The 144,179-nt window shown below is 40.8% G+C and overlaps 4 protein-coding genes, 2 long non-coding RNA genes and 1 pseudogene across 17 annotated transcripts in view; 1 reads left to right on the top strand and 6 right to left on the bottom strand.

Annotated features, from left to right (window-relative positions):
- The window catches only part of pank4 (pantothenate kinase 4 (inactive)), an 86,331-nt gene extending 68,168 nt beyond the window's left edge, over positions 1-18,163 (bottom strand). For all 5 annotated transcript variants that reach the window (XR_011351727.1, XR_011351728.1, XM_069918575.1 and 2 more), the window contains exons 1-3: positions 18,010-18,163; positions 9,656-9,738; positions 7,553-7,761 (exon numbers count right to left, since the gene is read on the bottom strand). Coding sequence is in view for 3 of the 5 variants with exons in the window: in XM_069918575.1 (XP_069774676.1) it covers positions 7,553-7,761; positions 9,656-9,738; positions 18,010-18,151 (434 nt within the window). In the remaining 2 variants the exon portion in view is untranslated. The remainder of the gene's footprint in view (positions 1-7,552; positions 7,762-9,655; positions 9,739-18,009) is intronic.
- An 8,849-nt stretch (positions 18,164-27,012) lies between these two features.
- On the top strand, positions 27,013-31,139 carry LOC138754379 (uncharacterized). Its single transcript, XR_011351729.1, has 2 exons — positions 27,013-28,941; positions 29,268-31,139. It is a non-coding gene; the product is annotated as an uncharacterized lncRNA (long non-coding RNA).
- Positions 31,140-49,470: 18,331 nt separating this feature from the next.
- LOC138752966 (transcription factor HES-3-like) lies at positions 49,471-52,179 on the bottom strand. The gene is made up of 4 exons (XM_069915566.1): positions 52,108-52,179; positions 51,912-52,007; positions 51,665-51,746; positions 49,471-49,949 (listed from the first exon to the last, which is right to left on the bottom strand). The coding sequence occupies exons 1-4, from the start codon at positions 52,177-52,179 to the stop codon at positions 49,471-49,473; spliced, it is 729 nt and encodes a 242-aa protein (XP_069771667.1).
- Positions 52,180-55,599: 3,420 nt separating this feature from the next.
- Positions 55,600-57,217, bottom strand: LOC138752484 (protein FAM200C-like; annotated as a pseudogene).
- A 2,073-nt stretch (positions 57,218-59,290) lies between these two features.
- LOC138752486 (uncharacterized) lies at positions 59,291-63,794 on the bottom strand. Of its 3 annotated transcripts, none has more exons than XR_011350684.1 (3): positions 63,426-63,794; positions 61,416-61,557; positions 59,291-59,786 (listed from the first exon to the last, which is right to left on the bottom strand). It is a non-coding gene; the product is annotated as an uncharacterized lncRNA (long non-coding RNA). The 3 variants fall into 3 exon arrangements; XR_011350683.1 differs by lacking the exon at positions 63,426-63,794 and adding an exon at positions 62,730-62,997 and having other exon boundaries at positions 59,291-60,203; XR_011350682.1 differs by lacking the exon at positions 63,426-63,794 and adding an exon at positions 62,730-62,993.
- A 6,354-nt stretch (positions 63,795-70,148) lies between these two features.
- Positions 70,149-98,924, bottom strand: LOC138754380 (vesicle-associated membrane protein 3-like). Its single transcript, XM_069918580.1, has 5 exons — positions 98,818-98,924; positions 76,846-76,939; positions 73,296-73,454; positions 72,857-72,908; positions 70,149-72,388 (listed from the first exon to the last, which is right to left on the bottom strand). Coding segments are annotated over exons 1-5 (324 nt in total). The 5' UTR covers positions 98,820-98,924; the 3' UTR covers positions 70,149-72,371.
- Positions 98,925-122,875: 23,951 nt separating this feature from the next.
- camta1a (calmodulin binding transcription activator 1a) overlaps positions 122,876-144,179 on the bottom strand; it is a 1,025,873-nt gene continuing 1,004,569 nt past the window's right edge. For 4 of the 6 annotated variants that reach the window (XM_069918582.1, XM_069918581.1, XM_069918586.1 and 1 more), the window contains 2 exons: positions 141,350-141,418; positions 128,145-133,304 (listed from right to left, as the gene is read on the bottom strand). In XM_069918582.1, coding sequence (XP_069774683.1) covers positions 133,241-133,304; positions 141,350-141,418 — 133 coding nt within the window. In that variant the 3' untranslated portion in view covers positions 128,145-133,240. Of the gene's footprint in view, positions 122,978-128,144; positions 133,305-141,349; positions 141,419-144,179 lie in introns of those variants that run through there. The other 2 variants (XM_069918585.1, XM_069918583.1) reach the window with 2 other exon arrangements.

Raw genomic sequence — 144,179 nt, forward strand, 5'->3', positions numbered from 1 at the left:
AATCAAAAGATTTATAAAAAATATGTATATTAAACTGCAAGAAAAGGAGAATGAGGAAACAAATGGTAAAACTAAACAAAAATGGGAACAAGATTTAAATATAAAGATAAAAAAGGAAACATGGGAGAAGTTATGCTCTGGAACGATGAGAAATACAATAAATACGAGGCTGCGTATGATACAATATAATTGGTTACACAGACTATACATTACACCGCAAAAGTTAAATAAATGGGACCCAACAGTATCTGATAGATGTTTTCGATGTAAAAAAGAAAGGGGAACAACAATTCATGCAATCTGGACATGTGAGAGAGTAGAAAAATTTTGGGATGATCTCAATCAGATATTAAATAAAATAACAGAAAACAATATACCAAAGAATCCAGAGATCTTTCTCCTAAGTAACATAAAAAATAAAGAATTTGGAATTGACTTGGAAGATGCACAAAAAAGATTTGTCAAGATAGCCCTAGCCGTAGCAAAAAAATGTATTATGTCAACCTGGAAAATGGAAGATAATTTGAAAATACAACAATGGTATATAGAAATGAATAAATGTATTCCATTAGAAAAAATAACATATAGTTTAAGAAATAATATTGAAATATTCGAACAAGTATGGGAGCCTTACATTAAATACAATAGCGAAAACCTACCGGGAACAAACATTACCTAAGTTGATGGAAGGAGAAGAAAAGAAAAGAATGGACTCAGTAGAATTTCTGGTGTATTTTTGTTGAATGACAACATTGTCTAACTGAATTAATGCAACCTAGATTGTATACCTAAAATGGATGAGAGGGGGGGGGGTGGGGGGGTGGCTTGGGAGGAGGGAGGGGGGAGGGAGAAAAAGTCACTGTAAATGTGTGGAAAAGAAAAAGTGTATATCATGGCTATTGTGATTTATGGTGTGAAAAATAAAAAATTTAAAAAAAAAAAAAAAAAAATTTACACTGTGGTCTTTTCTCACGTTTTCACCCACCCTTTCCCTCCCTCCCCTCTACCCACATCCCTCCAAAACCCATAAATATTCAACATATACAATACAATAAAACCATAAAACAATATTTTCACACAAAGGAAAATAATAAGAAAACTGCATCATCTATTTATTACACACTGAATCTAGTCATTTTGTCTTCTTATCATTTTCATTCTCATTTTAGGGGATGGAGGTCATAGGCAAGCTCTCTCTGTATGGTTCAGAAATTTGTTCAAACATTGTGACTTTATTTTTTAAATTATATTTTTTTCCAATGGAATACATTTATTCATTTCCATGTACCATTGCTGTATATTTATGTACTCTTCCATTTTACAAGTTGACATTATACATTTTTTTGCTACTGCTAAGGCTATCATAATGAATTTTTTTTTGCACTTTATCCAATTTGAGGCCTAATTCTCTACTTTCTATGTTACTTAAAAGAAATATCTCTGTTTTTTGGTATGTTATTTTTTGTAATTTTATTTAGTATCTGACTTAATTCTTCTCAAAACATTTACTTTCGTACATGCCCAAGTTTCATGTAATGTTGTTCCCATTTCCTTCTTACAGCGAAAACATCTATTTGATAATGTTGAATCACATTTTTTGTTAATTTTTGAGGAGTTAAATATACCCTGTGTAACCAATTATACTGTATCATGCGTAACCTTGAGTTTATTGTATTCTTCATAGTTCCAGAACATAACTTTTCCCATACTTCATTTTTTTATCTTTATGTTTCGATCCTTTTCCCACCTGCTTAGGTTTATAGTTTATTTCATTTTCCTTATCTTGCAGCTTAATGTACATGTTGGTTATAAATCTTTTGATTATCATTGTGTCTGTAATCATGTATTCAAAGCTGCTTCCTTCAGGTAATCTCAATCTGTTTCCCAATTTATTCTTTAAATAAGATTTCAGTTGATGATATGCAAACATTGCACCATGAGTTATTCCATATTTGTACTTCAACTGTTCAAATGTTAATAAATTATTTCCCAAAAAACAGTTTTCTATTCTTTTGATTCCTTTTCTCTCCCATTCTCTAAAGGAAAGGTTGTCTATTGTAAAAGGGATTAGCGGATTTTGCGTCAATAGTAATTTTGGTATTTGGTCATTCGTTTTTTTCCTTTCTAAGTGGATCTTCTATGTATTAAGTAAATGATGCAGTACTGGTGAGTTTTTATATTGCACCAGCTTTTCATCCCACTTATAAAGTATATGTTCTGGTACCTTCTTCCCTATTTTATCTAGTTCTATCTTACTCCAGTCTGGTTTTTCCCTTGTCTGGTAAAAATCTGATAAATACCTCAACTGTGCAGCTCTATAATAATTTCTAAAATTTGGTAACTGATTATACCTCTCTGTTAATTTATCTAACGCTACCCTTGGATTCCTCCCTTTCCGCAAGAATTTCCTTATAATTCTCTTTAGTTCATTAAAGAATTTTTCTGTTAAGGGAATTAGTAATGTTTGAAATAAGTATCGTATCCTTGGGAACACATTCATTTTAATGCAGTTTACCCTCCCTATCAACGTTAACAGTAATTCTTTCAATGTTCTAAGTCTTCCTGCAATTTCTTTATTAGTGGCTGATAATTTAGTTTGTACAAGTGGCTTAAATAGGTATCGGATTGATGTGCTTGCCATTTAAATGATGATTCTTTTTTAAATTCTGTATAGTCTGCGTTACTCATTGGCATCACTTCACTATTATTTGCATTGATCTTGTACCCCGATATTTCTCCATATTCCTTCAATTTCTTATGTAATTCTTTTACTGATACCTCTGGTTCTGTTAGGTATACTATAATGTCATCTGCAAATAAGCTGATTTTATACTCCTTCTCCTTTGTTTTATCCCTTTTATTTGATTTTCTATTCTTATCAGTTCTGCCAAAGGTTCTATTGCTAAGGCAAACAATGAGGGGGATAATGGACATCCCTGTCGACTTGATCTACTTAATTTAAAGTGACTTGATATATATCTATTTACTGCTACCTTCGCCAACGGTCCATTATACAATGTTTTAATCCAATTTATATATTTTTCTGGTAGATTGAACCTTTGTAATACTTTAAATAAGTAATTCCACTCTACTCTGTCAAAGACTTTTTCTACATCTAGAGCAACAGCCACTATTGGTTTCTTATTTCCTTGAACTGCATGGATTAGATTAATAAGTTTGCAGACGTTGTCCGCTGTTCGTCTTTTCTTAATAAATCCAGTTTGATCTTGTTTTAGCATTTTAGGTACACAATTGGCCAATCTGTTTGCTAATAATTTCGCTATTATCTTATAGTCTGAATTAAGTAGAGATATTGATCTATATGATGCTGGTGTTAATGGATCATTCCCCATCTTTGGTATTACTGTAATTATTGCTGTCTTACATGAATCTGGCAAGTTTTGTGTTTCTTCTACCTGGTTCATTACTTCCAGGAGAGGGGAAATAAATAACCTTTTAAATGTTTTATAAAATTCTATTGGAAATCTAAACTCTCCTGGTGTTTTATTGTTTGGCAGCTTTTTTAATATATCCTGTACTTCCTCTATTTCAAATGGTTTAATTAGTTTGTTTTGTTCCTCTTCTTACAATTTCGGCAGTTCAATTTTAGCTAAAAATTCCTCTATTTTATCATCTTTCCCCTCGTTCTTTTTGATAAAATTGTTCATAAGATTCCTTAAAATTGTCATTAATCTCTGTTGGATTATATGCAATGTGTTTGTCCTTTTTCCTTAATGTCAGTATCGTTCTTTTAGCTTGTTTTGTTTTAAGTTGCCAGGCTGATATTTTAGGTGATTTTTCTCCCAGTATGTAATAGTTTTGCTTTGTTTTCATCATGTTCTTCTCCACCTTGTACGTTTGTAACGTTTTGTTTTTTTTTGTCTGCCAATTCTCTCCTTTTCGTTATATCATCCCTTTTTACTAGTTCCTTTTCTGTACTTAATATCTCCCTTTCCAAATGCTCTATTTCCCGATTGTAATCCTTTTTCATCTTAGTTACATAACTTATTATCTGTCCTCTAAAAAGGCTTTCATTGCGTCCCACAATATAAATTTGTCTTTCACTGACCCTGTGTACATTTCAAAATATGTTTCAATTTGGCGTTCAATAAACTCCCTAACTTCCTGTCTTTTAAGTAGCATGGAGTTTAACCTCTATCTATGTTCTTGGTAGGATGTTCTCCAGTTCTATTGCTAATAATAAGGGTGAATGATCTGATAGTAGTCTAGCTTTATACTCATTTTCCTAACTCTCCCTTGAATATGGGCTGACAACAAAAATATATCAATCCTTGAGTAAGTTTTATGCCTACTCGAATAATATGAAAATTCCTTCTCTCTTGAGTGTTGCCTCCTCCATATATCCATAAGTTTCATTTCCTGCATTGATTTAACCATAAATTTGGCTATTTAATTCTTTTTGCTGGTCTTTTGTCCAGTTTTATCTAACATTGGGTCCAAATTAAGGTTAAAATCCCCTCCTATCAATAAATTTCCTTAATCCTGCATAAACTTTTGATCCTCCTTGTTAGGTGCGTATATATTGAGCAAATTCCAAAATTCTAAGTATATCTGACACTTTATCATTGCATACCCCTCTGCCGGATCTATTATTTCCTCCTTTATTTTGATTGGTACATTTTTGTTAATTAGTATGGCTACACCTTTAGCTTTTGAATTATAGGATGCTGCCGTTACGTGTCCTACCCAATCTCTCTTTAGTTTGCTATGTTCTGCTTCAGTTAGATGCGTTTCCTACACAAATGCTATATCTATTTTTTCCTTCTTCAATAAATTTAGTATCCTGTTCCTTTTAATTTCGTTATGTATTCCATTAATGTTTATAGTTCAACATGGCCATCTTATATCTTGAATACATCTCTTTTCCACCTCTTTGCCAGCTCCATCCCCTTTTCCCAATTTTCATCTTAGTTTTCTCTTATTACACTTAATGTACAACACATTTAAAACATAAAGTACCCCCGCAGTTCCCACATCCACTAATACCTAAACCCCAAAAGGTCCCCCCTCTCTGAGTTGCCCCATACCCCTTGCCAGGCAACCACAACTCCCCTTTTCATTTGGGTTGCGATTTTGTTCGCAGCGTCAACTGATTTTGCAGTGACGGTTATTCCCCCTCCACCCAGCCCTCTCCAAAAAACACTTTTTAAAAAAAAACACATATAACAAAGCTCTCTCTCTCTTCTTTCCCCCCCTTACTCCCTTCCTTCCTTTCTCTTTTCCCTCTTTAGTTCTTTTCATATACATTGTTTTTACATCTTTATATATACTTTATCTTTACATTTTTCATTCTTGTTACATCTCTTCATCTCTTCTCCTGTCCTGCAAACGTTTTGCGAATTCTTGCGCTTTCTCTGGATCTGAGAACAGTCTGCTTTGCTCCCCGGGTATAAATATTTTAAACACGGCTTGATGTCTTAACATAAATTTGTAACCTTTTTTCCATAAAGTTGATTTCGCTATATTAAATTCCTTACTCCACTTTAAGAGTTCAAAACTTATGTCTGGGTAAAAAAATATTTTTTGACCCTTGTATTTCAATGGTTTATTATCTTCTCTAATTTTATTCTTTCCCCGTTCCAGTATATTTTCTCTTGTCATGCATCTCAAAAATATTACTAAGATAGATCTTGGTTTTTGATGTGCCTGACATACCCCTCCATAAATCTTCGTCCGCGAAGGTGGTTTCAGAGCTAGTGTTCTGTGTGTCCTTTCTATTTCCATTTCTTTCTGCATTTCTGTCATTCCCAGAACCTTCGGGATCCATCCTTTTATAAATTCCTTCATGTCTGTGCCTTCTTCACCACCTTCCTTTAGCCCCACTATTTTTATGTTGTTTCGTCTACTATAATTTTCCAACATGTCAATTTTCTGAGATAACAATTCTTGTGTCTCTTTAATTTTTTTTGTCACTTTCTTTCAATTTTTCTCAACTCATTCACTTCCATTTCCACAGCCGCTTCCCGCTCTTCCACACTCTCTACTCTTTTCCCTATTTCTGTCATGTTCTAACCTTTGCATTTTATCTTCTGTTCTTTTCATTTTCCTTTTAATTGCATTAAACTCTAATGTTAACCATTCTTTTAGTGATCTCATTTGTTCTTCAAAAAAGACTTTATCTATATTCTGTTCATCAGTTTTACCTTTTATTTCTCTTTGTCAATCAGTTTTACCTATTTCTCTGTGAATATAATGGTCTTCTTCCTCTTCTTCTGTGTCTGTATCTGTGTTTGTGTCTTCTTCTCTTCTTTGTGTCTGTGTCTCTTCTGTTTTTCCTGATGAGCTGCTTGTATCTCTTTGTTGGGCCTTTTGTTGTTGTTCCTCCCTTCCTGGGCTACTCGTCTGTTGGGCTTCCTGACGTTGGTCTTCTTGTCTATCTTCCCTCCGTCTGTTTCGTCACACCCTCTTCTGCTGTCTTCCTTATCCTCCAGCTGAGAGCCCTGGTGTCGGGTGTCCCTCAGCTGCTCGGTCTGTGACAGCCCGCTCCTCTGCTGAGCCCCCCTCCCGCTGGTGTCCTCTTTCTCCTCTGATTCCTCAGTTGCCCACTTTTGTTTCAATCAGATTCTTGAACTTGTGAGCACCACCTCCAGTGGCTTTTGTAGTGCACCGGCTGGTGGGTCGCAACTCTGTCAGGCAGGTACTGACCTCGAGGGTCGGGCACTCCTCATCACCACAGCATCCTGTTCCCTCCTGCAGGTAAGGCCTTCTTTCTTCTCCGACAACTTTTTTACTTTTTTTCCAGTTGTTCTTACTTTCTCCTTCTTGGAAGCCATCTTCTTTCTCTTCTCTGTATCTTTATCTTCTATTTCTTGTACTCTATTTTTGTTATACTTTGCTTTTTCCTAACTTTTTTCTTATTTTCCTGGAGAGGGCTGGTTTTCACAACCGGCCACTACTCCATCACATGACTCCTCCCAAATATTAACTAGTTTTTTGATGCAACCATATCTAACCATGACTTGTGTCTCACACTTTGAGCGATTTTTTTCTGGCAGTTCATTATTCTATTTAGACCTCCTTGAGATATAACATTCTCACTTTTTTTTCAGCCAACATAAACCTTATTTGTGTAACTCTCATCACTCCAGATATCCACCCTAAAACCTTGGTTCTTCCTTTTCTTGTAACTTAAAACTTATCTTTTTTTTCCATCATCAATTTGAAATGTTAACTGTTTCTCTCTTCTCAGATGGTGCCTAATTTGCTGAGTATTTCAAATCTTTTGTTTTTAATTATAAAAAGAAAATCCCATGGGATAATTTTCCTTCCTCCCGTGCAAGAGATTTTTTTTCTAATTTCTACTTTATTCGATAGACTTATTTAACCCATTCATTTTATACTCAGTCCTCTGGTATATATCTATCTTCTATTGCTTAATCAATCCACAACAAATCAACAAGTATCACTAATAGCAACCTTCACTTTTTGTAGAACAAATCAAGCTTCCCTATTTGTCCCCAAAAAATTAAAGAGAAAGATTTACTGCAGGCCTCATCAATCATATATAACTATCTTTGAAGTTCTCACTTACTTCAATCCTAGTTTCTTCTCAATCAGATTCTTGAACTTGTGAGCACCACCTCCAGTGGCTTTAATTACTTTGGTCTCTGTGTTGACCAGGTGAGCTTTGATGAAGTCCAAACATGTTTCAATATAAGCATTTTCAAATTTAACAAAATGAAGTCTGGCAGTGATCTCTTCCTGAACGGAGATCTCATATAATGGCTCATCATCTGGGCCCTTGGGAAAATACAAACACAGCATCGTGATTGGAAACATGTACTGAAACAACTACATTTTCAACGAGAAATGTCATTATGAAAGTCAATACACTTACCATTAATGGACGTTCAGGGTTTAAAATCATTTCCTTTGATGAAGTGAAAGAAGTTGATTAAAATAGTTTGATGTCATGACTTCAAATAATTTTAGCAATGAAGGAACAATGTTCGGAAGAGCCCTCTCCATCTGGCTCCGTAATGGAATCAGATGTATAGAGGACTGTTGCGAGCAAGGGCAATTAATATCATTTGAACAGCTGAAAAATAAATTAATGTCGTTTGAACAGGAAGAGCCCTCTCTAAACAACCAGCAACAAAAAAAAAGAAATGGAAAGGAACAAAAGCTCTAGCTGCAACTTGGAGTGAATTTGTACTTTGGATTACATTCATACTTTGGACATCACATATAGTGATTTAATTGTTCAATATTTTATACATTAGTAATTCTGCTCATCGGCCAATACTGCCTCCCAACATCAGTGCAGAGGCAATTAGTCTTAGAAATTCTTCTTTGTTACAAACAAAAACTTTCATCATTAAACCATATTTTTAAATTATTCTGATAATGTTTACTATCAACTCACAAGTTTCCTACAGAATGAAAAACACTTTCTTGAGATTCCAAGTATACAGATGGCTCTCATTCTCCAGCTTTGCAGCAATTCTCCAGACCCCTTCACGGTCTCCATCATTAGACAGGTTGTGAACACAAACTCTTCTCTTCAGAGTTTGTCATAATCATCATTCCCCTCTGAAGCTACTGTTGCAAAAAAAATTAGATTTTATGCAATCTCAGCACCCAATTGGGGTTGAGATTCTAATCCCATCCTTCTTCATCAGAGACCACCGAAATACCCCTCCATAACTAACCCATCACTAGCCTGCTTCAACCCAACTGCTGATTCTAATGCTCTCCTGAGCAACTCTAATTATCGACTTTCTCTAAAGCTTTTATATACCTTCAACTATTATCCCAATTTCTACAAGTCTCGTTATTACTGGCCTACACTAATTCCTTATACAGCTACATTTGTTTCTAAAGTCCTCTTTCCCATATTCCAAATCTGCCGATAAACATAAACAATAAAGTCACTGCAACTTCTCTGGCCATGCAACTATTGAGAACACTCCATTCTTCCAACACTCACCTTCTGTTCAGCTCCCATTTTCCAAATCCCACAGATAGCCATCAGACTTTCTCTCATCCAGGACTAAATACCCAAATCCTACATCAAATTACACTCCTTTAAAGCTCCTCAAACTTTACCTGCTAGAGCCAACATCACCCAAATTAACGTTCCCTTTTTCTTATGTCCTTTCTGACCAATCACACTCTATTGAAGCATTATATTATGCAAAATGATTCAGGACTCAATACAAGAACTACTATTGCCCCGAATTTGCCTGGCCTGGTGATCTTCACAGACAAACAATGAAGGAAAAAAATAGAAAGTTGTTTTGGCATCATTGTTGAAGACTGCACCTGACCACAATATTAGTAACAGTTCTCTCACCAAATTCAATTATCGTAGGCCATCCATAAAATCCATACATTTGAGATTTCTCTCCAAATATGACCACAGCCAGTATGGAGTGATTTTATAAAACTGTGAGCTTGACCATTCAGTAAAACACCACACTAACAGTGCTGCTTGCAACAAACGTACCCTTGACTAAATGAATACTCATTTACACGCGAAAAAAAAATTGTTGAAGATGGTGCAAAACGCAGGAGGAAATAGGTAGCACAGCTGAAAAGACAATTTACCAACAAATTTGTACCTCAATGTTTTTGATAGGTAATGGCCCCAGAGAATACATCAATTTGTACACCCCTATTCATCTGTACTTACTTTGCCATAGTGATCGAAGGATCGCACTTTGGCTACCTTGTGCTGTACAGTTGAGTAGTAGGCCAGCTTTGTCAAGGAGCCACCTGTTAACAAAAGACATTCTGCTAGTTCGGTACACAACATGGAGTGCAGGAGCTCAGAAACAGCGAAAGTCAAATACCTCTAGAATGCTCAGCAGTCACACCAGCCTGACATGCTGTCCTTGAGATACGATTCCAAAGATAGAATTATGTCATGCTGAAATAAGCAACCAAATACACTCACAGTGGATAATGCATCATATCTTCCTCTCAAGATTCCTACCTTCTCCAAACACAGTTTTCAGCCAATTTAACTTATTCCATAAGACATTAGGAAATGGCCGAGAATACCTGATGTGTAACAGCCAATATTGCAGCACCAAGACTAAAGGTGGCCAATTCGGAGTTAATCAGGCAAGCTGTACTGTTGAGTTACAACTCACAATCACCATCTCACTAATCTATTCACAAACATCAGCAAAGTGATTAAAGGTGTAATCAACTGTTTGCTCACCAAAAATCTGCAAATTTGGGTTACTCCAGGTTCACAGGCTTCAGGTCCAAATGTGAATCAAGGCCAAATTGCAGAAACAAGGTTGGTGCTGCTGCCCCTGACATCAAGGCAGTTCTAAAAGAGAGCACTACAAAGAAAGCACGGCAAGGCTACAGTCAATGGACATCAAGAGAAAAACATACTGATGGCCGAAGGCCATTTGCAAAAAGACAAATGCAAATGTGGAGGAAGTAATCATTTTTCCTCAGGACTTCACAGACAGGAGTTGTTCAGGACAGCACCCTGGCTCCTTGAGCTTCTATGATAGTCTTCTTTTCATCACAAGGTAATTATGTTCACCAATGACCACACATATTCCATATCATTTACAACAACTAAATAAAAATGAAAGAATTAAAGTCACCACGGTGTTGTAATTCAACAGAGTTAAGGATGGCTCGTGCTCGATTTTTAGTGAAGCATAATTGCATTTTGTGAGGGCAAGGGTATATGCACAGTAAATGGTTGGGCCTGGAGAGTGTTGATAAACCTGCAGGGACTTGGGTTACCCAGAAAGTGATAGTACAGGTGGAGGTATAAATAATGCCCATCTTCATCAACCATTGCACAGAATGAAAGTGTGCATCATGGTTAATGTGGTTTATGGTGTGAAAAATAAAAAATTTAAAAAAAAAAATTGCACAGAATGCAAGTGTTGGGAGGTCATGTTACAATTTTATAAAATATTGGATAAGCCACACTCAAAATATTGTATGCAATTCCAGCTGCCCTGCTAGAAGAGGAATGCCAGTGGACTGAGAGGGTGCTGAGGAGATTCACCAGGACATTGCATGGACTGGAGCAATTCAATTAAATGTGCTGGGTTTGCTTCCACTCGAGCGGGGGAGGCCGTGGGATAACCTGATAGAGAGGTACACAATTATGATAGGGATATAAAGAGCAAGAATATTTTCCCATGGTGAGAAATAGGAGATTTATAAAGAATCTTTGGAGTGCGGGAGGGATATTTTCCAGAGTTGTTGGAATCTGGAATATATTGCCTGAAGAGATGGTAGAGACAGAAAACTTCAACATTTAAGATGTATCTGGACAAGCACTCATCTCTTCAAGACATTGGAAGCTATGAATCCAATGAAAATAAAATACATTGATTAGTATAGATGGGTGTATTAGTCAGCATAGAGACATGTTGGACAAAATGGCCAGTTTCTATATTTAATAACTCTTAAGGGAAAGATTATTGTGTACCCTTAATAATAAAAAAAGGTACTTTTAACATGTCATCTTGGGGCTTCTAGACAACTCCCAATGTTTTCATCTGTTTCTTAAATCCATCCAACCTGGTCCCACTTAATTTTCCCGAATCGAGATGTGTTCTCTTTACCACTTTTATCCCATTCTTCATTAACAGGGATAATACTTCTTTTCCATGTTGCCCCAAGTATCCTGCAATATTTAATTCTTCATACTGGTCTCATTGCAAAGATCTCCAAAGGAAATTAAATCATAACCATTTATTTCTACTTTTGTTATTAAATGATCTATCTTGTTACAATGTTCATCAGGTAACTTGTGAGAATGCCACCAACTGTTAGCAGAGAACTAATTTGGAGAGAGAGGTGGGAGTGTTAATTAAACAAATGCAATCTACAATTGCAAGGTCACAGACATAATTAGGCAAAAGGAATCAAGGCTGTGCTCTTTCCAACAAATATTCAGTAACCTTGGAACTAAAAGCCCCATCACGTATGGAACATGAAAAATGCCTGCAGTTTATCTTTACGTTGAATATTAAGCAAATCAAAGCTCTTTATCTACTTCCTGTTGTGAAACTGTAAGGTATAAATTTCCATATCAATAAGGTAATTCCTTGATTTCCCAGCTTGCTTGGCCACGGCACACGAACCATGGGTGTAAAGGGTGGGGCCAATACTGCACACACTGCACTCCACCTAAAAGCTCCTTTGCGCAGGCCCGAGGACATGTCCACGTCCTCCCCCTCAATGCAGACGTGGATATCCCCCTCCATAAATCTTTGTCCGCGAAGCCAAGCCAAAGAAAAGAAAAAGATTTACATGTGTTCTATGTATGGATCTGGAGTTTACTGCAGTGTTTTATTGGAGAACGTATCTAATTTATAAAGCTACTTTCGCTGCAACGAATAGTGTGCCACTTCGTGCAAAGGAATATATTATTTCCCCAGCCATCCCCTTTCTAGCTCAGTTAATTTCATTACAATTCTCCCCATTGTTTCATTGCTACCAAGGTTCAGAATCCTCAGCAAAGATGACCTTATGGGGAAAATGCTACCTTGATTTTGAAACTGGAGAGAACTGGCAAGAGGTAAGCGAAAAACAGAATACACATGATCTAGGTTCTATCAATGATGGAGGAAGGGAATCCGGTTGAAGGCAAGAAAAACATTCAAAGCATCTTTTAGATGATACTTCCATCATCAGAACAGTTGCAAAAAAGAGCAAATAAAATAGAATGGATCTCATAAGCAAGAGGATCAGTCAAATGTAATCAAGAAATTCTTCTCTGCAAAGATTCTTCCCTAGTCCAGCATTTTCTGTTACTGAAAATCCTGGGAATATGAAACATTTTGGTTTTGAATAACTGTAATTTTGAACACCATTACTAAATCTCTTAAATTAAAACAAAAAAAAAATTTGCAGTCAATATTTGTGTTTCACATCAATGACTTTTCACCAAAGTAGCTCAACTTTGAATTATGTCATTAACTGGATTAGATGCTTCAGGTCAGCAATCTGTAACATTTGTTTCTCTCCACCTGTCCAATATTTACCCATTTTCTTCAGAATTATAACATTTGCAGTTTTTTTTTGCTTTTAAAATCTCTCTCCTTAATCTCCTGGAGTTCAATTCCCACTTCACCTTTCCCTCCAAAACCTCTCTTACCTCAAGTTTAACACAGTAAGGAGGAGTCACATGATGGAGTAGTGGCCGGACGGTGAACTCCAGCCCTCTCCAGAAAAGTCGGGAAAAACAAGAGAAAACACAAAGGCACAGAAATAAAAGTTACAGAAAAGTGAGTATAAAGGTGGAAAGAAGATGGCGACAAAAAAAGAAAAATCGAAAGCAACGGCAAGAAGAGAGGAAGAGAAGACAAAGGAGGAAAAAGGTGAAGGCCTTACCTGTCCGAAGAGGCCCGCTGCGGAGAGAGAAACCCGCTCCCTCAGGTCGGTAAATAATGGACTACAAAAATGGCTCGCTGAGCCGAGTAAAAGTGCGCAACCGCGCATGCGCGATACTTCGCGCATGCACGATGGGAATGAAAAAAAACACACCGACGGGAGGGGGGACCAGCTGGGGAGTCGATCTCCACAGCCGGCAACGACAGCTGCAGAACACCTGCAGCAAGAAGAGACCACAGAAGACAATAGAAACAAGAAAGAAGAGGAGGAAAGGGCAACAAAGAAACAACAGATGGTCAACCCAGAGGAAGAAGAGGAAGAGTATGGTGAAATAGAAGAAGAAAAGATAGGCAAGGTAAAGGATATACTTGCTCTTATTAAAGGATACATGGAGTCATTTAAAGAATGGCAAACACAGGAATTTAAGGATTTAAGAAAAAGAATAAACAACACAGAAGAGAAAATAAATAAAATGGAGATGACCTTAACAGAAATGGGAAAAAAAATGGACAAGATGGAAGAGCGGGCAGTAGCAGCAGAAATGGAGGTAGAAGACTTAAAAAAGAAATTGGAGAAATCTAATAAAAAAACTAAAGAGACACAAGAACTACTAGCTCAAAAAATAGATACAATGGAAAACCATAACAGAAGAAATAACATAAAGATAGTGGGCCTTAAGGAAGATGAAGAAGGCAAGAATATGAGGGAGTTTATAAAAGAGTGGATCCCTAAGACCCTAGGATGTCCAGAACTACAGCATGAAATGGAAATAGAAAGGGCACATAGAGAATTGGCCTCTAAACCACAACCACAACAAAAACCAAGATCTATTGTAGTAAAATTCCTAAGATATACTACAAGAGAAAAGGTACTGGAGAAGACAATGGAAAAAGTAAGAGAGGGCAACAAACCACTGGAGTATAAAGGGCAAAAAATCTTCATTTATCCAGATATAAGTTTTGAACTCCTAAAGAAGAGAAAAGAGTTCAATACAGCAAAGGCGATTTTATGGAAGAAAGGGTATAAATTTATACTAAAGCATCCAGCGGTATTGAAAATATTTATTCCAGGACAACAAAACAGACTATTCTCGGATCCAGAAGAAGCACGAAAATTTGCAGAACAATTACAAAAATAGACTGAGGGAGGAAGACGGGTAATGAGAGTTAAAATGATCACGATTGATATGTATGTGGGTAAAGACAAAAATAGACTGAGGGATGAAGACGGGTAATGAGAGTAAAAATGATCACGATTGATATGTATGCGGGTAAAGAGGTATAAGAGTGAATAGAGACAATGAGCATACATGAATGTATCTGTACTTAGAGGAAAATATAGATAGTATAGACAAGAATTAATAAGGGAAGGTAATGGAATAGAGAGAATAAGGAGGGAATTAAAAGAGTGACCTTTGTGACATATGAAAAGTGAAATCTTTTCTGGGGGAGGCGGGGTGGGGGGAAATAGCGGTCACTGCAAAATCAGTTGACGTTTGCGAGTGGATTCGCAAATCCAAATGGAGAGGGGAGATGTGGTTGTCCGACAAGGGATAAAGGACAACTCAGGAGGTGAAGGGGAGATTGGGGATAAATAAGATAGAAATAGGAGAATAAGGAAAATGTTAGATGTTGTAGGAATGTTGTCTTATAAAGAGTTGAAAATAAGAAAACAGAAATGAAAAAGGAGGAAAGGTAATGATGGAAAAACGGAAAGAGAAGATAAACAAAATATAAAAGGGCTACGCTGAACTATATGTCTTTAAATATTAATGGAATACATAACCAAATTAAAAGGAAGAAACTACCAAATTTAAATGAATAAATGTATTCCATTAGAAAAAATAACATATTGGTTAAGAAATAATATTGAAATATTCGAACAAGTATAGGAGCCTTACATTAAATACAATAGCGAAAACCTACCGGGGACAAACATTACCTAAGTTGATGGAAGGAGAAGGAAAGAAAAGAATGGACTCAGTAGAATTTCTGGTGTAATTTTGTTGAATGACAACATTGTCTGACTGGCTTAATGCAACCTAGATTGTATACCTAAAATGGATGAGGGGGGGGGGGTGGGGGGGTGGTTTGGGAAGAAAAGGGGGGGAGAAAAAGTCACTGTATATGTGTGAAAAAGAAATAGTGTATATCATGGCTAATGTGATTTATGGTGTGAAAAATTAAAAAAATTAATAAAAAAAAAGAAAGAAGTAACAGGTTATCTGTAAATGCATGTTAACAACTGCCAAGGGTGATACATTTTCCCCAAACAGTAACTTTGATTTTTGAGTTCACCAAAAAAAATAAAGCAGCCCTTTCCTCCCAAAAAAAAAGTTTAACACAGTAACAAAAGTCACCAGCCTCCATTAACATAGATAACTCAAAATAAAGAAACTAAAGCAAGGGAGCATTCCATGCCATTTACAGTTGCATGACCTGCACACTAATATCATGGAGCCAAGTTTGAAAGTACACATACAGCCAATCCCAAAATTATTTAACACATCAGCTGACACCTTACGGAGGTAATCAGGTAACGATACTCAAGATTGCACTAGTCAGGACAAGGCAGGTAACTTCAACAGTGCCACATCCACCACACAAAATCATTTTCCTCATCACCACTAGAGAGAAGTCATTACATTTACTAGTTCTCCAAAGGCTCTTCTCAAAGCTTCATCATCTATGGCCAACGTGGACAAGGTTTCAGGTGCACAAGAATATCCCTACTTGCAGGTTCCCCTCAAATAAATACACACGCCATTCCAACTTTGAGACCTATCACCTTTCATCATTTTGGCTGGGTCTAAATTTTGGAACTCCATTTGGAAGGCACTGGGTGGTAGAGCCATGGAATGAGTTAAATTCCAGCAACAAATTTCATGTCAGCTCAAGTATAATGACAAGAACATTGGTCCACAATTTAGAATTCTTCATAAAAGCCCACTGAATAAGATGCAAGATATAGTCAGAGGACTATTTTAACCCTGTGTAAATGTAAGAAACCCCACCTTGATCATTCATAACAGAATTTTAAGTGTATACCAAGTAAACATGTGTGCTAAACTGATTGCATGCATTTATTCTATTAGTTTTACTTTTAAAAAAAAAGACACAAGAGAATACAGGTGCAAGAATATAGAGCAAAAAAAAACTCTTCAAGGACTTCAGTGAGTTGAAAGCTGAAGTTGGAAGCTGAAAGAAATTAAACAAAAGTCTGCAGACAATGCAATTATAGTAAAAACACAGAAATGCTGAAGGAATTTCAGATGGCCTCACAATGTCCATAGGTGGTAATTATATATTAACTTCATTTCGGGCCTGAGCCCTTCTTCAAGGTATAAACAAAAAGCACCCTAGGCATATGAATAAAGACTGAGAAAAAGAGGGAAAAATGGGAGAGGAAGAAGTCCAGAGCAACAAACAAAAGGTGTTCATTGGCCATGATAAGAGGAAAGGTGAGAATTGATTTTGGTTCTGTGAGAGGAGACAGGGGGAAAAGAGAGACAGCAGACAGACAGAGTTGGGGGAAAGGAAACAGTGGGACAAAGATGGGGGGGACGCGCACTAACAGAAACTAGAGATTATGTTGATAAGATAACCTTTCATTGTCATTACACAAGTACACCAAAATTGAGTACACATCCTGACAGTGAACACAAACATCAAACAAAATATAAAAACAATAAAACAATACAATATTCAATGTTTGACAGTGTTCCTTCACATATAGCTCTGGGATAAAAACTGTTTACAAGTCTGTCCAAGATTTAATGGACCTTACATGTTTATTGGTGGGCAGCAGGTCAAACAGACGCTAACCAGGGTGGTAAAGGTCTTTCAGGATGTTGGCTGCTCTACTAAAGCAGCGTGAGTTAAATAAATCCTCCAAAGAGGGTAGTAATGCCATCCGGTTGGAGGGTGCCCAGATGGAAGATGAGGTGTTGAAAGAGTGCAAAGTCTGGACCCGAAGCGTTGACAATTCCTCCCCCAATGTTACTCGACACACTGACTTCGTCCAACAGAAAAGCACAAGTAGAATATGAAAGTTTGCAAACAATGAAACAATCCTCTTCAGCCTTTCTAGCCTGTGCCAAAGTATTTTATTTTGCCAAGTCCCATTGACCTACACTCAGTCCATAGCCCTCCATACCTCTCCCATTAAGATAATGATTCATAACCAACGTTTCAGGCTTGAGCCCTTCATTAAGGTACCTATATCTTTAGATTTGCTATATAAAGTACTGTTTGACCTGCTGAGTTTCTCCAACATTGTGCTTTTACATGATGTGCAAATGTTGAAATCTTGAATTAGCAGTGAGGGAAACTCCAAGGATCTGGCGGCAACCAACGTCAGGTTGGGGACCCTCCAGCAGACTGTACTTTTAGCTAATTGTTCGTGTTGCATTGTGGGAGCTGTCGATCTGCAGCCCTCCAGATGCGCAGCATCACCCACCCCCCCCACAGGTGTCGGAAGAACTACAAGTACCAGTGTCCAGCGCTGCCGGTCGCGCATGCGCGTGACAGCCACTGCGCTTTCCCCTTCCCATCCACCAGCCGCTCCTTCTCCTTCCCAGTCCTCTCAGGCCAGAACACCCTTCACCACCTGCTCGTCGCTCCCAACGCCAACGCCGTCGCCGCTCAAGTGGCCTCTTCTCACCTATGTCAATCGCGAAACTCTTGGCGTTCTCCAGGTTACGGAAGATCTCATCGGGCGGTAGAGTGATGCTCTTGTCCAGGCCGTCCCGCGCCGAGCGGGGCGTTCGGACGCCCCCAGCCACTTTCGTGCAATCTGCCGCCATTGCCGTTTCCACAGCACCGTACGTCGTGCGTGACCCTTACGTCATACGTACACAGCACGTTCCCGGGGGAACTCATGAAGTCCGCAGAAGTTCCCAGATTCTCAGAAATAACACCTTCAGAAACTGTGCTTATGAAAACGCACTTTTTAAAAGATTGACCCATTTTCACAGATTCCCTGGAGAGAAATAGAATATAGAACATTACAGCAAACTACAGGCCCGATGTTGTGCTGACCCATATTTACTTACCCAAAATAACTGAACCTTTCCTTACCTCATCACTCTCTATTTTCCTTTCATCCATGTGTCTGAGATGCCCTTCAAATGCCTCTATTTTTCCAGCCTCCCACCACCACCCCTGGTCATGCATTCCATGTACCCACTACTCTCTGTGTGTAAAAAAAAAACTTAACCCTGATGTCTCCCCCAAACTTTCCTCCCTTCACTTTGGATGATTTAATTTTTCAGAAATTCCACAATGCTGCTTTAATTAATGATTTTAATTGCAACAGTTCATTTTCTTAACCGATAGCATTTTCATTGTTTACACTGCTGTGTACTTTTAACTGTAAATGAGTTAACAAACCTGCAGTGATTAATAGATATCCAGACTTCATATCAGTGCTTCTCAACCTCTTTCTTTTTCACTCTCATACCACCATCACTAATTCCTCACTAACCACAGAACACCTATGGCATCCTAGGGTGGTATGGGAGTAGAAAGAAAAAGGTTGGGAACCATTAGCTACAACCATCATGAACATTATTGGATTAGGTTGAGGACGGAAATAAACACTGGAGCAGACTCCGTCTTTCCGAGTAGAGGGAGACAGTCCTTGGAAATGTGGTGACAAATGGAGTTCAAATTAATGAATACAAGAGGGTTTTGCTAAGCAGCATGGAGTTCAGGTCCTGTTTAGTTCAACATTTGGATGAGTGGTGGGTGTTGACGCAGTTGGGGAAGGAGATGCAGGAGACTGCAGATACTGCAATCTAGAGTTTTAAAAAAACAGACTACTTTAGGACTTTAATGAGTCAGGTAGCATCCGTGGATCTAGAGAGATGGACAACAATTCCAGATGAAATTTTGCATCAAGACTGAGGACAATTGGAGAAGTGTTTTGAGTTTCATAAATAGAGTTCTGGTGTTGAAAATCATTTCTATAAAATGCACATCAACAGCCATGGGGAATTTTACCTTATTCCAAAGCTTGTGAGAATATGTTTTAAATGTTGACTGGAAGAGAGAAGCTAGTTCATTGCTTTCTTCCTTGTAATCACCTCAAGCTGATAGGTACCTCCTAATTTGGCAAAGTAGTAAAAGACTATTAACCTTTAGGTAAGGAACACAACCCTGATAAACAAATCCCAATAGAATTCTAAGTACTAATGTGGAGTAGTGTGTTCGAGTGTTCAAGAAACCTAGAGGTCAGAATGTATAAAAATTAATTAAAAATCTGTTTGTGCAGTTATAATCCTGTTTGTTTTCAAGGTCCACTTTAACGCCTGAACTACCAATGAAGGAAGTGTTGTCAGCTGGAGGAGCGCAAGCCACAGCTTTCAGGAGCTGACCACAGACCATTCATGATGCAATGTGTTTCATGGAGAGCATGTTTCTGGAAATAGTCACACCCACCCACCCCCCCCCCCCCCCACCACCACCACCATCACCACTGCAGAGAGGAACTATGTGACTGCCAAACCTTTGTTAAATAAAAGACCAGGCAGATAGTTCAGTAGATGTCTGCAGGCCCCTTTCTCTCAAACCAATATTGTTAAATTTGAATTTAGACATACAGCACAGTAACAGGTCATTTCGGCCCACAAGCCCATGCTGCCCAATTACACCCAATTAATCTAGAATCCCGTACATTTTGAATGGTGGGAGGAAACGAGCCACCGGGGGAAACCCATGTAGACACGGGGAGAACATGCAAACTCCTTACAGATAGCTCAGGATTCAAACCCTGGACCCGATCACTGGTGCTATAAAGGCGTTGCACTATCTGCTAAACCAACCATGCTGAAGAACTATGGGAAAACAGAATTAACAATCAGAATTAGAATTTATTGTTATGAACATATCACAAAATTCATTGTTTTAAGGCAGCATCACAGGGCAAACATTTATATGAACCATATTACAAAATAGATAAAAATAGTGCAAGCAAAAGAAAAAGACAAAGTAAAGTGTGGTTCATTGTTCATTCATGAATCTGATGGCAGTGGGGAAGAGGCTGTCCTTGTGCCACTGAGTGCTCATCTTTATGCTCCTGTACCTTTTTCCTGACTTTTGCAGAGTGAGATGGGCATGGCCTGGGTGCTGGGGGTCCTTGAGGATAGAGGCTGCTTGTTTAAGAAACCGGCTCTTGTAAATGTCCTCGATGGAGTGAGGACTGGTGCCCGTGATGTCACAGGCCGAATTAACAACCCTCTAGTTTTTTTCTTGTCCTGAGTGTAGGCATGTCCATTCTAGGCAATAATGCAACCAGCTAGAATGCTCGCCATGGTACACTTGTAGAGGTTTTTGAGAGTCTTCGGTGACATACTGAATCTCAAAAACTTCTACAAGTGTACCATGGAGAGCATTCAGTCTGAATTCCCTTGGAGACTACAACCGCAAGGAGTTTGTATGTTCTCCCCATGTCTAACCACTCTGGGTTCCACCCATTGTTCAAAAACATACCAGAGTTGTAGGTTAATTGGGTGAAATTGAGCAGCAAGGGCTTGTGGGCCAAAAGGGACTGTTACCATGTTGTATGTATGTCTAGAATATATCTGTTTAAAAATAAAGTGCAAAGAAAGACAAGAGATTGATATTCAAATTATTCCTGATGCCACATGCCAGTGAGTATTGAATTGGATAGGTATTTCAGGTAAATGCATGGCTGCAAAAATGGTGCAGGATGGAGGGCTCTAGATTCTTGGAATATTGGGACTGATTCTGGGGAAGGTCTGACACAGCCCTGATATATGCCATGACCACAAGTCTAGAACCAATTTCCTCAAAGGATACATTTGCCCATTGCATTAGGTGTTGAACTTGTTAGGGCATTAGAATTTGCACAAAGATTTTGGATTGGCAAATGCAAAACTGAAAATCAAATGCAGCAATAAGTGGATGAGTTTGGAAGGGAATGCAAAAAAAAATTGGTCTGGCTGTCGTTGATGCAAGGAACTTAATGAACAGGACAGGCAAATTAAAGGCACTGATAAATGTATGGAAATATAACATTTATAATACTAAATATAACATAAAGAAAAGCAGGAAAGGCAGACTTTCCTGGTTACTGATTTTGGAATGGCGAAATAAAAGAACATGGGAGGTTTTCGTGAAATGATCAGAACTGTGAGAAGCGATTATATGATTTAAGTAAATGGGTGGAACTAAAGTAATGGCACACTATTGAGAGCATACTATAACATTCCTAGCAGTATGAGTGAGATAAACATCAAATTTAAAGGCAAGAGCAGTCAGAAATATGGGTATCAATTGCCCCTCTAACTGGAATACAATCAGTTGGAAAGGTACAGAGTTCTTAAATTGCAATTAAAAGGACCCTTTTTGTTGGTATGTAAAACCAACAAAAGAAAGTGGGCAATTCAGATGTAGTTCTGTGGAATGAAACTGGGTAGGAACTGGGAGAACATGATCATAATTCAGATCATTACTGCATGACTGAAGAAAAGGACAAATGTGACTGCAGGTTGAGACTAATTTTATAATAAAGAGAAATAAGTTAGCAAAACTGGAAAGGAAATGGAACAAGATCAGTCTCAGAATATTGGAAAGAATTTAAGATGGAGATTTAGGTGGTTCAGGGAAAACAGGAAGGAGCTAGTTGAATGGTGACACAACAACAACCTTGCACTCAATGTTAGCAAAGGAGATGATTGTGGACTCCAGGGAGAAATCAGGAGAATGCAGCTCAGTCCTCATTGAGGGGTCATCAGTGGAGAGGATCAAGAACTTCAAATTCCTGGGTGTCAACATCTCTGAGGAACTATCCTGGAACCTCCATGCCAATGCGACCATGAAGGAGGTCCACCAACTGCTATCATTTGTAAGGAGTTTGAGGAGATTCAGTAGGTCACAGTACCCTCTACAGGTGTACCATGGAAAGCATTCTAGCTGGTTGCATCACTGGTATGGAACTGCCAATGCTCTTAAAATAAACTGTGACATCACAGGCACCAGTCTTCACTCCATTGAGGACATCTACAAGCACCAAGAGGTGGTGTCTTAAGAAATCAACCTCTATTCTCAAGGACCCCCAACACCCAGGCCAGGCCCTCCACTCCACTACCATTAGGGAAAAAGGTACAGGAGCTTGAAGATGAACACTCAACAGCACAAGAACAGATTTTTCTGTAAACATAATGAATGTAAACAAAATGGGCAATACAGAAAGAATTTTAAAAAATCAATTAAGTGCCAAAGTAAGAATCCTTAAATTAGTTCTTAATTGAGTTTGTTGTTGAGAAGTCTGATGGTAGCAACTGTTCCTGAACCTGGTGGTGTGAGTCTTGTGGCCCCTACACCTCTTTCCTGATGGCAGCAGCGAGAAGAGAGCATGTGCTGGGTGGTGAGGATCTTCAATGATTGCTGCTGCTCTCCAACAGCAGCGTTCCCTGTAGATGTTCTCGATGGTGGGAAGCGTTTTGCCTGTGATGGGTCCACTACCTTTTGGAGGGCTTTATGCTCAGGGGTATGGTGTCCCAGGCATTGATGCAGCCGGTCAGCACACCCCTGGAGAAATCTGCCAGGGTTTCTGGTGTCATATCAAAGAGTTCCGGGATGAGAGCTAGTGTTATTGATGAAGTAGAACTCCAATGGCGCGTTTCGTAGAAAAAAAATGAGAATCATCACGAAGCGTTTATAAATTCCAACAGCATCTGAGAAGGTGATTGTTTCCCGCCTGCTCGGGGCTGGGTGCAGATTTTCAGAATGTAATTAAATAGGAATTAATGGCTCACGAGCAGAGTTCCTGCGGAACTAGAGCAAAACAGTGGTGGGGGTTCCTCTGAACAACACTGCAACTTATTCAGGATTTAATAAGATTAGAATTCAGCCTCTTCATCTGTCATCATCTTGTGTTAATTATGGTACTTTTAAAACATTCGTTCAATTGTAACATGGAAGGAGAGAGCGTTTCACCTTCATTGTGAAGAGCTGTTTAATTTCCTACAGCAGATGTTTGATGCAGATTAAAATGAAAACAATGCCTTCAGACATGAATGACCGCGCTATTGTCAACCCTCAACAGAAAGGGCGATTTGTTTGTGCCCAGGAACTCGCCGCTGCCCCTTTCAGCTCCTGGCTGCGCTCAGTGTGATGTTAATGCGGCTCCTTGGGCTTCCCCGCCCATTCATCACCCGACCGACCTTTTCTGCCTCTCATCAGACTTCAACAAGCTCCGGCAGAGTCCATCGAGCTTGTGTTTGGTCTCGAGTTTCTTTCAAAGGCCGGTCGCGTGCCAACCCCCCCTTTCAAGTGGCTCCCAAAAAAACTTGTCCCGTCTTTACCACTCGGGGGTTTCTCTCTCTTTCGCGCGCGCGCGGTATCGAATCGATTTGTCCCTCTCTGTGGCCACGGGACTGAGGGCGGCGGGAGTTGAATGGGACGGAGGCGTTGCTGCGATTCTCCTCGCTGCGAGGTGCCGTCCCCCGACTGAAGGCTGTTGGCAGGGGCCGGGTCCCATTGAATATGGGAAACGGGGGACCCCGCCGATTCGCTTCAGCTCAGCAAATGGCTCCTGAAAGAAAAGCAAAAACAAAAGATTTCACGGAATGTAGAAACTCTCGTTGTGTTTTTACTCGACATGCGACATAAATTTATGGAAAGCTTTGTTTAGAATTAGGGGGCAGGAGGCCGTTTGGCCGATGGATCATTTAACAGCCATTTGATACATAAGAAATAGGAGCCGGCCATTCGGCCCGTCGGACCTGCCCCGCCGTAAATTCAATGAGATCCTGGCTGATCTGATGACAGGCTCATCTCCACCTCCTTGCCTTCTCCCCATATCCCTGAATTCCCCTAACGATGTCAAAAAAAAATCTCCCCAACCTTGTCCTAAATACATTTACTGAGATTCACCACCCTTTGGGAAAAGCAGTTCCTCCTCATCTCCGCCCTAAATCTACACCCCTGGATCGTGAGACCGTCTCCCCAAATTCTTATCTCCCCCACCACTGGGAACAACTTACTTTTGAATATTTTATTTTAAGAATTTTCAATCAACAGGCACTCAAAACGAAGAATCGATATCCATAATATTAACATCATACAGATATCGATCCGCATGTCGAGATTAAAGAGAAGAAAGAGCAGGCATGTGATTCAATTATAAAGAAAGAAAAAATACGATAATATTACAAAATTGCAAATTCAATGTGCATGTTGAGCCAAAGGGAGAAAAAAATAATAGAAAGATGAATAAAATAAGAGAACCTCTCTCCAAGAAACACAGGTGTTCTGTGGTTGGTAAGGGGTTACTTAAGGTGGTATGTGAGTGGGCCCCTTCATTGAAAAGTGCCGTAAAACTGTGCTACCCAGATATCCGCTATTGTGTGTTTCCAGTCTGGTTGACGAGGAACCAACTCATTTATATAAGGTCGCACAAATGTTGCATTAGTTGAAGGTGTCTTATTATCTTCACAGATTAACAACATATTCTGGTGTAACACGTATAGAGGCTCTCACCACCCCCACCCCCCCCCCCATCGTTTTTTAAAAAATTGTATTACCTATAAAACCTCAATCAACGAGAGAATTTGGGTAACGGTTTTGAACAAAATGATCATGATCAGACTGAAAAGACTGGACCCAGTCCAGAGTATGTATCATGAAAGGTTAAAAATGGCCCAAAGGGTTAAGAAATAACTCCTGATTTCAAATGTCTTGATTGGAAATGTGCAGAAGGTCTGTTGCACAATGCAAACTCTCCTCATGCAAATTTTGCCCAGCATAGAACCTCAGGACAAGTTAATAAGAGTTGAGTCCTATAGAGCGAATAGGAGAACTTGCGTTCCTTGGAAGAAGACTTCTCGTGTGTTGTCGAGGAAGCTGTTCAAGGTGCAAAGTGGGAAGGTCGGAGAGAGCTGGAGGCCGCTGAGATTTCTGAGCAGAAAATTGTGATTGTGTCAGAACATGGAGATCATTAGCACGGTGCTGACTGCTGAGGGCAGAGCATGAAATGGATTTGCGATTTACCACAGAGCGAGAAATGAGCGGTGAATAGCATTCCCACTATAACATTGGCCGCCAGCTCCTTCCCGCCCTGTTACCCACACACACATAACAGCAGCGATTTTTCGGTTCATTTTTGATGCTGTTTATGCTGGAAATAAATCCACAAACATGACATTGTTGCGCTTGCCAATTTACATAGGAATATGAGATGGCATTTAATTCCTTGTTCTTGTTCTGTTATTCAACTAAATTATGGCTGTTCTCTGTCACAAATCTATTTGCCACCCTTGAGTGTTTTTCAACGTCTTTAAAATCTTACAAAAACGTATATATATTCGGAATTTTTTTTTACAGTTGACCATACTCTATTCTTATTCCACCCCCTCCCGCTCTACCAAACACCCGGAATACTGTGTGTGTGGTTCTGGTCTCTTTGTTTGAAAAAAAAATTGGCTTTGGATAAGGCGCAGAGGAGGTTCATCAGGTTGATTCCAGAAATGAAGGGGTTCACTTAAGAGATTGAGGTTGATTGAGGTGGGCCGGAGGCGGGGGAGAAGTGAAACATGGATCAGATAGAAGTAGGGAGGTTGTTTCCAATGGAAGGTGAGAAGTAGTTTTAAATGACAGATATTTTTTTTTAATGACTGAACAACCTCTATTGATTCCTTTGGCAGAGAATTCCATTCAATATCTCTGAGAGATCGCACGGTAACAGGCCATTTCGGCAGACGAGTCCAGTTTACACTCCCGGTTCATTTTGAAGGGTGGGAGGAAACCGAAGCCCCGAGGGGGGGGGGGGAACCCCACGCAAACACGGAGGAGAAGGAAGAAATTCCTTACAGACAGCGCTGGGTTCCAATTCCGGTCCCGGTTGTTGGCGCTGAAAGGACATTGGGCTAACCGTGCCACCCTATGGAAGGAACCGAGGTGGTTTCTTGCCATGTATTCAAGACGCGGTTAGGTGAATAACAGATTAAACTAGGTGAATTAAATGTTAATGGAAACAAGCAGGTAAAGCTGAATGTACGGCCAGATCAGACATGTGTGGCGGAACAGACTCGGTGGGCCAAATGGCCTCCTCCTGATCCTATTTCGATCTAGCATTATTCCAGGTTGTCCAGTTCTAAGTTTCGGTTTGTATATTTAATATGAAGTACCTCCACAACAAATTGGCTATTTCACCATCTATTATCTATTAGAGACTATTAGATGGGAACATGGAGGTGAGAAAAAACGCAGCGTTTTGAAGGAGAGGAAATCTAGACACCTGACGAGTCGGTACAACACTGTGAGCAGTAGGACCTGTAGTGGAGATTTCTATGTACTCTCCCAGGCTTAAGAAGATTAAAAAACATTACGTTAATAGCTGCATCAAATGGAAAATGACAAAAGCAGGGTTTATAATATGGGGAAAATTACATTTTGCTGGGGACCTCTGAATGTCAACCCCTTTCCTATGCACCTTCAAGAGATCTTCGGTTTTTATATTTTATTCCAAACTTCTCTATCCTCAGCAGATGTTTGCACATCAGCTCACAAACAATGGCAGGCAGCTCATGTTTAAGATTGAAGGCCGGCCGTATAGTTTGAAAATTAAAGTCAATGAGGCGCTGCCCAGAAACTCGCCGCTGCCCCTTTCAGCTCCTGGCTGCGCTCAGTGTGATGTTAATGCGGCTCCTTGGGCTTCCCCGCCCATTCATCACCCGACCGACCCTTTCTGCCTCTCATCAGACTTCAACAAGCTCCGGCAGAGTCCATCGAGCTTGTGTTTGGTCTCGAGTTTCTTTCAAAGGCCGGTCGCGTGCCAACCCCCCCTTTCAAGTGGCTCCCAAAAAAACTTGTCCCGTCTTTACCACTCGGGGGTTTCTCTCTCTCTCTCTCTTTCGCGCGCGCGCGGTATCGAATCGATTAGTCGCGTTCCTGGTGGTTGCCGACTTGTCCGTCTCTGTGGCCACGGGACTGGGGGCGGCGGGAGTTGAATGGGACGGAGGCGTTGCTGCGATTCTCCTCGCTGCGAGGTGCCGTCCCCCGACTGAAGGCTGTTGGCAGGGGCCGGGTCCCATTGAATATGGGAAACGGGGGGCCCCCGCCGATTCGCTTCAGCTCAGCAGCAAATTGCTCCTTTTGAGATTGAAAATAAAAGCAGCTCACGCCATTGGAAAGAGAAAGTGTTGAAAAGGCACAAAGGAAAAATGGATCAACATGAGGAGTCGGTGAAGTTATCAAACAGAACGAGGGCGCATCAGCCTGAACATTTAACACATTCAGTGATGAATCTTGGAACGAGTCACACGGGAGAGGCACTCTGCTGTACGCAATGGGTGATGTTTACACATGTATTTCATTAAATATAATGAACAGGACATTCCCTCCCATGGACATTTTCACAATTTTGCTTCTAATACGTTAATACGTATTTTCTATGTTCGATGTTCACTGGACAATGTCTTTTCATGTCGCTTATGGTTAATCCACTCAGAGCCCCAAGCGAGAAGAAACTGGGGTGGAGGGTCAAGAGTTGGGTGTATTTTAGGATAAGAACTGGCGAGACCAAGATGAGGAGAAATATTTTCGTTACTCAACGCGTTCAAGCCCAGACTATGAGGCAGCACTGATATCAACCCACGCTGGTTCCTGGATAGAAGTTCTTAACGCACAGGGATCTTTCGCTCATTTGCGAGGCTAACACACAGCCCTGAGGGTGTGCTGCAGGTTGAATCGACCCACCTCACAGCCCTAGTTCAAAGGAGAACATGGGTGTTATGAAAATGTTGGACAATCCTGAGCCTCTATTTGGCTACATGGCTGATTGTGGGAACATCTTGTTCCCTATAATACTGGCCACAGTACGAAAGGTACTTTCGGCTGACTCAGACTTAATTGGTCATTCTCCATGAACAATGTTTTTAAAGATATGCTCTGATTGTTGCTATACCAGGACCTGCCGGAGACAAGTAGATTATTGGCGTTGTTTCTTATTAATTTGTTTCACATTCTAGAATATGAAAATCTTCCTACACCCTGCAACTAGATTCCATGGCAGACTGTCACTATGTCAAAGACCCGAGGAGTTTCCTTTATACTCAATGAAAACAACTGATAAAACTCAGAGTGGGGACGAGTGGCCGAATGGTCTATTTATCTGCGGGCTGATGCCCTGAGTTGAAGGTGGAGGAGATCTGTGTGATGTAGCACGATTTGTACGACCAAGAAGTGGTGATTCTGCCTCGTCCGAAGAAATAAAAGAATCATAGAGTTGTATGCGATGTCATGTATGTACTCTTGACAATAAATCTGAATCTAAACCCATCACGGGGCCTCGCTGGGAGCAGTGCCACACTGCTTCGAGTTTTGATTTCTTTGCCTGAGAGCACCCGAAGGCACGCTAATAAGCCCACGCAGAGAATCTTCTTCCCTCAGACAGCTGGGTCGCCCTATGGAGTTCACTCACCCCAATCCCTTATCTGTCAAAAAGTGTCTGAGTTTGTGAAAAATACAAGAGATCTATCCAGCTCTGTTCAAATTCTTCCCTCACTGCCAACCACAAGTGATGAATGATCTACCGCCTCGTTCTGTCATTCTAACATGATCATTGTTAGTAAGTGTACAACATCTGAAAATTAACACTGCTGTTGTTGTATTTTGTTTTATTATTTCGAAATAAGAGCAAGGACGTGCTGTGAGATATTTGCAACAGGATGGAGAGTGAGGTGGAAAAGACTGGCATTGGAAATTAATGTAAAGTGTGAGGTCGAGCACTTCCGTCAGAAAAATCAAAAAGCAGCTTTTCTAAACGGAGAGACGTTACAAATGACTGAGATACAGGGGGATTTAGGTGTTTCACTGCAGCAATCACAGAAGCTAGAAAGGCAGACGACAATTTTTTTTAACCTTAATTACAAATGTTTGTTTGCAAATATACAGGAGGCTTCATCTGGAGCACCGTGCAGAGTTTGCGTCCCTTTACCTAAACGAAAGATATGGGAACCCACATGTTCGTGCATGGAAGCACCCAAAGGCTGAGATCAAACAGAAAGCCTACGACCTTCAGGAGTTGATAGGCAGAAAGAGTACAGAAGATCCAGAAACTATTTACAACCATGTAGCAAGGATTCTGTAATGTTAAGACCAGCGCCCGAACATCAAAGAGCCACATTGATGAGAAACAAGAATGAAAGCGAACCTCTCAGGAAGAGATCAGCGGTCAGCAGTGCCCGGAACAGACACTTCTCGGTGACTCTGCACACCCTGGACTCTTATTTCACAGCCCATGGCCGACAAGAAGTTGGAAAGGACATGTGCCAACTAAAAAGCACCAAGTTTACAGGACGAGACAGTATCCCTACTGACGTTCAGAAACTTGGCAAAAAGGAACCTCAGCCACAAATCTACATCTTCCACATCCGAGGAGGATATATTGGAGACAGAGACAGAGTATTAGAGAACAATTTCAAAGAACAGACCAATCCAATTGCGATAAATAGAGTTGATCTGCCTGTGGTGGACCAGTTGTTCCCTGAATTGCAACATGGGGCAGGATATCCGCGATTCTTTCTCTCCACCAATTAACATAAGAATCAGGAGCAGGAGTCGGCCGTTCGGCCCGTCGACCCTGCTCCGCCATTCAATGAGATCGTGATAGGCTCAGCTCCACCGACCTACCTTTCCCCCATATCCCTTAATTCCCCAACTATGTAAACATCTATCCAACCTTGTCTTGTGAAGTGCAGAAAGCAGCGTTAACTGCTACCGTTTTCTGACCACTATAGCGTTCATCTCTGAGAATGGAGGGCTGAGGATCAGATGTTTCAAATGTGGCACAGAAATTCGCTTCTATGTTAAATCAAACATAGATGGAGTCAAAAGGTGATCTCAACTCCCAGCTCATCGTCAGACCCATCTAGTTACGGAATATTACAAAGTCATTACATAACAATGATTAATATTAGTGTTATGGTATAAGTGTGTAATTTTGTTGGAATATCTTCCAAAAGTTTATTGATTGTCACTCGCTTTTAAATCCAGAACTAGACCCTCTTTCGCGTGACCTACCCAATAAGATTCTGTCAATCAGAACCATCAATCAGAATCTTCTATCACGATGTTTGGGCGAAATCTCTCGTGTAAATTTGCACATTATATTTTAATCTAATTATAAGAGAAACTAACCTCCTCCAAGGATCTGAAAAGCCAAGTTACGACCAAGTTGTGATTTGTTCTTTCGTGTTAGGAAGGTTAGAACACCAAAGAACCCCCAACCTCGCATCTAAAGCGAGTTTCATAGCGGATTGCAACTGTTGGTATTATTCAACATACACGTGAGGGAGGTACGTCAAAGATTTAACTGGTGCTGCCTTCAAAGGAAGAGCAGAGGGAGTTGACTGGCGAGTTTTTTTTTCCCGATGCGATCGAACGGGGGTCGCGGGAAGCTGGGAACCACGATGAGATTTCGGAGCAGAAAATTGTGATTGTGTCAGAACATGGAGATCATTAGTACGGTTCTGGAGAATGAGAACAGAGCGTGAAACAGATTTGCCATTTACCAGAGAGCAAAAAAATTAATGTTGAATGGGCCCCCACTATAACATTGGCCGCCATCAACCTATCGCCACACACACTGAGCAGCAGCTCAATTCTCCGCTTGGCCGCCGCCCAAGACGAGGGTCTTTTCAGTTTTGAATGCAAGATCCGAATGTTTCAAAGTAAATTACATTTAAGTGTGTAAACATACATAAACGATGTTTTGGATATTGTAATATTCTGGGACTGTCCTTATAAAAAATCTTCCACATGAAAGGGTTAATATTAATAATCTAAGTTCATAAACGCCCGTCACAAACTGTATCCACCAACAATACGACCCCTCAGTCTGCCATCGACCCAGAACGAAAAATGTGCGTTGCACGAACGTTGACGAGCAGCCCCACCACCACACCGGCGGCCCATGTTCCCGCTCTGTCGCTCACCCCGTCTTGTTGCAGCAATTCCTTCTCAGAAAGGGACACCGCCGCACATGATGAGGGCCCCTGGTCTCAGAGGACTGTGGGCTACCTGGTGGTCTCCCGGCCAAATCAAGGGGATTAAACTCTTCACCTGTCAAGACAACAAAGCAATGAAATAAGGCTTAGAAACTCCACTTTCTGTAAGAATTCAACCTCGCTCTGGATCAAGGTCACACGCCAACAAGTTCTTTAATTAAAAATAATAGACCTACAGCACTATAACAGGCCAATTCGGTCCTACGACTCCGTGTCACCCAATTTACACCCCATTAACTTACACGCCCGGTACGCTTTGAAGTAGGAAAGCAAGCTAACCCTTTCACTGAATTTGGAGCAGCCATTTTGCCAATGCGGCTTTACACACGGCACAAACGGCTCCATTGTCCTCCGAACTCCGAATAGTTCCATCGCTCTCCCCTCCCGTCTTTAGCCGGGCCTAACTTCTGCATCTTGCAATATATATTGTATATAGATATGATTTTGGGAGATAAAGCGTGGCAGTTTTTTTTTAGTGTAGATCACATTGAAACTCTTCAAAACAGATCTCATTTAAAACACTGGAGCACTGCTCAAGCCAGACAGGCCGGCTCCTAAGGCCTTTGCAAAAACTTTGAAGAGTGCCCAAGAGACTTCACTAATGGATTATTGTTTTAAAAAGCAACAGATGAAAGAAGTCGGAGGATTAGGTTCGGAGCCGGCCTGTCTGACTTGGAGTCAGAGTTGGTTTACCGGTCCTTCAGAGACGTGTGGAATCGGTTTACCGGTCTTTCCTTGTTTTCAAACTTGATTTTTTTTTAAAGATTGGCATCTTCAGAAAGAAACAGTCTGTCTATCGGGAAATGTACCATGGAATCTCATCTCATCTTTGTGAATTACAGCATAATGTACTCACCCAGATGCCCTTTAAAGTTACTAAAGTTATTTTCTCTTCTACCTATTTAAATTTCCACACCCACTCCTCCGTGCGAAAACCACCCCTCCCCACTCTTTCCTAATTCTTCTACCAATGTTGATGGCATTGGTCACAAACCTCTCTTCACTCGGCAAATTGTAATTTTTTACACCTCCAACAAGCTTCAATAATTGCTTCAATAATTAAAAATGTCCGGCCCTGGCAATATTTTCCCACCTCGTCTCTATACCCTTGCTGGTGTCACATCATTTATCTAACGCAGCGATGAGAGCGCTTCCCTCGGTGGGAATCCCACTACTCTTATATTCTATGCCATGGGCAGTTAAAGAAAGTGGTTATTAATAAACAAAGAACAGCGTGAATTGATTGCAGGAAGGAAAAGGAAAGACGCTGGCTAGACTTTACATTTCTTTTCATACGAAGGTGCAGGGGAGGTTTACCTGTCCCACGTCCTGCTGACCAAACGTGAAGATTTGAAATCTTCCAATAGTGCAGTGAGGGGTCCGTTTTTACGCGCGAGTCCCGCTAAGGTGCATGGCGGCGGCTTATTTGACTCTACTAGGGACTATACATCACATGCTTAAAGCTTGCTCGACTAAAAAACCCCTTCGCTCATCCTTTTTAGACAAATTAAAGGAAAGAAAAGCGGAATTCAGATCAACCCGCTTTTTTTTTAACGACCTGCAGCGTTAACTGTTTCCTCTCTCCACAAGTGCTGTCCGACCTGCTGAGTGTTTCCAGCATTTGCTACTTTTTCATTTCAGATGTCTGGCATCTGGACTTATTATATTTAATGTCGGATACTAGCTTCATTGAGGAATTGGCAACAAATATTAATGCAAAATACTGGAACCGTTAATAGATGAGGCAGCATCTGTGGAGCGGGCTTGGATTTCCAGAAGCTGTGGCATTTAATTCGGTGAGATCTGCGAGGCTGCTACATAAATGTGTTCATGTTATTGGACTAGCGATTTGGAAGATGAGAGTTCACAAACCTCCAAGAAGTTTGAGAATTTGGAACAGTCATTGTTAAAAGAGCCAAAATTAAGAGCAGGTGTCAGTAAAAGTGACCATAAAGCTGTTGGATTATTGAAATCCCAGACGAGAGGTTTAGTACGAAAGAACTATTCATCTAGAGATCATGAGTTCAAATCCTAATTTGAATTCACATTCACACTGGTCAAGGGAGAATCTAATTACCTTTGGTTAATGGCAACTAATTCAGCTTTGAAAGCATCGTTTCAGTTTAGAAGGTGTTATGAGGCGGGAGATAAATGGCCTTTGATTCTCAAGTGGAGTCCAGAGTCTCGTCAAGGGCTTGTCAGTTTCACTGTGAGACCCTGTCAATTACAGAGAGATCTTTCTGATCCGGGGTCAAATTTCATTTGTCTGCTGAATAACTAAATGGACTCTTTAAAATTGAGCTGGAGAGATTGGGAGGGATTGAGAGTAGGGTCGGCAGAGTGGGGAAAACAGTACACGATACAACAGAGCTGACCAATAACCGTGTGGAGGAAACTACCACATTATCGCGTCCTTGCCCCTTTCCCGAAACGACCCGTTTGGAATCTGGCTGCCTTTTGACATAGTATTGTGTTCATTTGAAACCAGGCGTGAATAAATAGTTATCCAGCTTTTCATTTCTTAGTAATAGGCCATTTAGGACCAAGATGGAGACAGTGGAGAGGGTTTTGCCTGTGATGTCCTGGGCTGTGCCCACTATCTTTTGCAGGGCTTTCCGGCCAGGGGTATTGGTGTACACATACCAGGCCGTGAGCACACGCTCAGCCCACTATCCGCCACATTTCTATCCATGGATGGTTTATCTTACGGATTCTTAAAATTTACACTGACAATCTTGCTTTCCTTAGAACAAAGGGTTCCGTGGGAAGATTTAATCAGTGTATATGAAATTATGGAATTCCTTGATAGATGAAAATGCCAGGACCCTACAGCAAAGGGGTTAAAATAAACCCAAGACATTAACATTAATTTAAAGGACATGGTAAAGTGATTAGCGAAGGATTCGCAGAACTTTGTTGGGAGTTGGACGTAAAATGGCGGGAAAGTCATTGAGGAAATACTTGCATTGCTGTGAACGCAGAGTTGATGATTTAGTCCTGGATTAATCTGAGCAAATCTCCGGCCCGCCCAGACATAATGGACCGAATGGCAAATGCAAATCTTCTCTGGCCCTATCATTATAATTTGGGGCCAGAATGACTCCAGCGTGACTGTGGTCCGGTTCCTCTCTAAAATGTTATTGGTGCACCTCACTGAACCCAGGTTCCTCAGACACATATAGATACATTCAACACACGACGGAAGGAAAGGGAATTTGCGCAGAAATACCCAATAGGACCCCTCTGCTCTGTGGTTCAAATAGAAGCTATTTCCAAAGAGTAGGGAGAGTGACCGAGTAATTCCACCAACTCTTTGCCTGTTAATAATTTCATAATGTGAACAATAATCGTTTGGAATCGCAACCATTTGTTCCACCACGTTCTTGGTCAATCAGGATCTCAGCAGAGACTCTCTCATCCAGAGTTTTGCTTAATATATTTAATCTCCAGCTCTAGATCAGCTCACAAACAATGGCAGGCAGCTCATGTTTAAGATTGAAGGCCGGCTGTATAGTTTAAAAATTAAAGTCAATGAGGTGTTTGTCCCGGGCGCTGCCCAGAAACTCGCCGCTGCCCCTTTCAGCTCCTGGCTGCGCTCAGTGTGATGTTAATGCGGCTCCTTGGGCTTCCCCGCCCATTCATCACCCGACCGACCCTTTCTGCCTCTCATCAGACTTCAACAAGCTCCGGCAGAGTCCATCGAGCTTGTGTTTGGTCTCGAGTTTCTTTCAAAGGCCGGTCGCGTGCCAACCCCCCCTTTCAAGTGGCTCCCAAAAAACTTGTCCCGTCTTTACCACTCGGGGGTTTCTCTCTCTCTCTCTTTCGCGCGCGCGCGGTATCGAATCGATTAGTCGCGTTCCTGGTGGTTGCCGACTTGTCCGTCTCTGTGGCCACGGGACTGGGGGCGGCGGGAGTTGAATGGGACGGAGGCGTTGCTGCGATTCTCCTCGCTGCGAGGTGCCGTCCCTGCTGAAGGCTGTTGGCAGGGGCCGGGTCCCATTGAATATGGGAAACGGGGGGCCCCGCCGATTCGCTTCAGCTCAGCAAATTGCGGCTTTTATGTAATTGTTTTCCCTAGAAGAAGCAAGCTCAAAAATAATTCCTTTCAAATCGTGAGAAAGTGAAAGTGATTCTCCGTCTGCATCCAACCCGCAGAGAGAGAGAGAGAGAGAGAGAGAATAAGGGAGTGAGGGTGGGAGACGGAGGGGAAGAGAGTGATTTAACCACGGCCTAAAATCAGCGAATTGGACTCATGACTAATTAAGGCAAACAACGAAATTTAAAGTTGCCACCTGGATTACGAATTTTGTCCAAACATGATGGGGATTTGGATATTGTTGAGAGACGATCACAATAAGCGTTCATTGGTTTGGAGAATTGCTGGAGCGAGAATGGAGAACTTTCTATATGATTAACTCATCGACTTTATAATTGATTTTGTATTTTCTGCATAATTTCACCCAGGTTGCTTTGAATACTTTGAAGAATATTTTAACGCTAAAGGAAGTCATTCGTACCTCCACGGTTCTTGGGCAAGCACCCTGCACCCTAGGGTTTGATCGGCCTATTTTTCGGGTGTTTGTTCAAATCCTTCCAGAACAGCACGTCCATGAGTTCATCTCACACCCCCACCCCCCCACCCAATGTCTCAGTGGAGGCTGCTTTTCCCCATTTCTCAAAAAACCTTCATAAGATTGAACAGTTCCATTTCATCCCACTTGAAGCCTTTTCCGGACTAATATGAACATAGCGTGGAAGTAATCTTCACCTGTGCCTCACAGTGGAACAAATGTGATTGCACAGAATATTTACGAGGATCTTGCTGGGCCTAGAAACTCTTAAAATTTCCATGGCTGATCTTGCTTCCTCTCGAAACACGGGAACACGTCATCTGGGGATAATGCAATTATGGAAGTCCTCAATAGAGGTACAAAAACCACTACATTAAAGAAAAAGACGAAAGTCTGCAAAAGCCGTGATTGGAGAAACTCAACAGGTCAAAGAGTTTACTTTAGTAGCGAAGATAAAGATACATAATCAATGTTTCGGGCTTGTGTGTTTTATGAAGGTATGAGCCAATATAGACAGGCGCCCGAACTCCTTGATGAAGTGCACAAGGCCGAAACGCTGGTTAAACATCTTTACTACATAAAGTTTGACCTGCTGAGTTTTTCCATCAGTTTAAAAAGTACCTTGTAGGGTGATTAGGGAAATCAAGAGGGTTCCCAGAACTTTGTCGAGATCTGGACGTCCCGGTGGGAATGAATATTTGCATGAAGAACCAACAGGTTTACTGAGTTACTGCTGGATTAAGATGAGCAAATCTCCCACCGGCCTGGATGTAATCGACCGAATGGCCTCCTTTGGTGTGGCAATGCAAATGTTCTCTGGTTCTATAATTATAATTTGAGGACTGATTGGCGCCAATGTGGCTGTTGTTCAGTTCCTCTCCCAAACCTTATTACTGCCACACGGTGTCCAGGTTCCCAAGACAGATAGACAGGGAATTTACGCAGAAGTACCCGAGAGGACTCCCTCTGTTATGTGGTTCAAATAGAAACTCCCTTACAAAGAGTGGGAAGAGTAACTATTAATCAGGGGGTCAATGCACTGTGTGTGAAGTGATGATAAATAGAGGTGTTTGTGGACAAGTCAACGCGGAGCCTCTCTGGGAGCATTGCCATTTCGTGGTGTGTGAAAACAGAACTCACTAATAGCCGTATCATGGAGAATCTGAACGGGATTTTCTTCGCTCACAGACAGCTGGCGTCTCCTTATTCAATTCATACCCCCCCCCCCTCCCCCCTGACTCTGCACAAAGAAACGTGGGGCTTGAGAAGTCCAAGTCGTATCGGGGCTGGGGGTGGGGGGGGGGGGGGGGAGGGGGCATGAAGCCCCAAGTGTGGACCTCTTGGATTTGTGAAGGGTTTTAATACACATGCTAATTGTTTCCCTTTAAACACGTGTAAACAAGCGTCTTCTATAGAAGTACGTTTTGACCACATTTAACGTTATTCCAGTCGGAACAACAACGGTTGAGGAGAATCCGCCATTCAAGGGGAAATTGCCGCCGTTATTTTGAACAGGGTTCTGTTTTCTAAATATTTCAAGCCACCTCCATTCTCACCTTTGTTGGACTCCGTGTCTACCAACAAGTGCACACACTCCGGTTGTCAGGGATCGGTTTATACTCAACCACCAGCTGGTTTCTACAGGCTGATGTTCGTACTGTAGTTTACTCATGGACCCAGTGCAGAGAATATATTACGAAATGTTAAAAGTGGCCGGGGTCCAAAGGGTTAACAAATGTTGACTTAATGCACTGGAATTTAGTGATGAACCAGTCCAGGCGGTAGAGAAAATAAGTATCTGCTTTGTCACCAAACCATGCTGACGGGCAACTGGAAACCATTAATGCACAACCAAGCCCTGTCAGGATATAGGAAGGTTGGGCGAGCTGTTGCTGGGCTCGCTGTGGAAGGGAGAGTGGCGGGGAGCTGGGGACCGCTGTGCGATTTCGGAGCAGAAAATTGCGATTGTGTCAGAACATGGGGATCATTAGCTCGGTGTTGGCTCTGAGAGCGGAGCGTGAAACGGATTTGCGAATGACTACAGAGCGAGAAATGAGCGCTGAATAGCACTCCCACTAGGACATTGGCCGCCAGCTCCTTCCCGCCCTGTCACCCACACACGCTGAGCAACAGCGATTTTTCGCTCAATTTTCCGCTGTGGGAGGGTCACCGCCGCACAAGATGATTATGTTCTTCGTTCTTTGAGAGCAAAATCTGAATTGCAGAAAATTATATTCTGGGATTGTTTCATTCAAATCTAATCCGTCAAAGGATTGGGGTTAATCATATAAGATCATAATGTCTGAACAACAATTCACTCTGGGCGTAAATTCAGAGAAACTTATACCCCCCCCACCCGAAGCCATTACCTGAAATTCTTTTCTTGCTTTTATGATCGGATTGACCAGTCTGGTATTGGGACAGAAATACCACTGTGAGAGATGAGTAAAATTAATATGAAAATATGTGTAATGAATAAAGCCAGTATGAATAGGATAAGGGTAGTGTCGGACTCTGGCTTTACCCTACCCTTAATTTAGTCTATGTGTCGTCTGAGTCCAGCGTGTTCGTTAAATGAAGTGATAGGAGAAGGTATTCGGTTCAACAATCAGTTTATTACACAGCACAAGAATAAAGCTTAACAGAGCTCTGGTTCAGTCATTAGTTCACAGGTCACCTGCACAGTGAGCTATTCCCCAAGACTGACCTCTACTGTCCAGTCTCTACAGTTTATATAGCTCAACCTTATCATACAGAACAAAGTTGGGTTTCTTTGCTAGATTTCTTGCATAAGATTTATCACAAGTAATTTCCTGCTCTGCAGATATCTGGGGTGTAGAGCTCCCATTTTAATCCTCAAGGCCAGAATATACTGTTGTTTTGATCAGAAATCAATTCATACCCCAGATATTTCTAATTATTTCTTTGTTCTCATCTGGCCATATTCTTCTGTTCTACTCAATACCTTCTTCTGTCTTAGCCTTCTTACTGAATTAGTTTCCATTCTCTTTGTTCCTGACAGTCTCTGTCAGGATTCTCTTTGTTCTTGTCTGGCCATCGTCTCCTGTGCTCATCAACACCTTCTTTTGCCTTAACCTTCCTACTAAATGGTTTCATACATATCCTCTCTTTTGTATTTGGGGAGCAGACAATTCTAAACCAACTGTAATCAGCCAACTTTGCTACATACTGTGGCTGTCCCTTACTTACATTACTCTTTCCCTTCACCATGAGGTAAATATTAAATTGTTACATAGTACTGGATTCATGTATACAAAATGAATAGTACATAAGCATATATTCTACATTTTCTATGATTAATTAACCCCTATATTCCAACAGTAGATAATAGAATGTAGGAAGTAAAGTTAGTCTGAATAAGATAAGGGTCTTCTAGCCTTTTAGACAGAATTAGCAATTTCTGCTTATAAGAGTTAGTAAGCCCTGAGGGTTGGGAAGGTGTGAATAAGGACAAAGGCAGGTTTGTGAATAAGGACAATAAGGACAATGACATGATGGGACACACACAGGATACCCCCTGGTCCTCCAGTTCACAGAAACAGCACGTAGGCAGACAGGATTGCCTAATGCCAAACTCATCCAGGAGGCAGAAGAATGTAAGGGGGAGGGTACTTCTATACTGAAATAAACTGTATAAAAGTTGGATGAGCCCCAGTGTATGTGTGTATTCCCAAGGTAAGGGGAAGCACCCAAATTTGCATTGTTGTATAATAAATGTTCTTTGTTCTCAATTTTTGTCTCGAGCAAATTCTGTGAAGGTACTTCTGTTTCTAACAAATGGAGGCTCGTCCGGGATCCCACTCCCTCCACTGACAGAGTGCCCGACGACGAGGGTAGGTGCACCCCACCCCGGCTGATTCAGCTGGACTCACGGACGACGGGTGACTGGTCAGTGGATGAAGCGAGTGATATCCGAGAAGAGGCATTGAGAACAAACGACGGGAGGACGTTAAGGAAACGTGCTAGGAATAGCTACTGGATCCCGGTAAGAGGAATTTTACTTACCTGTTAGTATGGGAGGTGTGATTAGCATGGAAGAGAGTCCTAGGGAAGGACAGGACGATCAGATAACTAAGGAAAGTCCGTTAGGATTAATGCTATCTGATTGGGGTGCGGGGAGAACCCGCGGGAAAGACAAACAGACCATGGTCAGGTATTGCTGTCTGGAATGGGTTAAAAACCCGATAAAAGGGAATTCGGTATATTGGCCAAAGTTCGGATCCGATGAGGACTGGATGTGTCAGGCATTGAGTATCTGGCTCTATCAAAATCAAAGAGATAACATTGAGAGCAGAGAATATGCAGCCTGCTGGCTCAGTGGATCGGTTGATCAACTGGTTTTGAATGAAAAGGAATGTAAGGACAAGATCGATGAGGAACCTTTTGTCCATGAAACACAAGGATGGGATGTGTTACATTCCCTTTCTCCACCTTATGTTCCTCCTATGCCGGCTCCTATCTTTCCCCTCTCTCCTATGCTCTACCCTTCACCTTCCCCTCCTCCCCCACAACTAAAGAAAGGAGAAGAAAGTAGGGGTGGTATGATGACCCATTCACAAAGTACTAGATTACCACCTCAATTGAAAAGAGAGGGAGGAGACTTTGATTCAAAACAGTATGAGACCCTCCGGGAGGGAAGGGCAGAACCCTTTGATACATTTCCCGGAGAGCAGGAATCTAGACATTATAAAGGAGGGGATAAGCCAGAAATTAACTGGATGAGACCTTTACAGGAAGTTTCCGTGGGAGGGGGTCTCGGTTTCGTAAATGTGCCCCTTACTAGTACAGTGCGTAACTTTAAGAGAGAAATGACCTCTCTGATACAGGATCCTCAGGGATGTGCCGAACAATTAGATCAATTTTTGGGACCAAATATATATACATGGGATGAGTTAACATCGATCTTTAGGGCTCTGTTCACTTTGGATGAACGTGGAATGATTCGCCAGGCAGGGATTAGAGTCTGGGATAGGGAACACCAAGGGGGACCAGAGGCGATACCTGGGGAACTTAAATTCCCCCTGGCAAAACCAAATTGGGATAAGAATACTAATGATGGTCGCACATTAATGGAGGAATATAGGATTAATCTGATAAAAGGAATCAAGGAATCTGTTCCAAAGGGACGGAATTTTAAGAAAGCATTTGAGGTTCCCCAAGGTCCCGAGGAGACCCCCTCTGCATTTCTGAATAGATTGCGTACGGCCATACAGCAATATGGAGGTCTGGATATAGAATCCCCAGCGGGTCAACAATTAGTATTAACGGGCTTCGTTACAAATTCAGCCCCAGACATTAGAAGGAAATTGCAGAAAACTGAGAATTGGCATGAACAGGGAATAACACAGCTTTTACAGATCGCACAACGGGCATACGTCCAGAGGTCTGAGGATAAACAGAAAAGAAAGGCTAAGATTTTGATGCAGGCAGTCAAGGAAGTGGTGGAGGGACAGCAAGGAAAGGGTAGGGGCTGTGTGCCAGCTCCTGGACATTGGGAGGAGTGCAGGCAGTGGGAGAGTAGAGACCAGAGTAGGGGTAGGGGCAAGGGTAGAGGGGAATTCCGGGGACGACGACCGTTCCCGGGACCTCCTGGTAATCCCGGTAGGAATTGGGAAACAGGAGCATTAGTTTGCTACCATTGTAAAAAGGAGGGACATTTTAAGAGAGAATGCCCAATGCGAGCCAGGGAGATGCGATCTTACGGCACTGATGGAAGCAGATTCTGAATAGGGGGGGTCACGGTTCTCAGTCAATACACACCGTGGGGCTGCACGGAGAACCATTGGTAAATTTAAGCATAGGACCCCACAGTGACAAGATGACCTTTTTAGTAGATTCTGGGGCAACCCGGTCTAGTATTTTACAACCACCCGAGGGTGTTAAGATAGAGGGGACCGTGATGATTTGGGGAGTAGGAGGAAGAGATTTTACGGTCCCTGCATTAAGGGATGTAAGAATACAAATGGGAGAGAAGATAGTAACGGAGGACATTCCACTAGTTCCCCAAGCTGGAGTTTGTTTGTTAGGACGAGATTTACAGGACCAATTGGCTATCGGCACCAGACCACAGGAATCAGGCATCGGGGTTCATTTGTATGTATTAACCGAGGAGGATCGGGAACTAATAAATCCTGGAGTATGGGCAGAAAGAGGCAATAGAGGAGTGTTAGATATTCCTCCCCTGCAAGTTACTTTAAAAGATCCTGAGCAAGTAATTAGACGAAAGCAGTATCCAATTCCGATGGCTGGCCGAAAGGGGCTGCAGCCAGTAATTGACCAGTTGGTGAAAGATGGTTTACTCGAACCTTGTATGTCACCTTTTAATACCCCTACCCCTGAGGCTAACGACCAGTACATATCCAAATATTTAAAGGGACTTTCTGCCTCTCTATACGAATTAAAACGGAAGGGTTTATTAGCTCAAAACCCACCCCTGGAGCATCCTATTCATTTTATTAAATCTGGTGATTGGATATATGTAAAAGTATGGCAAGATCACCAACTAAAACCTGTCTGGGACGGCCCCTATTGTGTACTTTTGATTACAGACACTGCAGTGCGAACGAAATAAAAGGGGTGGACTCACATAGAACGAATTAAACAAGCTGCTGATCCACGGATAAAGACATTGATAATCTACCCTCCACCTGGCGTGCATTCCTTCATCCTTCTGATCTGAAAGTTACACTATGCCGGGAAAAAGTGCTGTAATGTTGTTTTTACCATTTGCTGTTTTGTTTACTTGTTGGTTCCCAATTTTTGGGAAATCACCAAATTGCTCACAATGTATTAAGTCCTCCTGGAATAGGGGCAGCAGAGGTGACAATTATTTACCTTTAGAATGCAGACAGGGCGCAGGTATAGAGTATAGTCATAGTGGGGTACCTTATTTAGTATGGGTTAATATCGGATCCCAACATGGACCAGGGGAACAGAACGGCCCGAGGGGACTAGACTTGGTTTGTATTTCGGCCTCTGCAGGTATTAAAAAGAGTTTTTAAAGAGATAACAGAAAGAAGATAGTGGGACAATGACAGACAGAATGTTAGTCAGGATTGTACACGTAGCAGAGATAGAGTGAATACATATGCTAATGTTCACAGACAGGCTGCAACTCACAGGTTCAGTGACAAACACCCCTCCCCAACTTGGTCTCCTGTAAATCATCCTTTGGGTCACACAGACATTCGGAATGTTAAAAAACCACCACTGTAAAGGGAGTTCCAGTTGTAAACGACTTAAGCTACTCCAGAACACCACAGCTGCTTGGCATTTAAATCGTTTAATCAGACTTCAGCCTTGGAGATCATCACCGAACAGACAGTGATGGCCCTGAATTTATGGGCTGAAGAAAGACGGACAGATACGAGCCACAATTCAACAAAACCGCCTGGCTCTCGATTACTCGTTGGCTGCTGAAGGCAGCGTTTGTGAAAGACTGGTTAATGACAATGCTCACAACGGTCAGGCGGTTAAAGACACTTCTTCAGGAGTTCGAAAATCTTCCCATGCCCAGGTTCAGGCTTGGCAATGGACTAGACTTTTTAATGGTAACTGGAGTCTGATACCCACAGCCCTTATAGCAGCTGGACTCGCTATTCTGGCCATTATGGTGCTCCCCTGCCTAAAGACTTGTGTGCAGTATTTAATTCAACGGACCCCTCGTCAGATTACTTTAACTCAAAGGATGTATGTTTCCCAAATTCTGTCTGATGATGCTGAGACTGCAGTTCGTTTACTGACTCGCTGGGAAAAAGACCAAGTTTACAAGTAATACATTCCAGTTGAGAATTCACGAAGCGTAGCTAAAAGAAAAGTGAGGATTGTGAGAGATGAGTAAAACTAATATGAAAATATGTGTAATGAATAAAGCTAGTAGGATAAGGGTAGATAATAGAATGTAGGAAGTTAGTCTGAATAAGATAAGGGTCTTCTAGCCTTAGAGAGTCAGCAAGTTCTGCATATGTAATTAGTAAGCCTTAGACAGAATTAGTAAGTTCTGCATATAAGAGTAAGCCCTGAGGGTTGGAAAGGTGTGATTAAGGACAAAGGCAGGTGAATAAGGACAATGACATGATGGGACACAGACAGGATGCCCCCTGGTCCTTCAAGTTCACAGAAACAGCACGTAGGCAGACAGGATTGCCTAATGCCAAACTTATCCAGGAGGCAGAAGAATGTTGGGGGGTGGGGGGGGGGGGGGAGGAGGGTATCTCTACACTGAAATGAACTGTATAAAAGTTGGGTGAGCCCCAGTATGTGTGTGTATTCCCAGGGTAAGGGGAAAGCACCCAACTTTGCATTGTTGTATAATAAATGGTCTTTGTTCTCAATTTTTGTCTCGACCAATTTCTATGAAGGTACTTCTGTTTCTCTCACCACTGAGCCTATGCAGCTCCCCTCCCCAAAGGTAGTGCACAGGATATTAGGGTTAAACCCTCCCCGCCATAGGCGATATCTGCAGGGAACACTGCTGTCGGAGAGCAGCAGCAATTGACAAGGATCCACACCACCCAGCACACGCTCTGTTCTCACTACGGCCATCAGGAAAGAGATATCGGTGCCACAAGACTTTCCCCACCAGGTTCAGGAACAGCTGCTCCCCCTCCACCATCAGACTCCTCAACAAAAAACTCAACCAGGGACTCACTTTATTGATAGTTTCTCTCTCTCTGCATTGCAGATACTTTGCATTTCTTTAATTGTTTACACGTATACGTCAAATAGTTTTACACTACCAATAAGTGGCCCATTCTGCCTCGCCCGCAGGAAAATCTGTTGTATGTGATCTCATGTACGTACTCTGACAAAAAAAAAATCTGAAATCTAATTTTGAATTGGAGATGGGTCAAATGGTAACTCCACGCCTTGCACCTTTTACTCTTCAGTTCTCCCAGCTCTCTTCCACATTCATCCCCTGTCCACTGCTTTCTTTGAGCTTGGAAGAATGTTGATCCTGTGCTCAAGGCTGGGATGAAGGTAACTTTGCTCACATCCCTTTTCTGTTGGTTCCGAGATATGGATCAGGTTCGTTTACTGCCCGTAGTCTCTGCCATAGCTGAGCAGGAGGGTCTTCAATGGAGCTGGCGCCTCAGTGGGTGAGGAGGGGGTGTATTCTTTACCAATTCCACTGGCCTGAAGGATGGTTCCCACCGCCGAGCCCACATTCACGGTTACTCCGGGAGGCGGTGGAATGCTGCTTTTTGTGTCAAATAAGCTTTGAGAACACTCGATTCGTTGAAAAAGGGGACCTTTGAACACTTGCTAGTGGGTCAGTTACACTTTTATCGCAGACACATTCGTAATTTTTAAAAATTTTATTTTTTACACTGAACCATATTAATCAAAATACACACAAACATTTCCCTCTTGAATATACACAGTGGCATTTTCTCCCCTTCCCTACATTCGTAATTCTTAACCCTCTCAGCAATTTTGTAATGTTTACGCTCTTCCAATTCGAGATCCTCTCTAATTTCATTCCGGGACTCTTCCTATCGTCCCCCACATAATTTAGATTTTCCGTTCACTCCATCCTGCACACCAGCTGCCAGACCCCATATAAACTCACAAGGCACCTGTAAGGCGTCGCCCGACAGAGGAGAGAATGGAGGGGTTTCACAATACAAGGAGAATAGTGAGGTCGGTTGTCGAGACTTGGAGGGAACGTTAGGGGAAGAAATCCCAGAGATTTGGGACCGGGCAGTTTAAAACACAGACGGCAAATGCAAAAGGGTTCGATCTCGACATGAAATCGCCAATGGGAAGAGCTCCCTTTGTCGGGTTAGGAGGCGTGGATGAAATCCGAGGGGGCAAGGCGAGCAAGTAGCCGAGCATTCCGTGAATACGTGCGCAAACATAACTTCAATAACAAAAGAAGCCAAGATTGTGGGTTGGAGTCCTCGGTTTCATCAGGGCTCCCTTTCGACACGAAGAGCAAAAGTGATGCTTGTGTTCTTCAGTTCTAATTGGGAGCCCTTTGTTTCTGTGATAAGCACAGCTGAAAAGAGAGGAAGTGGGAATTGGCGATGAATGAATATTACTTCTCAATGATTAACCCTACTGACCAACTCTTCGCCTTTCAACAGTTTATGAAATACTACAATCGAGCAGCGGGGTGCCCCTGATCAATATACTCCAAAAAAAAAAGCTTCTTGTGCTCCAGTGCGTTTTATTGTTCACTTCAGATCCTGTGTGTGAAGTGTAAACCTCATTGAAACGCTAGAATTTCCCAATCGCTGCCCTCCATGTGGAAGATACCGATTGCACACTGGATCGGTATCAGTATCCGATGAGAGTACCAACGACCGAAAGAATCAAGAAAGCAATGCTGTTCCACATAAATCCATGATCTGAGATCCGTGGGCATCACCCCCCCCCCCACCCCACCCCACCCGAAAAATCAGTATTTAGAATCAGTTACTGCCATTGAGTGTAGGTGGTTACTCCATTTGAGGCCAAATGTGCGATTTAGCTAAGACAACAATGGAATTTGATTCCTCAGAAAAGAACAGTGTTCTGGACGATCGGTCAACTCAGGTTCAGGCCCCGCTGAGAGAGAATTGGTTAGATAACTCACTAAAAGAACAGGACTGATGGGAATGCTATTAAACTCCTCAAGGAGGAGTCCAATGCAGCACCGGGGCAAATTACTTAAAAGAAGAACCCAACCAGATTCACGACCTCACGCTATTTTTCATAGGTTCTTTCTCTCTCTCTCTCTCTCCCCCCCCCCCCCCCCCCACTTCATGTTCCATTGGAAAATTCGTGGTTTTTTTAGAAACATTTCAACCTCGTTTTTTACCTGTAATCCATGAACGGACTACATGATGAAAGAATGTTCTCAACCTTGTTCTTGCACTGGACGCCAAACACGCTGGCAAGTATCTCTGAAGCATTAGAAAGGTGGGAGATTCCAGGTTAGAACCACTATGACATGTTAGATAGAAAATGTGCTCTCAGTTCACAGCAACAAGAATCCACTGCCAACACGCGAACTCACCGCTGTCAAGATAAAAGTGTCAGGAGCGAGAGTCGTCTATGAGATGCCGAACTCTGACTTTATATTGGAAACGATTGATTTCCTTGGGAGAAGGACGATGTTAAGGTCTGTGGTGCGGTCTCCCAGGTCAGTCAGTGTCGGTAGTACCGTATCCCATGATCCCAGTGTCTGTGGTGCTCTCTCCCAGATCGTTTCTGCGGTACTTTGTTGAGAATGTAAGAATGTAGTAACCAAATTAGTGTAGCAGAGAAAGTTCCATGGTCGAAGGTGATTCCAGCAAGGTCAAAGGTGATTAGGCAGAACAACAACTTCACTAAGACAGTGAAATACTTTTAACCATTGGGTAAGAGGCACGGCCCTGGTTAACGAATCCCAAGAGAATTCTAAGAAACATGTACTTGTATGGAAACGTTTGTTCAAATGTTCTGGAAACCTAGAAATGTATCGATCATTGGCTGTAGAACTGCGTCCATAGTCAGTGTTTGTAGCGCTAGCAATGATTGTTTAAGATAGCAGAACTAGCGGCGGACGATCTAACCGGACCTGATGGCCCCTGAGGACGGGAGACGTACCAGTCCCAACTCATCCGGTTGTTGTCCTGTGACTCCTGCTGTAAGTCGGCCTCGGTTTGATGCATCAACGGTCTCAGGCGCCTCGGGGATGATTGCTTCTTTGGTTGTTGTCGCAGTTGGCACTGTTTGTGCACCAGTGAGGGGATGCAGAGTGGGGTGGGAGATGGAGGGAATGTGGAATTAAGTACCGATTATATACACTCAGCGGCGTGGGAGCAGAGTCGAGGGCGCAAGGTATAATTTACCAAAGGTGACCGTGTAATTACACTCAAATTGCAGGGAAACACTACAGGGCCCAGTTAGACAGCTGGCGGTTTATGATTCTTATTAGCTCAGCTCATCCGATTTCACTTCATCTCCTTACTTCCTCATTTGTGTATGTATCCACTGTGCAATTCCTCGAAGTACTTTCACTTTTGTTGGTATATTAAGGAAATCTCCATTCAGATCTCCTTGAAATTGGAAATAAAATCTCTGATCAATCTCATCCAACCGTAGCTTTAGAGCTACACACACACACATAGACACTTACATAGACGCACACACTCACTTACACATACCCACACACTCACACACCCACATAGACACTTACACAGACGCACACACTCACTTATAAAGACACATACACAGTCATTACACAGACACACCCACTTACACATACCCACACACTCACACACACACATAGACACTTACACAGACGCACACACTCACATAAAGACACATACACCCAGTCATTACACAGACACACCCAGTTACACATACCCACACACTCACACACCCACATAGATACTTACACAGACGCACACACTCACTTATAAAGACACATACACAGTCATTACACAGACACACCCACTTACACATATACACACACGCACAGACACACATACATACATGCACACACTTCCATTCATAGACGGTTTAGTTTTCCCCCGTCTTACAAGCGTACAGTATATATTAAACAAATATTTAAAAATTACTGTAGAAAAGTCATCAAATAAAGGCTAAATTTACGAGGGCTCTTCTTCCACAGTGGGTGTGGGTGTGTCTGTGAAAACTCCAGACTGGGGTTTTTTGTCGTTATCCTGCGACCCTTGTCAACCATGCCGCCAATAAATGTAATCAGCAAAAGAATATCAAATGGATGGTGAACGAGCTGACGATGATCTAGGTTCTAGACGCGTTTCCTTCGCAGCTTGACAGAACTTGGTGGATTATTTCGGAACGTCGTTAGATTCCTTTTTCTAACACCCCCCCCCCCCCCACCCATAAGCTCCATTTCTTATTTGAATTCAAATTTTCAAACACCGTGGGGACTTTTTTTTTAGTTACTTTTATAATCTTTGATTTGTTATGAAGGGAGAACTGTTGACTAATGAGGTAATTTTTCACTCTGATAAGAATTGTATTATTTTTCTGGGGAAACAACTTCTTTCTTGTTTAGATTTTCTTTGTTAATGCTAAAATAATAGAATATCAATACAATATAATCTCTTTATAATGTGGGGAATCTTGGATGAAATGATTTAAATGTAAAGTATCTTTTTGAATTTTGTATTTTTGGATGTGAAATTTCGATGTTATTAAAAAAAAGGAAAAAAAAAACACGAGGGAGCCAAACGAATATTAATCCTTAAGGACAGTAGTTTTTTAAAATTGGTTTTCAATTCACCAGCCGCTCCCAGATTGTTAGTCGAGGTCTGGAGGGTGCAGCGCGGTTACTAACCCAGTAATATTACGACGGTGAAAAGATAAAAGGCTTGAGACAGGCTCGAAACAATACAGGTTTTTATTCCATCCGACATAGAAATAATATTCCAACACTTCTTTCTTACAATGCATTTACATACCCTTATATACACGAAGCTACAAACGATCACAGCACTTATTTCATGAATACTATGTACACCACAGAGGATAAAACAGCTACCATGGTCGCCAAAGAGGTTCTGTGTCAGGAGAAAGTAAAGGGTTGATGGCAGTTTTCGTTTGGGTTGTAATGGGGGGACATCGCTGCTCTTTCGATGGTGTCTCTGGGCCAAGGATCATTTCAGCCACTGGTCTCTGGCCGCTGCGTCGAACCTCGGAGGGGGAGGGAGGAGGAGGAGGTTTACCCGGGCGGCCGATGGGGCTGGAGAGCTCGCTGGGCGTCTGGATCGACGGGTTCACTTGGACGGAATGAAGCCGGGGCGACGGGGAAGGTTCAAATCGGGAGCTGCTGTCTGCCGAGCTGAAACTGGAAGCCGAGAAGACAGGGAAAGCGTTGACCAAGTGGTTCAGCACGCCGAGTCGCAGATGCTCGTCTGTACTTTTGCTTCGCAGCAAGTACTGGCTGACCCCGTTCATACAGCTTCGGAATCCTGCTTGGTATTCCGCCACACCGTCCTGGGACATCACCAGCGCCCCTACAAACCCAAATGGACGAAAATCTCTAATTATATCCTTTCTAGAAATGTCTGCACTTCACCGACCATTGCCTTTCTTACATTTCAGTTTACAATTTACCACCGGAGACACAGGAGAGATTGCAGATGCTAAAATAAGGATCAAAAGTTGTCTCAGAGATCGGTGAGGCGAAATTTGGAGTATTGTGTGCAGTTCTGGTCACCCAAGATATCACTAAGAGAGAGGGCAGAGAAGATTTACTCAGGATGTTGCCCGGTCTTCCGAAACCGAGTTACAGGGAAATGTTAAACAGGTTAGGATTTTATTCCCTGGAGCGTAGAAGAATTTGACAAACGTATTTAAAATTATGAGGGGTATAGACAGAGTAAATGTAGGTAGGCTTTTTCCAAACCAGAAGGTGAAAGGGGAAAAGTTTCGGGGGAACATAAGGGGGATCTTCTTCACACAGAGTGTGGAACAAGCTGCCAGGTGAAGTGGTGAATGCGGGCTCAATTTTAACATTTAAGAAGAATTTGGACAGGTACATGGATGGAAGAGGTATGGAGGGCTAGGGGCTGGGCGCAGGTCAGTGGGACTAGGCAGGCAAATGGATCAGCACCGACTAGAAGGGTTGAAGGGCCTGCTTCTGTTCGCTGGTTCTTAAAAAAACCCCAACCTTGCTTCGTGAGTTGAACAGCGTCACCGATGAAGGGTTCAGGCATTAACAGTTCTTTTTCTGCAGTTAGACCCGCTGAGTTCCTTCAGCAGATTTTTTTGGGCAACAATTTACCATCTGTTTTCAATGTACCAACCTCCTCCCTACGACTTGGAAACCGGTTCTCTCTCTCTCCCCCACTCACATCGTCCAGTTCAAAGGATCCTAATCTTGTTAACCCTCTTTCTGGACGCCGTCCATTTCAATCCAGCCCAACCGCTCAGCCCTCCCCACCCCCTCGCTCCTACCCCACCACACACATCTGAGACCTCTCCGTCCCCGTCCCCCCCCCCCACCTTTTTTTGCCTCGTGCAGCCGCCCATCGTCCCGTCAATGTATCTCAGTTATTTTCGAGGTGCCGGAGGATCGCAGTTTATTGTTTCGTCCGCATTTCTTCCCGCAAAACTTTACATTCTCCCGCAGAGGGCCAACTTTACATTCCTGCCCCTTTCACGCGAGCAAATGTGATCATTGGGCACGGCTTGGGCAGGATCCCTGGCCTTTGGGGAGGTTGCGCCAAGTCATTAGTCAAAGGCTACATTTAATTACGTTTGACCAATAAATAGGATTAATTCTGCAGGGATTAGGATGCTTTGAAATTCAAAATCAGCGCACATCGACCTTGCAGCGAGACTGGCAAACAGACATGTGTACACAGATGGACACAGAGAGGGAGAGAGATCTGCTCGTTTTTTTCTTTGCAAATAAAAACTCTCAAGGAATTCGGGGAAAATGGAATCGAGGTGAGCGGATCCCATTCAGTTTGTTCTCTGTATACGTAAGCGGAGTAGATCTCTTCCAAATAGCAAATTAGAATGGGAGAGAAGTGGGCTGGTTCTCTCTTTTCCCCCCACGGAGCCTGGGACTCGCTCTCTGGAAGCTTGGGTCCCGTTAACTGGATACTGCGTCGCTCTTTGGCACGTCGTGACCCGATTAGATTTGCCGGAATGTTACCTCTCCACCCCCTCCCCCCCCACCCCCCCGCTTCAGCCTGGGTGTACTGAAGCCAATGAGGCTCACCTTGTCGAGAACTTTGCAAATCCCTCAGATGTTTCACTGTTAACTCTAGAATGTCGGCCTTTTCCAGTTTACGTTTCCTGATCTGTTGGGGTTAGTTAGAAATTATGTAAAAGATTTGAAGTAAAAATATGGAAGGGGAGGGAAATTCAGAGAAACAAAGCCTCCACGCAGAAGAGCAATTCTCTTAGTTAACAAATCACATCGCAAGTATCCATCCTCATGGGATAAGAATATTTAAAAGCCTCACGTTATTGGAGTACCGCTCCTCCAGCAATGTCTTCAACTGCTCCAGACATTCGTTGATCCGAGCTCTTCTCTTTTTCTCCATCAATGGCTTTGAAATCTGGAAACAATTAAAAAAAATCCTTTATATTATTTGCAGATTTCTACAAATCGCGACTTCGAAAGGGGGACTCCAGGATTGCGGCAAAGTCCAGGCCCACCTTTCTGTAACTGTAGGCTGGTGTGGTGAGCGAGAGTTGGAACCGACCCACTGCTTTGTTGGTATTCTTCATGGCACTTCTCCCGTGTACTGAGTGTCCGCGTTTCGTTTTGGTAAGCACCCTCCCCCCCCCCAACCCACCCCCGCGTTCTTGCTCCGCGAAAGCAGGTGAGCGGCTCAGCCGCTGCTGCTCGGCTCCAGGGTTTTATAAAGCATCGCCACTTTGCATCTGAATACGAGTTACCGCCCGGAGAAGCGGCCACTTGTTGCAGCTGTAAGTGCCTATTGTAAAGGCGAAGAGAAAGGTTCTTTTATCGTCATTCTTCCCCAATGAATTTGAAACACGGAGCTGATCTTCTAGTAAGTCAGTTGGTCAAGTCTGCATTAAGCGTTCCTTTAAATTAATGGTCCTCAACCTTTTTCTTTCCACTCAGATACCACTTTAAGCAATCCCTTTGCCAGAGCTGATTAGTAAAGGATTGCTTAAGGTGGAATGTGAGCAGAAAGAAAAAAGTTTGCAAATCACTGTTTTAAACCATTGAAAGGAATATTCTTCATTGATCAATGCCCTTCAAAAAAAAAAGAAAATAATCGCCACGCATCAATTTAGCACCTATGAAATACAAAGGAACAAATCTTTCATTAAAAGGTAATGACCTTTCGGAACGCTATCTTTTTAGAATTATTTAATTCTAATTCCCATAAAGTTACTGGTGATATTTTGAGTGTAATTTTATTCCCCCCAATTAAAATTATGCATTCCAAAATGAAATGATTCATGAGAGGGGAGCATCGCAACCTGCTCCCTCCCACAGCGGAAAATTGAGCGAAAAATCGCTGTTGCTCAGCGTGTGTGGGTGACAGGGCGGGAAGGAGCTGGCGGCCAATGTCCTAGTGGGAGTGCTATTCAGCGCTCATTTCTCGCTCTGTAGTCATTCGCAAATCCGTTTCACGCTCCGCTCTCAGAGCCAACACCGAGCTAATGATCCCCATGTTCTGACACAATCGCAATTTTCTGCTCCGAAATCGCACAGCGGTCCCCAGCTCCCCGCCACTCTCCCTTCCACAGCGAGCCCAGCAACAGCCGCCACCACACCACACAACTCTGTTAACCAGCCGAGTGGGGTTGGATACATTTTAAAGTAATGCTCTACTTAAATGAATGAATGACTGTGATTCAGGATTAACCTAATGCTCCAGTGTATACAGAAGTTTTGTAGGACTTGCATTAAACGAAGGGCACAATATACCACACTTAAAAATATTATAGAGTATGATACCAATGAATTCCAAGAACGTAACATTTTCCTTATCAAGAGCAGAATTAGACTAACTCTGTATAATCAGAATGAATTTGTCACAAAAGTCCTTGTTTTAAGACCGTGTAAATATTGCCACAAATTACATTTGAAAAATAAATTAATAGTGCCAGAAAATCGGATGAAGCCAGGTAGTGTCTGTGGTTCCTTGTCCACTCAGAAATCTGATGGCAGAGGGGAAGAAGCTGGGGACTGGTCTTCAGGTTCCCGTACCTCTTTCCTGATGGTAACGTGTGAAGAGGGCATGGGTGGTGCTGGCGGGTCCTCGGGGACAGAGGCTGCTTTCTTAAGACACCATCTCTTGTAGATGTCCTCGCTGGAGTGAAGGCTGTACCCACGATGTCGCAGGCCGAGTTAACAACTCTCTGGAGTATTTTCCTGTCCTGTGCATTGGCACTTCCATTCCAGACAGTGATGCAACCCGACAGAAGGCTCTCCACAGTGCACCTGTAGAAACTTTCCAGTCATTGGTGACAGACGAAATCTCCTCACAAGCTCCAGGTGTTACACCAGGTGCTGACTGCATTCACAAGTTTTATTTTCTAAAAACAAAATTTCAGTGGTTAGCAGGGATGAAAGTGGAGTGTGATGGAGATTTGATGGAGATGAACAAGTGATTAGATGGAATAAAAATATCAATTTCCCATTAACGGATAGTTCGAGATCCGGATAAGGGGTAATTTCAAATTCTGATGACAAGGCAAGTGAGAGTAAAAAGGCAAAAATTGTCTGGAATTCACCCTCTATCAGCTGGGTGAAAAACACATCACCCAGTGCTTAGAAAAGCACATTGGAATGGCCCTTGAAAGACTGCAATACAGGGCTATTGGGATAGACAGGGGAATGGTGTTGAAGAAATTGATGTACATGGAAGAAGAACTGACTGTGGCAGAACATTTCTTGATGATGTGATTATCATTATTGGATATGCTGACTGGCTGCACTACAGTCTGGTATTGGCACATCATTACACCGCCATTCAATATGATCATGGGTGATCAGTACCCGGTTCCTGCCTTCTCCCCATACCCCCGATCCCCTTAGCCACAAGGTCCAAATCTAACCTACTCTTAAATATTGACAAGGACTTCCTGTGCCAAAGTATTCCACAGATCCACCACTCTATGAGAGAAGAAATTTTCCTCATCTCAGTCCTAAAATACTTCCCCCTTATCCTTAAACTGTGACCCCTGGGTCTAGTTTTTCCCAATATTAGAAACAACCTTATAGCATATAGTTTGTTTAAAACCTTAAGAATTTTATATGTTTCTATAAGATCCCCCCCTCAATCTTCTAAATTCCTAGTCCATCCAACCTTTCTTCATAGGTGAGTCCCTCCATCCCCGGTATCAGCCTAATAAATCTTCTCTGCAGCCCCTCCATGACGAGGATGTCCTTCCTCAGATAAAGTGACCAAAACTGCGCATAGTACTCCAGGTGTGGTCTCCCCAAGGCCCTGTACAGCTGCAGTAGGATCTCCTTACTCCTGGACTCAAATCCTCTCGCCTTCCTCACTGCCTGCTGCACCTGCAGGCCCACTTTCAATGACTGCAAATGATGTCATGCATGTACTCGGACAACTAAATCTGATGTTTTGGCTGACTATCTCTTAGAGAAGGCTGAAAAATTATTTCAGCAAAACACTCAATAAGAAGGCATAACAAGATTCTTCAATTTGTGGAAGAAACTCAAAACGTGGATCATATATCTAAGGAAGTGGTCGTTAAAACAAGAATATAAAGCAGTGGTTCCCAAACTTTTTTATGCCCTGCACCCCTAAAAAAATTTAATATGTTCTCGCACCCCTTAAAGTAATAATTTACTTAAGAATAAAGGTGAAGGTGACCAAAACAAATTTGTATAATCAATTTTTAATAATATATAAACAAAAATGAAACATCTGGAAAAGAAAAAAATGTAAACAAATTAAAAGTTGCATAAACCCTATAAAAAATTTAAATTTTCATCCATACATGAAATTTCTTTAAAAAAAATTAAAGAACGAATGTTCAAATGTTCATAAACCATTTTAAATTTAATGACTCTTTTGTTCCTGTTTATTGCTTAAGAGTTTTTCAAAACGTGGCACCTTGTTGCTGATAGCAGTCTGCACGTCTGCCTGTGCACCCAAGCGATTTCTAGATTTTGTCTTGATTGACAAAAGGGCACTAAATCCAGACTCGTATAAGTATGTCATCGCTTTTTCACAAAGTCTTGGAAACATATCCATTGCCGAACACCAATATTGTTCCAAAGTTTTGCTTTCAAACTACATTTTAAGAACACGATTTGTGTTCAGTTCAATAGGATCTTCCTTCAGCTCTTCATCATCTGACAGATTATCCAAATTGAAGGAGTATGGATTTATAATCCATTCTTCAGAAGCTACCAGTTCTCCTCCTCCAAAATATTCATCAAATGACTTTGATAGTACCTGCATTTCCAAATGATCCCCACACTTGGAATTAGGGACTTATCGTCATCAACCATTTCTTCGAGTGATGGAAAATTTGAAAGATTCCCTCTTTTAACTCGTCAACACCAAAGATGTAACTTTTCTTTGAAAGCATTTAACTTTTTGCAGCATTTCAATATGTTTGTGTTTTTCCCTTGAATAGATACACTCAGGTCATTCGTAAGAGTGAAAATATCAGTCAAATAGGCTAGCATTTGGTTGAATTCTTGTGATTCCATTTCTCCGGGCAGATCATAGCCACATTCCTTCAGAAAATCTTTGACTTCTTCTCGCAGTTCGAAGAAGCGCGTTAAAGCTCTCCCACGTGACAGCCAGCGGACTTCTGTGTGGAAAACCAAAACTGAATGCTCACTTCCAAAATTTTCATAAAGCGACTTGAAGAGGCGGTGGTTCAGAGCACGACCCCTAATCCAGTTGTTGGTCTTCACAGAAGTGTCAAGGACCTTTTTCAACTTTGGAGGCAATGTTTTTGATGCCAAAGCATGTCGATGAAGAAAACAGTGGGTACCTTACAAGTTCTGAATCTCTTGTTTCATCAGTGCACAAAATCCTGATTTATTTCCTAGCATAGCAGGGGCACCGTCGGTATATACATCACCAATAATTTGGATATACAAGTCATATTTTGCAAAGAAGTCCTTCACACACTGGAAGACATCTTTTCCTTTTGTGGTTGTTTTCAGATCTTCACAGAATAGGAAATCTTCCATTATGATACCATCATGGACATACCTCACTAATGCGATGAGTTGACTGCAATTTGCAACATCAGTCATTTCTTCCAACTGGAGAGAGATTTTCAAGGGACTAGCCCTGATATCTGCGATAACTTGGTCGAAAATGTCCAAACTCAAATCACCAATTCGGCTCTGAATAACATTATTTGATAATGGCACTAATTTAAGCTTGTTTGAGGCTTCTTTTCCCAGAACAATTGTTGTCATTTCTAATGTACATGGTTTTATCACCCCTTCTGCAATTGTATGGGATTTCTTGGATTTGGCTAATTTATATGCCATGTGGTATGAAGCCATCAGCAGTGGTTTGTCAGCAGATATAAAACCTAGTTTTGGAAGGGTTGCTTGAGAATCAAAGCAGGCCCTTTTACCTTTCAATGATGCAACATCATGGCCTGCAACATCTGCTCCACCATGCCGGTTGTTGAAGTATTCCTGCAGCTTAGATGGCTTCAAATTTGCGTTGGAAAAGACAGTGTCACAAAGCATGCACTGGGGTTTTTGCAGATCCTCAGTTGCTCCGGTGCAAGTGAAACCAAACTGCACATCATCATCATTCAATTTCCTTTTCTTTGACATAATGAAGGGTTAATTAATAATTTACATAACACAAATAAATAATAAGAAATAAAAATCTAATGCAATTCGCTACAAAAAATTAAACAACAAGTTTGGCCCCCATTTTAAATGTCCTGATTAAAAAAAAAGTTACAGGGCGATGCCATTTAAAAGTTGAAACGTGCTAAAATTCATAGAGAATCTTATTCTATTGAAAAGAGGAAAAAAAGAAGACATCCCCATCTTTAATTTAAAAAATTGATATTTTTATCTTGAATATATAGGACAGTACCTTTAATATAAACAAAAAAACTGAAATGTTGTCTCGCACCCCCTGGAATGCTATCTCGCACCCCTGGTTGGGAAACCCTGATATAAAGGAAAACCTTTCCTGTTTGGGGAATGTTGAGAATACCATAATCACATGGGAGTAAAGATATCAAAGCATTCAAGGGTGGCTGACCAGAGGTGAATGGACAAAGAGATAGGTTGGCAGGAGGAAAGGATGCAGGAAAGGGGATATTTGTGACCCCTTCTATTTCCCTGCTATAAAAAGGCAGAATAGATCAGACAGGAAATGTCAGGGTGTAAACTGAAGGTGGTTGAGGTGAGAGCACAAACTGAATTGAAGATGAAGCTTATTTGCCATAAATCACCTATTACATTGAGATGGGTTCTTGTGTGAGCAGACCATCACCCCATGAATGTGAGGCAAGACACAACTCAAATGCTATCTGCAAATTTGCCAAATGACACCATGGTTGTTGACAGAATCACAGATGGCAATGAAGAAGCGTACAGGAGGGAGATAGATCGGCTAGTTGAGTGGTGTCACAATAACAATCTTGCTCTCAATGTTTGCAAAACCAAGGAGATGAATGTGGACTTCAGGAGGAAATCAGGAGAACATGAACCAGACCTCATCGAGTGATCAGCAGGTGAAGAACTTCAAATTCCTGGGTGTCAACATGTTCCACACAGACCTTGGAGTCTCCAGGTTGATGCAATCATAAAGAAAGGTCACCATTGGCTGTATTTTGTGAAGAGTTTGAGTAAATTGGGAATGCCACCAAGGATTCTCAAAAACTTCTACAGGTGTACTGAGAAAAATATTCTGGCTGTTTGCTTCACTGTCTCTATGGAGGTGCCAATGCTCAGGACAGGAAAAAAAGCTCCAGAGGGTTGTTAACTCGGCCTGCAACAGGAACTAGACTTCACTCCAGCAAGAACATCTGCATGAGGAGGTGTCTTTTGAAAGTAGGCTTTATCCTCCAAGAACCCCACCACCCAGGCCATGCCCTCTTCACTCTGCTACCATCTGGAAAAAGGCAGAAGGGCCTGAAGAAGAACACCCAGCGGCACAAGGACAGCTTCTTCCCCTCCACCATCAGATTTCTGAATGTACAATGAACCATAGACACTGCCTCACTGTCTTTTTCTCATGATTGCCCAAATCTCACCCCACCTCCCAACTGCTAAGCAAAAAAAAAAAAACAATTGTCCAAACGAAAGGGGTGTTTGAGCATTCATTAATTTGTCCATATTTTGATCTTCAGGAATTCAACACTATTAACCTAACTATATTATTTAAACCTTTGAGAAAGTTAATTATATCCTTCAGCTAGCATGATTGCCATATTTTAACAAACACATCATATTTCTTTGTCATACTATGTTATCTTTTCTGAGGGTGGGGGCACAACTTCACATTTCCATATTCCAATGAGTAATAAGTAGGGGGAGTTGGACTTCCATGAAACAGGTATATATCTGGCTACCGCTAGTGCAATCCTCACGCACTAGATTTGATATTTTAATAACAGTTTTGTGCCAATAATCATAAGATTGCTCAATAAATACAATTCTGGTTCCAAAGGAAAATCTACTTATATAACATTTGTCAAAATTTCTGCAAAGTCATTCCAAAAGCTTACTTTCATTCGTAGCCATGTTTTTTAAAAATTTTTTTTATTTTTCACACCATAAATCACATTAGCCATGATATACACTTTTTCTTTTTCACACATATACAGTGACTTTTTATCCCCCCCCACTCCCTCCTCCCAAGCCACCCCCCCACCCCCCCCCCCTCTCATCCATTTTAGGTATACAATCTAGGTTGCATTAATTCAGTCAGACAATGTTGTCATTCAACAAAAATACACCAGAAATTCTACTGAGTCCATTCTTTTCTTTCCTTCTCCTTCCATCAACTTAGGTAATGTTTGTCCCCGGTAGGTTTTCGCTGTTGTATTTAATGTAAAGCTCCCATACTTGTTCGAATATTTCAATATTATTTCTTAAACTATATGTTATTTTTTCCAATGGAATACATTTATTCATTTCTATATACCATTGTTGTATTTTCAAATTATCTTCCAATTTCCAGGTTGACATAATACATTTTTTTGCTACGGCTAGGGCTATCTTAACAAATCATTTTTGTGCATCCTCCAAATCAATTCCAAATTCTTTGTTTTTTATGTTACTTAGGAGAAAGATCTCTGGATTCTTTGGTATATTGTTTTCTGTTATTTTATTTATTCGTAGCCATGTTGAATGCGTAAACGTTCCAACCTCTATACCACACCTAAAATAAAGTCCAGAATTTCAGATTTTAAACCGTGTAATTTTTGCAATGTGAGGTATAATTGGTGCATAAAATTGTACTGTACCAATCTATATCTGACATTAATAAATCATGTCATAGTATGAGAGCACAATTTTGTTCAATATTGTTCTTGTATCCTTTTCCCCAAGTGGAATGTGGTTTATACAAATGTAACTGTGATGTTGCTGCAATAAATTCTGATTCATCTCCAACATTTATGCAGCCCTGTAAAGAGCACAATGACGGAATACAAGTTTACAATGAAAAGGAGGACCACTCAGTACCAAGGGCAGCACGATAGCAGTTATGGGGTTCATTCAGGAGCCTGATGGCTGCAGTTGTCCTTTCACACTCTTCGGCCATCTCCCCAGTGTGTGGAGGAAGAAGAAAGTATGTCTGAGATACAGTGGGAAAGAGAATGGAAAGTTACATAGCATCAAGAGGTAATGTTAGGGAAACATAGTTCATGGAAAGGTATTGTGGAAAGTGGACATTTTAGACAAGTGAGACTGACACATCAATGTATCAGCAGAAACAGTGGCAGGACTGGTGTTGGTGTCACCTAGTGTGGTAACTGATGGTGTCACCTCCCCCACCCCATGGACCTCCTCCTGTACCAGACCATAAAGAATTCTAATGTTTATTTGTACTAATGTTACTGGTAAATGGTAATTCCTTTACAGCTCTGAACAGAGTGAGATAAACAATGAGCAAAATTAGCATTACACCTTTAAATTACAATGTCATACACACAGCCTAAATGTATTTATAAAGTCTCATGTGGTTAAAGTAAACATTCGGTAAGAAAACAATAGAATTTGAAATAAAAACGTTTAAGAACTACATCAAAATTATGCTGATGTTAACATTAAACTTTATTGAAAATGTGAGGAAAGCACCAATGAAAGGAGATGAAACCACGTGATTCTAAATGTCATTGGGTCATAAAATTTACCCCTTTCACACTTGCATCCCACTAAATTGGCCATTCAATGTCCTGGGATAGGAATTGGGGGGGGGGGGGGGGGTTGTTTGGCTTTTCACTCGACCGCTTCTAACCGGGACACTGAACACTTTCACACTTACAATGAACGATCCCCCGGGTTAGGACTGTTCTACCGTGAAGAGATAGTGGACCTGCCCTAAATCCTGATCAATGTATTATGATCTTATATTTGAACAAAATTAATCATGCCTAATTATAACATAATTAAGATTTGTTACCTGTTGTTCACCCCCTGTTGTTGCTGTGCCGACCTATATAAACCTTTATAAGGGACTGTGGGAAAGTGCGAGCAATAAATAGTAATGGCGGAGAAGTTTTAAACAGGGTGGGAAAGTTGCTCGCGCGTGGGTAATGATGGCGGACCTGCCCCCCCCCCAGAATTCCATGCGGCAGAGAAAGGATTGTATGTCCGGCTGCATACATGGAGCATTCACAGAGGTGGGGGGGGTTCTCTGCTGCACAACATTCTGGGAAGTTAAGCCTGCTATTGCTTCCCACTCCCCCATGCCTTTATAAATTGTGCGGATAGCATTACCCATTTTCCTACGCTGTTTATCTATTATTTCCTCTCTCTCTCCCCCACTGGACTTTCCCATTTATACCTTCATTTTAATCTGTTCTTCCTGCAGTCAATCCCACAATCCAATTCGCCCTTTGACACTTGCAACGCCGGCCTTGAGCTGATTTTGCTTCCACACTTGCCACTTGAAAGGCCGATTGGCGTTTGATCCCTGGGCGAATGACCTGAGCGCATTAAATGTTTCAAAGAGTGAATTAGCTTTGATACATGTCAGCTGGGCTTCCGGAAAATGTGGGGTTTTTTTGTTGTTAGAACTTATTACAGGGATATTTTAATCAAAACGATACATTTCTGCTGAAACACTGGACAAGCCACAGTCATGTTGGTGTCACCGAGCGGTCCGCACCCCCTAGTGACGCCGGTGAGCAGAGCAGAGGGAGGGTGCATATGACCATATAACCCTATACAGCGCAGAACAGGCCAGTTTGGCCCTACTAGTCCATGCCCGAACAAATCCCCACCCTCCTTGTCCCACTGACCAGCACCTGGTCCATACCCCTCCAATCCTCTCCCCTCCATGTAATTATCCAGTCTTTCCTTAAATGTAAATAGTGAAAATTGCCCTTCCTTTTATAATCATTTTTAGTTAAAAAGATGGGATACGGATGGAAGGTGAACGTGGAATTCCTGCAATAAACAAAATCACATCTTGGAAACAAAAATTTCGGGAACGTCGTTTTTTGGGGGGGAAATCACGAGCCGAGTAAGTGTTGGCGACAGAGGCAAGAATGTGGAAACGGACCCAGTTGTGGATCTCCCTCTCGTTTCCATCCAGACCGAGTGTCACTTTCACTTTCTCACGATTTGAAAGGAATTATTTTTGAGCTTGCTTCTTCTAGGGAAAACAATTACATAAAAGCCGCAATTTGCTGAGCTGAAGCGAATCGGCGGGGCCCCCCGTTTCCCATATTCAATGGGACCCGGCCCCTGCCAACAGCCTTCAGTCGGGGGACGGCACCTCGCAGCGAGGAGAATCGCAGCAACGCCTCCGTCCCATTCAACTCCCGCCGCCCCCAGTCCCGTGGCCACAGAGACGGACAAGTCGGCAACCACCAGGAACGCGACTAATCGATTCGATACCGCGCGCGCGCGAAAGAGAGAGAAACCCCCGAGTGGTAAAGACGGGACAAGTTTTTTTGGGAGCCACTTGAAAGGGGGGGTTGGCACGCGACCGGCCTTTGAAAGAAACTCGAGACCAAACACAAGCTCGATGGACTCTGCCGGAGCTTGTTGAAGTCTGATGAGAGGCACTTCTCACCCCTCCTTCAACTACAACTCTGGGTTCCATCCCCTTGCCTGGCGAGTTTAAACTACCTTGAGTAGCAAACCTACTCACCAGGATATTGCTCCCTCTCCAGCTGAGCAGGGAATTCGGTGAATCTGCTGTTATCATCGCCCTGTGACACTCTGTGAATCATATTAACAACACTCGACTACAAAGATTTTGCTTCCTTAACATTTTTGGGTGTATTTTATGGATTTTGGGCTGCTGATCATAGAAAGGACCATAAAAAAATTTCTATCATGTACCATTTTTGTGATTTGGTGACATTTTTAACATGCTTCAAGCGTACAAAACCATGAAGTGTAACATGTCATTGAAAATTAATTTTCTGCATTGCACTTGGATTTCTGATCTTGGTGATGAACATGGGGAAAGGTTTCACCAGGACATTGTGACCATGGAAAAGCATGATCAGGGCAAATGGAATCCATCAATGTCGGTCACTGGCACAAGAGGCATCAGATGCTGAGTACAACTGAAAATAATTTTCAAAACATTTTTTTAGGTCAGTTGAACTAACGCAATATGCCACCATCATTATGCGTTTAAACATGCCAAATTCAATAAAAGTTAATTTAATCTTTCTCCAACTTCCTACATGAAACAACTAATCTAAAATTATCTCTATGTTCAGCTTGAAATTGTCTATCATAATCCCCAATTTTTTTTTCCAGGAGGCAAACCCTTTGAGAAAAATTGTTGTCCCGTGTAACCAGCAGTAGAGGCAGATTTAATCAAATTACCTACCTTCTATTACTGTGTCAGGCAGAGAAATTCATTAACGAGGCCAATGTGTCAAACTACCAAGTTTCATGTATAGATGTTCAAAGGCAGGAGATCATAGGACATTGGCTCGCTCCGCAGCACTTCCAATCACAAGAACTGTCTGAATCAGTTAGTTAAGAGAATGAGAATGGATTGCACAAGAATATATGGCACGGGAGCAGGTTGACAGCATGACACTTTGATCCCACACCATTATTCACCAAGTTCAAGGTTGATCTAATTTTGGCCTCTGCTCCATTTTACTGCTTATTTATCATATCAATTTTATCTTGTCCAAAAACCATGATTCAATCTTCACAGCTCCATGGAAAAGATAACTTCAAGGATTCAGAACCTTTTGGCAGTGGCAAAGTAGAGATTCTGCCTCAAAGCTTAAATGAAAGGTTAACTGGTCACTGTACATTGCCCCTAATGTGAGGATGGGCAGTAGGATCAGAGAAGGGGTGGTGGGCTTGAAATTGTTAGGAATATGGTGGGATTAGTGTAAAAATGGAAGCTTATTTCCCTTATATCTCTGACTCTACAGGACCAATTCTTGACTTAGATGGGTGACCCCTGAAACTATGCCTTGTTTTCTAAATTCATCTCACCATCTACACAGTAAGAAATCGACAACCCTTTCTCCCCACCAGCATCAGGGCAACAAATGCATGGGAACATTTTCAGTCACCTCCCTGACTTGGAAGAACAGTTCATCATTGTTCTAAAATCATAATTCAGTCAAAGTCCTTGCTCACTTCACCAACCTGAAGCATCAACCTGGCTGCGAGACCAGAGTAGTTCCAGAATATTTTTGTGCTTAATAAGAGTAAAACATGAAAGTCAACAGACGCCATGATTGAAGTAAAAACATAATGCTGGAGAAACTCAGCAGGTTAGTGTACTTTATATCTTCTTTCTTTGGCTTGGCTTCGCGGACGAAGATTTATGGAGGGGGTAAATGTCCACGTCAGCTGCAGGCTCGTTTGTGGCTGACAAGTCCGATGCGGGATATAATAAAGATAAAAATACACATCTTTATCTTTGCTATATAAATTACACCGTTTGACCTGCTGAGTTTCTCCAACATTGTGTTTTCATTTTTGTGTTTAACTTGGCATCCAAGAGCAATAATTTTATAGTGGCAAGATTTTTCAACAGCCCAAATTAAACACATCATCCAACCCCTCATGGCCTTTCATTTTTGGTACAGAGCCTTTTAGGTTCATTGAGATATTTAACCATCATGAATCAACCTGAACTAACCTTCACTGTATACTAGCCCTACCCAGAGGGAGTGGACCTCTGTCCTTCCTTCCATGACAGTGACTGGAAGCACAGAGCAGGGCACCATTTTCCACCTTCGCCTTGCATTAAGATGTTAGTAACCCAGTGCTCCAACTCAATACATGTACAGGGGCTGAAGGTAGGATTCAGTGTCAAAGCTAGAAACTATTAAAAAAAACACACAAAAGGCACGTAATCACCTGCTCATGTTTTAAATTTTTTTTTACCTTTTATGCTGGTGACCAAAAATGCAGATTGCGCAGTGCTTTTATGCATGGGGTGATTAGCAAGCCTGCTTCCAAAGCTGAAGGAGGGGTGAGAAGTGCAGAAGCTCCACCCGCCACTGTGATGTCAAACATACATGCTGGGAAGGGAAAGCAGTCTATATGGAAAATGGCAACTGAGGTGCAGGTGTGAGCATGAGTGGAGATCTATGCAAGCAGTCTTAGGTTGCAGGCTGATGCCATCATCGTGACATCATTAACTCTCCCCTTTGGAGCCGTATTCAGGAGAAATCATTTTACGGAGGAGGTGGAGCAACTTCATTCCACCTGACTCTACCCTCCCCCACCACCCGCCCCCCCACAGGCAGATGGAAGATGAGTGAGATCGGGCCAGTCAATCCTCCTTTGGACTTTTTATGGAAGTAGTGAAGTGATTTAAAGACAGAAGATCTATCTTTACAATTGCTTTCTCCCACTGCCCCCCCCCCCACCAAAACTATGAAAGGGCCTAATGAATATGAACTTCATAACCCTGAATGTACATCTTGTATAAAATATTCTCAAAATGCAAAGGTTAATCTTTAGGAAAAGGTAATTTCCATGATGCAAAAAGGCAGCACAAATACATTTTCTCCTATATTTCTCATGATTTTACATGAAATGTTTCTGAACACTGGAGTTTGTAACTTAAAGAACAACAGAGCCACAGAAATCAAATTGGGAAAAAAATAACTGATTCTCCAGTTTATTCCATAAGTCATTGCACACAAGCTGTGTCAGCACTTCCTGTCCATTTCAGTGAAATGGTCAAAACCTTTAACCCAAGAGGTCAGCTTTAGTCAACCCTGGGTTTGGTCTTTTTTAAAAAATTTGTTCCTTGCTCACTTCTGACTGGCTGACACAAATGAACAAGAATAAATATGTTGAGATGGGACCGCTGAATGCTTTCTCCAGCAGCATATGACATAGTTTGATCCTACTGACAAATAGTCAAGGTCTGTGAAGCAGGCATTATTAGCTGGTTTAGCCCTTGTAGCCTGTTGAGAAAGTAGCATTTAAATGTGGACTTAATGATACAAGCTTCACTGTCTATCAGATCAGAGTTTTGAGCAGCGTTGTGCCCCCGGTTAGCTGATCTTGGGTGCAGTCATGGCTACTGGACAGGAAACTTCCATTCAGTCTCCTCTAGTTGTGCTACCCAGGGGCATAGCCAGGTTCTAAAGTTAGGGGGAAGAGACCACATTAAAAAAGGCACCGCGACACATACCCGATGGCGAGTCACTGGTTGAATGGCAGGCCACACTGAAATTTTAGCAGAAACTTTTGAAAAATGTGCTCAGGGGAGCGGTCGCTCTCCCTGCATCTCCTTTAGCTATGCCACTGGTGCTACTAGGCTCTGACATCTGCACCATCCAGCTGGGAAGGATGAAGTCTTGGACATTACATTTTCCTGAAAACATTCAATTCCTCTAGTTTCCCCCATGTTCATTGTCAGCCCAATTAGTCTGAACACTCCTTAACCATCCCAGACACCTTGGTATCCCAGAACCTTATTACCCTCTCTGCCAATGGCCCACCCCAGGACACAGATTTCTTTCTTTTAACTCCGCTCCCTATACATTTCTCTAACAGCTGCTCACATGCCTCTCTCTGACGGCACCCTAGGTAATGCTCTCTCCAGCTCATTTGCACAGCAATCCTTGCAAAGACCAATTTCCACTGAGACTTGGGTCTCTCAGCCAGTGGAATTCTGGATTTTCCCTCCCGTGGGATGTTTTATTTTCACACTCCTCCAGGAAAAATGGCAAATCTGCTCATCAAAGTTAAGTAAAGTAATACAGACCCCAAAAGGCAGGGAGGAACTAATGCCTGGATCAGATCCTCATTTCATCATTGACCCGACTCCCACAAAACAGAGCTCTGGGTCAGGGGCTTCTATCCCTCCTGATGGTGGAGACCCTTCAGTAATCAGCACACCCTGAGGCTACTTGTGATGGAAGCTTAAAATCACCAGTAGTCACATCACAATATGATGAACTACCCTGCATGGAGAGGGTTAGTCTGAAAGTCAGCCCTCCTCATAAAGGATGTAATCATCTGGAGCTCAGTAGAGTGCAAGAACTGTAAGTAATTCCAAGTGGAGAAGAAGTGAACTAAACATAAAAAAAACCCAGCAGTTATGGAAGCAGCAGGTAGGATGTGATGCAGGCATTTCTAGATCGGAAGAGCTGAAAGATTAAGCAGCTCTTCAACATAACCAGTATTAAAATGGACTAACTAACCACTGGCTGACACATTTACATCAGAATGGTCAACGATAAAAAAATTAGCATTTATGCAGAAAAAGGAGTACAAAAATGAGTACTGGTAAATTTTGCAAGATCTGTAAAGGATTAGATTTTATATAAAATTAAGGACACAAATTATCAAACTGCAGAGATGAGATGTGATGGAGGCAGTGTTGTACAGTTCTACAATTTCAAAGAGCAATATTAATCAGTGGTCGACAATGCCAATTGGGGACATGCAAAAGACTGCATTCCTACACAATGAGGTGCAAATTGTGCCTCATGGTGCAAATATTAGAAACAATCGCAGAGGTTTTCCAAAACTTTTAAATCATACTCACACTCGCACTTTATCCCAGTAATTAACTGCTAATATACCGGTTAACGTGCCAGTGCGAACCCTCACAAATGGGCATGCAGGTGCCAGATCACCCCGGGGATGGACCACCTAGGTAGGGTGTATCATCCCTGGGGCGACCTGACGCATGTGTGCCAGTTAGCCCAATGTTAAAGGGTCAGGGAGTATCTTGGGTCCAATTAGTGAGGATAGATGCCCCTCTCCCCTGGGATGCCTGGTGGGGAGTGTGAAAAGATGCAGAAAACCAGTTTACAGCAGTCCAATGTTAAGAGCAAAAATGGCTTCTTTAATTGGTTTGTTGAATAGCCAATTTACTGGTTAGTCAGTGTGAAGGGCGGGGGTGAGAAGAATAGGTTGGTAATGCCCTGAATTTTTGACACATTTTGTAACAGATCTGAAGGCTGGTGAAAAACTGAATTGGGCAGTGAGGAAAGGACTTGGTAAAGAATCTTGGTTCACTACAATATCAAAACTAAAACTTGCAGGAGATGGGACTGTTGTCAGTTGGTAATGGTCAAAGTCCAATTACATTGGCATCACATACACAGATGAAGAGTGAGAAAAACTGATATGTAAAAAAGAAATGATAATAATTTCTGCAGCAAAAATTTCAACTCCCAAAATAAAGGCATCTCTTTCTATTTTGGTCAAACAATAAGCTTCAAGGAAAAGCAATCTGAAATTCTTTGACCAATGAACCAGTAGATACTGCATCATGAAGTACTCTGAAGACAAAACATTTTTGAATAATAAAATGGAGCCACCCATTACCATTCTTGCCAGATCTGACATGATCTTATTGATAGTGGAGCAGGCTTGCCAGGCCAGGTGGCCTCCTCCTGCTCCTATATCTTATATTCTTATTTGTGGTCATAAACAGTATCAGCCTCAAATAGGCATGTTTAGTGGGTGGATGTACAGGGTATTATTTAAAAAAGGACAAATAAGAAATCACTGCTGCAATAAAGTTGGGTTTGGAACAGTAAGGGGAAGATGCACATATTCCATACATAGGGGGATGGGGGTTGGTGGTGACTGAAGGAGGAAGTAGGAGCTGGCAGAGATAAGTGGAGACTGCAGAACCCTGGTCAGAATAGTTTCATCTGGCTGTGCTCACCAGAGATGAATTAAAATAAGTGGTGCTTAGTCACCACTGTATAGAGCAGAGGTTCCCAACCTGGGGTACATGTATCCCAAGTGGTACATTTGCACTTTTCAGGGGGTACATTGGGTCTGAGAGAATAACCACTACTGTACAATACATGGTATTGTAATCTGCAGTCAGATTGCACAATGTCGTGTATTTTTAAAAAAATCCTTAATTTTTAGGGGTACACAGGAACCTATAAAAATGCCCAAGGGGTACAAAGGAACAAAAAGGTTGGGAACCCCTGGTATAGATTGTCCCATACATAGGCTGTCCTACACTTAAACTGTTAGCAGTCTGCTTTTACTTTTGGTATTAAGGAATTAGGCACCTTTCTGCCAGAATAACCAATATAGTTATTATGTAATACATAGCTACAAACTACTTCACACAAAATATGTTCACAACAAGAGGCAAGGTAATAACAGTATCAAAACAGTAAGGTTAGCACAGTTATCAGCTAACGCAACTCTGTTACAGCGCCAGTGATTGGGACCAGGATTCGAATCCTGTGCTGTCTGTAAGGAGTTTGTATTTTCTCCCCATGTCTACATGGGTTTCCTTTTACCCTTCAAAAAAGCACTGGGGGCTGTAGGTTAATTGCGTGGTACGGGCTTGTGAGCCAAAATGATTCGTCTCTGTGCTGCAAGTGTAAATTAATAAAAAAAATAAACATTCATTCCCATTGAAATCAGTTTGTAATAAAGTTTGTTCTGATGGTAAACCCCAGATTCTGAGTGAATTGATTTTGCCTACAATCATCATTGAACACAAGCCAACATTTCTAAATGCTACATTATTCTAATGACCCAGGATTGCATTTAGCAAGTGCACTACCATTGCATTCAGCAGTTATAGTTTGATAAATTCCATCACTGAACAAAGTCTTCTTTGGCTTGGCTTCGCGGACGAAGTATTGCAATATAAATGCCTTGGGCTTGAGAAGACTTGCAGGAATTTTTAGCCATTCTCTTTGTGGGATGCACCCAATGAAGCACATTTTTTGATATTTGGGATTCCCCTTGTCTTATTATGGGAAGACAATCTCATGGCACTGCTCTCTTCCAAACCTAGCCATCTTCTCAAACTCTGGCACAACTTAATGCAAAGAAGCACAGGCAATTATTCAGAAAACAGAGGGTGAAGCATCTCCACTTCATCCATGATCTGCAAATTTACCGTTGAAGCCAGTCTACAGCAAAAATCAATTCTTCTATTACCAATTCCACAGGCATTAGGCTTGTGGAATACACAAGGCATGCACAATAAATACATTCCTGGCCATTGGAAAAGATAGCTAATCCCTCAATTCTAGCACCAGATATATGTATGTTTTTTCATTTGTAATAAATGGAATCCAGCATTGGTGTTGTGTGCATGTTAATTCACGACCACCAAGTCTTCAGACTGCAAAACATTTTATTAAATATTTCATTTTCATCAAATACAACTGAACAGGTTTGGCTGCAATGCTATCTTGGGCAAGCTTTGTAAATAATGTAATTAAGTGGGCACAGTAGCCAAGAGGCACTTTTGGGTTTTGGACCGAAGCCCCAGTGGCAGTGATTACTGCACAATGCAAAACAAGTATTAAGGCTCAATAAAACATTGAACTTTCTGGCTGAAGATATCAAAGGCACCTGCTCCAGTTTGCAATCATTATCTCAATTTACAAAGTCATCTCAACAGGTGGTTAAGTGAAGTCTATTAAAAATGTAGAAAGGTTTGGCAGATATATACTGAACCTTGTGATGGTTAATTTTATCTAAAAACCCAAAGCCCAATCTAAAGGTAGAGGCAAAATGCCAGCTTTGTTTCTCCCTTTACAGAGAAAGGAGCAAAGTGAATGAGCATCAAAGCACAACAAAAAAAAAACTGCCTCTTAAATCAGAATGAACTAATTGCAGTGGTCTTTTCAAAATACCCATCACCAATTTACTGTTCAGGCTTCCTACAGTGCAATATAAAGGAGTGTTATACAATTTTAAACATCCAAAGACCATGAGAAAATTGAATGGCAAGTACAGACAAGTCAGCCCAACTGGTACACTACATAAGAGTGGCTCAGTTGCTGTATTGTATAGCCATTAAGATGTGCACTTGTACACACTTCAAGATTTATATCCACTGATGATAAGGATTTTAAAAAAAAATGCAGAATATTGATTTATGACTCAGGTCTACAATTCATTTACCAACTTGGCGCTGATTATGAAGATATTTAGCAAAACCTAGAGCCAAACGATCCTACTGCAGCAAACATGTTGTACATAAACATCTTTTTTTTTCTCTGAAATGTCCGTTACAAACAAAAGACCACCTTGTTACACGTCAAGCTTTCTACATGGTTCGTTAAAGTCTATTTCAAGTTAGCAAGGCACAGGTTTCTAGCAGAGATCCAAATAAATCTAATCTTAAATTCAGGTCCCATCTAGGACTATGAGGAGATGAGGCACAAGAGTCAAAATTTTTGACTATTTTTCAGAAAAGGTTATCAAGCAATTGGCATAGCTTAAAATAATTGTAACTCAAATTTAGCATTATGTTTTAAATCCTTGCAATCTCCTGTTGAATTCAGAAGGATGGATTTTAACTCTTATCATGCCTGTTGCCAATTACTGGCACAGATTATTTGACTGCAGCTTTCCATCTTCCTTTGTTCATGGAACTTGAGGATACAAGGATGGAATCCAAACAAATTTCCATTCAAGACAAGGGGTAGAAGTTGGCAACAAGATAATTTAACCTTTAAAAAGAATCTCACTGGAAAAGGCACAACATAAACCAACAATGCTCAAATGCAATTGGAATAGAGCAAGGGTTTTCATATTCAGAACAACTTCTGTTTCAACTCGATGGAGATGTTAAAAACACCAACAAAGGGAAGAACCATCAAGGAAGAACCACAGGTTCCATTATAATCACAGATACAGCAGGCAACATTATTGCTGATAACTCACTGTCTAATCTGTGCAACCAGAGTGAGTGATTACTTGCACTGCTTGTCCTGGATATTTTTCAAGGTCCAGCATTCAGGGAAACCAGGTCTCCATTCAGCACTCATGATCCATTGCTCTCCTTTTGCTTAGAGTGGCCAGAACAAATCAGAGTCAATTTAGATGTTGGCAGACCACAGTCTAGCTTCTCCTAAAAACCTTCAACTGGCTGACCTTTGAATTGTCAAAATTATATTTTTTCCAAAACAATTAGGGCATTACAAGGAAAAGGGAAAAAAGCATGCACAGTGAAACATGTAGATGGACAATTACCTTGAAGCCTGACCATGATCAGGAGTTAACTTTGTGGCAAATTCAAAGGGAAAAAAAAAGGTAATAGGATCAAAGGATTAGGTCTTTTAAGTTGTCCAAACAAATATGGTCCCATCCAAGTCCAAGATGGTGCTAATATCAATTGACAGATTGAGAAACTTTTCCATTCAAGTTTAGTATGTAGTGGATGAGGATCAGGTGACAAGATCCTAATCTACAACATTCTGAGCTCCTGATTATACTCAATTTTCTATTAATGTTAAAGCTGAGACAAATGAATTTTAAAAACAGTAGAGGTTGAGTTGAAACCTTAAAGTCCACCTCGAATTTCCAACAGGCAAAATTTTGGTCGGTCTTATGTGGTCTGTGAAACTGCAAAAGGAAAAGAATGAATAGTTCAGCCATGATTACTGGACACCTTCACTCACTGCAAGTTTGTTGTGGAAGTCATAACAAGGGCAGATTCAGCACTGGGAAACCAAATATTACTGAAGTCACAATGGAGAGAACGGTCACAAACCTCTAGTAAATTAACATTTAAGCTCAGGGGTCCGTTAAACAGAGGTCTGCTGCTCTCACCCCTTTTTTTTTGGGTAAGGTTGGCTGACATTTACCTCAACGAGGTCGATGACCTCTTGGTTAAGTAAATCGTGTTTCGGGATTCAAGTTAGGCGTTTGTAAATTGGCAAATTTGTCCTGACAGTTTGAGTTTCCTGAGAACTTCCACCATTTTAAGAGTTCAGTTTCAACAAACTAAGATGAAAGAAGTCAGAGAAGGAACTGGTGAGGAAGTGGAGAGAGGAAGGTGAAGACAAACGTGAACCAAATGTGAGTACTCACCAACTATGATAATTATGATGACCAGAATAACAGTTATTAAAATCGCCCACATCTGTGAAGTAAAAGGTTAGAGCCTGAATATTAATTTTTCCATGCAAGAGCAACCAATAATAAACATCAATAAAAAATTTGGGATCAAGTTACTCATCAGCTCTGTCCATAGAATAAATTACAAAATGTATTGCAAAAATGTGGCCAGCTCACCACAAGAAAAACTTTCTCTTAAGGAACAAATTTCTTCATTGCATAATGACTCTCAATATAGCAGCCAGCATCATGTGCTTAAAAAAGAACCTAATTATATCAGGAGCACTTCCAAGCAGAAACACGCTATACAAAAGCAAGAATTTATGAACAGCAACTGATTTAAAAAAAAAAAGCACGTCCTACTGGAAATAACAGTCTTGGCAAACTGGCAATGGAAGAATCACAACTTTACCTTACAGTTCTTCCACCAATATTTGCGTTTTAGTTTTGCAGCACTGGTCTCAAACTGTGAGGCTCCTGCTTGAAGTGCATCTGCTCGGTCATCCAATTCCGTAAGTTTCTGGTCTCGTTCAAGGACCTTGTCGACATTCACTCTCATGATGTCCACAACCTGAAGGTGGCACAACAGAATGGGGTATAATACAGGAAAGCCTGGATTATGAATTTTAAGGAAAAGGTGACTTGAATTTTATCAGCATGGATATCAGATAAAACGCTCGTTCTAGTATGAAGAAATAGGAAATACAAATTTTTCATTGAAGATAAGGATGTGGTTAATCTGCCCTTTTACCAAGTAGAACAATTATTTTAAAAATTGAGTGAAATAAATATTTCTAATGACTGCAAGTACAAAAACGACAGATTTCAGGTAATTTGCAAGAGCCTGTGGATGTGCAGAAATTGAAAGTTTGAAAACCACCGTTTTAAATCGTGCCTATAGTAATTGTCTCGTTATGTGCACGGTTTCATAACTCCAGAGGAAATGAGACAATGACAATTTTTCTCAAGCAAAATATTTCAGTAACAATTGGGTCTAGAGCAGTGATTCTCAACCTTCCTTTCTCACACACATATCACCTTAAGCAAGCCCTCACTAATCACAGAGCACTTATAGCACAGGGATTGCTTAAGATGGAATGCAAGTTTAGGGGGGCAGTCTGAAAATCACTGGTCTAGAGTGATGGGTGACATTCAGAAATGGCCATTTAAGATTTTGACCGTTTCTCCACTAATTCAGCCTGGCTTGTTTCATCATTCCCAGTTCTGATGGATTCTGACTCAAAACTTTAACTCTTTCCACAGATGCTGCCTGAACCCCTTTTGTTTCTGCATGGAAGAGTGAGCCATGTAATGTTAAAGGCGGTTGATTAATACATTCAAGGATGTGCTGAAAGCCTCCTTAATAAATGAAATTTTCCTCCTGGGAGTCTCTGGCTCACCTCAAAGTTAAGGAATATCTTGAATGGTATGGAAAACCTCAAGAGCACAGAAGCCCTACACCATCTCACACATTACCCTTCTGTACATCTTGCATGCTGCCCCATCTGAGAAAGTAGTGGTTGCCTCACTGATATCATTAGCTCTCTCCAAACCCTTGGAACCAAAATAGAAGACTCATTCCTGAGAAAATGCCCAGAAAGTGGATGAGGGAAAAGGAGCAATATTAAATTTAAATATTATCATATATACATGTGTAAGAGTTGAGTTTTGTAGACCAGTGCTTAGGGGGTCGACTCTAGCATGCATACTACTTTTGACCATGTTAAGTACCCGCATCGCCTTGTGCATTGGGAGCTTGGATGGGGAGGCAGCTGGGGCATGGGTGAGAGTCCGTGGTTGGGGCATTGAGAGCTTGGATGGGAAGGTGGCTGGGGCATTGGGCACTCCAGTGGGTAGGTGGCCAGGGCCTGGGGAATAGATGTCAGTCAAGGCATCAGGAGCTTGAATGGACAGGTGGCCATGGCCAAACAATAAGGGGGGGGGGGCAGCGGGGCGTGTTGACTTTTACACGACATTAACTATTAATACACATACACTGCCTGTACATATGGTAAATATTACACTTGGAACCAACAAGTTCACCAGAAAGATGGAAATGGTGAAGAACAAATCAGATGAAGGACAAGTGATTGAAAAGGATTGGAGATCACAGAAAGAGGGGCAATATTTAGGAATTTATAAGGATGGCACTTTTAAGATGGAAATTTTGAATCAACAAGTGGGCAAACGGGACCACTGGCGAACATGTGATGTTGACAGATGTCTTCACGCACCAAGCCAAGGATGTGAAACAGCATACAAAAGATTGCACAGTTAAAACCTCAAATCATATCAACTATTAATAAATCATTCTGATACATTAAAAAGACACTTGTTTTCTTGAAAGTATGATTCACCAGTCAAAACCACTGAGAATGTTGCAGTACCAATATGTTCATTAATATTCTTCAGAGTACTTACAAAATCTGGCAATATCTTGGTTCCCCACATAGCCATTAATGTACATAACATTGGGAATACACCTTAAAACTAACAATTAGGTGACTGAACCCTCAGTAGATCCTTTTTGATCCTATTTTTTAAAAGAAGTCACAATTGCAGAAACAAGAACTGGTGACACTGGAATCTTGAGCAAAAAGATCCTCTTTCTTTTTGTCCAGTACCCCTCTCCAATCCTCCTTCCACCCGCCTTTTTATTTAAAAAAAATCACTTCATATCTCCCCTTCCTAATCTTAAAAAATCCAAACCCAAAATGTTGACTGTCCTTTTCTCCCCATGAACGCTGCCTGATGTGCGGAGTCCCTCCTACTCCTCTTATTTTTGCTCAAATGTTACTTTATAAAGTGGCTGTAATTCAACGTGCTGTGAAAGGTCATGAATGAAAAACTCTCATCTTAATTTAGGCTTGAACTTTAGGCTAGTGAATGTTTGAACTAGTACAGCTATTCTTTAAAAAGGTGAATGGTTTCTCCTGTAAATTTCTAATGATTACATGATACAAAGTGAACATGAGATAATCAGTTCACCAACTGGAATATTAAAGCGGTTAAATATATGCATGAAGTTACCAGAAATTCTAGATTCTCCGGCTGGTCAAAAAAGGTTAAGCTGCAAGTGATTCTCAACACCTCAGTCCAACGAGGGGAGGTTGGAGCACGAGCCTCAGCCATTTAGTTCAGCTCAAGATGGGAATCTAACTATTGGTCTTAAACCTAAAGGCAAACAGGAAATGCTCAGCCACAGTTACACAAGCAGGAGAGTGGTGAATGGCTGTTTCAGCCAGCATACTGTAAATTAGGGGTGAGAGGCCTGTATAAGTCAAATGATCTTTCACAATGAGTACACAGACAAGTTCCAACATTGAATTGCTTTAAGACAAAGGAAAATTGCTGTTTTGAAAGTTAACTTGGGATATTCTGTTAACATTTCTATTTTACTAATGAATTTGAAGTGACACCTAAACACAAAACTTAAGCTATCAAAGCTGTATCCTCAGACCAAGTCCCGAATTTTGCTCTCAAATGGATTAAACATGCACAAAAAACCCCACCAGTTTCACAGTGACAAACGGCAATAAATTCTTAACAGAACATTGCTAATACCTGCAGGAAATACAAGGGCAAGATTCTACATTGTTCCTACCCTCAGGATCAGATCACAGCATTGTTGAACAGTTAAAATACTTAATGAACAGCACCATCTTCTGATTAGATAGTTACAGTAGCAGCCTTGCAACTACTTCAGGTCGCAACGGTTGCTTCCATTTTCATGGCTGGGATATACACAATCTGGAGCTAATAAAATATTGCTGGATCCACCTGACAAATTCTCCCAGTAATTTATTTCCCATGAATAGTAGATACATTTCTGATGTAGGAGCCCCAATCTGGAACTAATTCACTGTGACAACCTTTGGAGGTGCAAATGCAAGTGCTTTCTTTCGGTATTTTTCTACATTCTAACCATTAAACAAACTATGGCATTGGGAAATAGTTCTTGCCTCATCCACTTGTGTCTGAGTCTGCTGCAATTTCCGGTTGCCGCCATAGGGTCCTGGTACAACAGGTGGAGTGTTTGAAGGGCCTGGGGCAGACCTGTAACAGAAGGAACAGGATATTTTTTTCAGATCACAAATGTTTAATATTTTAGCTTCAACTACAATACGAATCAAAAATTCAGGTTTATTCCTTTCTATCAACCTGTTGTACAACAATTAGCTTAAATTTATCCTGCATGGGCAATGGCTTAACAGTAATGCCTAAAAAGTTTAACCCAAAGAATGGGAAATATTCTGGATTTGGTCCAAAAAACATCAAAAATGAAGTAATACTCTCAACACTAGAATATTTATGTTTGGAATTTGTGCATTTACAGCTACAAAGAGCACTCCAGAGAAAGTTCAGAAAGGTACTCCCATATTGACAAATGCCAGAAAAAAGTTGGCCTTGTATATGAAAATTGAAAATTCTAGTCTGAATGCAATACAATTTTGTGCCCCGAGAAGGAGGTGATCTAGTAAAAAGAGATTGGCTATAGCAGACTTCCTAAACCTTTTAGCTCAATTAACCCTTTTGGGGAGCACTTGGAAATGGCGGAACCCAAATTGTCAATTACAATTTAAAATACCTGGCATATACACAGGATCAGCCTCATGGCCGCACCCCGCCGCACCCCCCCACCCACCCCCCGCCACCACCACCAACAGCAGCATTACTGTTTGAAAAGAGACCAGTCTGAGACCAAGGGCCCCCCGTCCCGAACCCCAGTTACTGCTTGCTGTTCAGCAACTGATCACTTCTCTCTATGAATGCTGTCTGACCTGCAGACTTCCAGTGATTCTTTGTCTGCCCAAGGTTCCACATCAGCAAGCAACTTTTTTTAAAATTTTTTTTATTTTTCACACCATAAATCACATTAGCCATGATATACACTATTTCTTTTTCACACATATACAGTGACTTTTTCTCCCCCCCCCTCCTCCCAAGCCACCCCCCCACCCCCTCCCTCATCCATTTTAGGTATACAATCTAGGTTGCCTTAAGCCAGTCAGACAATGTTGTCATTCAACAAAATTACACCAGAAATTCTACTGAGTCCATTCTTTTCTTTCCTTCTCCTTCCATCAACTTAGGTAATGTTTGTCCCCGGTAGGTTTTCGCTATTGTATTTAATGTAAGGCTCCTATACTTGTTCGAATATTTCAATATTATTTCTTAACCTATATGTTATTTTTTCTAATGGAATACATTTATTCATTTAAATTTAGTAGTTTCTTCCTTTTTAATTTGGTTATGTATTCCATTAATATTTAAAGACATATAGTTCAGCGTAGCCCTTTTATATTTTGTTTATCTTCTCTTTCCGTTTTTCCATCATTACCTTTCCTCCTTTTTCATTTCTGTTTTCTTATTTTCAACTCTTTATAAGACAACATTTCTACAACATCCAACATTTTCCTTATTCTCCTATTTCTATCTTATTTATCCCCAATCTCCCCTTCACCTCCTGAGTTGTCCTTAATCCCTTGTCGGACAACCACATCTCCCCTCTCCATTTGGATTTGCGAATCCACTCGCAAGCGTCAACTGATTTTGCAGTGACCGCTATTTCCCCCCACCCCGCCTCCCCCAGAAAAGATTTCACTTTTCATATGTCACAAAGGTCACTCTTTTAATTCCCTCCTTATTCTCTCTATTCCATTACCTTCCCTTATTAATTCTTGTCTATACTATCTATATTTTCCTCTAAGTACAGATACATTCATGTATGCTCATTGTCTCTATTCACTCTTATACCTCTTTACCCGCATACATATCAATCGTGATCATTTTTACTCTCATTACCCGTCTTCATCCCTCAGTCTATTTTTGTCTTTACCCACATACATATCAATCGTGATCATTTTTACTCTCATTACCCGTCTTCCTCCCTCAGTCTATTTTTGTAATTGTTCTGCAAATTTTCGTGCTTCTTCTGGATCCGAGAATAGTCTGTTTTGTTGTCCTGGAATAAATATTTTCAATACCGCTGGATGCTTTAGTATAAATTTATACCCTTTCTTCCATAAAATTGCCTTTGCTGTATTGAACTCTTTTCTCTTCTTTAGGAGTTCAAAACTTATATCTGGATAAATGAAGATTTTTTGCCCTTTATACTCCAGTGGTTTGTTGCCCTCTCTTACTTTTTCCATTGTCTTCTCCAGTACCTTTTCTCTTGTAGTATATCTTAGGAATTTTACTACAATAGATCTTGGTTTTTGTTGTGGTTGTGGTTTAGAGGCCAATACTCTATGTGCCCTTTCTATTTCCATTTCTTGCTGTAGTTCTGGACATCCTAGGGTCTTAGGGATCCACTCTTTTATAAACTCCCTCATATTCTTGCCTTCTTCATCTTCCTTAAGGCCCACTATCTTTATGCTATTTCTTCTGTTATGGTTTTCCATTGTATCTATTTTTTGAGCTAGTAGTTCTTGTGTCTCTTTAGTTTTTTTTAGATTTCTCCAATTTCTTTTTTAAGTCTTCTACCTCCATTTCTGCTGCTACTGCCCGCTCTTCCATCTTGTCCATTTTCTTTCCCATTTCTGTTAAGGTCATCTCCATTTTATTTATTTTCTCTTCTGTGTTGTTTATTCTTTTTCTTAAATCCTTAAATTCCTGTGTTTGCCATTCTTTAAATGACTCCATGTATCCTTTAATAAGAGCAAGTATATCCTTTACCTTGCCTTTCTTTTCTTCTTCTATTTCTCTGTACTCTTCCTCTTCCTCTTCTTCTTCCTCTGGGTTGGCCATCTGTTGTTTCTTTGGTGCCCTTTCCTCCTCTTCTTTCTTGTTTCTATTGTCTTCTGTGGTCTCTTCTTGCTGCAGGTGTTCTGCAGCTGTCGTTGCCGGCTGTGGAGATCGACTCCCCAGCTGGTCCCCCCTCCCGTCGGTGTGTTTTTTTTTCATGCGCATCGCGCATGGCGACTCCTCGCGCATGCGCGGTTGCGCACTTTTACTCGGCTCTGCGAGCCATTTTTGTAGTCCATTATTTACCGACCTGAGGGAGCAGGTTTCTCTCTCCGCAGCGGGCCTCTTCGGACAGGTAAGGCCTTCACCTTTTTCCTCCTTTGTCTTCTCTTCCTCTCTTCTTACCGTTGCTTTCGATTTTTCTTTTTTTGTCGCCATCTTCTTTCCACCTTTATACTCACTTTTCTGTAACTTTTATTTCTGTGCCTTTGTGTTTTCCTTTGTTTTTCCCGACTTTTCTGGAGAGGGCTGGAGTTCACCGTCCGGCCACTACTCCATCACGTGACTCCTCTCCATCAGCAAGCTCTTGTGGTTCTCAGTAACTTTGTTCTCCTTTCGGCTAAAGGCAGATCAAGACAGCATCCACTCAGCTCCTCATCAAACCCAAACCCACGATCACCTTTCCTCCCCTCATCTGCTTTTTTTTATTTTCCAAATCAAGTGTCCAGCTCTTAGGAGGAAGCCTCTTCCACAACCCATGTGAAGCTGGACCCCGGAGCAGGACAACCTATTTATACTGGTGGTTGCTCCAGCATGGGCAGCCCCTCTCCATTCCCATGGTGAGATGGCAAACCATCGCTTCTCACCTGTTTTAACGAGAAGTGAGATGCCGGATCCAAGTTGTTCCGATCGCTTGAGTCATACCAATGAATGGGTTTCCCCTCTATCTCCCCTTTTGGTGGCTCCCTCATCTTGCAGAAAGCAGATTAGTCCCAGCAGCAGGGTTTGCACCATCAGTCCATGAGAAATGGAGCTCACCATCAATAAAAAGGGGGCGGTGTGGAAAACAGAGCTCAAGAACTTCTTCCATGCTGATCACACAAGGGGAGGGAGTGCTGTGGATTAGACAGGGTGGAGCTTCCAGACCATAGCCCCTATCAAGCCCATCTACCCACGTCACAATGGGGCCACAGCCCAATGATTGGCTGTGTGGGTTGGAGAAGCGATGTCACAACCTGCCCCCCCTCCCCCCCCCACCAATTCCACCTGCTAATTGGGACGGAACCCTGCTGACAGACCCTTTCATGGACAGACCGTGCTTGGGCACCGATTGGGGCAGGTATTGTGCAAATGAGCACCGAGGTGAGCGTCAGCTCTCTCCACCTACCATGGCTGCCATCTTTTCTCCCTCACCCTCCTCTGGAAACATAAAATTAACAGTAAAAAGTAATTTAATGAAAAATAGATAGATCCCTGACACATCTTCCATGGAACCCAGTTTTGGAAACATTGGGCTTTAAGACTGCATCCAAGGAACAGCAATTACCAGTAGCTCAATATTTGCATGTCCTAATCTAGACTGATGACTGCAAGCCTGTTGTTCTGGAATTCCCAACCATGCCTACTTAGGTCAATTAGAAAATTGCAAGGTCATTTGTATTTGCTTGATTTGTATTCCTCATACAAAACCTCCAAGATTATTGCTGTACAATGGAGGCCATGAGACAAGAGGTGAAACATGAAAGTCTAGATGCTGTAATTATAGTAAAATTTCACAGTATCCATAGAAGGTAAAGATATATAACCTAGGTTTCTGGCCTAAGCCCTTCTTCAAGGTATGAGTAAAAAGCAGGCAAGCACCTGAATTAAAAGGCTAATAAGTGACATGATCCAAGATGCCAGTAAGACAAAATCCAATGCAGAACCACATCAAGACCTTAACAGGGAATTAGTTCTGTGTCTCATCTGAACAAGGGCTGCCTTGAAAATTTTACAAGATTACAGTCTATTTCTCAGTGTTCAAGGAAGGGAGCAGTGAGAAGTGGTCATCATACTCAAATTGTTCAGATATGAATGGACCACATAAGCTACAGTTATTTCATGGATGTTTTGCACTAATGACACTATCAGCCGTTATTCCATTAAACATATGTTTCGATTTTGGCATAGTTCGACACTGAAATGTCCCGAAAGACATCAGTGATTTAGCCTCTGGAGAAATGCTAATACTCCTTGCTACTTCTCCATTGGAAAAGAAAAGTTACTCCATGTACTAACTCATTTGCATGCAATCTTATTTCAGCAAACATCACGCACAAAGTGATTTTAAAAAAAAGCAATAATTACAGGTGCCTGACCTTTTATCCAGAATTCTGAAAACCAGCACGTTTTTCAGTAGATGACATTACACACAAGTAATTTTAATTTCCCATAATAAATTCTCTGCATTCAGAGGTAGACACCCCTCCCCACCAACCAGTCCCCACGGATACCCTCCTTATCTATGGTGGAAAGGCGACTCTCAGTCCCCAGCACCCAGTAGGAGAGCAGGTGGTGGCTGGCTCAATGCGGGAGCAATGGACATCTTCCTTACCCATAATCCCCCACGCAACTGGAACCGCTCTGGTGATTGCTTCTACATTGAGCCATTGCTGTGACCCGGTGCGGTGTTCTGTAAACTTCAGGCTCAGCAGGATTGCACCCCTGCTGCTGCATTGGGAGTTAGATGGGGGCAGGCGATGGACGGCACTGCACTGCTGGGGTGGGCCTGAGGGCACGGCACGCCCGACAAGCTCGTGGAGTGCTTGTAAGCCGCTAGCACTTGACACCACCGCCCCGACGGCCCACTCCTCCTGTGGCTCTGCACCTCGCGCACAGTCTTTTCCCCACTTGGCTGCAAGCTCCAAGCAGTCGATGCTAACCGCCTTTTGGCCGAGCTCCTGGGCTACCCTGTCACCTCAGACCTCTACCTGTCTGATGTGCTGGTCAAGAGCCTATTGTACGGCATGCATCAACCCCCTCCTCACCCGTGCTCATGGTCAGCCCGGCCCAGGGAGTGGAGGGAGGCCCGACGGATGGATGAGGGTGCGACATCGTCCGGGAAAGGGATGGACGACCAGGGCTAGGTGCGAGGCATTTGCTTAAAGGGACCAAAATCAAAGTGATTCTGAAATCTGGAAAATTCCGAAAAATAGCAGGTGTCCTGATGATCTTGGATAAAAAATTAGCAAACAGGACCCAAAAGGATCTTGCAACTTTTTAAATACAATGCCTGATATTCAGCTGGTCTATCTTCCTATGTTTCAACCAGGAAGATTGAAAATATTGTAATATGACTAACAGCTTAACCAGCTGTTTGTTGAATACCAAGGATCCCCTGACAGCTGTCAGCAACAGATGGTCAAAAGGGAAGTGTCTGGCTCAGATCACTATGCTCCAGGGGATTGGAGGTCTGCAGTAATCACTTATATTATGCTGTTAACCACAAATTCCGGGCCATAAGCATGTTTTGTGTTTGGAACTCTGTGGGATCACATATCCCTGACAATGCGAAGAGCCATTGGTGGAAATTATTTTAGCATTTTAAGTTTCTGATCCCTAATATTAGGAATTTAAAGTGTCAAGTGATTTCAGCCAGTTTAAGAGATTGGTGGCAAGCAGACCGATACAGTGGAACATTACAATTAAAGCCCACGTACAATGCAGTCCCAACCAATTCAGTTTCTTCTCTAAACCAAGAGAACTGAATAGATTTTAACAGCAACTTTCCTCACTCGATTTGGAGGGCGAGGGGCTTCAAGCACTGACAGTTTTCAGAGTTAATTTTGAACCAGGCCAAAATTTACTGCTTTCAAAATTAACAGCACTAAACAAAAGCTCAACTCCACTACTTCCATCCATCCTCTTCCTTCTCTTGTTCCTCGAGAGACGCACACACACAAAAAAGTGTTTTCTGCTCCATCATGCCTTCCACTAAATGTTTAGCTCAAAGGAAAATAAACCCCCTTTCCCAAAACAAATGTAAAAATGTCATAACATAGAGAACACATTTTAAAGGGAACATAAAAGAGTATGAACAAGAAGTGCCTGGATTGCACTGGGTTGTGGTAATAGCAGACATGTTATAGGTTCTCCCTGACTTACGATTTTTTTCCAAAGTTACTATGGTTCAATCCATACTTTCAATTTTGAATTCCGATCTGTTCCTGCACTTGTGATATGCTGTATGTACAGTACTCTCTCGTGACGCTGGGCGATGGCAGCATCGTGCGAGAGTATCATACAGCATACTCTCTTGCGATGCTGATTCGACCACACTTGCAGTGACTGTAGCGATAGTTTTCCCCCCCTCAGTGGAGTAAAGGTATTCGAAATTTAATTATAAAAAAATGAGAGGGGCTGTATTCTTTTTTGACGGATGATTGTTTCAACTTATGATGGGCTTACTGGAATGCAACCCCATTGTAAGTTGAGGAGCACTTGTAGTAACATTTGAGAGGCTTCATGCATCATTAGATAAATGCTGTTAACATGACTAATGTAAGTGGGGCCTAGAAAGTGAAAATCCTGTCAGATTTATTAAGAGAACACATTAAAGTCTGGAACAAAGGGAAGAAAAACAAGCTTGACTGCTGCTTTAAGTACATGGAAATTAAAGCACATAGCAAAAAGCTCAGTACTGAATGAACCATTTAAAAAGCTCTAATCAACTTCTATGCTACAACCATCAAGGACTTTGGAAAACAGTCATGAACAAGTTAATGATGCAAAGGAATTGACATTTAGGCAAGTTAGAATCTAGAAACAATAAAGCTTCTCCAACATCTCCCACTCTCACACCTGCATGGTTTATTCAAGGAAACAGATGCTATATTTTTTTTAAACATTATTTTAATATATATTCAAAAAAGGTACCCTGATGGAAGGCTTGTGAAAGAAAAATATATATAATGAGCAGTTATGCAGGATCTCATTAGTCCCTCAAATAGATATCTACAGACACCAGTTCTCCTAACTATCCATATGAAACAACCATATGAAACTTATCCTCCAACCCCCTCATATCCATGTACACATCCAACCTTCTCTTCAATGACAGAAAGGACCCTGCTGCAACTATCCCTTCTGGAAGATCATTCCATTCTGCCACCAATCTCTGAGTGAAGAAGCATCCTTTAACATTTCTCCTAAAGTTTTGCCCCCTTACCCTTAACTCTTGCCCTCTTGTTCCAGCCTCCCCTGCCCTCAGTGGAAAGAGTCTACTCATGTCGAGTCCATCTATTCCCTTCATAATTTTAAATCCTCGGTTACTGAAGCTTCAATGGCCTTTTCACAGAAAAAATACCATCAGAAGCTACACCCTTGATGACACTATTATGTCAAATTGCATGAATTTCCATCACCAGAGTTAACAGGTTAGGATGCACACAAATTAGCTATGCATTACTCAGTACCTTGATTAAAAAAATAACCTTGAAGTATTAAAGGTCTTTCTGAAATCCTGTTAAAATTCATGCTCATTGTCATACATAACAAAGGTGAAGTGATAAAGTTCATTTTGCAAGCAGTCCAACTTGACATTTCACATGGACATGAACGTGTCATGAAATTTGTTGTTTTGCAAAAGCACTACAAGTGCAAAAATTGCTATAAATTATTTTTACAAAAAAAAATTGTGCAAAAAAAAAGTGGGAAAGTGTCAGTGGTTCATTGTCCATTCAAAGAGAGGAAGAAGTTGCTTTTTGTACTGATGGATGTTTGCATTCAGGCTCTGGAACTTCCTTCCTGATGGGTGCAGTGAAGAGGGCATGGCCTGGGTGGTGAGGGTCCTTCATAACAGAGGCTGTTTTCTTGAGAGATTGCCTCTGCTAGATATCCCTAATGGAGTGGACTAATGCCCATGATAGCACTGGCTGAGTTCACAACTCTCAGTATCCTGTTCCTGTCTTGTGCATACTAGACAGTGATCCAACCATTAGAATGCTCTCCATGGTACGCTTGTTTAAATTTGCAAGTCTTTGACGACGTACCAAATCTCCTCCAACTTCAAATGGAAAGGGGTACTGATGGTAGTGATCAGCCATGATCTGTAAAATGGCGGTGCTGACTCGACAGGCCGAAGGGCCTACTCCAGCTCCTAATGTCTATTATCTATTGTATTGTTTTTCATAATTACATCAACATGATGGCCCCGGGGAGAAGTCATGTGATGAAGTAGTGGCCAGTAGGGTAAAAACAGCCCTTACCAGAAAAAAAGTCAAGACAAAATTCAACAAAAATAAAGTATAAGAAATAGAAGATAAAGTTGCAGAGAAGAGAAAGAAGATGGCACCCAAGAAGGAAAAAGTAAAAACGGGAAAAAAAGAAAAGTCACCGGAAAAGAAAGGCCTTACCTGCACTAAGGAAAAGGGAGCCGTGGTGGCGAAGAATGTCCGTTCTCCGAGGTTAGTGCTGGCCCTGCAGAGTCACGACCCCCCCCGCCCGGTGGACTTCAAAAATGGCTCTCTGAGCCAAACAAAAGTGCGCAATCAAAGGCAAAAGGAAACACCGACAGGAGGGGACTCAGCCAAGGAGTGGGCAACCGCAGCGCGACCAGCTGAGGGACACCCGACACCAGGGCTCTCAGATGGAAGATGAGGAAGGCGGCAGGAGAGGGAGTGAGGAAGAAAGTCGACGGAGTGAACGGCAAGAGGAGCAGCAGCAGGAGGCCTGACAGATGAGCAGCCCAGGGTTGGGGGAGGATCAACAACAAGAGGCCCAGTAAAGTGATACAAGCTACTCATCAGGAAAATCAGAAGATAAAGATACAAAGAAGAGAAGACAAATACGGGTACAGACACAGAAGAAGAGGAAGATGACCAAGATCTTCACAGAGAAATAGAAAGTAAAACAGATGGAGAGAATACAGATAAAGCTTTTTTTGAAGAACAAATGAGAACATTAAAAGAACAGAAGATAAAATGCAAAGTTTAGAACTAGTCATGACAGAAATAGGGAAAAGAGTAGAGAATGTGGAAGAGCGGGAAACGGTTGTAGAAATGGAAGTGAATGACTTAAGAGAAAAATTGGAAGAAAGTGACAAAAAATTAAAGAGACACAAGAGTTGTTATCTCAGAAAATTGATATGTTTGAAAATTATAGTAGGCGAAACAACATAAAAATAGTGGGCTTGAAGGAGGGTGAAGAAGGCACAGACATGAAGGAATTTATAAAAGGATGGATCCCGAAAGTCCTGGGAATGACAGAAATGCAGGAAGGAATGGAAATAGAACGGGCACACAGGGCATTAGCTCCGAAACCACAGACACATCAAGAACCAAGATCCATCTTAGTAACATTTTTGAGATATATAACAAGAGAAAATATACTGGAGCGGGCAAGGAATAAAGTTAGAGAAGATAATAAACCATTGGAATACAAGGGTCAAAAAATATTTTTTTACCCCGACATAAGTTTTGAACTCTTAAAGAGGAGGAAGGAGTTTAATACAGCGATAACAATTTTATGGAAAAACGGTTAAGACATCCAGCTGTGCTTAAAATATTTATACCCAGGGAGCAAAACAGACTGTTCTCAGATCCGGAGGAAGCACAAGAATTTGCAGAACATTTGCAGGACAGAAGAAGAGATGAAGAGATGAACAAGAATGAAGAACGGCATTAAAGTATATATAAAGATGTAAAATCAATGTATATGTAAAGAACTAAAGAGGGAAAAGAGAAGGGAAGGAAGGGGATAAAAAAGGGAGAACTTTGTTATATGTGCAAAAAAAAGTGTTTTCTGGGGGGGTTGGGGGGGGAAGAGAATAACCATCACTGCGAAATCAGTTGACACTTGCGAACAAGATCACAATCCAAATGGAAAGGGGAGTTGTGGTTGCCTGACAAAGGATAAGGGGCAACTCAGAGGGTGGGGGGGCATTTGGGGTTAAGGTAATATTGGGTGTGGGAATCGTTGGGAGTATTTTATGCTTTAAATGTGTTGTCATACATTGAGTTTAAAAAGGGAAACTGAAATGAAAATGGAGAAAAGGGGGATTGAGATGGTGAGGAAGTGGAAATGAGGTGAAATCAAGATATAAGATGGCCATGTTGAACTATATGACTATAAACATTAATGGAATTAAAAGGAAGAGACTATTAAATTGATTGGAAAAAAATAGATATAGCATTTGTGCAGGAAACGCATCTAACTGAAATGGAACATAAATTAAAGAGAGACTGGGTAGGAGCAGCATCATATAATTCAAAAACTAAAGGTGTAACCATATTAATTAATAAAATTGTACCAATCAAAATAGAGGAGGAAATAATAGATCCAGCAGGGAGGTATGTAATGATAAAGTGTAAGATATACTCAGAATTTTGGAATTTGCTCAATATATATGCACCTAAGGAGGATCAAAAGTCTATGCAGGATATTTTTTTGAAGACTGTAGATACACAAGGAAATATATTGATAGGAGGGGATTTTAACCTTAATTTGGATTCAATGTTGCATAAAACTGGACAAAAGACAAGCAAAAAGAGTAAAGTGGCCAAATTTATGATTAAATCAATGCAGGAAATGAAACTTATGGATATATGGAGGAGGCAACACTCAAGAGAGAAGGAATATTCATATTATTTGAGTAGGCATAAATCATACTCAAGGATTGATATGTTTTTGTTGTCGGCCCATATTCAAAGGAGAGTTAGGAAAACTGAGTATAAAGCTAGACTACTATCTATCTGATCATTCACCCCTGTTATTAACAATAGAACTGGAGAACATCCCACCAAGAACATATAGATGGAGGTTAAACTCCATGCTACTTAAAAAGCAGGAATTTAGAGAGTTTATTGAACGCCAAATTAAAACATATTTTGAAATAAACATGGAATCAGTGAAAGACAAATTTATATTATGGGATGCAGTGAAAGCCTTTATTAGAGGACAGATAATAAGTTATGTGACTAAGATGAAAAAGGACTACAATCGAGAAATAGAGAAGTTGGAAAGGGAGATAGTAAGTACAGAAAAGGAACTAGTAAAAAGGGATGATATAATGAAAAAGAGAGAATTGGAGGACAAAAAAATAAAATACGAAACATTACAAACATATAAGGTGGAGAAGAACATAATGAAAACAAAGCAAAAGTATTACGAACTGGGAGAAAAAACATTTTATGTTTAGCCTGGTCACTTAAATCAGATCAAGCTAAAAGAACTGTATTGGCATCAAGGAAAAAGGACAAACAAATTACATATAACCCAATAGAGATTAATGAAAACTTTAAGGAATTTTATGAACAATTATATCAAACTGAGAACGAGGGGAAAGATGATAAAATTGAAGCATTTTTAGCTAAAATTGAAATGCCGAAATTGCAAGAAGAGGAACAAAGCAAACTGATAAAACCATATGAAATAGACAAATTACAGGATATATTAAAAAAGCTGCCAAACAATAAAACACCAGGAGAGGATGGATTTCCAAAAGAATTTTATAAAACATTTTTAAAGAGTTATTAATTCCTCCTCTCCTGGAAGTAATGAACCAGGTAGAAGAAACACAAAACTTGCCAGATTGATGCAAGACAGCAATAATTACATTAATACCAAAGATGGGGAAGGACCCATTAACACCAGCATCATATAGACCAATATCTCTGCTTAACTCAGATTATAAGATAATAGTAAAACATTGTATAATGTTGGCGAAGGTAACAGTAAATGGATATGTATCGAGCCAATTTAAATTAAGTAGGTCAAGTCGACAGGGATGCCCATTATCCCCCTCATTGTTCGCCTTAGCAATAAAACCTTTGGCAGAACTGATAAGAACAGAAAATAAAATAAAAGGGAGAAAAATAAAGGAGAAGGAGTATAAAATCAGCTTATTTGCAGATGACATCATAGTATACCTAACAGAACCAGAGGTATCAGTAAAAGAATTACATAAGAAATTGAAGGAATATGGAGAAATATCAGGGTACAAGATCAATGCAAAGAAAAGTGAAGTGATGCCAATGAGTAATGCAGATTATACAGAATTTAAAAAAGAATCACCATTTAAATGGCAAGCACAAACAATCCGATTCCTCAGTATCAGGTTAGATAATAACTTAAGCCACTTGTACAAACTAAATTATCAGCCACCAATAAAGAAATTGGAGGAAGACTTAGAACATTGGAAAGAATTACCGCTAACGTTGATAGTGAGGGTAAATTGCATTGAAATGAATGTTTTCCCAAGGATACAATACTTATTTCAATCATTGCCAATTCCCTTAACAGAAAAATTCTTTAAAAAACTAAAGAGAATAATAAGGAGATTCTTGTGGAAAGGGGAGAAACCAAGAGTAGCATTAGATAAATTAACAGAGAGGTACAGCCAAGGTTTAAATTATTATAGAGCCGCACAATTAAGGTCTTTATCAGATTTTTAACCGACAAGGGAAAACCAGACTGGACTAAGATAGAACTAGATAAAATAGGGCAGAAGGTACCAGAACATATACTTTATAAGTGGGATAAAAAGTTGATGCAATAAAAAAGCTCAACAGTATTGCATCATTTACTTCATATATGGAAGAAGATCCACTTAGAAAGAAAAACAAAACGAATTATCAAATACCAAAATTGTTATTGACACAAAACCCACTAATCCCTTTTACAATAGATAACCTTTTCTTTATAGAATGGGAGAGAAAAGGAATCAAAAGAATAGAAAATTGTTTTTTGGGAAATAATTTATTAACATTTGAACAGTTGATGTACAAATATGGAATAACTCACGGTACAATGTTTGCATATCAGCAACTGAAAGCTTATTTAAAGGATAAATTGGGAAACTGCTTGAGATTACCTGAAGGAAGCAGCTTTGAAAATGTGATTACAGACTCAATGATAATTAAAAGATTGATAACGAACATGTACATTAAGCTGCAAGATAAGGAAATTCATGAAATAAGCTATAAACCTAAACAAAAGTGGGAAAAGGATTTAAACATAAAGATAAAAAATAATGCATGGGAAAAGTTATGTTCTAGAAGTATGAAGAATACAATAAACACAAGGTTATGCATGATACAGTATAATTGGTTCCACTCCTCGAAAATTAAAAGAATGGGATCCAACATTATCAGATAGATGCTTTTGCTGTAAGGAAATTGGTGAATATCTTCCCAAGGATACAATACCTATTCCAATCGTTGCCAATTCTCCTAACAGAGAAATTCTTCACTGAGCTAAAGAAAATAATAAGGAAATTCTTATGGAAAGGGGGGGAAACCGAGGATAGCGCTAGATAAATTAACAGAATGGTACAAACAAGGGGGCTTACAGCTACCAAATTTTAAGAATTATTATAAGGCAGCACAATTAAGATATCTATTAGATTTTTATCAAACAAGGGAAAAACCAGATTGTACCAGATTAGAGCTAGATAAAATAGGGGAGAAGGTACCTGAACATATACTATATAAGTGGGATGAAAAGCTGGTGCAACATGGGAATTCACCAGTACTACACCACCTGCTCAACATTTGGAAGAAGATTCACGTAGAAAGGAAAAAAACAAATTATCAACTACCAAAATTAATATTGTCGCAAAATCAACTAATCCCCTTCACAATAGATAACATTTCCTTTAGAGAATGGGAGAGGAAAGGGATCAAAAGAATAGAAAATTGTTTTTCAGGAAATAAATTATTATCTTTTGAACAAATGAAGTGCAAATATGGTATAACTTACGGTTCAATGTTTGCATACCACCAATTGAAAACCTACTTGAAGGACAAATTGGGAAGCAGGCTGAGGTTACCAGAAGGAAGCAGTTTTGAATATGTGATTACAGACACAAAGATTTATAACAAACATGTACATCAAACTGCAAGAGAAAGAGAACGAGGAAACAAGCTGTAAACCCAAACAAAAATGGGAACAAGATCTAAACATAAAGATGAAGAATGAAACATGGGAAAAGCTATGCTCTGGAACTATGAGAAATACAATAAACACGAGGTTACGCATGATACAATATAATTGGTTACACAGGCTATACACCATGCCCCAAAAGTTAAATAAATGGGACCCAACAGTATCAGACAGATGTTTTCACTGTAAGAAGGAAACGGGAACAACAATACATGCAATTTGTGCATGTGAGAAAGTGGAAAAGTTTTGGGAAGATCTAAATCAGGAATTAAATAAAATCACAAAAAGCAACATACCAAAAAATGCAGAGATCTTTCTTCTAAGTAATATAAGAAGTAAAGAATTTGGACTCACTTTGGATGGAGCACAAAAAAGATTTATTATGATAGTCTTAGCTGTAGCAAAAAAATGTATAATGTCAACCTGGAAATCAGAAGATAGCCTGAAAATACAGAAATGATACATAGAAATAAATAAATGTATTCCACTGGATAAAAAATAACATCATAGTATTCGAACAAATTTGGGAACCGTACATGGAACACAACAGAGAAGTCCTACCGCGGACCTCCACCACCTAAAATGACAGAAGGTGAAGACGACGAAATGAACTGACCCAGTATGTAAAAGTAGATGACTCAATTTTCTTGTTTATTTTCATTATGTGAGGACATTGTTTAATGGGTTTAACTTATCATATATGTTGAACGTTGAGTGGGTGGAGGAGGGAGGGGGGGAAAGGGAGAAAATGACACTGTATATTCAAGAGGGAAATGTTTGTGTGTATTTTGGTCAGTATGGTTCATAGTGTGAAAAATAAAAACATTTTAAAAAAAGAAGGAAATGGGAACACAGTACATTCAATTTGGGCATGTACGAAAGTGAAAATGTTTTGGGAAGATCTAAATCAGATATTAAATAAATCACAAAAAAAATAACATACCCAAAAATCCAGAGATCTTTCTTCCAAGTAATTTAAGTAAGGAATTAGGCCTCAATTTTGATGGAGCACAAAAAAGATTTATGATAGCCTTAGCAGTAGCAAAAAAATGTATAATGTCCACTTGGAAAATGGAAGAGAGCTTGAGAATACAGCAATGGTACATGGAAATGAATAAATGTATTCCATTGGAAAAAATAGTATATAATTTAAAAAATAAAGTGACATTATTTGAACAAATTTGGGAACCATACATGGAACATAACAGAGAGGGCTTGCCTTGGACCTCCAACCCCCTAAAATAATAAGACGACAAAACGACTTGATTCAGTGTGTAAAAGTAGATGACACATTTTTCTTGTTTATTTTTCATTGTGTGAAGACATTGTTTTATGGTTTTATTGTATTGTATATATTGAATATTTATTGGTTTTGGAGAGGGGTGGGAAGGGGGGAGAGAGGAAAAAATGTCACTGTGTATATTTAATGAGAAACGTTTGTATATATTTTGGTTGATATGGTTCACAGTGTGGAAAAAAAAACATGATGGCCCCAGAATAGATCTTCAGAGATGCTGACATCTAGGAATTTGAAGTTCTTTTACCCTCTCCACAACTGACCCCTTGATGATGACTGGTTTGTGTTCTCCTGGTTCTCCCTTCTTTTTTAAAAAAATTTTTTCACACTATGAACCATATTAATCAAAATACACACAAACATTTCCCTCTTGGATATAGTGTCATTTTCTCCCCTTTTTCCCCACTCCCTTCCTACCCCCCTCCCCACCCACTAAACGTTCAACATATAAAATACAATAAACCCATTAAACAATGTCATCACACAATGAAAATAAACAAGAAATTTGTGTCTTCTACTTTTACACACTGGGTCAGTTCATTTCGTCTTCTTCTCATTCTGTCATTTTAGGGGGTGGAGGTCTGCGGTAGGCCCTCTCTGTTGTGTTCCATGTACGGTTCCTAAATTTGTTCAAATAGTGTGACTTTATTTTTTAAATTATATGTTTTTTTTTCCCAATGGAATACATTTATTCATTTTTTTTTTTAAAATTTTTTTATTTTTCACACCATAAATCACATTAGCCATGATATACACTATTTCTTTTCACACATATACAGTGACTTTTTCTCCCCCCCCCCCCCTTTCCTCCCAAACCACCCCCCCACCCCCCCCTCTCATCCTTTTTAGGTATACAATCTAGGTTGCATTAAGCCAGTCAGACAATGTTGTCATTCAACAAAATTACACCAGAAATTCTACTGAGTCCATTCTTTTCTTTCCTTCTCCTTCCATCAACTTAGGTAATGTTTGTCCCCGGTAGGTTTTCACTATTGTATTTAATGTAAGGCTCCTATACTTGTTCGAATATTTCAATATTATTTCTTAACCAATATGTTATTTTTTCTAATGGAATACATTTATTCATTTAAATTTGGTAGTTTCTTCCTTTTAATTTGGTTATGTATTCCATTAATATTTAAAGACATATAGTTCAGCGTAGCCCTTTTATATTTTGTTTATCTTCTCTTTCCGTTTTTCCATCATTACCTTTCCTCCTTTTCCATTTCTGTTTTCTTATTTTCAACTCTTTATAAGACAACATTCCTACAACATCTAACATTTTCCTTATTCTCCTATTTCTATCTTATTTATCCCCAATCTCCCCTTCACCTCCTGAGTTGTCCTTTATCCCTTGTCGGACAACCACATCTCCCCACTCCATTTGGATTTGCGAATCCACTCGCAAGCGTCAACTGATTTTGCAGTGACCGCTATTTCCCCCCACCCCGCCTCCCCCAGAAAAGATTTCACTTTTCATATGTCACAAAGGTCCCTCTTTTAATTCCCTCCTTATTCTCTCTATTCCATTACCTTCCCTTATTAATTCTTGTCTATACTATCTATATTTTCCTCTAAGTACAGATACATTCATGTATGCTCATTGTCTCTATTCACTCTTATACCTCTTTACCTGCATACATATCAATCGTGATCATTTTTACTCTCATTACCCGTCTTCATCCCTCAGTCTATTTTTGTCTTTACCCACATACATATCAGTCGTGATCATTTTAACTCTCATTACCCGTCTTCCTCCCTCAGTCTATTTTTGTAATTGTTCTGCAAATTTTCGTGCTTCTTCTGGATCCGAGAATAGTCTGTTTTGTTGTCCTGGAATAAATATTTTCAATACCGCTGGATGCTTTAGTATAAATTTATACCCTTTCTTCCATAAAATCGCCTTTGCTGTATTGAACTCTTTTCTCTTCTTTAGGAGTTCAAAACTTATATCTGGATAAATGAAGATTTTTTGCCCTTTATACTCCAGTGGTTTGTTGCCCTCTCTTACTTTTTCCATTGTCTTCTCCAGTACCTTTTCTCTTGTAGTATATCTTAGGAATTTTACTACAATAGATCTTGGTTTTTGTTGTGGTTGTGGTTTAGAGGCCAATACTCTATGTGCCCTTTCTATTTCCATTTCTTGCTGTAGTTCTGGACATCCTAGGGTCTTAAGGATCCACTCTTTTATAAACTCCCTCATATTCTTGCCTTCTTCATCTTCCTTAAGGCCCACTATCTTTATGCTATTTCTTCCGTTATGGTTTTCCATTGTATCTATTTTTTGAGCTAGTAGTTCTTGTGTCTCTTTAGTTTTTTTATTAGATTTCTCCAATTTCTTTTTTAAGTCTTCTACCTCCATTTCTGCTGCTACTGCCCGCTCTTCCATCTTGTCCATTTTCTTTCCCATTTCTGTTAAGGTCATCTCCATTTTATTTATTTTCTTTTCTGTGTTGTTTATTCTTTTTCTTAAATCCTTAAATTCCTGTGTTTGCCATTCTTTAAATGACTCCATGTATCCTTTAATAAGAGCAAGTATATCCTTTACCTTGCCTATCTTTTCTTCTTCTATTTCATTTATTCATTTCCATGTACCATTGCTGTACTCTCAGGCTCTCTTCGGATTTCCAAGTTGACATTATACATTTTTTTGCTACAGCTAAGGCTATCATAATAATCTTTTTTGCACTTCGTCCAGTTTGAGGCCCAATTCTTTACTTCTTATATTACTTAGAAGAAAGATCTCTGGATTTTTTGGTATGTTGATTTTTGTGTTTTTATTTAATACCTGATTTAGTTCTTCGCAAAACTTTTCCACTTTCTCACATGCACAAATTGCATGTAATGTTGTTCCCGTTTCCTTCTTACAGCGAAAACATCTATCTGATACTGTTGGGTCCCATTTATTTAACTTTTGGGCGTGGTGTATAGCCTGTGTAACCAATTATATTGTATCATGCGTAACCTCGTGTTTATTGTATTTCTCATAGAGCATAGCTTTATCCATATTTCATTTTTTATCATTATGTTTAGATCTTGTTCCCATTTTTGTTTGGGTTTACAGCTTATTTCATCATTTTCTTTCTCTTGCAGCTTGATGTACATGTTTGTTATAAATCTTTTAATTATCATTGTGTCTGTAATTACATATTCAAAGCTGCTTCCTTCTGGTAACCTCAGTCTGCTTTGGTTCTCGCTTCCTGAAGTCCACAGTCAGTTCCTTAGTTTTGCTAACATTGAGTGCAAAGTTGTTGTGACACCACTCTACAAACTGATCCATCTTACTCTTGTTCACTTCTGCATTGCGATCTGTGATTCTGCCAACAACCATGGTGTTATCAGCAAATTTGTAGATGGCATTTGAATCGTGCCTAACCACACAGTCAAGGGCGTGGAAAGAGTAGAGTAGTGGGCGAGCCTGTGTTGAGTGTCAGAGAGGAGATGTTACCAATTCGCACTGACTGGTATTCTGAAGTTCAGGAAGGATCCAGTTGCATAGGAAGGCACAGAAGCCCAGTTTTTGAGCTTGCTGACCAGTACTGAGGGGATGATGGTATTAACAGCAGAGAAGCTTGAAAGCTGTTGCAGTTGTCTAAGTCATGCAGGGCTGAGTGAAGAGCCAGTGAGATTGTATGTGCTGTAGAGTGATTGTGGCGGTAGGTGAATTGCAATGGTAGGAGTTAGTTTTGGCTATGACCAACTCTCAAAGCCTTTCATGACAGCAGATGTGAGTGCCACTGAGCGACAGTCATTGATGCAGCTCGCTCTGGTCTTAGATTATTGATGTCCTTTTCAAGATGGTGGGAACCTCCGACTGCAGCAATAAGAGATTGAAGATGTTCATGAAAGTTCAATACCATGCCAGCTACACCATCAAGGCCTGACAACTTGCAAGGACTCATACTCTCAAAGAATGCTCTGTCGTTGGCCTCAAGAGACAGATATCACAGGGTCGCCAGCTTCTGTAGGGACTCTCATTGGTACCATTTGAATTCTCCTTTGCAAAGCGAGCATAAGAAGTATTCAGCTCCATCATAGTCATTTATGAGGTTAGGCTTCACCCTGTAGCATGTCATGGCCTGAAATTTCCTCCATAGCTGGCGATTATTTGCCTCAGAAATGCATAGGCTGACAACCGTACAGAAGTGCTGAGTGACAGATCAGATGGTACAGTGCAAAGGTGATATAATTTTACTAATGAGAGGTTCATTCAAGAGTCTGATAAATCTTCAAAGCATTTCCAACTGTTGGACCACAAATAAAAGTGCTTTAAATTAGATGCAAAACAATCTTACCAAAACCAAAGATTTAAGATCTTTAGGCAGACAATTATGGGTGTCAATTTTCAGACACGGGCAACAGAAAATTGTTACAATGTTTTCAATGCTGGTGACAGTTGGATGCTTCATTCCCCAAATGGAATTGCATTCAAACTATGAAATCTTTATATTCCTGATTCTACAAAGTAGAAACTGAAGAAATCTCAGCTCAATGTAAACCAACACATATTTTGTTATCCAGGGCACCAAAATTTCATTGTGCTATAGCCTCAATCTTTCCCTAACATCTTTCATCATGACATCTGCAGCCCTGAGATATATGAAGATCTGGTGCACTATTCAAAAAGGCGAGAGCTTCATCCAAGAAGTAACTTCAACATTTACGTCAGACATGTCAAATTGACAGTGATTGAGATCTTGCAGCACACTGCATTTCTTGCATTACGAAAGCAACTCCACAAATAGTTCACTAACCAAGTGCTATGTAATATTTTAAGGTAATAAAAGTCAATTTAAATCCTTAGACATCTGGAGCTTCAGATCTCACAGCCATGCTACAAAAGATGTGGGTCGTGGTAGACATACTAAATTGCACACACACTAATAATCACCTCAGAATACAAAGGTTGATGCTCAGAAACTTTAATGTCCAGGCTAATTCCCCTTTTTTTCCACTTCAAATTTGAGAATTATTATCAGAAACTAAGCAAACTTCACTATTTAAAGTCAACTGTTCATGAAGAACTCAAAGATAACTGCCTGTATATAAAAACATTCTGTGTAGAAACGTGCTCATTAAACAAGAGGCAGGATTTCTCAGAACTGATGACAAACCGTTCAGGTATAATTCTAAAGATTCAAACCGCTAAAAACTAATTATATCCTCTTTTCCATCCCATTATTACACTAACTGGCAGCATAACCTTCAGATTTCTAGGTTCTAATCTCCAAAAAATGTTATAAATGACCCAATCTCAAAACATCTAATTAAATATTGGTCAACCATCTCAATCTCCCTTCAGGCCCCAAAATGCTCCACGGGGTATACAACTCCAGACGATCACCGTGTCCTTTCGTCAAGTTGCCATCGACCTCAGAGGAGAAATGTTAAGACACCCCTGCTTATTTTTTGTGGTTGTTGAATACTTGACATTTCCAAGATGCACTGTCCTGGGCATTCAAAAGACTTAATGTTGATTTTGCAAAGGGCAAAGAAAGAACTCTTGGAGGGGGTGGAGGGAAAACAAGTTTTGCATTAGAGTTGCACCTTCCATCTTGACTAGGGTGGGGTTGTTTTTAGGATGGGTTCATGTCTTGCAACATGGAGGGAGCTGAGTGGGATCCCCACCAATCCTGCTGGTTTTCCATTGGCCTGTTGGGACATCCCCAGCAGCTCAGGAAGTCTGTGGAGGAAATGCAAAACTTCCCATTTTTATGAATTAACCAGCAACTTGATACAAACGTCCAGATCTTCCTCCCCTGCAAAAATTCAGCCCCCAGAAAGGAAACTTCACTTTGCAAAGCCACAGACGCTGGAAATTACTCCCCTCCCCCAACCCAACCCAGTCCAACCCACTGAAAGCATTTGACGAAGCGTTAATTAGAAGGCGGAGAGCGACAAGCCTCAGCCCAGGCCCGAGAACCCCCCTCCCCTCCGGGAAACACCGCGGCCACAGAGTGGGAAGTGTGTGGGAGGGGGGGTCGATGCCCCTCACTGCAAGGAGCGCGCGAACGAAGGAAGGAAGGCTTACATGTTTTCCAACGAGAGGCCTTCGACGCGAGTGCTGCGAGCTGGGTGTTGTCGGCTCAGCGGACCGGTGACGTCACGGGTAGCCCCGCCCACCCACTCCGGCCCTGAGCCCAGGGACAGGAGTGAAGCCTCAGGGGTCTGCAGGCACTGAGGTTGGAGTAAATGCACACACAGTAAATGCCAACATCATTCTCATTTTTTCCCTTGCACTCTTTGCAACTAGGGGCATCTCCAACAGTCCTCCCAAAATCAGAATCATTTATTGTCATGAACAAGTCATGAAATTCAGTGTTTTGCGGCAGCGTCGTAGCGCAGACGTACATATTATCACCATCTTACCACTTTACTATATGGTGGTGATATGTTTCCTCCACTGTCAGGTTGTATATATGGAGCTGGTCCGCCCACGGATGACTCATACCCTAAGACTCCTCCCCTGGTCCAGGGCCCATAAATATCGAGCTACCTTTCCCCTGCCGCCATTCCTATCCTGGGATTCGGGCCAGCAACGTTCTTCTGTGTATTAAAGCCTATCGTTTCCTCAGCTTGTCTCTATGGTTACTGGTCATGCCCTACCTATATATAAAAAAATAGCAGTGCACGAAAAGTGACTTTGGTTCATTGGTCATTCAGGAATCTGATGGCAGCGGGGAAGAAGCTGTCCTTGTGCCGCTGAGTGCTCGTCTTTAGTCTCCTGTACCTTTTCCCCTGATGGAGCAGAGTGAAGAAGACAGAACCTGGGTGGTGGGGGTCTTTGAAGATAAAGTTGCCTTTTTAAGACACTGCCTTGTAGATGTCCTTGATGGAGCAAAGTCTGGTGCCTGTGATGTCGCAGACCAAGTTAACAACTCTCTGGAGTTTATTCTTGTCCTGAGAGTTGGCCCCTCCGTACCAGGCACTGATGCAACTAGCCAGAATGCTCTCCACGGTACACCTATAGAAATTTACGAGAGTTTTCGGTGACATACTGAATCTCCTCAGATACCTCACAAGTTATAGCCGCTGGCGACATATCACTTGCGAATCTGCATGGGGTCACTTCCTTTCTGGCCTTGAGCCCTTCTTCAAGGAATGAGCAAATAGCAGGCAGAGATCAGAATAAAGAGACTGATGGCTGGACCAGGGTAGGAGTCAAGTCCAACAGACAAAAGGCATTAATTTAATACGGTAAGAGGAAGGATGAGAATTGATTTTGGCTCTTTGAAAGGAGATGGAGGGGAAAGGGAGACAGGGTTGGGGGAAAGCCAACGGGTGGAGGTGCTTTCACAGAAACTGGAGGTTTTGATGTTAATCTAGTTAGAGGTGCACAGATGACAGATGAGGTGGTGGTCTTTCAATTTTCAGATGGTCTCAGACTGGCAGTGCACGAGGCCATGGGCAGGCATGTCAGCAAGGGAATGGTGCGGGGAATTGAAATGGGTGGTCACTGGGAAATCCATGCTATTGTGGTGGACAGAGCTGAAGTGCTCAGTGAAGCAATCTCCCAGTCTGCACCCAGTGCCTCTGATGTAGAGGAGACCATGAATGAAATGTTGCTTCACTTGGAAGGACTGTTTGGGATGCTCCTGGTTACCCAAGAGTGCATGGGAGGGAATTTTGACAGAACTGGAAAGAATTATCCAAAGAAGTGAAATCAGTACTAATGTGTGTGTGTGTAATGTGTTTATGTGTGTGTGGGGATGGGGGAGGGGGAAATGTAGTTCTGATGGGAAAGAGCCTGAATTTGAGATAATTTAGTTTGCTTTGCTGACATAAATAAAAACAGGAAACACTCTAAAGCATTCAACAGGTAGGCAACATCTGAAGAAATCCATGCAAATAAATATTTTTCATGTCAAAGAACCTTCTACAGTACTGAATTCTTTATTTCTTTTAATGTCATATAATAAAACAGAAAATGTAATATTACACGTAATTTCCCTTAGTCTTCTGTAAGGCAAAGATTCACCATCAGCAGAAATTCCCTAATGCCCCTTACAGTCAAAGAGAAACAAAACAATCTTGCTTTCAATTTCAATAAGATTCCACCTGCATTGAATTCGCCCATCGTTATTGAATGAAGATCTACCGGGACCAATGCCTGAAGAGGGTGCACAAAATCAGTGAACCGGTGCAGACTCGAAAGACCAACATGGCCTGTTTCTGCTCCGTAAATGGTTATATGGTTAAAAGAGGCCTCCACCCCACCCCCCCCGACAAGTCTCTGAGTGTCAATGGGTTCATCTCCAGTGTTCTTGCAGCCACACAGACTTTAGTCCAAACCATCAGCAACACGAGCTCCAGATCCAATCTCTGATGTAATCAGGAAACCTCAGCGCCTTTGCCACTCTCTCACATCTCAGTTCTGATACCTGACACTTCTTCAGTCAGTCTTGACCGCAGTCGTCAGCAGCCTGCAGTTCCTTGCCTCGAGTCACCAACAGCCAGCCAGCTGTGTGTTCCTCAGCCTCCAGTGACTGGGACTGAGGTTCGAATCCAGTGCTGTTTGTAAGGAGTTTGTACGTTCTCTCCAAGTCTGCGTGGGTTTTTACCCGGGAGCTCCAGTTTCCCCCACAGTTCATAACATACCGGAGGTTGTAGGTCAATTGGGTGTAATTGGGCAGCATGGGCTCGTGGGCCGAAAGGGCCTGTTACCCTGCTGTATGTCTAAATTTAAATTTAAAATGAGGCAAAGAACACCAGCGCTGTCCCTCATTTAGAGCAGTGGTTTTCAAACTTTTTCTTTCCACTCACATACCACCTCACTAATCACAGAGCCCTATGACATAGGAATTATTTAAGGTGGTATGTGAGTGGAAAGAAAAGGTTTGAAAACCACTGATTTAGAAGAAGTGATAAAGCAGTGTGGATGTTTTGAGGTAAGTAATTTACAGAGAAGAAAGCACATGAATTAATGTCCACACTTCAGTCACTGGGATTGGAGAAAGGCATGCCTGTTCCAAATCTTTCCTAATATCGAAAAGTACTTTCCAAAATGACTTCATTAGTTGAAATATAATATTGTGGCGGCTTGCCTAAGCGCAGTTCGAACTGGCTCAGAAAGTCGCGGGTGAACTGCTGACATCAGCAACTGGGAGGGCTCTGATTGCAGGGCGAACCGAGGGCTGGAAGGTGATGTAATTTCCACCCCATGGGATGTGGGGGTTCCTGGAGGAATGTTTAAAACACGTGTATGCGTGAACAAGTAAACAGTCTTCCAATTGGATGCCTCTCAAGTCAGACTCCTTCTTTCTCTCGCTGCGACACAGTGCGACTACATTGGTGACCCCAAGGGATTTTGAACATGGCCTCACAAAGTGCAGTCTGCCTCAAGCTGCCTTCCTTATAGAGGCTATTAAATTTACTGAAAAAAGGAAAAATTGATATAGCATTCGTGCAGGAAACACATCTAACTGAAGTGGAACACAAGAAATTAAGGAGAGACTGGATAGGGCACATAACGGCAGCATCATATAATTCAAAAGCCAGAGGTAAAAATATTTTTTTACCCAGACATAAGTTTTGAACTCTTAAAGAGGAGGAAGGAGTTTAATACAGTGAAAACGATTTTATGGAAAAAATTCGTTAAGACATCCAGCCGTGCTTAAAATATTTATACCCAAGGAGCAAAACAGACTGTTCTCAGATCCGGAGGAAGCACAAGAATTCGCAGAACATTTGCAGGACAGAAGAGATGAAGAGATGTAACAAGAATGAAGAACGGCGATAAAGTATATAAAAGATATAAAAACAATGTATATGTAAAGAACTAAAGAGGGGAAGGAAGGAAGGGGGGAAAAGAGAGAGCTTTGTTATATGTGTAAAGGGTTTTCTGGGGGGGCTGGAGGGGAGAGGGAATAACTGTCATTGCAAAATCAGTTGATGCTTGCGTGCAAGATCACAATCCAAATGGAAAGGGGAGTTGTGGTTGCCCAGCAAGGGATAAGGGCAACTCAGAGAGGGGGGGGAGCATTTGGGGTTAAGGTATTATTGGGTGGGGGAATTGTTGGTGCATTTTATGTTTTAAATGTGTTGTTGTACATTGAGTTTAAAAAGGGAAAACTAAGAGTTGAAAATGGGAAAAAGGGGATGGAGGTAGTGAGGAAGCGAAAAAGAGGTGTAAGCAAGATATAAGATGGCCATGTTGAACTATATGACTATAAACATTAATGGAATACATAATCAAATTAAAAGGAAGAGACTACTAAATTTACTGAAGAAAGAAAAAATAGATATTGCATTTGTGCAGGAAACGCATCTAACTGAAATGGAACATAACAAATTAAAGAGAGACTGGGTAGGACATGTAGCGGCAGCATCATATAATTGAAAAGCTAGAGGTGTAATCATATTAGTTAACAAAAAAGTGCCAATCAAAATAGAGGAGGAAATAACAGATCCAGTAGGGAGGTATGTAATGATAAAGAGTCAGATATACTTAGAATTTTGGAATTTGCTCAATATATATGCACCTAATGAGGAGGATCAAAAGTTTATGCAGGATATTTTTTAGAAGATTGCAGACACACAAGGAAATATATTGAGAGGAGGGGGTTTTAAACCTTAATTTGGACCCAATGTTGGATAAAACTGGACAAAAGACAAGCAAAAAGAATAAAGTAGCCACATTTATTGTTAAATCAATGCAGGAAATGAAACTTATGGATATATGGAGGAGGCAACACTCAAGAGAGAAGGAATATTCATATTATTTGAGTAGGCATAAATCATACTCAAGGATTGATATGTTTTTGTTGTCGGCCCATATTCAAGGGAGAGTTAGGAAAACTGAGTGTCAAGCTAGACTACTATCTATCTGATCATTCACCCCTGTTATTAGCAATAGAACTGGAGAACATCCCACCAAGAACATATAGATGGAGGTTAAACTCCATGCCACTTAAAAAGCAGGAATTTAGAGAGTTTAATGAACGCCAAATTAAAACATATTTTGAAATAAACATGGAATCAGTGAAAGACAAATTTATATTATGGGACACAGTGAAAGCCTTCATTAGAGGACAAATAATAAGTTATGTGACTAAGATGAAAAAGGACTACAATCGGGAAATAGAGAAGTTGGAAAGGGAGATAGTAAGTACAGAAAAGGAACTCGTAAAAAGGGATGATATAATGAAAAAGAGAGAATTGGAGGACAAAAAAATAAAATACGAAACATTACAAACATATAAGGTGGAGAAGAACATAATGAAAACAAAGCAAAAGTATTACGAACTGGGAGAAAAAACATAAAATATTAGCCTGGTCACTTAAATCAGATCAAGCTAAAAGAACTGTATTGGCATCAAGGAAAAAGGACCAACAAATTACATATAACCCAATAGAGATTAATGAAAACTTTAAGGAATTTTATGAACAATTATACCAAACTGAGAACGAGGGGAAAGATGATAAAATTGAAGCATTTTTAGCTAAAATTGAACTGCCGAAATTGCAAGAAGAAGAACAAAGCAAACTGATAAAACCATTTGAAATAGACAAATTACAGGATATATTAAAAAAGCTGCTGAACAATAAAACACCAGGAGAGGATGGATTTCCAAAAGAATTTTATAAAACATTTAAAGAGTTATTAATTCCTCCTCTCCTGGAAGTAATGAACCAGGTAGAAGAAACACAAAACTTGCCAGATTGATGCAAGACAGCAATAATTACATTAATACCAAAGACAGGGAAGGACCCATTAACACCAGCATCATATAGACCAATATATCTGCTTAACTCAGATTATAAGATAATAGTGAAATTCTTAGGAAACAGATTGGCCAACTGTGTAGCAAAAATAGTAAAACAAGATCAAACTGGATTTATTAATAAAAGATGATCAGAGGATAATTTGTCTGTAAACCTATTAATCTAATTCATGCAGTTCAAGGAAATAAGAAGCCAACAGTGGCTGTTGCTTTAGACGCAGAAAAAGCCTTTGACAGAGTAGAGTGGAGGTACATTTAAAGAATTATAGAAGTTCAATTTACCAGAAAAAATATATAAATTGGATTAAAACATTGTATAATGGACCGTTGGCGAAGGTAGCAGTAAATAGATATATATCAAGTCACTTTAAATTAAGTAGGTCAAGTCGACAGGGATGTCCATTATCCCCCTCATTGTTTGCCTTAGCAATAGAACCTTTGGCAGAACTGATAAGAATAGAAAATCAAATAAAAGGGATAAAACAAAGGAGAAGGAGTATAAAATCAGCTTATTTGCAGATGATATCATAGTATACCTAACAGAACCAAAGATATCCATAAAAGAATTACATAAGAAATTGAAGGAATATGGAGAATATCAGGGTACAAGATCAATGCAAAGAAAAGTGAAGTGATGCCAATGAGTAATGCGGATTATACAGAATTTAAAAAAGAATCACCATTTAAATGGCAAGCACAAGCAATCCGATACCTAGGGATCAGGTTAGATAATAACTTAAGCCACTTGTACAAACTAAATTATCAGCCACCAATAAAGAAATTGGAGGAAGACTTAGAACATTGGAAAGAATTATCGTTAACGTTGATAGGGAGGGTAAACTGCATTAAAATGAACATGTTCCCAAGGACACAATACTTATTCTTTAATGAACTAAAGAGAATAATAAGGAAATTCTTGTGGCAAGGGAGGAAACCGAGGGTAGCGTTAGATAAATTAACAGAGAGGTATAGCGAAGGTGGTTTGCAGTTACCAAACTTTAGAAATTATTGTAATTAATAGCCGCACAATTAAGGTATTTATCATATTTTTACCAGACAAGGAAAAAACCAGACTGGACTAAGATAGAACTAAATAAAATAGGGAAGAAGGTACCGGAACATATACTTTATAAGTGGGATGAAAAGTTGGTGCAATATAAAAGCTCACCAGTATTGCATCATTTACTTCATATATGGAAGAAGATCCACTTAGAAAGGAAAAAAACGAATCACCAAATACCAAAATTATTATTGTCGCAAAACCTACTAATCCCTTTTACAATAGATAACCTTTCCTTTAGAGAATGGGAGAGAAAAGGAATCAAAAGAATAGAAAATTGTTTTTTGGGAAATAATTTATTAACATTTGAACAGTTGAAGTACAAATATGGAATAACTCATGGTACAATGTTTGCATATCATCAGTTGAAAGCTTATTTAAAGGATAAATTTGGAACAGATTAAGATTACCTGAAGGAAGCAGCTTTAAATACGTGATTACAGACACAATGATAATTAAAAGATTTATAACGAACATGCACATTAAGCTGCAAGATAAGGAAATTGATGAAATAAGCTATAAACCCAAACAAAAGTGGGAAAAAGATTTAAACATAAAGATAAAAAATGATGCACTGGAAAAGTTATGTTCTAGTTGTATGAAGAATACACAAGGTTATGCATGATACAGTATAATTGGTTACACAGGGTATATATCACTCCTCGAAAATTAAAAGAATGAGATCCAACATTTTCAGATAGATGTTTTCGCTGTAAGAAGGAAATGGGAACAACAGTACATGCTATTTGCTTTCGAACTAAATCAAATATTTCAGTTGGTTGTTTTTCCAGACTCTTTTGTGTAGTCTTCCAAAGGCGCTATTTGCCTTGGCGAGTCTGTTGTCTATCTCATTGTCGATCCTTGCATCTGATGAAATGGTGCAGCCGAGATAGGTAAACTGGTTGACCGTTTTGAGTTTTGTGTGCCCGATGGAGATGTGGGGGGGCTGGTAGTCATGGTGGGGAGCTGGCTGATGGAGGACCTCAGTTTTCTTCAGGCTGACTTCCAGGCCAAACATTTTGGCAGTTTCCGCAAAGCAGGACGTCAAGCGCTGAAGAGCTGGCTCTGAATGGGCAACTAAAGCAGCATCATCTGCAAAGAGTAGTTCACGGACAAGTTTCTCTTGTGTCTTGGTGTGAGCTTGCAGGCGCCTCAGATTGAAGAGACTGCCATCCGTGCGGTACCGGATGTAAACAGCGTCTTCATTGTTGGGGTCTTTCATGGCTTGGTTCAGCATCATGCTGAAGAAGATTGAAAAGATTGAAAAGAGTCTGGAAAAACAACCAACTGAAAAACCTCACAAAGATAAGCGTATACAGAGCCGTTGTCATACCCACACTCCTGTTCGGCTCCGAATCATGGGTCCTCTACCGGCACCACCTACGGCTCCTAGAACGCTTCCACCAGCGTTGTCTCCGCTCCATCCTCAACATCCATTGGAGCGCTCACACCCCTAACGTCGAGGTACTCGAGATGGCAGAGGTCGACAGCATCGAGTCCACGCTGCTGAAGATCCAGCTGCGCTGGATGGGTCACGTCTCCAGAATGGAGGACCATCGCCTTCCCAAGATCGTATTATATGGCGAGCTCTCCACTGGCCACCGTGACAGAGGTGCACCAAAGAAAAGGTACAAGGACTGCCTAAAGAAATCTCTTGGTGCCTGCCACATTGACCACCGCCAGTGGGCTGATAACGCCTCAAACCGTGCATCTTGGCGCCTCACAGTTTGGCGGGCAGCAGCCTCCTTTGAAGAAGACCGCAGAGCCCACCTCACTGACAAAAGGCAAAGGAGGAAAAACCCAACACCCAACCCCAACCAACCAATTTTCCCTTGCAACCGCTGCAATCGTGTCTGCCTGTCCCGCATCGGACTGGTCAGCCACAAACGAGCCTGCAGCTGACGTGGACTTTTTACCCCCTCCATAAATCTTCGTCCGCGAAGCCAAGCCAAAGAAAGAAGAAGAAATCAAATATTAAATAAAATCACAAAAAAATCCAGAGATCTTTCATTTAAGTAACATAAGAAGTAAATAATTAGGCCTCAAATTGCATAAAGCGCAAAAAAGATTCATTTAGCTGTAGCAAAAAAATGTATAATGTCAACTTGGAAAATGGAAGAGAGCCTGAGAATACAGCAATGGTACATGGAAATGAATAAATGTATTCCACTGGAAAAAATAACATATAATAAAAAAAATAAAGTCACATTGTTTGAACAAATTTGCGAACCATACATGGAACATAACAGAGAGGACTTGCCTCGGATCTCCATCCCTTAAAATGATAAGATAACAAAACGACTTGATTCACTGTGTAACTAATAGATGATACATTTTTCTTGTTTATTTTTCATTGTGTGAAGACATTGTTTTATGGTTTTATTGTATTGTATATGTTGAAAATTTATGGGTTTTGGAGGGGGGTGGGAAGAGGGGAGGGAGAAAAAGGGGGAGGGAGGGAGAAAATGCCACTGTGTATATTTAATGAGAAACGTTTGTACATATTTTGGTTCATATGGTGTAATGGAAGATTTAAACTGTGTTTTTTTGCTTCTGCAAGGCTGAGAACCTGCTTGTTTTTTAGAATCAGCAGACATAATCTAATTTACACTATGGGGCCCAGGGATGCATATGAATTAGTAGACATCAAAATTTCACCATGGGGCCCAGGATGCCAGTTGAATCAGTAGACATTATCTAATTTACACTATGAGGCCCAGGGATGCATAGGAATTAGTAGACGGACCTCGCTGCCACGTCCCAGCTTGCTTGGCCACGGCACACGAACCATGGGTGTAAAGGGTGGGGCCAGTACTGCGCGCACTGCACTCCACCTAAAAGCTCCTTTGCGCAGGCCCGAGGACAGGTCCACGTCCTCCCCCTCCACGTCCTCCCCCTCCACGTCCTCCCCCTCCACGTCCTCCCCCTCCACGTCCTCCCCCTCAAAAGATGCTCACAAACAGGCAAAGGAGGAAAAACCCAACACCCCACCCCAACCAACCAATTTTCCCCTGCAACCGATGCAACCGTGTCTGCCTGTCCCGCATCGGACTTGTCAGCCACAAACGAGCCTGCAGCTGACGTGGACTTTTTACCCCCTCCATAAATCTTCGTCCGCGAAGCCAAGCCAAAAAGAGTAGAGGTACAAGGACTACCTAAAGAAATCTCTTGGTGCCTGCCACATTGACCACCACCAGTGGGCTGATATCGCCTCAAACCTTGCATCTTGGCGCCTCACAGTTCGGCGGGCAGCAACCTCCTTTGAAGAAGACCGCAGAGCCCACATCACTGACAAAAGACAAAGGAGGAAAAACCCAACACCCAACCCCAACCAACCAATTTTCCCTTGCAACCGCTGCAACTGTGTCTGCCTGTCCCGCATCGGACTTGTTAGCCACAAACGAGCCTGCAGCTGACGTGGACATTACCCCTCCATAGACCTTCGTCCGCGAAGCCAAGTCAAATAAAGAAAGAAAGAGTAGACAAATAAATTTCACCATGAAGCCCAGAGATGTAGTTTTCTTTTGTTGGTCGCAGACTGTCAGGAGACCTTGAAGATAATTAAATCATTTGTTCAAAGAGATAAGATCTGAAGTAAACAACTTTTGGGTAATATAAGCCATGGCCCCACTGCTGAAGTTTGAAACTCTCCAAGAGGTGGCAACATCTCTCAGCAAGAAGAAGGACTTCAAGAGTCCAGCTAACGTCCCGGTCGAGGGAGGTGGAGAAGCTGCTACCGGCACCACGACAACCTACTACAAGTGTGAGTCGTTGCTTCGCTTCGGCAGTTGGGACCAGTCCAGGCATTGATAATTATAATTGGGAAGGACTTGCATATTGTAGTGTGAATTCAACTTTAGATTTAGTATAAAGACTTGTATAAACTGAACTGCTCTCGGTGTGTGTGTCTATTTTCTTTTGGTAGCTCAAACACTGTGACCAATCTAAAACGAACAAAATGAGAGGTATAAGTTTACCCAAGACATATGGTATACAGTGTGAAAAATAAAATAAAAGCTGCCTTCCTTTTGGATGACTGGTTGGATGGTGGTCTGGTTTGAACAAGCTGAGGCATAGTTCCAAATCAGGCAGATAGTTGCAGATGTGGGCACTTAAAGCCCACCTCCTCCAGACGCTTGGCCTCTCCAGCCTGAACGAGCTGTGCAGGATGGCCTAGGTGACCGCTTTAATGAGTGATGTCTGTCTCATTCTAGCTGATGTGGATTTCAGCAACCCCCGCAGGGTGGTTGCTTGTGCAGACGTCCTGTGGTGCGCGAAGCAGCAGGGCGATTGCCTCGTTGAGATTAGTGCTGTGTCACGACCAAAGCACAGGCTCCACATGCCCTAGCAGCGCGGCCGTACGCACCCTTGAACAGGGACAACTCCAGAATCTTGGTGTTTCTAACACCGTTGGTGAGGTACCAGAGCGTGCCGATGCCGAACTCCATGTCTGTTTCCAGGAAACGCTGTGGCTCCCGTTGTTAATGGCTACAACAGTTGGCCACCGTAACAGCCTACTCTGTGTCTGGGACAAGCACTCCAGGTGCACGTTCCTGGTGGGCATCGGAATTGAAATAAGTGTCCTCCCTCTTTCAGGTCACGATATGCGGACGGAAAGGCAGGGCCAGTGCTGACAGCAGTAAACAACAGTGCCATCCGCACGTACAGTACTCGAACCATATCCCTTCAGTTTAGAGCCAACAAGTTCACTTAGACATTCACGCTGGCTGACCATTGCTTGGGGCAGGTTTCCACAGAGCCCACTCACTGCTGGTCAACATGAAGGGCCGATGGTTAGTAGATACCCAAACCTTTCAGGCATTCTCCCTGGGGGAGGCCAAGCTACTTGCCCTGCACCCGGACTCCGTAATGTATTTGGGGAATGAATTTGCAAGAATTCTTGTGGAGTTTCCAGACATCATAATGCCATAGTTCTCTTCACAACACCCAAGGATGGTGTGTTACACCACATCCTCAAGCAGGGACCTCCACTCCATGCCCAGGCCCGCAGACTGCCACCCAACAAGCTCCGCCTTGCAAAAGAGGAGTTTCAGAAGATGGAGATGGGGATTGTGCACAGATCCGACAGCCTGTGGACCTCCCTGCTCCATGTGATGCCAGTCAGCAGAAGGATGGAAGACCGTGAGGTGATTACAAAAGCCTGAATGATGCCACCACTGTGGACCGTTATCCTGTGCCCCATATACAGGATTTCACTGCCAACCTGCATGGGGCTAATTTTCTTTTTTAAAATTTTTTTATTTTTCACACTATAAACCATATAAATCAAGATACATACATTTTCCTTCTTAAATATATACAGTGTTGTTTTCTCCCCACCTTCCCTCCTCCCCACCTCCCCTCCCATTTATTTAAAGTTCAGAAAATATGATACATTAAACCCGTCAAACAATGTTGTCACTCAATAAAAATAAACAAGAAATTCCACTGAGTCAGTTCTTTTCATTATCTTCTCCTTCTGTCATTTTAGGTGGTGGAAGTCCATGGTAGGATTTCTCTATTGTGTTTCATGTATGGCTCCCATATTTGTTCGAATATTGTGATGTTATTTCTTAAATTATATGTTATTTTTTCTAATGGAATACATTTATTCATTTCAAAATACCATTGTTGTATTCTCAAGTTATCTACTAATTTCCAGGCTGACATAATACATTTATTTGCTACACCTAGGGCTATGCTAACAAATCTTTTTTGTGCACCATCCAAATCAAGTCCAAATTCTTTGTTTTTTATGTTACTTAGGAGGAAGATCTCTGGGTTTTTTGGTATATTGCTTTTTGTGATTTTATTTAGTATCTGGTTTAGATCTTCCCAAAATTTTTTCACTTTCTCACATGTCCAAATTGCATGAATTGTTGTTCCCATTTCCTTTTTACAGCGAAAACATCTGTCAGATATTGTTGGGTCCCATCTATTTAACTTTTGAGGTGTAATATATAGCCTGTGTATCCAGTTATATTGTATCATACGTAACCTCATATTTATTGTATTTCTCATAGTTCCTGAGCATAACTTCTCCCATGTTTCCTTCTTTATCTTTATGTTTAGATCTTGTTCCCATTTTTGTTTAGTTTTACCATTTGTTTCCTCATTCTCCTTTTCTTGTAGTTTAATATACATGTTTGTTACAAATGTTTTGATTATCATTGTGTCTGTAATCACATATTCAAAATTACTTCCCTCTGGTAACCTCAGACTGCTTCCCAATTTGTCCTTCAAGTAGGATTTCAGTTGGTAGTATGCCAACACTGTATCATGAGTTATATTATATTTATCCTTCATTTGTTCAAAGGATAATAATTTATTTCCTGAAAAGCAATTTTCTATTCTTTTGATCCCTTTTTTCTCCCATTCTCTAAAGGAAAGGTTATCTATTGTAAAAGGGATTAGCTGATTTTGCGTCAGTATTAGTTTTGGTAGTTGGTAATTTGTTTTATTCCTTTCTACATGAATCTTCTTCCAAATATTGAGCAGATGATGTAATACTGGAGAATTCCTACATTGTACCAATTTTTCATCCCATTTATATAATATATGTTCGGGTATCTTCTCCCCTATTTTATCTAGTTCTAATCTAGTCCAATCTGGCTTTTCCCTTGTTTGATAAAAATCTGATAGGTATCTTAATTGTGCAGCTCTATCATAATTTTTAAAGTTTGGCAGTTGTAAGCCTCCTTGTTTATACCATTCTGTTAATTTATCTTGTGCTATCCTCGGTTTCCCCCCTTTCCATAAAAATTTCCTTATTATTTTCTTTAACTCCTTGAAGAATTTCTCTGTCAAGTGTATTGGCAATGCCTGAAATAGGTATTGTATCCTTGGGAAAATGTTCATTTTAATACAGTTTATCCTTCCTATTCGTGTTAGTGGTAAGTCTTTCCAATGCTCTAAGTCGTCTTGTAATTTTTTCATTAGTGGATAATAATTGAGTTTATATAGATGGCCGAGGTTTTTATTTATTTGTATACCTAGGTATCATATTGCTTGCGTTTGCCATCTTAATGGTGATTCTTTCTTAAACTTTGAGAAATCTGCATTATTCATTGGCATTGCTTCACTTTTATTTGCGTTGATCTTGTACCCCGACACTTCTCCATATTCCTTCAATTTCTTATGTAATTCTTTTATGATATTTCTGGTTCTGCTAAGTATACTATAACGTCACCTGCAAATAAACTGATTTTATGTTCCTTGTCTTTTATTTTTATCCCTTTTATTTTATTTTCTGTTCTTATCAGTTCTGCCAGTGGTTCTATGGCTAACGCGAACAATAAGGGCGATAGCGGGCATCCCTGCCTTGTTAAGTTAAATTGTTTTGATATATATCCATTTACTGTCACTTTCGCCAATGGCCCCTTATATAATGCTTTAATCCAATTAATATATTTCTCTGGTAAGCTGAATTTTTGTAGTACTTTGAATAAATAATTCCATTCTATTCTGTCAAAGGCCTTCTCTGTGTCTAAAGCAACCGCTACTGTTGGAGCTTTATTTCCTTCTACTGCATGAATTAAGTTAATAAATTTACAAATATTGTCTGTTGTTCGTCTTTTTTTAATAAATCCAGTTTGGTCCAGAATTACTATTTTTGGTACATAGTCGGCTAATCTGTTTGCTAATAGTTTAGCTATTATCTTATAATCTGTGTTAAGTAAAGATATTGGTCTATATGACACTGGTGCGAGTGGATCTTTCCCTGTCTTTGGTATTACTGTAATTATTGCTGTTTTGCATGAATCTGGTAAGCTTTGAGTTTTATCAATCTGGTTGATTACTTCCAGGAGGGGAGGAATTAATAAATCTTTAAATGTTTTATAGAATTCTATTGGGAATCCATCCTCTCCTGGTGTTTTATTATTCAGTAGTTTTTTTATTATCTCTTGTATTTCTACTATTTCAAATGGTTCTGTTAATTTATTTTGTTCCTCTGTTTGTAATTTCGGTAGTTCAATTTTAGTTAAAAATTCATCTATTTTGTCTTCTTTCCCTTCATTTTCAGTTTGATATAATTGTTTGTAGAATTCTCTGAAGTTTTCATTAATCTCCGTTGGATTATATGTGATTTGCATGTCTTTTTTCCTTAATGCCAATACCATTCTCTTAGTTTGTTCTGTCTTAAGCTGCCACGCTAGAATTTTGTGCGTTTTTTCTCCTAGTTCATAATATTTCTGTTTTGTCTTCATTATGCTCTTCTCCACCTTATATGTTTGTAGTGTTTCATATTTTATTTTTTTATCTGCCAATTCTCTTCTTTTAGTTGTGTCTTCCTTCATTGCTAATTCTTTTTCTATATTTGCTATTTCCCTTTCCAACTGCTCTGTTTCCTGATTGTAGTCCTTCTTCATCTTGGTTACATAACTTATTATTTGCCCTCTGAAGAACGCTTTCATTGCGTCCCATAGTATAAACTTATCTTTCACTGATTCCGTATTTATTTCAAAGTACATTTTAATTTGTCGTTCAATGAATTCTCTAAAATCCTGCCTTTTAAGTAGCATGGAGTTTAATCTCCATCTATACATTCTTGGAGGGATGTCCTCTAACTCTATTGTCAATATCAGGGGTGAGTGGTCGGATAATGGTCTAGCTTTATATTCTGTTTTCCTAACTCTGACTTGCATGCGAGCTGATAACAGGAATAGGTCTATTCTTGAGTATGATTTATGTCTACCCGAATAATATGAATATTCCTTTTCCTTTGGGTGTTGCTTCCTCCATATATCCAAAAGTTGCATTTCTTGCATCGATTTAATTATAAATTTGGTTACTTTGTTCTTTCTGTTAATTTTTTTCCCAGTTTTATCCATATTTGAATCCAAATTAAGGTTGAAATCCCCTCCTATTAGTATGTTCCCTTGCGTGTCTGCTATCTTCAAAAAAATATCTTGCATAAATTTTTGATCTTCTTCGTTAGGTGAATATACATTGAGTAAATTCCAAAACTCCGAATATATCTGACATTTTATCATTACATATCTCCCTGCTGGTTCTATTATTTCCTTTTCTATTTTGATTGGCACATTTTTACTGATTAATATAGCTACTCCTCTAGCTTTTGAATTATATGACGCTGCTGTTACATGTCCTATCCAATCTCTCTTTAATTTCTTGTGCTCCACTTCAGTTAAGTGTGTTTCTTGTACAAATGCTATATCAATTTTTTCTTTTTTCAGTAAATTTAGCAGTTTCTTCCTTTTGATTTGGTTATGTATTCCATTAATATTTAAAGTCATATAGTTCAACATAGCCATTTCATACTTTGTTTATCTTTCCTTTCTGTTTCCTTATCATCACCTTTCCTTCTTATCCATTTCTGCTTTCTTTTTTTGAACACTTTATAAGACAACATTTCTAAAACATAAAACATTTCCCTTATTCTCCTATCTAAAATTTCTTTAACCCCACTATCCCCTCCCCTTCCTGAGTTGCCCTTTATCCTTTGTCGGGCAACCACATCTCCCCTCTCCATTTGGATTTGCGAATTCACTCGCAAGCGTCAACTGATTTCGCAGTGACCGTAACTCTTCCCCACCCAGCTCCCCGCCCCAGAAAAGATTTTAATTTTGATATACAACAAAGGTCACTCTCTTAATTCCCCCCATACTTCCTTTCTTCCCTTTCTTTCCCTTCTTAGTTCTTACCTATATTCTATTTTTTTTATATATACATACACACATACATATAGTTTGTGGTCATTTTTGTTCTCGTTACATATCTTCCTCTCTCTGTCTGTTTTGTAGTTGTTCTGCAAATTTTCTTGCTTCCTCCGGATCCAAGAATAGTCTGTTTTGCTGCCCTGGAATAACTATTTTAAGTACCGCTGGATACTTTAGCATAAATTTGTATCCTTTTTTCCATAGGATCGTTTTTGCTGCATTAAACTCCTTCCTCTTCTTCAGGAGTTCAAAACTTATATCTGGATAGAAAATTTTTTTTTGCCCTTTGTATTCCAGTGGTTTTTTGTCTTCTCTTATTTTCCTCATTGCTTTCTCCAATATATTTTCTCTTGTTGTATATCTTAAGAATTTTACTAGAATGGATCTTGTTTTTTGTTGTGGTTGTGATTTAGGGGCTAATGCTCTGTGTGCCCTTTCTATTTCCATTTCTTCCTGTAATTCTGGTCTTCCTAGGACCCTGGGGATCCATTCTTTTATAAATTCTCTCATATTCTTGCCTTCTTCATCTTCCTTAAGGCCCACTATCTTTATATTGTTTCTTCTATTATAATTTTCCATTATATCTATCTTCTGAGCTAACAGCTCTTGTGTCTCTAACTTTTTTATCAGATTCTTCTAATTTCTTTTTTAAGTCCTCTACTTCCATTTCTACGGCTGTTCCTCGTTCTTCCACCTTGTCCACTCTTTTTCCTATATCTGACATGATCATCTCTAATCTATTCATTTTTTCTTCTGTACTTTTTACTCTTCTTTTTGTTTCACTGAATTCTTGTGATTGCCATTCTTTTACTTGTTCCATATATTCTTTAAAAAAAATATATCCATTGTCTTTCCCTTCCCTTCATCTTCCATTTCTCTGTGTTCTTCCTCTTCTTCTTGTGAGTCCATTCTGGGATCTGTGTCCTTTCCCTCTGTCTCTTCTGGTTTTCTTGTTGATTTGTTTGTTTTATTTTGTTGGGTATTTTTGTTCTTCTTATTTTTATTAGAAGTGTCTTGCTGCTGGTCTTCTTCCTCTGGGTTGGTCATCTGTTGTTTCTTTGATTTCTTTTTACTCTCTTCTTTCTTGCTCTCATTATTTTCTGTGTTTTCTTCTTGCTGCTTTGTTGTGGCTGTCAATTTCAGCTGTTGAGATTGACTCCTCAGCTGGTCCCCCCTCCCGTCAGTGTTATTTTTGTTTTGCGCATCGTGCATGCGCGGTTGCGCACTTTTGTTTGGCTCCGTGAGCCATTTTTGTAGTCCAGAGCTCGGGGCTTCAACTGACCTTAGGGAGCGGTCTTCTCTCTCCGCGGTGGGCCTCCTCGGACAGGTAAGGCCTTTACCTTCTTCTTCCGACGACCTTTCTTCTTCTCTTCTTCCGGTTGCTTTTGGCTTTTCTTTTTTCGTTGCTATTTTCTCCACACCTATATTTTCACTTTATTTTGGTTTTTGTGTTTGTGCCTTCGTTTTTTTCAGTCTTTTTTTTTAACATTTCTGGAGAGGGCTGGAGTTCCCTGACCGGCCACTACTCTATCACATGACTCCTCGGCTCGCATTTTCTTTTTTATTTTTCACACCATAAATCACATTAACCATGATACACACTTTTTCCTTTTGGCTCGCATTTTCTTGAAGATAGATCACGTATGCAGGTACCACCAGATCCCAGTGCACCTGGACAATGTACCAAAGACAGCTCTGATTATGCCGTTTGGACTCTTCGATTTTCTCAGAATGCCGTTTGGTCTGAAGAACGATGCACAATCATTCTAACGGTTGATGGACGTGGTGGAGTGAGACAAGGAGTTCTTGTTTACTTGGATGACATACTCATCGCCAGCTGCTCCCACAAAGAATACTGACAGCACCTGTGTCTGCTCTGCTGCTGCTTTGCTTGCACGATTTCGGCCTCGCGATAAACCCCGCCAAGTGCCAATTCGGGTAGTCCACCATCAACGTCTTAGGACACTGCATCAACTGCCAAGGCGCCATCCCATTGCTGGCAAAGGTGGAAGCCATCCGCCAGTTCGCCAGACCCGACACGGTTAAGGGTCTACAAGAGTATTGGAGATGGTGAATTTTTACCACCGTTTTTTGCCTTCAGGAGCCTGTATTATGCAACCCCTGTTTGGTCTCATGTTCAGCAAGACCAAGGAGATCACATGGATGCAAGAGATGACCACGGCATTTGAGAAGACCAAGGATCTCCTGGCGAATGCCGCGCTCCTGGTCCACACCCTCAAGGTGAACGCTTCTGTCTCAGCAGTGAGTGGTGTCCTGGAACAGCTCATTGACGGCCAATGGAAGCCCCTGGCATTCCTCAGCCGGCGCATACAACCCCCAGAGGTCAAATACAGGACCTTCGACAGGGAGCTGCTAGCCCTGTATCTGGCCTATGTCTCCGAGTTTACCACCATGATAAGGCACATCTCTGGGAAAGAGCAATGTGGCTGCTGACGTGCTGTCACACACCTCTGTGCAAGCGGTGCATTCTCTATCTTCAGACTGAAACTCAGTGACAGGACACTGAGATCCTGGCATACAGGACTGCGGTCTTGGGTTTTTGCCTGGAGGACATCGCCATCATACCAGGGGTCCAACACTCCTTTGTGATGTATCCACTGGTCAGCCTCGGCCCATCGTCCTGGCCGCTTGGAGGCGCTGCATGTTTGACACTCTGCACAGTTTAGTCCACCCCTCCTTGTGGCAGCTCACAGTTCAGAATGGAGGGTCACCTTTTTCTCACACAGGGCTATTGGAACAAGCTGTGAGAGGTAATGGTGGAGGTGGGTACAATTGTAACATTTAAAGTACATAAAAAGTTTAAAGGGATATGGGCCAAACACACTCAAATGGGACATCTTGAACCAGTTGGGTTGTTTCCATGCTGTAAACAGTCTTTATGAAGAAAACAGTTTATCTTTGGCAGGATATTTAACTTTATGTCTGAAAATGACACTTGTTGCTTGTGAACACGGTTTCCTTTGAAACAACACTATCGAAAGGGCCAATATTCAAATAATATTCTTTCCCAGGCTGCTCCACTTTGCTGCCTACTTCGTGTGCAGCTCATACCTAACCAAAAGTGAGCCTTCTTGCACCTTCAGTGACCTCACACCGGACTTCCAAAGAGGATTAGTTTACGCATTTCCTTTGCTGCATAGAATAGAAACAAATTATAAGCACACTGGAGGCATCACAGGGACCTTGTACAAGGGAACATCTCCCATTAAAATTATAATTGAAATTAAAAGTAAAATCGGACATCGTAGTTTGGCAGATCCTGTGAGCAATATGGAGGGTGTTTGCTGAAACCGCAATGTCTACCCTCAGGATGATTTGGAGAATCATAACCTACTAGTTTCAAATGCCTTGGCTGATTTTGTGCTCCTGAGCCAGTGATATTAAACAGACATCCCAGGTTTCCTGGCCACTATCCAGGGAGCTCTGCTGGTAAGTGGATTCATCTGATTGTTTTGTGACCCTGAGCTTCATCTGGGCTCAACATCTAATATTTTGCCCTCTGGTTAACCTCCTATCATTCTCAAAGTACAGACTCTATCAAAAGACCTTAGGGTAATGTGACAGAGAAATACCACACAAAACAAATGAATTAAGGTGAAGAAAACAAAACAGGAGAGTATCAGGACAACGTAGAAGCAAAATACCGTGAATGCTGGGAATCTGAAACGATGCCAGCAAATGTTTGAAAAACAGAGCAGGTTCCTGATCTTTTCAAATTTTTCAGTATTTTCTCTTATTCTGAAAACAATGTTAAGTTAAAATGGCTAAAGGAACATTGTCAAGGGCAGTACTAAGGCAACTAAATTACAACAAATTAACATTGTAGAGTATTGCAGGAATTCAAAATGGGAGGTTTGTGAATAGTGTTGGAAGTGCAATGGTTCTCCTCAGAATAAAGCTACGTATCTTAGAATGATGGAGTGAAACAACTGAATGGACCTTTCAGCCCATCATACTAGAGTTGGGTGGTTTTCTTTGTGGCCTGCAGGTGACCAATGAATTTCCTTTTGTAGTCACCGTTTTAATGTCAGAAAAGGGAGATTTGATTTATGCACAGTAAGCTCCCACAGATACTGTGATAAAAAGACAAAAGACCTGTCATATTGATAAGTATTGGCCATGGAGCTCTACTCTCTTCCTCTACAAATGAGTGACATGAAATCAGTGACATCCACCTGAGAGAACAGATGGGGTCTCAGTTTGATACATTATTTGAAAGAAGACTTCTCTGGTAAGGGTTAGGATTAGGGTTCCAGGGAAATGGAGATGTGTGTTATTGCATTTCATGAATCTCTGGAGATTCTTTTCTTCCTGTGTTTACAGCAGCTTTTATTTCCAAAATGCTTTTCATCATGTTTCACTGGCAGTAACATCTGCATTCTTGGAGGCAAACACTATCCAGAGCTCAACAGCATTAGCACATATCCTAAATCAACCCCTGACACAAAGCAAACACGTATAGTTAATGCCAGTCTTGTATCAGTGGTAACATTCTTTTCTTAGTCAGAAGATTCCCATCCCTTTCTGCAATGTGAAGATTTAATCTAGGCCTGTTGCTGTTGGAGTTCTATCTTTTAGATGCAATGTTGAATAATGATCCCATTTGCAGATTTTAAAAAAAGGAAGCAATTTATCCTGCCAAATTTGACAAATAAATGTAATGCTTTTATATGATCAGTAAATTTACTATTTAATCAAAGATGGCATACCTGACGTGTTAGTTTAGGCCAGGGGTGTCAAACTCAAATTCACGGAGGGCCAAAATTAAAAACTTGGACTAAGTCGAGGGCCGAACTAAATATTTATTGAAAATTTTCAACAACATCTGCATGTTTTCTCTTCTTTCAACATATGTAATGTTAAACTTTTTCTCATTAAAATAAATGTTTAATAATAGTTTTGGATAAACTCTTTCCAGAAGCATTAACAAATGAGAAATAAAATATTCAATAAATAATATTTCTCTATAGAGGATTTGTCAAATGTTGTTAGTGTGCGGTTGAATAGTAAAATCTGAGGGCTATTGAGAATGTGGGAGAATAACATGATTCCTGAAACAATCAAATGGGTGACTGATTGTGGGCATGAACTCTAGCAGGGTTATTTGCCATGCCCTTTTTCCATTGGTACAGATATCCTTTGATTGACACACTTTTCAAGTTTTATGCCTAATGAGCTTGTATCCAGGTGCAGGACCATTTTTAACCAGGAATATATTGATCACTGTGACATGAAACTATGGAAGATCGTTTTATCCTGAGATTAAAGTTCATAATCCTTACTCAGGCCTGTGTGCGGGAGGGCGGGGTTTGCGGGCGATCGGGTTGGACAACGACAGTGCGGGGGCATCGGCTCTCGCTGCAGGGCGGCATCTCGGCGGATCAGCGGCCCCGTCACCGTGAGTGGGAAGGAAAGGGTGAGAATCACTGCTCTAGACCCAATTGTTACTGAAATATTTTGCTTGAGAAAAATTGTCATTGGCCCATTTCCTTTAGCGTTCTGAAACCGTGCACATGACGAGTCAATGAGGGATGATTAAAGTAGTGGTCTTCAAACTTTTTCTTCCCACCCACAGACCACCTTAAGCAATCCCTTACTAATCACAGAGCACCAATGGCACAGGGACGCGAGTGGAAAGAAAAAGGTTGAGAACTGTTGTATTGTGGTAACTCCACATCTGATTAGGTTAATTGTTAGGCAAGTGGTCAGAGAAGGACCCCCCCCCCCACCCCAAGAAAGGCTTAAATCACAGGAACAAAATAAGCTTCCGTCTCACTGCTCCCAATCTTACACACAGTCCTGATATGGAATGTGGGGTCGCAGCTCCACGTTCACCTGAGTTCAGGTGCTGTCTGTGTGGAGTTTGTACGCTCTCCCCTTGTCTTGGACCAACAGGTCAGTCGCCTGACGAAAGCACCCGAACCCCCCGTTGAAACGCCGGTGTCCAGGGCGGTGGAGGAATTGGCTGAGAAGAGCGCGTTGCTCCCACCTCCCTCCCATGGTTGGAGAGGGATTAAACTGCGATCTCACGGCACTGGGCTCGTCTCCAACAAAAGGAGCGGGAGGCAGGGTCCGCCGCGCACGGAGCAAGGGGGAAGACATCGCCAACGAGACGTTCGGTCCAGCGTCGCCACTGAAGCGCAGACCCAGCGAGGATGGTCCCCAACTCCAGCCGCGTCTGTGTGTCCGGGAGCCGGGCGGGCTGAGTGCGGCGCTCCGATCCCCGGGATCCGGGACTCTGAGATCCCTCCACACCTCCGGCGTCTTCATTTTCACCTTCAGTGTGCATGCGCTATACTGGCGCGGCGGGCAGCGGGCCAACTCTAATATATATTTAATATGATCTTGCGGGCCAAATATAATTATATCGCGGGCCAAATTTGTCCCGCGGGCCAGAGTTTGACATGTGTGGTTTAGGCGTATGACCTAGATTTTGTCCTTGAACCCTTGGGATAAGTTAAAAACCTTAACCTCTTTAATTCCCACCAGTAATCGGTCAGACAAGTTTCAAGTGGAACTTAAATGTCAGCATGGATTGCCTTGCTTCTGTCCCATTTTCCCCTTCTAATCCTTGGGACATTTGAGTGTACATTTAGGAATTTATCCATCAAAGAAGCAACGGTGCTCAGAAAATTTTTCTTTTGAATATCAAATCAATGAACCAGAAAATAAATATTATTAAACAAAAGAATGTCATACGTTTTGAGTGTCAAGGTATCATTTCAGGGCAGTACTGAGGAAATGCTGCATTGTCTAAACTGCTGCCTTGTAGATTATTTGTTCCATTGAGGATATCTTAAGCCATTACGGTGTATAGGCCGATCACCACAAATCATGCACCATTCTTTCAAAAGGAGCCAGGAAACCCTCCCCTTAATCCTGGAAAACTCCTTAACCAGTAAATTTGCACAAATGATCATATGGCTGCTTGTGGAAGTTTGCTGAATGCAAAGTGGCAAGATCTGACAGTAAAGCTAAATAAATGAATATTTAAGATCAAGTTATCCCCTTACTCATCAAAGTGGGCTCTGCATGCTGCGCTAAAGCTTTGAAAAACTGGTTTGAGCAAGTAGTTGCTTCAATTATAATTAAATCAGATGAACATAAGAACAAAGAAATAGGAGCAGGAATCATCCATCCGGCCCATCGAGCATGCTCTGCTATTCATGACTGATCTGATGACAGGCTCATTTCCACCTACCTTTCCCCTATATCTCTTAATTCCCCTACTTAGTAAAAATCTATCCAACCTTGTCTTAAATATATTCATTGTGGTAGCCTCCACTGCTTCAATGCGCAACAAATTCCATTGATTCAACACCCCCTGAGAAAATCAGTTCCTCCTCATCTCCATCCTAAATCTACTACCCTGAATCTTGAGGCTATGTCCTAGTCTGCCCCACAAATGGGACCAACTTACCTACCTATCTTATCTATACCTTTCATAATTGTATATATTTCATGTTTCTATCAGATCCCTTCTCCTTCTTCAACTTCAAGCAAGTACAACCCCAGATAAAATGAGAGGAGACAGCATTTATTAGAAAATGGCAAAAGAGAAAGGAAATTTGAAGCATCACAAATTTCTATTACCTCTTTCTCAGCTGTTGTAATGCTGCTGCTAATTGGTGTGAAAAGAATTTCTGATGGCTTCCATTCACCATGGTTGGAGGAACATCATTGATATTCAAGCTTCAGGACTGGACGCTGTCAAGAGAGTGATTGAGAAATTAGAATGAAGCATCCAAGAAAACTAAACAAATTTTTGGCCTCCCCCATGGGAATGCAGAGGCATTTCCGTTTCAGGTATCTGTATACTCATCCCCTTAAATGGCTTCACCAACAGGGAGTATCAGCCCCACCAGCCCAAGTAGAAAATCTTGGGCTTCACACTACAGATCAGTCTTTAACACCATCAGTGTCGAGACCTCATAATTGGGTAGGTCAATAGAGTTTCCCTTAGATTACTTCAAGAAACTTCAAGAAAAGGTTCAGGAACCGTTGCTACCCCTTCACTATCAGATTTCTAAACAACAAGTTCAGTTAGAAACTTATTTAAAGATTCTTACTTTGCATATTATTTATCATTGAATATTTATTTTCTGTATGGCACAGTATATTTGCACTTTTTTCTGTGTTTACATTTGTCTCTTTTGTATACATATTGAAGTACGGCTGCGAGTCATGGATCATCAATGGAATGGAAAAAAGAATCAATGCAGCAGAGATGTGGTTTCTCAGAAGAATGCTGTGCATATCATATACGGACATGAAAACAAACGTAGAGGTTCTACAAAGAACGAAAACAAAACGCACATTACTTACAAGAATCAGAAAACAGCAATCAAAATTCTTTGGACATATCATACATTAGAACATTTAGTTGCATCTGGAAAGCTGGAAGGAAAAAGAAGCCAAGGCAGACAGAGAATGAAAATGATAGATGGATTAACATCGTGGTTAGAAATAGAGGAGGTAACAACTACAATTTGGAGGGTCAGAGAACGTGATGGATGGAGAGACATGATCGCCCATGCCGAACGGCAAGGCAACTCATCAAACGAATATGTGATTTAACTTGTACAACTCTTGCACTATTAATGAGTCAAAATTCTGCCCGACTTGCAGGAAAAAAGAATCTCAGGGTTGTACATGATGTCATGAATGCACTCTGACAATAAATCTGAACTTTGAAAAATCTGCCTCAGTTCTGGCTCTGAGATAGATGCATGTTTGGCTGCATTGGCTTAACATTTCCATTTGCCACATGAACTTAGCCGAAGACACTGAAGTAGAAGCACCAGAAGCAGGTTCATGGTAACTCCTGTATCACCCCACACCCCACCCCGGGCTGAGGTGAGCCAGAATTTAACCTCCCAAATTAGCTACAAGGACACAAATGTTGTGACCTTGCCTTATAACAAGTGAATTTAAAACTTTAGCATGGGACATTATGAAAATTTTTAGCTTTTACCAGAAAAAAAATATTGTGAAACTGGAAAATGAAGCTAAGCTTCTTAACCTTTAGAATATGAAATACACCTTAATCATAACTTCATTTCCTCACTACATGACTGACTCATACCCTTAGAGAGATTAGTCACATAATAGTCACGAATAAATTCAATCAGGGGATTAGTGAGAATGTGGAACTCCCTAACTCTGGGAGTCAAATGACATAGATAAATTTATGTAAACTATCAGTAGGGGGGAAAAAACAAATTGCTTGGATAATGGATTCCATGCAAGAGAGGAAGAGGTGATTCACGAGGAATAAAATCATTAAAAAAAAGGTATATTGGGCTAAATGGCTTTTTTCTATGCTGTCCATTCCCATCTTCACTCACAACTTATTATCACAGGAATTGGCCACTTCTCTCTATAAACAGCATCTTGCATTTATGTAACAGTTAATGTTTTAAAAAGCTCCCATCACGAATCATGAAACGAAAAGTTGAAATGGTACCACACAAGGAGACGTTAGCCCAGACGACCAAAAGCTTGGCCAAATTAGCCAATCATGCATCTGAAACTGAGATTTCTTCCCATTCTGATGGAGTTAATAGCCAGAAACCATTTTAAGTGACAGGAGGGTCATTTACGAAAAACCAGAGACTCAAGATAAATGGCAAAATAATCAGAATTCCGTGAGCATTTTTTTTTTATAACGCAAGTTGTGAGCTGGAATGCACTGCAGGAACAGTGAAAGCAGATTCAATAGTAAATTTCAAAGGGAGAATGGGATAACTACTTAAATGGAATAAGGGCAGAGAGAATTAAGGGGAAAACACCTGAGAATGAGTTCAAGTAGCACAAGAGCAAGGAGCCAAAATATATTCTTTGATTCTATTGGGATAACTTTAAATCAATTCTCCAGGGGTGGTATTTAACCGTAGCTCCAATTTTATAGCTTACTCAATTGTACTGATCTATGGGGCAGGGAGTAGATCCAGTAGTTCGCCCTCCATCAACAGCTTCCCAATGGCCAGATTATGCTCTCTCTCACCCCACTGTCACTTGAAAGGTATACAATTCATGCTACATCACCATGCAGCCCAATTTATCGATATAGTTCACACTTACTTTAATGCTCATATATTTCTTCATTTCTGCCAGACTTTTTGTGTCAGCAATCATTCTTGGTCCAGTGCAGACCACATCACCTGACAACCATATCACTGAAGTCCAGCCAAGGCAATCTCCAACTGGCATCATCTTCTACCAATGCCAATCTCCCAGCACACACATAATATGTATTGAAAACCACTGTTGTGTTACCTGCACACAGCATCATTGTGAGGGAGATGAAAAAGGAACTTGTGAATTCATATCTTGGACGATTGCTTCCTGACATCACTCCTGAACAATTTAGCTTTAATTTTAACACTTGATCTATATTCCCACATGAATATATTCCTGATCATCACATGAGTAAATAATTCAACATGATACAACACACCTTCTCTCCCTCCTTCTCCTGAAGCACTCAGTATCCCATTGGAGACAAAAACAGGAAACAAGAGCTCTAAAAATTTCTTCTGACTCGTTTGGACAATTGAAATCCAGTCCAGAAGCCTAACGGGTATCGTGAGAAACATTATTTGTCTCGACAAATCTTCCAGGACAGGCCTGTTTGAAGGCTAGTACTTACTTTATCAGCTGGCAACACATTTCAGACATCTTTCATCCATAGGTTCTCAACATATCATGACCCTTTATACAAACAGTGTGTGTTAGAATAGCTGTTAAGATTAGCACAATATTAACAAAGCCCAAATGACATTGCAGGTTCCTGTATGTAACTAACCACAATGTACCTCAAGAATTCGATAAGGAAGGAACAACATAACAGAGCAATGAATATTTTTTTTAATCTGTTACATTTTCATTTTGCATTTGGACTTTCCATTTCCTCATTTAGCTTCAGCCATACCAAAGACTGCTTTGGAGAGCAGCAGAGAGAGATGAAACCCACTGTCTGGAAGGCACTGAAGTGGACAAGAATGAGTTGGAAGCATTGGTCCCTCATAAATGTTAACTTGCTCTTTGGAAACACCTGGCTGGTGAAATTATTGTAGTGTTTAGTGCCTCCATGGTTCTTTATGTCCAATGGACTGTTTTGTAGATGAGGCAAAGGGAGGTAGCTGCTTCGGAAGGTAGATTCAGCACCTCTGCCTCAGCTGTTGAATATCCCAATGGCTGGTGAATAACATGTTGAGTTAGTGTCTAATATTCTATCCAGCTGACTGCACAGTTTCACTTTGATATTTCCGTCTGCTCATGCTAGCTGCACCAAAAGTGACAGGAAGGTGGCCAACATGGCTTGAACTAGAAATGTGCCACCATGATTAAGAAGGAGAAGGATCAAAATTTAAGTATTTCTCTGATTTATTTTGGATCCTTTTGACAGCAGTGGAGCTCAGCTTGTGTGGCCAGCAAGGTCTAGCATTTGACCTCCAGCACAATCTGCACCTCCCCTTTTTGATCACTGGTTTATTCAAATATCACGATGATCCTGATTGGGCAGATTCCAGATTAACCTTCAATGTTCCAGTTTTTGCCCTTTGCTAAGATATAGCAAGGTTTTTAAGATGTGCTTTTAAATGAATGGTTTCGGCCTTCATTTGAAGTGCATTGGCCATCCTTTTATGCTTTTTTTCCCATTCACATTCCCACCAGTCAGCCTGTTTAAGGTTGCTAGGGGCAGGAGCCCAAGTTAAAGATTAAAGATAAAGCACCTTGAGGAAAGAAGGACACAGAACTGCTGTTGGGGCGTGACATCTTGTTAGCCGTTACACTTTGGAGTAAATAGTGCAAGTGAAGGTGACGCAGTCCTACAGAGGTGTATCAGGACTTGCCGCACACGTAGGATGCACACTAATCCCATCACACTGAGTGGCCTGCATTCCAGATGGAGGAAAGCACTGGAAGTAATGAGACGATTACCCATGGAAACAATGACAGAGAGAGAGACAACACAAAAGTCAGACATTTAGCCACATCTCTTCCAGTGCAGGATCAACCAGAAGTATATTTACATCAATGGCCACAGGAAAGTCCATGATCATGGATAGACAACACTGGGGACTGAGAGATGCTGCCGAGGGGAAAATAGAGCCATGCATGCTCAAGGTATGAAAATAAGATGGCCAGTCTGTGCTGGGATGTTTGGGGAAAAATCTCAACATGATCCTGATATACAATCTCTTATGGAAAAAGCAACATGTGCCCAAGAGAGCAGCCAGTTGACAGTTTAACAGTTGGCTGACTCTCTTTATCTTGGCCTACTGACACAGGCAGGGTTACTAACAATACAGGATTGCTTGCGAGCCTCCATCTCTGGGGACTGGTCTGAATAAGCCAGGGAGACAATAATTAAAAAAGAATGGATTTCCTTTTCATTTTCCTTGATATGTTTTCTTATTAGTTTAATTGCAAAGAGGATAACGGCTTTCTGACGAGGAGAACAATTGAGTTTGGTTCATACTTTGAGGGACAATCTGCAAATGAAACTTCGTGAGAGGTGTGCAAGGAGACTGTGAAGATGGAAAAGGGGGAGATGAGGGGCTGCATAGGGAAATTTCAGGAAAGGGGGGAGGGAGAGCAGAGTAACAGAAAGGAGGGAAAAGTCCATGGAGGGAAAGGGAAGACCATTAATGGGAAATGATATCCAGAGAAGAGAAGATGAGGCCCCGAACAATAATAAAAAGAAACTGGACAGAAACTATTTGATAACCAATCCATTCGAGTGCCAAGAGTCAAAAAGCTGTCCAGAGAACGAGAAAGTTAATGAGTATCAAACAATATATATTCAGAAATAAATTTAACAAACTAACATGAGGAGATTTTTCTTTGTTTTTTTAATTTACAGCAGAAAGGATTATAAAGCATTCAAAAACATCTTACATAATTTTGAAGGGGAATTTAAAGTGTTTGCATGACTCTGGCATCTGGGCTATCCCTTGTAAAGATTCTAAACAACCCAGTGACACACTCACATGCAGACATACAAAAATAGGAAAAATTGAAACAAAAAGTAAAATTTAAAAAATGTTAAAAACAAGAGTGAAGAGGGAGAACGAGTAAAAGAGAAGGGTCAAGAAAAGAGACAAAAAAAAGAAAGGAGAATCTACACTAGTATCACATGCAATCGTGAGCAACCCCAGGAGTATCTGTCGTAGCTTACATCTCTGGGCTGTTGCAGTGTGCAACAAAGCTTTGCATTTTCTAGAATTTTCTTTTTATAATTTTTTTTGTGCAATGTTGTGACCTGTTTTTCTAATCTCAGATGAACAGATGAAGTGGACATTCTCTCCATTACTGTCAAGTTTGTTTTTTTGTAATTTTTTTTGAAATTTCTGGGGTTTTTTTTGTGCGTTGTGTGTGTGTGTGTGTGTGTGTGTGTGTGTGTGTGTGTGTGCGTGCGTGCGTGCGTGTGCGTGTGTGTGCATGTGTACGTGTGTGTGTCTATGTGTCTATCTTCTTTCCACTGTATTTATCACACAGTATTTAACATAAAAATGCCTGTTAATCTTTCTTTTCAAAGAGTGATTTATGGTATAATGCTATATATATATATTATATCCTTACAGTAACCTGCTCAGCAAAGATTATAACTTAATGTTGTGTCTTTTCATTTAGCAATACAGCATTCACATTACTTGGCACCCATTGGCAAAGGAGATAAGTCTTGGTAGCCAAACAGAAAAGAAATATGTAAACATAAACTTTTCAGTTATATCATTTTGCTGTCTGTTTTCTAATTCTAAGTACAGTAGTTTTTTTTGTAGTAATCATGCTTTAGCAAAAATGTCCTTCTAAAGAACATTTAAAATAAGGAATTCTTACAGTGATTTTTTTTTTCATTTTACAGGTCATTTGCTTCTAATACTTCCTTTTCTCATTACTGTCATGCACATATCTCCGTTGTTTTTTTCCCATCATTTTAAGTATATATACATTATTTACAAACAGTATATCCACATTGCTAGCTCATTCAGATAAAACTATACAAATTCCCATTCTGCCATCACCAATCTCATAACCACTCACAGTAAAATAATTCATTGTTGGCATCCATGTTTTTTTTTTCTCCATTGTTTGCATTCATTTCCCTATCATGTTCTTCTATATATACAGAGTCCACCCAGGTTACTGACAGTAGCCAAGAATATGGACATTACTGGCCAGCAGGATCCATCATACAAGACCTTATTGTCTTGTAATGATGTCAAGGCAATGAATGTGACCCCACAAAAAAAAAATCATCCTAATTTTGAAAGGCTAAAAAGCTTTAATGCTTTTTGAAATAAAGAAAGAACAAAAGAAATAAATTAAATAATTATAGCTTTAAATAAACTATTTATATATTATATATATATTAAAAAAAAGTACAGACTAAATAAAAAGTTATAAAGTAAGGCAAATTAAAGTGCTGGACGTGACAGGACACTAGCTCGGTGACAGTGACTGTTGAGGAAGAAAGGTTTTGGGAGTTATTGGAAAAGGTTAATACCCAGCTTATGTGGAACTTCCTGCTCCCACACTGCTCCCCACCCCACTAAACCCAACCTCCTCCATTTGTCTTAATACTGTGGTCAGGTCGAAAAAGGCAAGACAGCATTTCAACCTCAAACACATGCAGAGGGGTACCCTCACCTGCTGTCCTCAACACACATAGACTCCACATGCCTTCTCAGCTTCTATTCATGACAAAGAGCATGTAATCATTATTCTGTCATGGGCTGGATATGCAGCACATCTTTCGTACATTGGAAACTTGATGGTGATCAATTGAATAGCATTTTTTTTTGCATTACAATGCTTTATAACAATTTGCAACAAGCAAAGCAACATAAGAAAGACTGCAAAGGCCTCTTCAATGGTGCCTCACGTGGTTTAATGTATCCTTTAAGGGTCACGGGATATGGCGGGAGCCAAGTGGAAGGACAAAGCCATTTGTTGTCCAGGTTTGATTGTTCATCACTTTGAAATACATTTTATGTGGGGAACAGTCCCCTATTAACAACCATACTTTGAACTGCTAGCAATAATACTTGCCAACCAAGAAATTGCCCCCTACTTGAAAAACAGATGTAATGCTTTTTGAAAGAAAGAAATGATACTCTCAAGTATCATTTTGTTTTGGATAGCTCGGGTAATTCTGGTAGCATTCTGCTAAGCCAACTTGAAGTAATATAAAGCTAAGATAAAAGGAATAAAATTGTAGTTTTCTCAATGTAGACCATGCTCATTGAGCATTTCTATTTTACTTGACCACAGCTAAGGGTACTGAGTTCATGGAGGGCAGCTGAGTTTCTGTCTGTATCTCAGTACAAACCTAATCCAAGTTTCCTGCCCCTTTAAAACAGCAAAATAGACGGTCCAATAGAAGACAATGCTTTCCTTCAACTTCCTCAACTGGCATACAACCCAGTTCTGGAAAATAAGGCTGTGTTACCTTTAACACTGTCAGCCTTGGGAGGCCTTATCAGTTTATAAATTAGAGCCAGCTTCAGACTTTCAGTACTAGCTCCTTAACACCTGGGAAAATTGGAATCTGCTCTCTCTCTCTGTCATTGGCCTTGGCCTAATGAAGACCTAGACCAACTGCTGACTGTTGCCGAAAGGATATGCCCCTCATAATTGATTTTCAAATCAGTACAGGGTCGATAATTGGCCAGCATGGAGAAACAGGAACTTATCAGTCTGTTTGCACTGAAAGGCCTGTGCTCCTCTCAAGATGCTGGCTGGGGAAGGGATAATAACTCCTTGTCCTTTGGCCTGTAAAACAAATGCTTTGATAAAGCACCTTCAGGATGTCCGAGATGCTTTACAAACCCATGAACTACTTTTTCAGCATTTCCATATTGTGGGAAATCCAGCAACCAATTTAAGATGTTGTTTACAGAGGTGTTAGTTTAGAGTTACATTTTGTTTGGAATATTAGCAGCCCTGGGGCTTGAACTGGAGGCAGTGATGCCCATCAGGAGACAAGGAGGAGGGGCATAAATGGCAATAAAGAAAGCAGTTGAAGGGTGATTTTATAGATATGCCAGGGCCTCATGTCAGATTTGGGTGTCTATTTCAAGGTGACCCAAAAAGCATTTTAAAATCTCACATTTAAAAAAAAACTCTGTAACAATAATTTGTACACACAGTCACTCTATCATTTGTTAAACTTACTTCAATGACCCATTCATATCAATGTAGCACCTGATGGGGTCATGAACACTTGGCTGGCTCAATATGTTGCATGCTGTTGTGTAGTGTGGGTTACTCCTCTAAACATCATCAATACATCTTGCATTGATTGAGATGATTGCACATAATACTCAAACTGATAAGTGACCTTGTCTCTGTGGAGTCTGAAGGCAAAGAAATAAAATGCTCTCTGACTGTGAAACTTGGTGTCTCTTTGAGGTCTTCAGTCCTGGTTCTGCTCTGGGAACTGCAGCAGATTTTCAAACATCACTATGCTTAAGTCGACTTGGATTTGGGTTTTGTGATGGTCCTTCCTTGTGAGCATGGGATTAAGAGATAAACCAGTTGGCTTCACTGCTCTCATGATCCAGTGAACCCAGCTGGAAAAATGTGCATCTTAGCTGCGATGTCCCCAGCAGGCAAACAGCAGCTTGCCAAGTTCCACCCTCCGAGTTTACACATGAATGATGGATCTGAAGCCAGAGGAAGCAAAAACAGCCAATATATTCTGGAAGGAGTTCTTTGAGTAGTGAATGTCACCCTCGGAGCACAATCTTGACTGTTCCCCTTTCCCCCTTTAGATTAGCGAAGAGAATGCCTATACGTTAGAACAGTGTTTTAATTGGTAGTTAATCATCTTTCTTTGCAGTGCATACCTATCTGTCTGACTCTGATGCAAAGCAAACAACAGATTTGCTAAATGGGACATACTCAGGCACCATGATTCAGCCCATCTTGCTATCTGATGCATCTCCAAAACAGCAAGGCTCCAGAATTCAGATTCAGAAGCAGTTAAACCTTTGAATTCCTTCACAGTTTAGAACAATGTTTAGGCTGTTTTGTAACTAAGACATTCAGTGGTTTCAATGAAAAACACCACACACACACACACCCCAAACATCCACAAAGTTCCACTAACGTACAGAAAAAAAATTAACTATTGCTTCAAGCTACTCGCAGTGTTTGGCCCCAAGAAGCCACTGCTGGTCATTTTAAAGACCACAATACTTCTGGCATGGTGGGTTCTCATCAGAAAAGGAGAGAAATGGTAAGGGAAATATACTAGACTTTAGGCACTTTGACCCAATTAACCAAATGAACAAATAACATGTCGCCACTAGCTACTTAAATAATTTGGCAAATTGCACCTCACCTGCGTCAAACATCTGAAAGCAGCTTCATCTCCACTTCTTCCTCCTCACTCCTGCCTAGAAAGTATTTTCTATCCATGTTTAGTCCAACATCAAGGGAAAAAGTCCCAAGCCTCGTACTGGACCAGTCCCTATCACCGCAGTGCGGCCATGATCACACCTATGAGAATAACATGCAAAACCTGTAACTCCCTGGCTCAGGGTCCACATAAGCTGTGCATCTCCTTGCCTTTCAGTCTAACACTCCCCTCAGTGCACTGACCTGCATTTCTTCATTCTTTCATATCTCTACATACATTTACTTAATCCTGACAAAAAGCCCCTTTTTTTTGTTGCAAACCTTGACACAAGTTTACAGTACTACGCACCAGGCTGGTAAAGAGGTTATTTCATTCTACAAGTTAGTTTTCAAGTTCTTAAAACAATAAATTGCAAGTTCTATGGCGCCTTGTTCATTTTCTTTAAAAAAAGTTCCATAAAAGTGCCGATGTGGTCGAGAGAAAAAAAGTTTCTAGAGCCTTGTTGCGATGAGAGTGTTGCTAATCTTCCCAAATCTCTAGTGATCTTTTGTAAATGTCTCTGATATAAACATAAAGAAAACAGTCAGGAAGCAATGTTACATTGCTATGGGGTACTTCTGTAAATCTTCAGGTTCCTTGGCCTTTCTCAATTCTTTCACTCTGAAGGAAGAGAAGGGGGGGGGGGGAAAAAAGAGTAAAATTATGTTACAGATATTAGAACCAATTTTTAAATCAAGGACACATTAAGAAGGAGTAGGCAATAACATGGGTGGTTTAAAAGTAACAATGAATCTATTTTTAAAAATATTTTTCTTTTCTTGTGCGGTAATTTAATTTATATTTATTATTTCGTCTATTTTACATACCTTTGTAGCTGAAGTGAACGAGAAGGATATCAATGCATTTGTATACTGTACTTGTGTATATGACAATACATTTTCATCATCAAGATCATAGTTGGAAAAGGCTACAGTCGTAGAATGAACCAGCACAAAAAGAGGCCACTCAAAGCTTTTTGTTTACAACAATTCTCTTTAAAATAAAAATTCAAATTGCACGATAAACTTTGTCACAGCATGGCCTGAGGCAATCAGGTATACCTGTATTCCTGTCTCAAATCCCTAGGTTAGTACAATTAATTCTGCACCAAAGCTATGCAGCAGGATTGGAAGTTGATCTTCCAATCCATAAGGAATAAGTACAATTTCCGTAAAGAACACGTGCAAATTCCATCATGACTGAGAGTTTGACCATTGAGAAAATGGAAATAAAAGTGACCATGAAGGAATTGAATTGTAAAAATAAACCTAGTGGTTGTCAGTGAAGTAAAACTAGCCCATATGTGACAGCATTCCCATTTCAACACAGGCAAAGTTTAAATGCCTTCTGAAGTCATGACTGCTATTTCAGAACATCGCTGCAGTAGCTCAAAGCAATCTAGGCATTCTATCTCAAGGAATCCAAGTATGGATAACAAATGCCGGTCTTACCAGCAACATCCACTTCACAAGATTGAAACCCATGGCTTTCTGGAAGTGGATCCTCAGCTTATCAGAGCTGATTTTGATTGCTTGATATGTGACTCTGAATGGCTTGATGATTGATTCTAGAAATCAGCATGGATTTAAGCCTTCAAGCCAATGCGAGGAATGCTCTAAAATAATCATTCTTGAAATGATAAACCTCTCTGAGTGCTGTGTGATGGAGAAACTTTGCAGCGAGTAATGGTGGGATGTACTCTCCGGGAGACCGATAATTCTTCATCTCTTGAATTCTCTGGCTCTTCCACCTCTGCAGGATAGAGTTGAAGGGTGGTACTGGAGGCGGGTTTTTGCTGTGAGTAGACACAATGTCTAGTGTGTTGTGGGAAGGATGGTAAGATAGTAAAAAGAATATTTGGCAAACTATGATTTTACACCATCACTTTTCTAGAACCCATGTAGTCTTCATTCCAAATTCTTCCAAATATTCCTTTCCATTCCTGAACTGCAAATATAGGGACCTACATTTGACTTCACCGTCTTCCCATCCCTCACATATGACTATTGTTTACGTGTAAGGGGTGGGCAAGGGGCTAAGTGGTCCTCCGGCAATGGGTGCCAGCATATATGCATCCTGAGGAGCACTTTCTCACACTGCAGGGAGAGGGGTGGCACTGATAAGGCCAAGTGGTCCACCCAGCCCTGTCCTGAGTAGAGCTCAGGTAACCTCTGCATGCACTGGATTGATTCTGATGCTTTTTCATTCTAATGTTTGCCAATGGAGCTGAGGTGAGAAATAGGTGGTGGACATTGGATGGGCTGAACATTGGATTTCCTCCTCCAGTTAGCTGAACTCACATCGAGTCCACAGTGGGAGAATGAGCCCTCGAGGTTATAGAAAATAAAGACAAACTTCTGAGAAACTACTGTGGACAACAACTCCAGAAGAAAAGCAGACAGCCCATAATTAAATCATTAAAAAATTCAAAACATATCAGGGACAGGATAAAGAGAATTGATTGACAAATGGTGCACCATCTAATCCTCTAATTGAAAGGTGGTTTGCTTTCTGCATGGTTGTGGGAAGGCATTCAGCATGACACATTTGTAAGCCAATTGAGCAATGGCTGGGATGGGTGGGATTGATTTAAACATTTTTTTGGACCTTCACAATTTCTATCAGCCCTGCAACCCTCATTCCAAATGGACTTAGTCTTGGCAAAGTCCCCCATCACCTTTCCTCAACTCTCTCTCTCTCTCCTTTCACAGATCCAAAAATCAACTCTCACCTTTCCTTTTATCATATCCAATTAACACCTTTTGTTGGTCTGGACTCCTCCCCCAGCCAGTACTGTCTTTATTCTGAGCATTCCTGTTCATTACTTATTCCTTGAAGAAGGGTTCAGGCCCAAAACATCGGCGATGTATCCTTATTTCCTCTGGACGCCGCAAGACCGGTTGAGCTCCCTCCAGCATTTCTGTGTGTTTTACTACAATCCAAGAGTCTCCAGACTTTCGTGTTTCACTCAGGTCACAGATTTTTTCTTTGGTTTGGCTTCGCGGACGAAGATTTATGGAGGGGGTAAAAAGTCCACGTCAGCTGCAGGCTCGTTTGCGGCTGACAAGTCCGATGCGGGACAGGCAGACACGATTGCAGCGGTTGCAGGTCACAGATACTACACGGAGTCTGATGAACCTCTTATTTATGTAGAAATACTCCCTCCAGCATGAAACGCAGAGGGGGATAAATTGAATTGTCCTCAAAAAACATGCAGTGATCTTCTGCACCCTGGGCTTGGAACTTGTGTTAATTGATCATGATTTTTGTAAGCGGCACAGAGCATGTGACCCTTTTTGCTGGTGCGCTGCAGTAGCAAGGGACCCAATTTTGTGAGTGGATAATACCAATTAAAGCACAGACATTCAAGAGACTGCAGATACTGGAATCTGGTGCAACAAACAATCAGCTGGAGTAACTCAATAGATTGAGCGCATTAGTAGGAGAAAAAGAACTGTCAATGTTTTGGGGCAGAACATTCACCAAGACTGAAAATGCAGATGTTAAATGAGTGGGAGGAAACTGGAGGACCTGGAGGGGAACATACAAACCCCTTACACAGACAGTACTGGCTTCGAACTCTGGTCACTGGCACTGTAATAGCTTTGTCCTATTATAATGAGGACAGGATGGGAGGGGTAGGACAGGGGCCAGTAGGGATTGGTGGTCCAGGGTGGAGGGTGGACAGAAGGGGAGGCAGAGGATATTGATTGGCAGGTGCAAGATAAAAGAAGAGAGAAGCAAGAGGTAAAAATAGATCAGGTGGAGGTGCATGTCACATAGGACGATGCTGGAGATGAATAGAACAGGGTAATAAGTGAAGTCAAAGGCTACGAGAGCCAAACCAATTAAAGTAAGTCATCACTTAAAGTTACCTTAGTGTATTGAGGCTGGAGCACATGCTGATTCATGTCCTGGAATTGAAGCTGATCTGGGAGGTACTCTAGAGTCACATGTCATAAAAGTCAACGGACTCTAGGTTTTTCCTACATTCTACTGAAGGTCTTGGTGCTCGAGGTAGGAATTTCCTGTTTCTGGGGATATTGCAGTGAGGGGTGGGGAGAGGGAGTGGGTGGTCCTCCAGCTTCACACAGAAGGCAACAGGAATAGATGCAGTGTCATTATAAATTCAATGACTTCCTGTCAGTGATCAGAGCTATGAATGCATTTACAAATAACACCAACAGCAGCAATGATGAGGGTGAGGGGCACTGAGAAGTCATTAACCCATCAACAACCTTCTACAAGGGAAACTGGGCTGATATTTATCAGCTGTACACACTCTCCCTCATAACCACATCTCACATCTTGTACACACTGCAGGTTGTCAAACTCTCCAAATCCTCCTACTGCGAAGAGGACCTCAGCCAGCTAGATTCAACATTCCAGCATTTACGTTAAGAGGTGGCAGCTATGACTTTACTTCAAACACCTCTGGCTCTCAGACTCTCTTTTCCTTGGATTCTCATTATTTATCTCCCAAATAAAATGTTCTCCACTATGGTCTCATCATTTATTTTATGATGAACTTGTTAAGCAGCTGAGAAACATTCCATTATGTTGAAACCACTATATAAATCAGTGTTTTGTTGAATGATCTTCATGTTGGCTTTAACCAGAGAGGTTGTGGTATGCATGTATTCTGTACCACAAAGTGCAACAACCAGAATTTTTAAAAAATGGCGGCGCTGTCAGAGTTGCTATAATGGCAGCACTGCCACTGGTGCGGACCTGCGGGGAGAACAGAGACACAGCGCTCCCGCGGGTCCATCTGCCCAGTCTGATGCTGTCAGCTCCGTACAGGAGCCGATGGTAGTTTTATTTAAAATCCCAGGATGGCAGCGCCTATGATCGACAGCAGCCATGAGGGTTACAGACTCCAGGAATGACGCTAACAAGGAGACCACCCCCCCATCCCCCGTCTGAGAAGAAGCAGAGGAAGACAACCCACGGGACGGTAACCATGGCGGCAGACTAGTGCTGCTGAAGGAACTACCTAGGCGGCAGGCTGCTCATGACTTGAGGCGAGGAACCCACAGAGGCTGTAGTCAAGGGACTTGCACCAGGTTGCAGACTGCTGGAGACTGACTCAGAACTGGCTGATGGGCACTAGGTATTGGAACCAAGATGTTAGAGGGCGCTGAAGGGTTCCTAATCGTTTTGGAGGTTTGGATCTGGAGCTCAGGATGCTGATGGTTTGGACTGGACACTGTGTAGCTGTGGAAACTGACTATAAGAGGCGCTTCAGGCAATTTTTGCGAATGACAAATCTGTCTGCCTTATAGCAGCTGAAAGCAATTTCGTGTAATATGACAATGTTTTTAATTACATGACAATAAATTGAATCTTGAAAAGTAATCATTAGAAAATTCAGCCAACAGATGTTTGATGTATTATTTGTTCTCCCAGAGGGTGAGGATTTAACCCACTGTCCTTGGGTTTGTCTTCCTTCTCTAGCATCCTGCACCACCAGAGAGATAGAACAAGTTCATTGTTGGCTGGGCTTTATTACAGTGCCAACATAGCATTAGTTTCCCTGTTTACGCCAATGAGTATCAATAGGAGCATGCAGAAGTAGGGTGTTCAGCTTCTTTAGCTGATTCTCCCAATCAGTGAGATCAAAGATGATCTACACCACAACTACATGCACCTGATTTGATTTCTCTTAATCCATGGAGTCATAGAATCCTTAGGAAGCTGACAATCTCAGTTCAACCCCTCCTTTAGAGCACATCATCCATGGCTTTGTAACACTCCCACTGGGATATATTGGGAATTTCAATCCATATTACATGCTAAATTTTATTATCAGGACTTGAAACACAACTTTATGATTCAAAAGTAAGATGACTCATCACTGTGTCATGGCTGGTACACAAGATCTAAGGGCAGGAGGCAAAAATACTCCTTACAAAGTAGAACAGTTCAGCAAATTTCCAAATACTCTGTGAGCAAGCTATCTTCTAATTGAAGAGGATTAAAAGGAATTTACTACATTAACCATGTCAAATAGAAGTTCTTAACAGGTTTTCCTTTAATTATCTTATTTTCTGTGGAGAAAAATCATTGTTCGAGAAGCTATGTGCATAATTTCAATGGAAATGGTCACAAGTGGGCAGTTCAGTTACTTGTTGCCATTTCTCTTTTAAAATGTGCTTTCAGATCAGATCCGATTCATTCCCAATTTGCTGCTTGGTTTGTTTCTCATCATTCTTTAAATTCTGGGCATTGAAATCAAAACTCGTAAAAACATCTCCAACATTCAATACTCCTAACCCTTTCTCTTTCCTCAATCTTCCCTCTCTAATTAACAGGCCCGTATAATTCATAATCCCTCATTCAACCACTCTCACTTGTTCCCACAAAGTGTGGAGGTGCCTCAGATTTGTTGGGTTGGTTCATCACTCAGTTCTTCAACAAAAGAGCTGGTCGGACAAAGAGGTCACTGCTAATTGCAGCTAACAATCCAATCTAATTTTAGTTGCATGATGAAAGGACTAAAGCTGATGCAGCACAACAAGGCTATACTTTTCCTTTTTATTTGCTGTTGTAAGAATTTATACTGTGAGGGCTGACTAGGAAAAAATGTTTTTAAACATTCATTGCAAGTGTGATTTAAAGCTTCATGTTAATGCCAATTTGTTCCACGAACAGTTCTCATTGTCAGAACTTATGATATTCACTGTTTGTGCTTGAAATACATTCATAAAATGGATACTCATTCAGAAAATGTTAGACATCAATTCAACAAAATAACCTCCTCCCCATAACCATCTCTCTCTCACCCACCTATACTTGCACCTATGGACATGCTGACATTCTCCTAGACCAAATAAAATAAAAATGAATCAACTTGAGAATTTTATTCTTCTTATTCCTTATCTTTGCTGATTGGGGACAGGCATGGATTCTCACTGTTCTATGTGGCTATTCCTAATGCAGAACAATTAACAGATTCTACAATAGCAGGGACATCGTAGTGGACGCCAATCCTGTTCTTGCCCATTGTTTGCACATGTTAGCACAGTTAGCGTATCGGTTAGCAGAACGCTGTTACAGCACCAGCAACTGGGACCAGGGTTCGAATCCCGCGCAGTCCCGAGTTGTATGTTCTCCCCATGTATGCGTGGGCTTCTTCTAGGTACTCCCATTTTCTTCTACATTCAAAATATACTGGGAGTGCAGGTCAATTGGGTGTGTTTGGGCAGCCATAGGCTTATGAGCTGAAAGGGCCTGTTACTGCGCCGTATGCCTTAATTTAAATTTAAAATGACCATTCTATTTGCCACTGGGATGTTGGAAGCATAGTTAAACTGCATCACTAAAGGTAAACCAAAAGATTAAAGCTGGACAAGAGAAAGAGGCTGGAGGCAGTAAGGATAAATGCTTGCAATTTAATTATTTTTAAGTGAGGAGTCGATGATGAAGCTTTGTAGATGCAGTTCTGCCAGACTGTGAGATTGTTGATGCTTAAGTTGAGAACAGTTGAAAAGGCCAATACCTCAAAAGTTGGGAACTTGGACAAAGTACCAACGGGTGCAAGTCATGAAGGAATGATATTCTGGATTGATCAACACTTTCAAAAACAGAAGGAATTGGAATATTTCACTGTTGGTTACTGTGCACATGCAACATTGACTGCATTTGTTCTCAAATAAGGATAACAAAGGATTCAGAATTATTCAGAAAAATAGGTGGGAGGAATGCAAGTGTTACACCAAAGCAATAACAAACATGAATACAGCAGAATTGCCTTTTCTTACTACTTTCTTATGTTTACATCTGAAATTAAGATGCAGGTGTTAGAAAAATCTGTATTTGTTGGCTGATTACTTCAATAGCCACATAAAAGGATGCACTCTTCTACAAGGAATGTCGTCTTCAATATAAATAGCATGCAGCTCCCCTCTAGTACATACCTTTGTCACGTGTAATCAGGCTCTGTTTCTCTATCTCAGAGCAATTCCACAGGCCTAAATATGAAACATTATCTTAACAAGCGCATGACAGACAGCATTCTGCTCTGTAGACCGTAGGTTTTCAAACTAAGGCTCCCACATACAGGGATCTCCAACCGGGACAACAGGGTCTCTTTCTAGTCAGAGGATCTCTCTCAGTTTCTACATTTGTTAATTTAATTAATCACAAAATCAAAAATAAATCTTTTCTGAAACAAAAAAAAACTGTTCTGTTGGATGTCCGAAAACATAGGTCTGGGGTTGGGGTGAGGTTGGTTTGGAAGTGTGTCAATAGTTGTTCTCCGTCTGCCAATATTTGTATTGGAAAGCAGCCATTTTGGTCAGCAATGTCAGGAATGTTTCAGTGTTACAGGGAATCCCTACGCTTATCAAATATTGACACGGGGGTATCTCTGAAGAATATATCATTATTTTGATAAGGATCTTCGAGATGGCAACCAGATTTTGTGGGGGTGTTCCTGGGAACAAAACAGTGAGAAACTCCAGAGTAATGTTTGAAAACCGCTGGTCTGCACAACCAAGGCTCACTCTTGAACTGATTCAGTTCACAATATACATGTTACAAAAACAATATTTCTTACAATATAACTAGAAATGTATTTCTTTGTAGCATCAACCAAATAAGTACAAGCAGTGTGACAGAATGACAGTACAGTTTTGAGATGGAAAGTTGTAATAGATTATTACCTCCCTCCGCGTATGTAAGGGTTCAGCTCTAAGACTCCAGCAAATGTGGTTTTCTTTTCTCCCAGTGCGCTGTGGATAGCCATAGTAAAGTGTTTTAGAGGATCTGGTTGTTTTGGTATATATTTTTTCTGTGTCTGATGTCATATTGGGTACAGATATAGCCAGGGGACATTAACTGTGTGCTGGATAATCTGCCTTCTACTTTCTTTCTGAAATGCTCAATTTGTTTACCCGTGCTTAGAATCACAACAGGCAGACACTGGACTCAAAGAATTGACTCTTGGATGGCATTAGTTCCAGGTGACTGTAGCTGCTGCCTTGCAAGTCAGAATTGGAAGCAGAGCTGATTGGGATCAGTGTTATCCATTGCCAAGAAGGTCATCTGGTTTATATGAATAAACTACAGCGATTTACTATGCTGAGTCTGTGTGGGGTTTTCCTTTCCCAGTTTATTCTGCATTATGACATTATGCTGAAATTGAGCTAATTATACGGTGTTTGAATGATTCTTTCCCTCTCCAGTTTTAGCCAAGGAACAAATGCAATGATGGAGTACCTTTATCCAGATAGTGGAAGGACATTCGTAATGAGTTTGTTACCAGCTTACATGAGGCTAACAATATTTAAATAGGAATTGCTTGTTATTTAAATAAAATTAATCTGAAATTTGAAGATATCTGCATTTATTTCATTCATTTCATAACATCTGGGAGAGAAAGGGAACCAGTCAGGAAGAATAAAATTCAGGTTCCACACAGTCCTAAAAAATAATTCTTCGTTTTTACATCATCTAGAAATAATTAGATTTAAAGGTTTATTTTCTTGACTGAAGGATTTATTTTTGAGTGAGTTTTCTTTAGATTTCCATGCGAATGATATTGTGAAGGAATAAGTCACAGCACAGAAAGCAATGGTGAAGTGTGTTGAAGGTTAATGTGCTCAACTCCTGCTGCCCTTCAGTCTCAGAAACCCCTGCCCAATCATCTGAATCACCAGCACAAACCATCTTAACCAAGGTACAGTAATGATATTGAAGGGTGCTTTACATTTCTGTGTCAAGAGTCCTCTCGTAATCAATGCATGTGTCAGTTCAGCTCAGGTAAATCAAACCTACATTTTATGTGCAGTGAAATAAATTTAATCTGAATGCACCAATCACAGCAATTTCCAGGCCACAGGCAAATAAAGGACATGTTAATGGACTTGGCCCATTAATGGCTTCTTAGCAAATTCCATCTCAAAATTCAGCTTTGATTTGGAGGGCGATTCAAAGGTTCTTGATTTATAATACTGCAGTCCCAGCCTCTACATCAGTGGTTCTCAACCTTTTTTTCCCCCACTCACATATCATCTTAAATAATCCCTTGCTAACCACAGACCACCTATGGCATAGATGCTCAGTGGTTAGTTATAGGTGCTCTAAGGTTAATAAGGGATTACTTAGGGTGGTATGTGAGTGGGAAAAAAGGTTGTGAATCACTGCTCCACACACTAAGACAATCTTTCATTGATGGGGAGCCCAAACAATTATTTCACAAACAAAGTGTCCCTAATTCCAGATGTGAACTGCAATCTACATATCTCCATAACATCATTTAAGAACCCCAAAGATTTTCACCTTCATTTCTGGGCTCATTTTCATCCATTACAACTTTAAAGAAGCTGGCAGCCTGCCTTGTCTATTTACACCCTTACAGGTTCCAGTGTGGGGCTACTATCAGTGTTGTGAGAAATAGCACCATCAAATATCACCTGCAGCTTTAACTTCAGTGTTCTGATCAGATTTTCACTTTAAAGTGGCCAGAATCTGCAGATATTGTTGGGCTTTTCCACATGTGGTCTATTGATTCAAAGCCGGAATGGAAAGCATCTGGGTCCATGTGTAAACCCACAATAAATAAGTTCCAAGATTAAATAATTTCCTCCAGGTATTGTCAATGAACATCTTTCACTGGCTGACAAGCTGGTGACATATTGGCAACATAATGCATATTTCTCCAGTAACTAGTTTTCATTGATATCACTCGAGCCCCCCTTTTCTATTTTACTTTCAAAGTCAACTTCACTTTTTCATTCTGCTGACATGACGTTCTGTTCCACAGTTGCTGATAAATATATTTAAAAGGTGTAATTGAAATAGGCCTATTCCGCTATGGAAGTTTGTACAGCTGCTGAGTTAAAAACATTATCCTCATACAGTTCTTTATCCATAGAAGAAGGACAAGGCGATGTCACAGCGTGGAAGCACAGTTATTACATATTATTGTAATCAAGCAAAGGTTCAGAAGCAGTGTGGGGAAAGATCACAAAATGACCGGACAATGTCTATAAGTAAATGGAGAATAAAGCCTCCGAATATTGTATCATAATTAGATCATGTTTGCTGCTCGATTTTGTGATAAGATATTAAAATCTGGATGATTAAGGGACATTTTTAACACCCCACCGTTCATTATGGATGTTGGGAGATGCTGGGTGGATGTGTTGGAGCGAATGACAGGCAACAGACTCAATTGTAGAAAGAGATAAAGAAGTCATTATGATGGAGGATTTCAGTGGGAAAAATGGACCAAGCTCTTCCTCCATTAAATAAGCCTAAGTGACAAAATCTACTTCACTTATTGAGATACCTTGGCTTTTTCTTACTGAGAGAATCAATTAAGAGTGTGAACATATCTGTTTTTATAACCAGTATTGAACAATATGTGCTTCTTGTTTGCCAAATGCTCCCTTTGGGAATCAAGTAAAATATGTGATATTTGCAACATAATGTACTGCTGGGTTGGAAGATCCCAAGTTATGTCAAGCACATTGTGCTCTATAAATCAAT

The sequence above is a fragment of the Narcine bancroftii genome, chromosome 2 (genome assembly GCF_036971445.1).
Source record: "Narcine bancroftii isolate sNarBan1 chromosome 2, sNarBan1.hap1, whole genome shotgun sequence".
Taxonomy (NCBI): domain Eukaryota; kingdom Metazoa; phylum Chordata; class Chondrichthyes; order Torpediniformes; family Narcinidae; genus Narcine; species Narcine bancroftii.

What these genes read in the sequence shown, in the direction of transcription:
- LOC138752966 (XM_069915566.1), bottom strand. Translation starts at nt 52,179, where the DNA reads ATGAAGAATACCAACAAAGCAGTGGGTCGGTTCCAACTCTCGCTCACC. An exon ending in AGGAGCGGTACTCCAATAAC is followed by an intron (nt 51,747 to 51,911) that starts GTGAGGCTTTTA and finishes TAACCCCAACAG; the next exon opens with ATCAGGAAACGTAAACTGGA. An exon ending in TTTGCAAAGTTCTCGACAAG is followed by an intron (nt 49,950 to 51,664) that starts GTGAGCCTCATT and finishes TTGGGTTTGTAG; the next exon opens with GGGCGCTGGTGATGTCCCAG.
- LOC138754380 (XM_069918580.1), bottom strand. An exon ending in CTCAGACACAAGTGGATGAG is followed by an intron (nt 73,455 to 76,845) that starts GCAAGAACTATT and finishes TGCCACCTTCAG; the next exon opens with GTTGTGGACATCATGAGAGT. An exon ending in ATTGGTGGAAGAACTGTAAG is followed by an intron (nt 72,909 to 73,295) that starts GTAAAGTTGTGA and finishes TTTACTTCACAG; the next exon opens with ATGTGGGCGATTTTAATAAC.